The following is a 144,179-nucleotide window of genomic DNA, read 5'->3' as shown; positions in this document are numbered from 1 at the left end:
ATTGGGCTTCTTTTGTGCAGGTTCGGGCCAGTCTGCGACACTTAATCCTTCTGTCTCAGCTTCTTCAACACTAATAAGTGCCATCATTGGTTCTGGTGCCAAACAATCACCTTCATTGTGGATGGCTGATTTGGTTCAGCCCAAAACATGGCTGATAAAACATAAGTCATGTTTACCTGGAAGTTGCTGGGTCCAGGTACATCTTTTTTCTTTCCTCCAATCTGATACTCAAACTCGTCTATCCAGCCTGAGCATCATTTGTTAACATCAACTTAGGCACCTCTTCATCTACTATTATATCAAAGTTAAGCTACTGTCTTGGGGCTTCACAGGGTGTATTTTCCAGTATAGGTGAAGGTATCACTATCTCAGGGAAAATCGTCCTAAAATAGAAATGCTCTGGTCTCCAACCTAGTGTAGGCATTATCACTACACTCTTCTGAGCTCTTCTTAACACTCTGTACTTTCTTGGATGAGGATTATGAGGTACATAATTTCCTTTACCCTCCATCTTACTATTAGCTCTTTCAACCTTTTTCTTGCTCCTCTATTGGAGTTGTCTTCTTCCACCTTATGTAGCCTCCTCAAACTTAACATTGCCCACAGCTTCTGAAATGGTAGGGATTTTCATTGAGTTCATGTGAGCCTTAGGTTGTCTTTGGACTTTTCTGATCATAGATGCCCCCATTTATTTAATAAATCTTCCATCCTTGCCACCCATAAACCATTTTTGACCAAGTCGGGCTGAATCTTTCTTAGTAAGTTGGGGCACTGGTTTTATGGTTCTCTCTTTCCATCCTTGCCTTGCCCTACCGTGATGACTTGGTTGGGGAGGTTTCACTTCTATCCACCTTGGCATCTTGGCTTCCTTGTCCTCAACTTTTTCTGAGGCCTCATAGTTCTTGAATACCTTAAAAAGACCTTTAGGTTCATAATCCTCTCCTAATCTTTGGAACACATTCTTGGAGGTTCATTCTCTGCTGCCTGAATAACACTTTTACAGGCATCTTCATCTTCTATTTCTTTTATTCTAACTAATTCTCGGTCAATAATGGTGCCCAATGCTAGCACCTCAAATTCACATTCATATTGGCATTTATTGTATAAGACCACTCTCTTGATTATAGTTGCTTGTGGTCTGTCAGGCAATCTTCTAACATATTCAGAAGGTCTAACAACTTGTCTTTTCTCACCTTTATCTTCCTAAGTAGCCATTCTCTTTAACCCAGTTAAGGTTGATTATGTTGATGGGGGCTTCTGGAAGGGATATGTGTCAATCATCATGTTAGTTAGGGGTTTTTTTAACAACAGCTTCCCCTTGACTATGAGATCTTGGATCTAATATCTGAACTAGACACAATTGGCTATGGAATGGTTGAAGGTGTGGTGAAGCTTGCAATATTTTTTCCCTTTCAACTATTCTGGTTTAGGCATATTTTGGTACTGTCGGGCACAATCACTTTAACCTTCACTAACTTTTTGTTGATGTTAGCAGCCTTGGTCAAATTAAAAGAATAAGTCTGGTACTTCGGGGGCTTCACAGTCATAAATCCTCCGTCATTCATCACAATCTTTTGGTCCTTAACTGGTTGGACCAACGCCTTCACCATCAAAGGTTTGAAGGGAATGGTCATCCTTGCTATGCACAACTCAATTCCTTCACCTACATTGTTGTCATTTTCTCTAGTTCTAGGCCTTCAAACTTCAATTGATGTATTGGGGCTTTGTTCTTGTAGAAATAGGGCACCTTAGATGAGTGCTTCACTTGCTGTTCCTTGGTCAACAACTTCTCATACTTGGTAGCAGCAATCACCAACTCTTGAAGTTCATTAAATTGCACATCATAAAAAAATTTCCTCAAGGGTAGCCTTAAAGCTTTCTGGCAATAGCTATAAGCTGCACATGATTGATAGGAAATTGGCACCTCATCATTTTCCTTCTAAACCTTATCATGAAGTCCTTAGTAGACTCATGCTTATATTGTTTCACCTCCATTAGATCATTGATGGTTATCTCTGGCTCCACCCTATAAAGCTGCTTGTGGAAAGCCATCTCCATTTGCCCCAGCTAGCAATAGAATTAGAAGGTAATAGAGTGTACCACTGAGAAGCTAGGTTAACCAACGAATTCCTAAACAACCTCAACTTGTAGTTAGGATTATCTTCAAATGCCACCCAATAATTGGAAAACTTGAAAATGTGGTATCTAAAGGACACATTACAGTCCTCCCCACTAAAGGTTGGGAACGGGGGCATCTTGAAGTTGAGGGGAAAAGTGTTTTGCTCATCAATATACTTCGAGTAGACTTCTGATATGTGATCCTGAATAGTGGGCGAGCCTGTGGTTGGGCAACCACCATTCTTCTCAGCTCGACCAACTCATTTCTAAGTTGCTGATTAGCTGCATTGTTATGCAGGGTGTAAGGAGGTCCCCACTTTGGGCTACGCTCATTGCCTTAAAAAGCCTCCATTTGTGGTTCTGGCTGTCTCTACCTGGCCTCCCCTCCCTTATAAGCCAACGGTGGTGGCCTATAAGGGGGCTTGCCCGCAGCCGTAGGCATACCTTTTCCACTGGACTCTCTAACTTGTTGATTCATTCCAAACTTCCTACCTTCCTGCCCGATCTGCCCCTTACTATCTAGTGTGAATAGTAGAGGATTAGGCAAACTTGTATCTAGGATCTTTTCTTCTCCTGGTCTACTAGTCCCGGGTTCCACCTTATTGTAAACACAAAAATTTTTATAATGAATGAAACGAGAACACGTGTATAAATTAGATTTGTATTGATTTGAATTTGTAGGTTACAATCTCTGTTTACAAATTTCCTCTTATTCAGTCTTCAAATTTGATGTAGATGCATAGGTTGTTGATCCAAGGGATGCGATGACTTGATTTCGGATAAACGATTGAACAATTGTTTCAAGTTTTGAGCTTGAAACAACGTATAGATGTTCTTCACCTCAAGTTTAGGGCTGCGACAAAGGGAGTGTTGATGTAGGATTTCGTTGATTCAAGGGTCTTGGTGACTTAATCTTGAAAAGAATGTCGTTACAAGTTTTGAGCTTGCAACCTAGTCTTGAAGGAGTCGGCACAAGTGCTTGTTGATTCTTCAAGGGGAGTGCTTCGGCTTTGGTCGAAAGAAAGCTTCAGCTTTGGTTGTACGTTCTTCGAAGAGAGCTTTAGCAACGTATTAGTCTTCAAAGATATGTGCATAGGTTCTTCTCAATGTGTAATTTGTTGACCCATATGCTTATGGGATGACCTTGCATTTATAGGCTTTTCAAAGCTTGCCTTTGGATGGATTTGGCTTTTATTTATGTCCTAATTCGTCCAAGGGAGAATTTAAGGATGTTTTGTGTCTTAATTCCAGCCATCTTTACTTCCTTGGCCGAATTATAGAGCCTTTGTTGCCTTTATTTTATGAAGATACCTTAACTTTCTTTCCGGTTTTGAGAACACTTTGAAGCCTTGCCCTTTTTTCTAAGAGAGATTTTCTCTCTTGGACTGAAATCTGGGAACCTTTAAGCTTCATTTGCTTAATTTGTGCCACATGTCATTGATGACTTGTCCATTTGTGGTGAGTCATATGCCACTTGGAACTTTGTGATGCATCATTTGTATGCAACGAAATTTACATGTCTACAAATGCCCGCACTTTAAGGCGCGTTGTAGGCATGTGATTGCCACATGTAGGAACCGTGTTTTAAAGTCCTGCAGTGTGAATGTTTTAACTCTCAAGGGTCGTCGAGACTTGATCTTGAATTAGTTCGCCTTTTCAAGGTCCGTAGAGTCGTATTTCTTGAATTGACATGATGAATTTATCAAGGGCCATTGAGGCATATTTCTTGAATGAAACATTTCTTCTAGGGCCGTTAAGGCTTGGTCTTGAATTGAGGTGATGAATTTCATCAAGGGCCATTGAGGCATATTTCTTGAACGAAACATTTCTTCAAAGGCCGTTGATGCTTGGTCTTGAGTTGAAATGAAAGTTTTCTTCAAGGGCCGTAGAGGGTTGATCTTGAAAAAAATGAATTTTTTTTTCTTCAAAGGCCGTAGAGGCTTGATCTTGAAAGACACATTTCTTCAAGGGCTGTAAAGGCTTGATCTTGAAAGAAATTTTATTTTTTTTCTTCAAGGACCATAGAGGCTTGATCTTGAAAGAAATTTTGGAAATGGATAAATCGGCACATACTTATTGTGCGTATTGATTTTCCATAATTTTTTTGATAAAATACATTTGGTGTATTCCTTTTGTTGTGGGTGTGGGAAACAAATGTTTTTTCCTTGTGGTCGTAGGAAACAAATGTTTTTCCTTGTGGTTGGAATCCTCTTCAATTTTGGTAACGAGAATGACTTCCTTCAAAGTGTTGGAAAACTTTTGTGACTTCCTTCATGGTTTTGGAAAGGTATGTAGGATGTGCATTTTTTTCACTTTCCTTTTTTTTTTCTTTTCCCACGGCAAGGAGGTGTTTTTTTTCTTTCTCCTTTTGATTTCCTGCAGCAAGGAGGGTGTTTTGTCCTTTCCCCTTTTGATTCCACACAGCAAGAAGGAGATTTGTTTGTTTCTTGTTTTGATTTCCATGGAAGAAGGACAACTTTCTTTCCTATTTTTTATTCCCATGGCAAGAAAGGAGTTTTTCTTTCCCTTTTTGATTTCCTATAGCAAGGAGGGGTATTTTATTTTTTCTTATGATTCCCCACGGCAAGGAGGTATTTTTCCTTTCCCCTTTTTTGTTTTGGGAAACATGTCATCTGACATGCATGCCCAGTTTGATGTTGATTTCTCTTCTGGAAAATTCTAAAAAATATGTGAAACGTAGCCTTATCCCTTATCTGTTCAGGCATATGTCGTATGCCATTAGGAAAAATCGTAAAAGCCTTCAAATTTGCATTTTCCTACAGTTCGCAATCCTGACTTGAAAACAACTTCTGCGGGAATAACTTTGAAAACTGGAACGTTTGGCTTCAGGGAAAATTATGAAATTTAGATACGATGATCCTTAGCCACTTAGCTTCCTTCTCCAATTTGCCTTGCATCAAAACCCCTTTGGAAAGTTGAATTATCACCAAAAACGTCCTGCTTGGCTAAAACTTGGCATTTTTTGGAGTTTGCTTCCTTCTTTTGGTTGGAATGTGCTTCCTTGTTTTGATTTTTCTTTTGCTATTTGGGTATGTATTTCCCTTATAGCATTAGGAAGAAATTGACCCCTATTTATAGGATAATTGGTTGTGTTTTTTTTTTCACAACACACAATTCTTGCCATGGGCTTGCTTGGAGCTTTTGCAGTAGGTTTTGCTTGTTACTGCTGCTTGAAGCTTGTTGCAGTGCGTCATTGTTTACCATGTGGTGTTGTGCAAAAGATTGCAGCGTGTTTATGCTGTGTAGTGCCTTTTGGTCACAGTATTCCCTAGGTAGTGACGTTGTCGTGCACATATGTTGCTGCTGCTATCGTGCCTTTTTTACTATTGTTTGGTGTGAGTTGTAGTTGCTTGAAGCTTGTTGCAGTGCATCACTTTTACAGTGTGGAGCTGTGCAAAAGATTGTAGCAAGTTTATGCTGTGTAGTGCCTTTTGGTCACAGTTGTCCCTGGTGGTGATGTTGCCATGTAGTGCAAGAAACTGCTTGCGTAATCGCTGCGAGTTTACATAGTGCGATTACATGGCGTTTTGGTTTTCTTTGCTACAATAGTGTGCCTTGAAGGGCCATCTTGTAGCTGCCCTCTTTGCCGTGCTTGATTAAGCTTCGTGGCTGATTTCCTCGTGTCGTTGTGATGAGGTCATCGTTATGCTTCAATGTTCACGAGGTTTGTCTCGCATGTCTTTTGCTTTAGTGAAATAATTTTTTCTTTCTTTGCCACCTCACTTTTGTGCTTATGTTGCTTTATTTATTTTCTTGCAGCCATGGTAATTTTCAAGTGCTTTAAGAGCAATGCCATCACTGTTCTTGCGAAAGAAGGCAAACGCAAGATAGGGGGATGACGTTCAAGCTTTTACATGCCGTTGACTGGCCCTAAGACGCTTGTTCTTCCTGCAAAAGACAACTTGATAGATATCAAGTCGTGGTCTTCTGACATATCTTAGGAGGTGATTGATTTTGGTCGAATAAATACGAAGAAGAAGGAGTGTACGTCGAGGATTCTTATCTTGAATTCTTTGCACCATGCTTGTGACAATTCACTGGCTTCATTTGAGCTTCTTGGAGATTGCGTTCGTAGCAGAACTACGACTTGGAATAGTACTTTGTCGACTACTAGAGAAGCCGTCTTTGTTTTTTGCTAATTCTGTAATACGGCTTTGTAGTCGAATTCTTCCTTTAAAGAAATATAGTATTCACATTCTTGAATTTGCTCTTTATTCTTCAAAGTGTTTGTGTTTTTTTTGATGATGTGACTGTACTTGAAGTTTTGAAACTTCAAGTTGCCTACGTACCCTCGGTTGAGGAGGGATCAAGTCATGACGTAGTTTAAAGAAGTGATGGGTTGCTTTGATGGTTTTGACGGTTTTGATGGTAATTTTGCCGTACACAGTTTATGCTGTTGCAGGCCAGGAGCATTGAGTGTCGCCTTTTAAGCTCGTGTGCCTTTTAAGCTCGTGCGAATAAGGAGCATTAAGTGTCGCCTTTTAAGCTTGTGCGAACAAGGAGCATTGTGCCATACAGTTTAGGCTCGTGCAGGCAAGGAGCTTTGTTTGTTTGGTTTAAAGGTAATAACGCTTCAAGAATCCGCCATTGATAGGGCCAATCTTTAAGCCGTCCTTCGCCATGATTAAGTAGGCACCATTGGTGTAGACCTCTTGTATTACGTAAAGTCCATCCAACTTTGACGTGAACTTGCTTTTTGTCTTTTGAGTTATGGTGATAAGCATTTGTAATACCAAGACAAGATCTCCAGTTTAGAAAAATCTTGGGCGGACCTTCTTGTTGAATGCCTTGGATAGTCGTGCTTGGTAGCATTCGAAGTGTTGTTGAGCTTTGAGCCTTCTTTTGTTGATTGTTTCCAACTCTTGAAGTCGTAGCTTTGCATTTTCCTCTTCAGTCAAGCCTTCTTGTATAGCCATCCTTAGTGAGGGGATTTCAATTTCGAGTGACAAAACAGCTTCCACGGCATATATGAGATAATAAGGCGTAGCTTATCCTTTTGTGCCAGTCTCTCTTTGTTCGGCCGATCACCTCTTTAGGAGGTTGCACAGCATTTTGTTGAATGCTTCCACAAGACCATTGGCTGGAGTATGATACATGGAAGACTTGTGCTGCTTGAACTTGTATTTCTCGCAGAACTCATCCATGAGTCGGTTGGGGAACTATTTTTGTTGTTGGTCATGATCTAGCGAGGCACACCTTATCAATGGATGATATCCTATTTGATGAAATGAACCATAGTTTCCTTAAAATCAACTTTTCATTAAAATCAACGCCATCGTATATATTTTTCAGGACACGGATATCAAAAACGTCATATTTGTACATTCTAATGACGTTTTTGGGTTAAACGCCACTAATATATGTCATTAAAAATCATTTTACTTGTAGTGAGCTTCCTGTGAAATGTACTTACCCTGAATGAATATGGCACATATTACTATTGTTTGTCCAAACAAAACTCAAACGAACACGTAAAATATGAGAAAGATTAATTAGTGCTTTGCGCGTTAAATAAGCTGTAGCATCAACAGTTCATACATGAACTGGCAAGCACCCAACATAATCAATTAAGCGAGACAAATAATATCTTTTAACATTTACTGCTCTCCGCACTGCACATATATACAATTTGTCAATTTGGTTTTGGAATTCAGCACTTTAAAATTAAAAGTATAAATTAATAAATATGAAGGAGCGAGAAAGATGTAGAGAGAAGCTTTTCCCTTGTGGTGATTAAATTTGGTCCAATTGTTGAAAGCAGATAGACGATCTGATTCCCTCGTGCTTCACATGCATCTGTTAAGGAATCATGTCAACAGTAAAACAATGTGTGGAACGTGGACCAAAGTTGGTTCAAACTCTACCAGCTTTTGCAGAGTTTGTGCGGTCCCCTGGAAACCTTTGTTCTTTCGTTTATTAATGCGCATGTGTTTTTTAAGAAATCATGTCATGAAAATTAAAGCCATATCTTCTAAAATTTTGTTTTCACCGGCATCATGTAACACAACATTTATGATTTTATTGATTAAAGAAATTTTGCGGTTTGGTTAGCTCGGCTTTCAACTAAGCGTATGAGGTCTGCTCATCATAGCTTGGCATCATGCAACACGACATTTAGCTTATTTTCCTCGCTTGAAGCAAGAAATTTTCAAGTTCTCGCACAAAGTGAGCTCAATTTGATGTCCACACTTGCCCAGAAGCAACGAGAAAATTTGGAAAAATATAAGTTTCGAAAAATATTGAAAAATTTGTTATCAATCTGGACAACGTACAACGAAAGAACAAATATAGAAGTTAAAGAAAAAATGGACGATAATTAGGGGTAAAGTAAGGATAAGATAAGATATACCTTTGGATTGAATTACATGTTTTTGAATAAACCTACATTTCTCCATGGGAACACTCTTGAAAGGATCAACCGTACGCGTACCGACTTTTTTTTTTTTGGTCCAAAGGTAAATTTTCATTACCAAAACAGAAAACATTTACAAACTAGGATCCAATTACAAATAAAGCTCAAAACCAAGATATGAATCCTACAACAACAAGCCCAACCAAAAGATTGAGCCAGAACAAACGAAACAAAAGCAAAAAAAACCCTTAGTACATAGCCGCCATCAACATTGCCGACCACGAACTATCACCTCTTGTAAGCACCGCAATCCACCCAAATGAAGCCTCCAAATCGGAAATCAAGAAGGTTCCACCCACCTCCATCATGCCACAAAACTCAAATCCGCAACCATCAAGAGAATGAAACTTGTGGGAAAAACCTCCCAAGTAAGATGGTATCGAACATGTGATTAATGAGAGTCGAGTTTTTCACTTACAAGTAAAGAAAAATATTATCATTAGCCTATACTTGTTGACTAGTACTCATTGATTTGGACATAGTTGTGATGTAACGATGATGATTACGTGAAAGAAACCATGCACCTATAACTGGTGGACAAAATTTTTATCGTGACTGGAATACGGATGATACATTATATGTTTTTATATATGTGGTGGGAAATTTATTTTTTAAAGTTATTAACTTTTCATCACACATATCCAATCATTTATACAATGACACGTAGTGTACCACACTGTGTACCGATTACACTGAAAAATCTCTCAAAACTGACGGTGGCTAAGTTGTGGAGCATCACATAATTAACAATAATTAAAAAGTGAACATCACATTGTTAGGATGCTTGAGAAAACACGCATTTGTGTGGGCATCACTTTAGCGACAGAGTGATAATTGATGCCCATTGTGTGACAAGACACCGGACAAACAAAAGAAATAGCAGAGCACTTCATGCTCTAGATACCCTAATTGGCATAAATGGTGGGAAATAGTACACGTATTATTCAGCAAAGAGAACCGCATTGAGAGGACCATACCATCAGTGTGGGAGCACTTGGTGCGAGGACACTTTTCATAGTCTCCAGCACCTTTAGGTAACACATGGGATGTTGAGGCGGAAGCAATGCTTAATATTTTGATAGTCGCCTTCTCATGCTCTACTTTGAAAGCTAATTCAAAAACCTTTTTTTATGTTCTTTATTAAGCTCTTCCATATCTCGAACTCGTCGAGGACCTTCAAGATTGTGAAACAGTGGCCACTCATCACCACAGTAGACCCTCAACGTCAATTTGCAAATCCTCTCACTTAATATCTTTTTTATTTTTACTCTTATTTCCATTCTAACAATCAAACATCACTTAGGAGTGATGGTTTGTTAATTAAATAATTGTAACAAGTTTGAGAATAATTTGATTAGAATTCGAGTGGAAATTTCTTCCTTACAACAAAATGGCATGTGTTGTGATGGTGCATGCCAAGGGGAGTGCTAGCAACATTTTCATTTTAACATTCTCACTTCTACTCATGCCATGTATATTTCACTAGCATGTAAAACTAACAATTTAATTCCTTCTTGGTTGACAAATTAAATTTTCAGTTATACTAACAAAGGAAGAAAAATAGTGCAATTTTAATATAGTTATAAATTTTAGTTTTTAGTTTTAATGAAGTACAAGTGACATGAGAAGAACTAAAAAAATTGAAGGGTGCATTTTTGCTCACCCACACTAACTCTAGGGTATGCTCACCACCCCTCTCAATGCTTGCCATGTGTAATCCATACTAACTCTAGTTAAGCCTTATTTTTATTTTATTTTTACTTTAATTAATAGGTGAGAGAATCCAATTTGTACTTATTTACTTCCATATATATCCTTTCTTTTTAAATATTTTATTAAAACTTTAAACTTCATTTTTGAATACAAACCGACTCAATCTTCTCTCCTTTTTGAATACATACCAATTCAACCTTGCATGCATATCTGGATTTTCCATCTGCTATGCTTTTCCATCTGCTACGTATTTGGTTTTTCCATCTGCTACCTATCTTCTGGGTTTTCCATCTGCAATTTTTTTTCCGACTAGAAAAAGGTATGCAATTCCCATTTATTTGCTTTTTAGGACTATTATAGGTAAGGATGGGCATTGAACACCCATTTCGTGTTGAGGATGAGGCAGTGGTGGTGTAACCGAACGGGATAGTACTGCCCAGAGTCTACATCTTCATCTTCATCATACATACTTTAAATTATGTTCCATCATGGATTATAGGATATCAATATATAAATATATATGCTTTTCTTAGGATTATTATAGAGTGTCAAAATATATGCTTTTTATGATTATTATAGGGTGTTAATATATATGCTTTTTAGGATTATTATAGGATGTTAATTTAATTGAATATTAAGTAATTTGGTACTTATACAGATGGAACATCGAGATTATGAGTTTCATACTCCATCTTCTAGTGATGCCAAAGAAGCAGTTGATTGTATACACTTAGATTCAGATTTAGATTTCGAAACCTTTGAAGTCTTGGATCAAAATGAAGAAAAAGGAGAATTTACAAGCAAAGTTGGTGATATTTCTCTTGGGATGACTTTTGATATTGAGGACGATGCATATAATTACTACAATGCATATGCTAGAAGGGTTGGATTTAGCGTGAGAAAGAATAGAGAAAATAAGGACAGGTCAGGTGTGCTAAAGAAAAAACAATTTTGTTGTTCTTGTGAAGGTTTTTATAAAAAAAAAAAGAACTCCAAAGAAGAAAAGAGAAGAAACAAGATGTGGCTGCAAGGCGATGCTTGAAATCAAACTTAATTTAGAAAGGAAGTTTGTTGTGACAAATTTTATTGTTGAACATAGTCATGTTGTTGTTCCGGCATCAAGTTCCCATTTATTAAGGTCACAATGATTAATAGAGTCTTCTCAAGCAAAATTGATAGATCAAATGCATTCTGCAGGACTACAGCCATCTCAAATCTTCTCATACTTTACCATAGAAGTAGGAGGGTCTCAAAAACTAAATTTTATTCAGTCTGATTGTAACAATTTGATAATGAGAAAGCGCATTAGGATTCTTAAAAAGGGCGACTCAGAATGTTTGCTTGAATATTTTAAGAAAAAGCAATCTGAAGACAATTCATTTTTTTATTCTCTTCGAACAAACGAGGAGAATGAAATAAGTGGTTGTTTTTTCTGTGATGGAAATTCGAGGCGCGATTATACTATATTTGGTGATGTTGTGTGTTTTGATACGACATTTAAAACGAATAGATATAATATGGTGTGTGCCCCAATAGTTGGTATCAATAATCATGGTCAAACCATACTTTTCGGATGTGGTTTGGTAGATGGAGAGATAACAGATGCATGTGAGTGGCTTTTCAAGGCCTTTTTACAAGCCATGGATGGAAAAACACCAGGAACCATATTTACAGATCAAGCCCAATCAATCGATGCTGCGATTAGTGAAATATTTCCTAATTGCCACCACCAACTTTGTTTGTGGCACATATATCAGATGCTGCAAGGAACTTGAATCATGTTTTCAGTGAGTTTAAATCATTTACACAGGATTTCAAAAGATGCATATATGATCCGGAGACTATTGAAGAATTTGAATCAAATTGGGATAAATTACTTGATGATTATGAATTGAGAGGAAATGATTGGCTAGAAGGGATATATCTATTACATGAGAAATGGGCACAAGTTTATGGTCGAGACCATTTTTGTGCAGGTATTACTCTTGATCAATTCCTATTATATTATTTATATATATTATTCACAAGTTTCTTTTTTCACTATACTGTGATCAATTTCCATTTTTTTCTTAGGTATGACAACAACACAAAGAATTGAAAGCATGAACAAGTTTTTGAAAAAGTATTTTGCTCGAAACCTCCTTCTACAAGAGTTCGTCATCCCATATGATAGAGCAATGGCAGATCGAAAAGAAAAGGAAAGGCAAGCAGAAAATGCAACTAAACAGAAATGGCGTAGTTTGTATTCTGATTGGAATGTGGAGATTGAAGCATCAAAGCAGTATACAAGTAAGATTTTTTATTATTTCCAAGAGGAGGTTAAGAAAGTTTTAAATTTGAGGCCACTGAAATTAGAAAGTGATGATGGGCTAACACGTACATACACAGTAATGAACTCAGGAAAATGAGGAATTAATAGAACACTTATATATGACCTTGCAAATAAAATAGTTTTGTGTAGTTGCAAAAAGTTTGAGTTTGAGGGGATTCTTTGTGCACATGCTCTAAAGTTATACTATGATTTAGACTTATCAAGTATATCCTAGAGTTAGTGTGGGTGAGCAAAAATGCACCCAAAATTGAAATAAAAAAAGTAAGTGAGGAGGTTCCTAGTATTTCTCAAGAAGAGGTCCTCCCCTATTATTTTTTTTTTACAAGAAGAGAGAGAATAGTTTTCATTGAACATCACAAACAATTGAAATGGTGCCAATCGGGCTCACAACTCTAATGATTAAGTAATTGATCTGAAGTGAATTTGCACAATCAAACAAACTATAATAAACCCTTATAAGGCTACCACACAAGTATAAACTTATTAAACATCACCAATACATATTCATAACAAAACAACAGACATTGCAGACTTATACCAACAATCACATTGGTCATCCTAGAAAAATGAAAACACATAAAATTATCACAGTGGAGTAGGACTACATAGAATCATACTATTGAAAGACAAGACCACATTTGTTCATTGTGTTGGCACATGAAGCGTCCAGATTGAATAGATCTAGATGAAATTAATGAAATTAAATTATTACCTACATTATCTCTCCGGATGAAGTAACTCAAACTAGGGGTGGGTTTGGTTCCATTCGGTTCAATTTTTGGCTGAAATCAGAAACCAAACCGAAATTACTATTCGGTTCAGTTTCCTTTCTGTTTTTTCGGTTTGGTTCAACTTCAGTTTCGATTTTATCCGGCTCGGTTTTTTTTTTTTTTTTTTTTCCCTTTTGCAACTTTTTTAGGTTGAAGAATAAATCAATTTGTTTCCAAATACATGGATTGCAGAACAAAATCAATAAACTGACCCTATCATTAAATAAACAAATTTTCAAATTCAATCATCGAAAAAGTCCAAAATTTGAATTTCATCTAAGTTTTAGAATGCTAATTTTCATATCACGAAAATCTTTCATAAACAAGTGTATCTCTATCTAATCAACCAAACCACAAGTCCCTGAAATTTAATTTTCCACAAATCTAAGCATGCATGCATAATTTTTTATTAGGAAGGCCTAAACTCATATGAAAATTTGAGAAATCTAAATTCAAATTCCACATATAAATTTTTGAATAAATTTGCGAGGCACCGCTTGGTGGAATCGGCTATGGCGTGCTTGGTAGACTCGGCCATGGTGGAGGCGTCGGGAGCTACATACGGAGTTAATCTGCTAGAGATCAAGCAAGAAGTGTAGAAATAGAGCTTTGGAATTCTGGGGAGGATAGAGTTGGTGGGTGAGATTCAAAATTGGGATAAGAAGAAAGAAGATGTGGGGTCTAGGGAAAAGGAAAAAAAAATGAAAGAAAAGGGAGAGAAGACGATGTAGCTGAGGTCTAAGGACAAAAAAAAAAGAAGAAGAAAGAGGGACAAAGAAAAGAAGAAGAAAGAGGGACAAAAAAAGAAAGGAAGAAAGATGGAGAGGAGGATAAGGGAAGGCATGCGGCTCTTTGAGCAAAACAAATGGGCAGTGCTAGGGTTTATAATTGGGCTTATAAATTGGGTTGGAATTAGGCTTGGAGATTGGGGTTGGAATTGGGGTGGGAATTGGGCTTAAAAAATAAAAATAAATATATAATAATTCGGTTCGGTTGGGTTTCTGAACCCTTGAAACCAAAACCTAACCAAAAGATTTCGATTCGGTTCGTTTTCTCCAGTAGACATGTAAATTTCATTGCATATAAATGATGCATCACAAAGCTCCACGTGACATATGACTCATCACAAATGGACAAGTCATCAAAGACATGTGGCACAAATCAAGCAAAGGAAGTACAAAACCTTTCCAAAAGTTGGCAAAAGGGAGAAAATCCCTCTTAAAATTGGCAAGGGGTCCAAATTGCTCCCAAAACTGGAAAGAAAGCTAAAGCATCTTCACAAAACAAGTCAGAATTGAAGATTGCTCGCAAAATAGGTGCCCTATAATTCGGCCAAGGTAAGGGAAGGTGACTAAAATTAAGACACAAAACATGCCTAAATTCTCCTATGGATGAATCAAGACACAAACCAAAGCCAAATCCACCCAAAGGCATGGCTTTGGAAGTCTATAAATACAAGGTCCTCAAACAAGCATAAAGGTCGACAATTTCTACATTGAAAGGCGTAAATTCTCACAAAAGGAGAACCTCTGCCAAATCTTTGAAGACTAATACACTGCCAAAAGCTCTCTTCAAAGAATGCACAACCAAAGCCGAAGCTTTCTTTCAACCAAAGCCGAAGCATTCCCTTAAAAAATCAACAAGCACTTGTGCCGATTCCTTCAAGACTGTGTTGCAAACTCAAAACTTGTAACGACGTTTGTTTCAAGATCAAGTCACCAAGACCTTGAATCAACGAAATCCTACATCAACACTACCTTTGCTGCAGCTTTGAGGTAAAGACCATCCAAGCATTGTTTCAAGCTCAAAACTTGAAGCAATCGTTCAATCGTTCGTCCAAGATCAAGTCATCGCAACCCTTAGATCAACAACCTACGCATTTACATCAAATTTGAAGACGGAATCAAAGGAAAATTGTAAATAGAGATTGCAACCTACAAATTTAAATCAATACAAATCTACTTTCTACACATGTTCTCGTTTCATTTGTTATAGAATTTTCATGTTTACAGGTTAATTGGAAAATTCGATTCAATTTTGAGAAACAAAGATTAAAAAAATAGTGAAAAAGGGGACAACGAATCAGAACTGTTTTTAAGGATTTGACTATTCAAAATAATGGAGATTTCCAAAAGAGAAGGTCGAGTTTTTACCTCGGTCAAGATTTTCTGTTTACTTCCTAAGGATATTTTCTGTTTGTTTCCTAGGAAAATGAAAGAAATAAAGAAACTTAGATGGGCCATGTAGGGCCATTAATTTAAAAAAAAATTATGAACATGTGGGGCCATATTGACACGTGACGCCTAATCATTGTTCATGTGGACGCCACGTCACGCGTTAATGAAAGTTCTAACTTTATATAAGAAAAATTATTTGTTTTCACAAGTAAAACTTTGATAAAATTATACTTAGAAAATAACTTCAAACTTAATAGTTTAGAAACACAAAAAACCAATTTATTTTGTAAAGGAAATTGTAGCAATGGTCATTCAACTTTAACTCAATTGAAGTAATGGTCCCTCAACTAAAAATCAGTGATCAACGGTCCCTTAACTCATCAAAATGTGTTGCTATGGCCTTTTTCATCAACTTTATTAGAACTTCTGTCAAAATGAGTAATGTGGCATGTAACAACCCGTCCGTAATTTTACGATTTTATAAATTTTAAAGGAATGAATTGATGAAAATGCCCCTTGAGGCAAGATTATTGACTTTCGTTGACTGTCAATTCGTGATGTGAACGAGCTACCATTTTATCGTATTCTCGAAGTACTTGACGATACGAACTTGTAGGGCAAGCGAAATCGAATTCGGAGTTATGACGAAGATTTTACGGAACTACAAATCCAAAAAATACTTTTGTAAAAATTACCATTTTGTATTTTAATATTTTCTGATTTGATCTTTTAAATATTTAAATAATTTATTTTTAGCCCATGGGGCCCTCACTCTCGCTGGCCTCTTTCTCTTGTCATTCTCAAACTTTCTCAGCTCTCTCTCTAAAACCCTCTTAGCTCTCTCTTTCTAGAACTCTGGGCTCTTTCTGCTTCTCGACAATCCTGAGACCCCCACACCTCTCATCATTCCGGCGAACCCGACCGCACCACCACCTTCACTCCATTGATCGAAATCAAATCCACAAACCAGACCACACCTCTTGTTCTCTGCATAATGGTACCCCCACGGTTCTAAATTTTGCTCCGACGAGGCAAGTTCAAAAACCACTCCAAACCTTCGTAGATTGTTGTTAAGACTACAATTATTAGACAGTTTATGATGTTTGGTCGCCGAAATACCACGGGGAAGTATTTGGCAAACCATCCGACGCTTGCAGGCCATTTTCGGCCAGTACCGACCATGACTCAGCCCCACTTAGGTAGACTCTTATTTCTTATGCTCTAATCTTCATTTTGGTTTTTGAATCCTAGAAAATGGCTGAGTTTTGAACTTGTTATAGGCGTTTGAAGTTTTTCGGCCTCTCTCCACAAATTTTGGCTTTCTCCTTCACTAGGTCCGGTGGGTGTTGTACGACCCGCGAGCCTAAACTGATCGACCCAACCCGAATTTAAAGAAAAAGGCCCCAAACCAAATCCTTAAACCAGACCACACATGTGGCCCATTAACCCTAAACTGGGATCTGACCTGGCCCACTTCCTAATGGATTTGGAATATTCTTTGGAATATTTCTTGAAATATTCTCTGGAATATTCCTTGCGTTCACTTTTTCAAAATTTTCTCGAGAACCCTGAGTCCGTTTTGAAATCTATTTAGTGAAATTCCGAAGTCTTAACATAGTTGATCGTCGGGGCAGCTCGGTTCACTTTTTGGGTTGACGATTGACTTTTTTATTAACTTATTACAAAATTTGCCCGGGACCCTTCTTAGCGTATTTCGACACCCTGATTCCAAATCCGCACTCCATTTTCCCAAATTTAATCGTTTTAGTTGAGTTTTACAATATTATGCTTATGTGCGATAACTATCGGAGACTCCAGTTTCCCTTTTTCGAACAGCTACGACTTCGCAAGTATCTGTGAGTAGGTATTTTCTTTTATATTGTATATATATACTTGTTTAGTTTTCATATACACATCTAATAACAAAGTTCCTACGTGATTGCCATAATTAAATTAACGTTTATATGAAATGTCATATTGTTGGGAAATTATGAAATAATCCTACGGGATGCATAGGTAAGCTTACTATAAGCGGATGCCTTAATTCTATTTATAGCCATGAATAGTATTATGTCAAAGTGAACTATCGAATTACCGTTGCAAGATTTTATTTACGTTATCCGCTCATCATGTGCTACACTGGTGTTAATACTCGCCCAGACCAAGGCCAGACTTCACATGTATGTTCACATCGCACGCTCACTTTGGATCCATTGTAGGTGCCAGTCCTGTCCTAGATTACTATGGGCAATTAGGACTCGTATGTGATACGCATAACGCCAGTCTTCACGTCATTATAGTACTAGAGTGTAAATCATTATTACACCTAATCCTGTTCATGTTAGAATACCTCTGCATGAACTCGTATGTCAACATATGTTGATGAGCACTCGATATTATATGTTTGTTTATGCAAGACTGTGATTACCGGACGTTAGGTGTTTATTTACGAAATAAGGTGACGTATTGAATTCTTGAGATATTGCAGGCTACGGTAAGTATTTTCATACTGTATGTAGTATGTATATTTTGGAAACTATACTTGTTTTACGATGAGGCGTTACTATGTTTACAAAAAGGTTTTACAAAGTTTTACTTTTAGGCGTCTTATTAACCAATATGGTCCCTGAGATTTGCATAACTCCTCACTTGGTCCCTGAGATTTGCATAACTCCTCACTTTGGTCCTTGAGATTTGAAATCAATAGAATTGGTCCCTAAGTTTGTCAACCATTAATCATTTTGGTCCTTCTCTGAAATATCTCCATTGCATAAGAATAAAATAACAAAAATACCCACAAATTTTGTCAAATCATTTTGCCCTATTGTTTATTAAATTAAGGGTATTTTTGTCATTTTGATCCTTACTTAACATAATTTTTCATCAAAGGACCAAAATGATTAATGGTGGACAATCTCAGAGATTATTTCTATTGATTTCAAATCTCAAGGATCATTGATCCTTACTTAACATAATTTTTCATCAAAGGACCAAAATGATTAATGGTGGACAATCTCAGAGATTATTTCTATTGATTTCAAATCTCAAGGATCAAAGTGAGGAGTTATGAAAATCTCAGGGACCATTTTGGCTAAAAAGCCTTTTTAGGCTCACTCACCCTTGTTTTTTGCCCCTCTAGGTTATAGTAATAGAGCTTTTGTATCGATGAGGATCCTTGGCAAATCTTGTTATTGGTGATTACCTTCAGTGGTATAATTCTCATCTTGTCTTTACTGTGTTACTTATGCTGTGACATCACGTGGGAAATGGGTTCATTTCCCGCCCACAAGCGCACTCTTCCAATTGGGCACTTTTTAGGTTTAAATTTACTCACATTTTCCACACCACTACACTTTATGCCTTCGTCACCCTCCTGGTGTTGGCCAGCGCAGCTCGTTTTGGAGTCCAAATGGACATTCCGGGTTGGCGTGTGTCATAGCACACACATGAAGCTGAATCAATGGCCAATATGGAAAACCAAATGAGAAAAATTGTAACAATGGTCCCTCAACTTTAACCTAACTGAAGAAATGATCCCTTAACTTTAACCCAATTGGAGTAATGGTCTATTAACTTTAACCCAACTGTAGCAATGGTTCTTCCAACATGATTCATTTGACAGAATTCTGACAAAGTTGACGAAAAGGAAAATAGTTGCACATTTTGATGAGTTAAGGGACTAATGATCTTGTAGTTGAACGACCGTTGCCACAATTTTCTCTATTTTGTATTGAGATAAGGGACCCAAAAAAAAAAAGTAGGAGTACAAATAGATAGATGATGTGTTTTGTTTCCCCTCCGTCTGAATTGTGAATTATTTTTATATAAATTGTGAGGTACTTTTTCTTATTAACCTTGTCAATATGGGACTAAGAAAAATAATCATATTTTCCAATCTTTAATTGATATGTATATGTAATGAATAAGCACCAAATAAAACCTGGTAAGCTAGTATTGGTAAAGACATACATACATTAATTTATTGAAAGCTAATGCTACGAGAACAAATTTTTAAATCAAATTTTGTATACCATATGATGATGTTGTTGTTGATGATTGGATTATTACTTAAGTGTTGATTATCGTGCTTATTTTGTATTTATGACACATCATATGGTTTGCAAATTTGGTCTAACAATTTGGTCTACCTAACATTACTCTTTGTTGAAGGTTAGACTTGAATTAGAATGAATGTATAAAAATTGTGACCCACATAGCTACTAACTAGTAAATATAGGTCTATAATCCAAAACGAGATAAAAAAAAATTAACAACCAAACAGAAATCTGTAAAAACCGGAAAGAAAATAAACACATATAGCATTTCAAACGTAGGACATCTCTATTAATTTCAAATAGTAGAAACCACCAATTATAGTTAAACTTCTTGATCATATGACCTATTTTGAAAATTTATACTCTTACGGAAAAAAATTCAAAAAATTTGGAACCAAAAAAAAAAACCCCAAACACACATAGGGTTTTGAACCTGTGACATCTCCTCAATTTCATGGAGGAAAAACCACCCCTTCTTGTTAAACTTCTTGATCATTTAACCGAATATAATAAATTTTTAGTCTTCTGAAAATATATATGAATATACACTAGTAGAAAAAACAACTTGCGCAACGAGATTTTGCGCGACGAAACAATTTTCTTCACCTAAGTGGCACTTGCGCGACGAAAAAATATATTCGTTGTGCAAAAATGGAAGGATAGGGGAAAAAACCTTATGAGATGAAAATATTCGTTGCGTAAGAATACTTCATGTGATGAAGACTAGTGGTCGTTGTGAAAGAATACTTCGCGCGACGAAGACTTGTGGTCGTCACGCAAAGTTTCACTGAAATTGTCATATACCCTTCAACCGCTCCCATTTAGTGCGTATTTATAACGCATTTTGCACAAAGTGTTATGGGTTCTATATAAACACAATTTCAGAACCCTAGTTTTCAAAGGTTTTGTTTCAAAGGCAATGACCGATTCAAGATAAGGCTCTCGCGAAAGGAAAGGTGTATTGCGAATAGAGAGGTACCGTCGTAAGCAAGTGCCCTAATTTGAAGACAAAAGTAGGGCTGATACATCGAACTTAGGTTGGATATTGGGGGTTCGGTGTGGAGCCAATGTTCTGTCGAGTTTAAGTCTTGGAAAAAGGTGCCAGAGGAGTTGAAGAAGTCCATGGTGGGGGAGTTATCGGTAAGTTTGTATTAAATAATGTATAATTATTTTTGTTAAAAAGTAGTATTTTTAAATTACTGATGCATTTCCGGCAGTGGAAGTTCTACGTGTTGCGGGATGCAGAACGAGGTGCTGATGCCCCGGAGGAGGAGGACTGAAGTTTAATTGTTTTTTTTTTTTTTATGAAATAAGATTTTTTAGACGTTATATTTGACTTTAATTAATAAATTTATGTTATATGGATGACTATTAATATTAATTTACATTTGTTATAATATGTATTTGGGATAATAAATTAGTTTTAATAATTATTTTGGTAATGTTTAGTTAGGTTTGAGTTTTTTATTTAGATTAAAATAAAAATGTACATTAGTTAAAAAGAAAATGGAAATAAATGAAAAAAAAATTAAAAATATGTTGCACGACCAAAATAGTATTCGTCGCGTAACTTGATTACATTAATAAATTATAAAGCAAACGAAAAAAAAAATGTAAACTTGCGCAACGAATATATGCCTTAGTTGTGCAAACTGCTTTGTGCGACGAACATCATATTCGTCGCGCAAAATGAGTCGTCCAAAGTAATCTTTATAAGGTGGTTTCAGTTGCAAAGGTAGAAAACTGCAGTAAAACTACAAATTCAGCCTCTCCACCTGTTTCCCTTTGTTTTTCTTCAATCCGGCATCCGTCATTTCCATTTTATCTCAATTTTATCATCTAATATTCCCTCCATCTTCTTCTCTAGGTTGATCGAGCTATCTCGGTGTGTCTAGTAAGCGTTTTTTTTATTTTTTTATTTTTTTTTATTTTTATGGTTGTTGATGCACAAAATCAGTGAATACTTTGGTACAACATAAAGTGTTAAGTTTGTGACCTTCGCTAGATTGCCCAGGTTACTAGTGGGGATAAGTATGCAAATTGATAGAGATAGGGAAGCAAACACAAGATGTACGTTGTTCACCGAGATTGGCTACGTCCACGGAGTAGAAGAGTTCTCATTAATTGTGAAGGGTTTACACAAGTACATAGGTTCAGACTCTCCTTTAGTGAGTACTAGTGAATGATTTAATATAAATGACATTAGGAAATATTGTGAGAGAATGATCTCTATTTATAGAAGAGAGTTTCTAGTTTCATTCTGACATTGACACGTGTCGTGCTATGATTGGCCTCTGATGTCGACATATGTCGCGTTATGATTGGCCTCTGATGTTGACATATGTCGCGTTGTGATTGGCCTCCTGGTTGGAGGGAGACTCTTATGGGTCCTTGGCGGTATAATGTTGACTAGTGCTTAGTAGTTTCGGGGTTGGTCAAGTATGGTACAAACAATGGTAAAAGTATTAATTTAAATTCATACGAACACCATGAAATTCGTTGTCTATAGGGATATTGTGTGTGATTAGCGATTGGTGGAGAATGATTTAGAAGGTATTTTCTTTGTTTTATTTTTAAAGAATATAAAATTATTTAAATTATGTTGTTATGTTTATATTATGTTGTGAAATTATATTTATATTATGTTGTTAAATTTGTACATGATGTACAAATATGTGTTGTTGTGTATGGAGTTAATTGTAATTAACTTTGTACTTGTGTTTTTTTTTAGTAAAACATAGTTTCCTGTTTGAGGATTAGTTGGATTTCGCACATGGTTGTCAAAGCATGACTGCGGTCCAATTGATTCTTGAATTGTCCCATTATTTGAACAATTTGGGAGTACACAATTATGGCGCGTAGTTTATGGTTGAAGGATTAGGTTTCGGTTGTAGGGATTTCAGTGTCATCTTTGTACGTTCTTTGGGTGGCACATAGGTATTTCATATCTACATCTTCCAACTAAAGAATTGTACCGAGATGCTGCTGAAATTCCTTCACGTCGAAATCTAATCTGATGTAGCCGTAAATTATGTGACATAATTTTACATTCTCGAATGGGATACGGCCCTTACCAGAGGTATAAGGTGACAATATCATTTGTATGAAGTTGTTATTATTGTATTATTATTGTGGTTGCAGGAATTATGGATAGAAGGTGGATACAAAACCTGAATAGATGCGCAGATGAAAACTTGGATGGAATCAAGGATTTTATTGACTTTGCACATACACACAACCCAGGTGCAACTAGAATCTGGTGTCCTTGTAGGAGGTGTAACAACACATTAAGGGACACAAATGAAAATGTTTGATTTCATTTAGTAATGAATGGAATGGTTGAGACCTATAATCCTTGGAACCATCATGGGGAACAATTAGACAATGCTTCGTCCTCAAATGCCACAAGAGTGGGCAATGTTGAGCCTAATGTGGATCCTAATGAACAAGTCATGGATATTATAAATGATGCTTTTCCATTTGCATCGACAAACACCAATTAGGAAGGGGAAGATGATGTTCCTATACCAATGGATAGTGCAGAGTTTGAACAATATGAAAAACTATTAAAAAATGCCAACCAAGAGTTATATCCAGGGTGCGACAACCTTTCGATTCTCATAGCCATTGTGGAACTAATGCATAGAAAAATAAAGTATCGTATGTCGAACTAGTGTTTTTGGAGGTTTTCAAGAGAATGCTTCCAAAGGACAATAGTTTGCCGAAATATCATAGACATATGCAAAAGGTGTTGAATGATCTAGGATTGGGTTATGAAAAAATTCACACTTGTAAAAACAATTATATTTAATTATACAAAGAGAATAAAGCATTGGATAAATGCCCTATATAGAATGAGTTGAGGTTCAAAATGACATCTCAGAATAAAACGACTAAGATCCCACAAAAAGTCATGTGTTATCTGCCTTTGAAACCTAGGTTGTAGCAATTGTATATGTTGACGCATACTGCCACCGACATGAGATGGCATAAGGAAAAACGGGTAGATGACGATATGTTGAGGCATCCTGCAGATGAGGAGGCATGGAAAGAGTTTGATCAAACATTCCCAGAGTTTGATCAAACATTCCCAGAGTTTGATGCTGATTCCCGGAATGTTAGATTGGGACTTGCCACTGACGGATTCAATCCGTTCGGGGTTCTAAACCAACACCATAGCACTTGATCGATTTTCGTATTTCCATATAATTTGCAACCTTGGAAATGCATGAAAAAGGAATACATGACGATGACTCTTTTGATAACTGAAGATCCTAGTAGGTCAATCGATGTTTACTTAAGGCCGTTGATTGATGAGCTAAAGAATTTATGGACAAACAGTGTGCGCACGTACGATAAGTGTACTGGGAAGATGTTCACTTTACCGGCAGCAATTATGTGGCCTGTGAACGATTTTTCCACATATGCAATGGTTTCTAGGTGGATCAGTAGGGGTTATATGGCATGCTCTGTATGCAAGGATGATGTAACATCTTGTTGGCACGTCGGAAAATTTTGTTCCTTTGGTCATCGAAGATGGTTTCCATAGGACCACGAGTGGCAGGAAAATGATAAAGAGTTCGACTGGAAAACAGAGCATTGCCTCAGACCTAGAAAATAATGGTGATCTAATTTTGGAACAGCTTAATCGTTTGAATTTTGCTCCATTCAGGAAAATAGTGAGTAAGACTAAACCTTCTACACATATGAACTGGACGCACAAGTCTATGTATTTTTAGCTTCCATATTGGTCGAAACTAAAATTGAGACACAACCACGACATTATGCATGTTGAGAAAATTGTATTTGACACATTGGTGGGCACTATTCTAGATATCAAGGGCAAGACAAAGGACACGATCAAAGCTCTTCTTGATTTGGAAAGAATGGGAATACAGAGGGGATTATGGATGAATAGGGACAGTGATAAACCTAGAAAGGATCTTCATTTTTTTCCATGAAACCAACTGACAAAAAGAGTTATTAAAATTTTTATCCTCTGTAAAGTTTCCCAATGGGTATGGTTCTAATATTTCTTGTTGCGTGAATGTTGACAGGGGTAACTTTGTTGGACTTAAGAGTCATAACTGCCGTGTGGTTATGCAACGCCTACTTCTTGTGGGTATTCGACACTTATTGCCAGAAGATGTAGTGTTGTTGTCCAAATTTTTTCCCAACTGACGGCAATAACGTTCCTAAAAACAAACGTTAATCAGTTGCGCCATGACATTATCCAAGTCCTATGAAAGTTTGAGATGATATTTCCTTCAGCTTTCTTCATAAGGATGATCCACGTAATGGTTCACTTGCCAGAAGAGGCATTGCTTGATGGTCCTGTCAACTATCGTTGGATGTATCTAATAGAAAAGTATATAATACGCATCATTTGTTTATTCATCATTAACTGACACTTACTAATTTGTATCGTATTGTTTTATTTTGGCAGGCTTCTCGGGGAGTTAAAAAAAAGTGTACGCAACAGGGCGAAGCTCGAAGGATCCATTATAGAGGCTTGGGTTCAATATGAGTCGCTAACATTTTGTGGAATGTATTTAAAAGATGTGGAGACGACTTTCAATCATTCTCAGCGCCATAATGATGAGGGTGTAAGAAAGGAGAAACTTTCTGTTTTTGCCCAATGCGCATAACCCTTTGGAGATCTTGTACGAGGCGAGTCATTTTCCAAAAATGACATAGAGGTAGCACATTGGTTCGTACTGAACAATTGTGACAAGACAATGGCATACCTAGATGAGCATGAAGAGATGATGAAGTGAAAACATCCATCACATTTGTATGCCAAGAAACACCGTGAATTGTTTCCACAGTGGTTTCTCAAATATGTAAGTTATAAGTGTTTTGTATTTGACATATATATTGTAGTATTTAATTTTCTCAAACTAATAGTTGTATGTTTTTGTATAATGTTAGGTGAATAAATTGAAAGCATCGAAATCCGCCACTTACAGTGAAGAGTTATATAACTTGGAGTTCGGACCGATTCGCACTGATTTGTTCTCGGGTTACCATGTTAACGGTGTCAAGTTTTTAGGGGCTGCACGAGATGACAAGTTGTGTATGTAAAATAGTGGTGTCCATGTCCCAAGTGGAGGCGAAAGTAAGGACATTGATTTCTATGGCAAACTAACAAGTGTCGTGCAATTTCTTTACAAAGACCGATGCCTAGTGATCATGTTTAAGTGTCGATGGTTTGATACAAACCCAAATAGGTAGGGAAGTGTTAAAATCAACCATGGCTTACTATCTGTGAACACTAACAGGACTTGGTACGATGACAACCCTTACATTTTGGCAAACATGGCAAAACAGATTGTGTATCTAGATGACCCTAAAGCCGGAAGAGGTTGGAAAGTTGTTCAGAAGATGGATAAGAGGAATATGTATGCTAAACCAGAACAAGACCCTACTGAAGACGACGTTGACAACGTCACTGATCAACGTTTAGAATCTTCAACAGAAAATGATGCGGAAACACTTCGAGATACAAATCTTATCCAATAACCGTTTTAGATACAAGCAATGGCTTCAATCGAAATACCGATTCAGTCAATTACAATTGACCTCGGTAATCTTCCGCGATATGATGTTGCAGTGGGCCCGAACGACGACGGTGACATACCTATCAAGGAAGATAGTGAAAGTTATTATAGTTCGGATGATAAATAATGCAATTTATTTGTGACTTGCTTTGTAAAACATATTAAATGATTTTTTTTTGTAATTTATTTATCTTATGTTATAAATAAATTGTTTTTATTTGAATAAATTTAAATTAAAAGAAAATTGACCCAGGGAAATTAAATTTTCAACTCATTGCACGACAAATACATTCATGTTCGTCGTGCAATGAGCTGAAAATTTGACTTTCTAGGCGGGCACCAAAATAATTTCATGAAAATTTGAAGTTTTGCGCGATGAATATATTATATTCGTCGCGCAAGATCCTCGAGATTTAACTGAAATCGCAAACACTTTCCCCTCAGCTCTTCCTCTCTGTAAACTCTCTCCCTACGACAGCCCTCTCTCTCACTAAATCTCTGTCACCCTCCCTCTCGGCCTCTCACCTTCTTGCCCTCTCGCCCCCTCGCACTCTCTCTTCCTGTTCCGACATCCCTCTCTTTTCCTCCTCTGACAACCCTCTCTCTCTGAGGTAACTTTAGGATTATTTCATGCTTTGATAATTGCTTTATAATTAGGGTTCTAATCTTCTTTGATTTTTATAATTAATTGCTTTCTGGTTGCTCGAAATCTAATGCTCTAAATGAGGGTTTAATCTGCTTTGATAATTGCTCTGATTTTTATAATTGATTTTTATACACATAATATGTCGAGTGAAAATTCTAAATTAGGGTATTAATACAAATTCATTGCTTGTTAGTAGTTTGCAAATTCTTGGATAGCTTCTGTAAGTCCCGTAGAATTTACATTTTATTGATTTAAAACTTGTAATTCTTTCTTTGTTTTTGATTTTGTAATACTTGATCATATATGGATGAAAGAGGAAACACTGGTGGATGTTGAATTCGAGAATGCGTGTGAAAATGTCGATTCCTTTTACCATCCAGTGCCCATTGATATGCTTTGACAAATATAAGCTGGATGTTCCAAGTGTGTACGTTCCTTCAGTTTCTAAATTTGCATGTTCCTTAGACAATATGATTGATTTGTCCTGTGAATTGCTGTTGGTATTTGTCCTGTGAATTGTTGTTGGTTCTTATATAAATGGTAGTCCCATTTGACATGATATGCATTGCAGCAAGAGACTAGAAATGATACTCCTTGGTCCTATAGGGAACTGTGACAATAGATTAATCTAACGGTTCAAGGTTTCATACTGTGACATAGATTAGTTAATATTAGCTGCCAGCTGTTAGTTATGGGTAGTCTGTGGGCTTTTACATAGGGCAGAAAGAGAATAGTGAGCTACATATAATCCAGAATCGTACAACTGTTTCATGGAATAAGTAACGGTGGTAGCGTCTTTCTTAGACTGCAGCTATTTAACAAGTTTTGTATTCTTCTTCTTCCTCTTCTTCGTCCTATGAACACAGAACATATATCTTTATGTATTCTTCTTCTTATTCCTAGGCTACACCAACACATGACTTTTGGTCCCCAAAGGCCCAGGGCCTATCCACTACTTAAAGGGAGTGCATGAATAATCTCAATCCTACTATTTGCTAGCTACCTTCCTAGCTTCATCCAACTGATAGAAAAGAAGTGCATGATGACTTTCCGTAGTTTTAGAAGTTACTGGTTGTTATTAAGTTATGTTCCAGGTGGGAAAACCTTGTTCAGTGTGTTTGTTAAGACCTGTGTGAAAATGGAAACTAATAGAAAATCATTTAGGCTTTCAATTACATTGCAAGGTACTTAAGAATGGGTCTTTTCCCGAACCCAACGAAACCCCAAACCTCTGGAATTATCAAGTAGATTCTTTCCTTTTAGTGCGGTCAGTCTTCCAATCTAATTCTATTCTTCAATAATGATGGTAACAAGATCCTCCATACATAGTTATAATGCAATTATGTTTATATACAAATTGATGCTTATTATTGGTATACATTTTGATATAACCAAATTCTCCTTTTTATTCATTTAGTTATTTGTTTGTTGAGTTTTCTTGTTATAACTTCTTAGTCACTGATCAAAAGCATAGACTTGTATAGTTGTATGTAGATGTTTTGATTGGTATGTTTTCTTTGTACTTTTGAATATTGATAGCAGTTTTACTTGTTCAAATACCACCCAGTTGTTGGTAGTGATATTGCTCATTCCACACCTTGGGTCTAACTCTGCACATTAAAGAGTTAGGTTTTTACCTTATTTGTTAACTGTTAAACGGGGTATACTCTACTTCCACCGAATGCTTCTCAATTGGTTTCATCATTTAAGTTCTTCCATCTGCTTTTTTTATAATGCCTTTTCTCTTGTTCTATAGTTGTAATATATATTAAGGACAAAAGTGTAAATATCTCTTCAAGAGATAAATCTTAGAGACTAAGTAATTGTTACAGTTTGTTAGGACAGTTAGTTTTTTTGTTAGGATTGTCTTACATGTATATATATACTCAAGATGTAATATTATCAGTTAAGTAAATGAAAATATATTTTCTAATATGGTATCACCGCCTTTTTTGGTCTAACGACCGCCTCTCTTTTTCGATCCAAACTCTTCCGCTTCCCGCTTTGATCTTCTTCCCCGATTTGTCTTCTTTCTCCTTCCCCAACTTCAAACCCTAGCCATGGCGACTAGTGCATCTCCGTCCTCTGATGCAGATTCTCATCGCTCTTCCTCCACCTCTTCTGCAATTACATCCATCACGATTCAAAATATTGGATCTCTGGTCCCGATTAAGCTCACTACTACGAATTATCTGACATGGCTTGCTCTTTTTGCTCCGATCTTCCGTCGGTATAATCTCACTGGTTTGATCGATGGATCCATGGCGGCACCACCTCAATTTCTTCCTGATGCCTCCGGAAATTGTACTACGACATTGAATCCGGATTTTGTGACTTGGTTCGAGAATGATCAGAACATTCTCATCTGGTTAAATTCAACCCTCTCGGAGTCTCTCATTCCCTACACCGTTGGTGTTACCTCTGCTCGAGAGCTTTGGGCTAAATTGGAATCCCGTCTTGCCACCGCCTCTCAGTCGCATATTCATGAGCTCCGATCTCGCCTTCGTAATCTTTCCAAAGGTGAATCCACGGCTGCTCAGTATCTTCAGAAAATTGAAGAAATTGCTGATGCCCTTGCCAGTACCGGTGCACCGGTTGATGATTCTGATCTCATCTCTGTCACTCTGCATGGCCTGCCTCCTGAATTTGATTCGTTTGTTGATGCGATACAATTTCGCCTTGGATCTACAACGATTGATGAACTTCATGGCCTCTTGATCAGCAAAGAAATTCAACTCAACAGTCGCAAGAATTTGTCATCTGCGCCACCTTTTCAGGCTTTCTCATCCTCCCCTGGTATTCTGCCTACACCGCCTCAAGCATTCACTGCTCAGAATTTCGCCCACTCCACAACCAACAGCCGTGGTGTGGATCGAACTTCAAGGAATTACTCTTCCAATCGAGGCAACTTTCATTCAAACAACACTAACAATCAGCAGCAATTTTCGTATCGCCCAAATCAGAGGCCAACCTATCATAATAATCGTGGAGGTCGTCACAACTTTCAATTTTCTAGCAAGAAAGTTCCTTGTCAAATCTGTCGCCAATTTGATCATGAAGCTTGGGACTGTCCTCATCGCATGAATGCACATTATGGTGTGAAATCCTCTCCCTCTGCAATGGTGGCGAACACTTCTACTTCTGCTCCTACTTGGATTGTAGACTCAGGGGCTACATCTCACATGACCAATTCTTATGGCAATCTTCAGAATCCAGAACCATATACCGGACCTGAACAAGTTTATATTGGCGATGGAAAAGGTTTATCCATATCTCATTCTGGCTCTTCTCTTTTGCCTACTGCACATCATAATTTTCGATTACAAAATGTGCTTCATGTTCCTGAACTTAAGCACAATCTACTTTCTGCAAACAAATTTTTAATTGACAACTGGTGCTCAATGCATCTTTATCCTTTTCACTTCACTGTGAAGGATCTTTCTTCGGGGAGGACGCTTTTTAAAGGTCCTGTCAACGACGGTTTCTATCCTTTTCATCCTGCTTCATCCCATGCTGTGCATCCCAAGGCTTTGACTGCAACTGTTAAAGCTTCAAATACTATGTGGCATCAACGGTTGGGCCACCCCTCTGTGAAGATTTTGTATAAATTGGCTGCACATTCTTGTATCTCCATTTCAAATAGTAGAAATAAGTATTTTTGCTCAGATTGTGCATTAGGCAAGTGTTCTAGACTTCCTTTTGTATCTACTCCTTGCACTACAAGTAAACCTCTAGAACTTGTTCACACAGATGTTTGGGGGCCAGCACCTGTGTCTTCTCTTAATGGTTCTCGATACTATGTACTGTTTGTGGATGATTACACCAAGTACACTTGGTTTTTCCCTTTGAAATACAAATCTGAGGTATTCTTTGTGTTTGTTCAATTCAAGAATCTTGTTGAAAACTTTCTGTGTACTAAACTCATTGCTCTAAGATCTGATGCTGGAGGTGAATTCATGAGTACTTCTTTCTCTCAGTTTTTAGTGGATAATGGCATTCAACATCAACTTAGTTGTCCTCATACACCTGAGCAGAATGGGTGTGCCGAAAGGAAACATAGACACTTGGTTGAAACTGCAAGGACTTTGTTGGCAGCTTCTAATGTACCTCATTTCTATTGGGTTGATGCCTTTGCAACTGCAATTTATCTCATCAATCGATTACCTACAGCATACAAATCTTCACCTTGGGAGTTGTTATTTCACAAAGTTCCAAATTACAGTACTCTTCGAGTGTTTGGATGTGCTTGCTTCCCTTGGTTACAACCTTATTCTCCTTCAAAGCTACATCCAAAGAGCAAGTTATGTGTTTTCTTGGGTTATAGTCTACATCATAAAGGATATAAATGTCTTGACCCAGTGACCAAGAGAATCTACATATCTCGGCATGTTCTCTTTGATGAAACTCGGTTTCCCTGTCACCATTCTTTAGTCCCTGTTCCTACCACACCTCATCCATCTCCTTCTCAGCATATCCCATCCTCTCTCACATTTACCACTTCCATTTCCTCTCCTCCGTCTTTATCCCTTCCTGCTATATCACCACCCTCTCCTCCACCCTCTGCCTTATCCCGATCTCAGCAACCTCCTTCCCTCTCCACAGAGTTACAAGTTTCCTCCCCTCTTAATCAACCCTTACCACCTTCCTTCCCTTCATCTAATCATCACCAAATGCAAACACGATCCAAATCTGGCATATTCAAACCCAGGGCATTCACAGTCACAAAGCATCCAATTTCAACACATGCCTCTTCTGATTATACTCCTCATACCTACCTGCAAGCATCCAAACATCCTCACTGGCGCAAAGCAATGCAAGACGAGTATAATGCTCTTCTCAGCACAGGTACATGGTCTTTAGTCCCTTCTATATCATCTCAAAATATTGTAGGCTGCAAGTGGGTATTCAGAATCAAGAGGAATCCGGATGGCTCTATTGACAGATACAAGGCCCGATTGGTTGCTAAAGGCTACAATCAACAAGAGGGCTTAGACTATTCTGAGACTTTTAGTCCCGTGGCCGAACCAGTTACCATCCGCATACTTCTCACTCTTGCTTGTCAATTTGATTGGTTTCTCAACCAACTTGATGTTAGCAATGCTTTTCGGCATGGTACTCTTACAGAATCTGTGTTTATGCAACAACCTCCTGGCTTTGAGGATGCCACCAAGCCAAATCATGTTTGTCATCTTCACAAGTCTCTCTATGGTTTGAAACAAGCTCCTCGAGCTTGGTATGAAAAATTGCATGGTGCTCTGGTTTCCTTGGGATTTACTGGTTCCCAAAATGATCATTCCTTGTTCATTAAAAAGGATCCCCATTTGGTCTTCGTCTTAGTCTATGTGGATGACATTTTAGTCACTGGACCCTCTTCTGCAGCATGTCAAACAGTGATCACGAAATTGAGCAGTTTGTTCCCTGTTAAAGACCTTGGTCCGTTGCATTATTTCTTAGGCATTGAAGTTAAGAGGTCATCTTCTGGGATCTTTCTTAATCAATCAAAATACATTCTTGATCTTCTGCACAAGTCTCATATGGATGGAGCCAAACCCTGTGCAACACCCCTGAGTACAGACAAGCTTGATCATGACTCTCCACTTCTTGCCAATCTTACTGAATACAGGTCTTTGGTCGGTGCATTACAGTATCTCACCTGGACTCGCCCCGATTTGAGCTTTGCTGTTAATCTGGTTTGTCAGTACATGCATCGTCCTCGAGTCTCTCATCTTCAAGCTGTCAAAAGAATCCTTCGGTACTTAAAAGGTACTATTGATTTGGGGTTATGGTTTTCTAAAACTTCAGCTCCCTTGGATATTCAAGCATTCTCTGATGCTGATTGGGCAGGTTGCCCTTTAGACAGGCGATCCACTGGTGGCTTCTGTATTTTTCTTGGCAGTTCTATTATCAGCTGGAGTGCTAAAAAGCAACCAACAGTGGCAAGATCATCCACTGAAGCTGAATACAGGTCTCTTGCTCATACTGCCGCAGAACTATCATGGATTTCTAAAATTTTAACTGATATAGGCTACTCTCTTCCTTGTGTTCCTCAACTGTGGTGTGATAATATCTCTGCCATTTCTCTGGCAAAGAATCCTATTTTTCATGCTCGCACAAAGCATGTCGAAATAGATTATCATTACATACGGGAGAGAGTATTAGCCAACCAAGTTGCTATCCGTTTTGTGTGTTCACAAGATCAGATTGCTGATATTTGTACCAAGCCTCTGTCCAAATCCAGATTTACACTTCTCATATACAAACTCTCTCTTCGGCTACCTCAGTTTCGTTTGAGGGGGGATATTAAGGACAAAAGTGTAAATATCTCTTCAAGAGATAAATCTTAGAGACTAAGTAATTGTTACAGTTTGTTAGGACAGTTAGTTTTTTTGTTAGGCTTGTCTTACATGTATATATATACTCAAGATGTAATATTATCAGTTAAGTAAATGAAAATATATTTTCTAATAATATATACAGCTGAATCAGGGTCTATTTGTTAATGTTTTCTCAGTGTTTTGCCTTTTAAATTTTTAATAAAGGTCAGATATGCGTTCGGTGCATTAAGTTTGTAAAACATGGGAAACGTATTATGTAAAATGATCTCAACTTTTGTTCTTCAAGTTAGTAAACAACCTTTCAACTGGAATAAACGTTTCAGTCTTCTTCAGAGGCTCTGTTCTTGGTCCTCACTTTTCATGTTTATATGACCTTTTTAGAAAGTGTGATATCAACTACCAAAAGCTGATATAAGCTTGCAAATAAATGCTTCTTCCACTAAGTCGTTTAGGCATCAGTGTTTTGCTACACGACGGAGAGGGTAGTACTACAAATTTAGTTATGAAAATAAACTCTTGAAATAAAAAACCCTTGTTCTTGTAAATAGTGTAGAGAAGATGTTACCTTAAATAATGATCTAATTAGCCTTTGTTTGCCGTTTCAGTTACAAAATATGTGTGTGTGTATTATGGATCATTATGTGGGGCACAACATATATATGCATTGAATTTTTTTTCTCTAATTGTGCAAATGTCGCAGCTTATTAGAAGCCGTAAAGCAATGACGACTACACCCCGTTCGATTCCCCAGCCTCCTACTTCAGCTGCAACTGCTCCAGCAGACATGGACCTCAAGCCGATTAATCAGGTTCATCCGATTGGTCCTCGAGTCTCCTAGGCGCCCGCATCATTAGCCTCTCCAGTGGCACTACCTATTAGCGCCAGGCGTGGTCACCGCCACCCTCGTACGCCTGACATGACATTGGCATCCACTACTGATGCATTGTCGCTAGTTGAAGACTGCGAAGGTCACTCGGGTGACCAATGAACGTATCACGATTAGATACAACGATAGGCATCGGGTTGTACCAACGGCGGAGCAGCATAGCGCATTGGCCCACGACATTGGTCACATCATTCGGACCTATTGCCCTATGCGATGGAAGTCTTGGAAGGTGATGCCAGACGAGGTGAAGACGAAGGTGCGCGATTGTTTGTTGGTAAGTATCTTGACTTTTTATTGCTTTTCCTTTAAAGTTTATATATTTATATTGATTAATGTATGTAATTAATATGTTACATTGCAAACGAACTACAATTTCAATGACATCAACAACAATATGTTGGCGTAAGTCAACAGGCTCTTCGTTGAACGGTACAAGCAGTGGAAAAGCGACCTACACCAATATTTTCAAACATTTGATGATCCGCAGGTCACTCTTGAGGAGGGTTGCCCGAAGGAGTTTAAGGACCGGGAGAAAATTGGGTATGGCTCTGTAGTGATTTTCAGGAGCCTAACTATGTGGTACTTTTTTTTTATTAAATCTAAAAGTATTATACGTTTCTTACTAATGTTTATTTATTTTTTTGTATTTCATTTACATTACAACTGATACGTTCATTTTGTGTGTAACAAAAGAAGGCGAAAGCCAACAAGATCAATCGGGAGAAGAAGACTCTTCTCCACCATTCGGGTTCGAGGCCCTTCTCATATAGGATGGAAACGTGGCGGCAAGTAATACTAAAGCTTTTCATATTCAATTTTTAATATGTCAATAATATTAATTTTTTTTCGTACTAACATTTTTCTTATCTTGTTCTATTCAGAGGGGTTCAAAATTCCCGAATGCCGATGTCTTTGCAGACGTTTATGTTTGACACGGGGATGAGTTGGCCGAGTCCCTTCATGTAAGTATTCTTCAATTGTAATTACTATCTTACGCATTCAAGTATCATGGTTATTATTTCAATGTTATTATTAATATTTCATGTTATATTACATAGGCGACGATGATGAAGAAGAGGCAGTTAGTTCTTCAGAAGGAGGTAGAGGACGTATGGTAGGGGGATAGGGAATGCTCGGCAAGAGGAACCTAAAGCCTCTTCATGCTCTTAGTCAAAGGGCGAGGTGACAACTTTGACAGCAGAGGTGGTCAGCCTTAGGACTGAGCTCGCCTTGTATAAGAGCCAAATGTCACTGATCGTAAAGGCCCTCAGTGAGTCCGACATTCATCTCTCGGATATTTGTACCCCGTCGACGTCCGAGCCCTTCCAACCCAAGCATGCCTAGAACTCCGCCCCTTCAACCTTTGAGCTCGTCCTCAACCCTGAGACCTTCTTGCCCCAAGCTTTCCAGCCGCCTATGAATGACGACCCCATAGATTATTCCACCTTCTTTTCTTAGTTTTTTACTCCCATACTTTTAAACTTTTTCCTTGTACATACATTTTATTTTTATTTTAAATAAATTATTTTTCTCTTCATTACATTTTTTAAATTGCAATTTAATTTTAGGGATACTTTGGATGCAGTCCCTAGTCCCTAACACTTTTTTACTAAAACCTTAATGGTATTCAAAGTTTGATCAAAATTCCTTGACTTTGTACACTTCATTATATTACTATTACTATTTATAGTTTTATAGTTTTGACATTAATTGTTTGATATATTATGAGATTTATAATCCTCTAAATTTAAAATCCCTCATTATAATACTATTAGAAACAGCTACAATAAAAAAATTCAAACATTTTAATTGAATAAATGGATAAAAACTATGTAACAATAAGAAATAATAAATGGCAAAAGAATGTATCCATAGTGTTAAACAAAATTGGTACATTTTACAAAAAAAATTGGTACATTTCACATATAACAAAGTGGTACATTAATAAAGAAGAATGGGTACATTATAAATAAATTAGGGTAAAAATAAAAGATTAAAAAATTATGAGTACAAATGAAATTTTAAAAAATATGGGCACAAAAAGAAATTAGTACATGGGTACAAATTAAAACTAAAATGAAAATATTACAAATTTGAAAAAAAAAAGGTTGCAAATTAAAAGTGGGTACAAACAAAAAATATAAATATATGATACAAAGTTTAGCCGTAAAACATAAATATACCATATGTAATCTATCATTGATTAATTATATAATGTTACGTGACGATAAACAAATAGGCACAAATACAAATAAAACTTTAAAAAATATGGGCACAAAAAGAAATTAATATATGGGTACAAATTAAAACTGAAAAGAAAATTGGTACACATTAAAAAAAGATTTGCAAATTAAAAATGGGTACAAACTAAAAATAAAAATATATGATAAAAAAATGTAGCCATAAATATAAATATACTAATTGTAACATTTTTAACACTAAAGGAATATATTTAAAAACACAAAATATTTTATTATTAAAATAATTAATGATGGGCTTTTTTTATTAGCATCCCCACATAATGTTGAATACACCTCACATTAAAATTCAATATTAAATGACTTATATATCTAATATGCAATGACAATTTTAACCTCATGTAAAGTTAAATAAAAAATCTAAATACACCCCAAATCACAACTTTAACATGTATATCTTACAATTCTTTTTCTTCAACTTTCAAAACCAATCTTATCCTCTATTGTAAAACAAACCTAAATCAATGGAACTACAAACACGTTAATCACAACTTTAAAGCCCAGGGATATTCATCAATGGCCTCCTAATTTTCATTCACCGTACCACTACAACTTCATCTCCATATGAAATCAACAAATCTGCCTTTGTTATGATGATTTTGACAGAGGGGACTCAGAACTTGAGGATTCTCGTTATGACGCTTCAAATTACACCCAAATAGGAAGGGAAGGAGAGAAGCATCCAAGTCAAGCTACTCGCTTCTTTGGTTGTGATACCAAAATCTCTCGCAGATGCACATATGATTGGTTGTTTTGTACATACAATAAAATTCTTCAATCCAATGATTCATGGAGGCGTTCTATCAACCCCACATTCTTCTTCAACCCGATTTCATTGAGTAAAATTGTTTTTAAAAAAAACATGAAATATGTATTTGCACTTAAATGTGAAGTGGAGTGTAGGTAAAAAATTGTGGGGTGTATGTTGAGAATGTGGGGTGTGAGGGTATTAAGGAAAAGTATGTGGGGTGTATTGTAAGATCCCACATCACCCAGGGGTGAGGATCCTGTAAGTCTTATATGTATATTCTTATCTCTACTTAGCACGAGGCTTTTTGGGAGCTCACTGGCTTCAGGTTCCATCGAAACTCCGAAGTTAAGAGAGTTCGCGGGAGAGCAATCCCGGGATGGGTGACCCACTGGGAAGTTCTCGTGTGAGTTCCCAAAAACAAAAATTGTGAGGGCGTGGTCAGGGCCCAAAGCTGACAATATCGTGCTAGGGCGAAGTCGAGCCTGGGATGTGGTAAGGGCCTGGGCCGGCATGTGACAATTTGGTATCAAAGCCAATCCCTAGCTGGAAGTATGTCGACGAAGACGTCAGGCACCTAAGGGGGGTGGATTGTAAGATCCCACATCGCCAGGGGTGAGGATCTTGTAAGCCTTATATGTATATTCTCATCTCTACCGAGCACAAGGACTTTTGGGAAATCGAATTATTTGCATACATGTCATGTGTGGAGAAAAAGCCTCTAGCTATCCCATCCATCATCTTATTTCTCACATTCGTTTTACAATCTATCTAGATTTTCATACTTGTTTGTTTGTTACAACTTCATCTAAATCAAAACGCCCCTTTTAGTTCTTGTTTCAAAGTGTTTCAAATCTATTTTAGTTTGTGTTTTTAAGTGTTTTGATTCAAGTAAAAGTCCATTTTCGTCCAAAGTCATTCTTAGTGTCTAGTTTAAGTTTATTTGGTTGTTTTGAGCTATTTTGAGTATTTTAAGTTTGCTTTGAGTCTTGTGAATCTTGTTTAAGTGTTTTTAAGTCTAGTTTTATGTTTTTGAGTCAGTTTAGAGGTTATTAGCAAGCCCTCTTAATCCCCGGTCCAGAACGATCCCTACTTATACTTGTACTACAATTGTCAAAAGAGGGTTAAATTTGTGTGTTAAGATAATTTTCGCATCAAAATTTTGGCGCCGTTGCCGGGGATTAACAACTTTGCTAATCCCTTGTTATTTCTTTTTGTTTATTTTCATGTGTTTTTGTTCCTAGTTGCTGATTTTACTTGTTTTCTTATTTTAGGTGGTTATGACTCGAAGTTCTCAACCTGTTCATAAGCACATCTTTGACTTTGATGACGATTTTGAACGAACTTTGAGACGAGCGAGGAATCAACAAGAACCGCAACCATCTCAACCTGCGCCAGATCTTGAAGAAGACAAAGTAGAAGAGCAAGAGGAAGCCACGACAAGGACTTTTGAAGAAGTCCAAAAGATGGCAGTAAACAATCGAACAATCAAGGAGCTTTCCGCTTTGGGATTGGACAATGCTCTGCCTTTATGCATTTAATATCCAAAGGCGGCCCAAAACAAGACCGACGAGTTCGAATTAAAGTCCAGTTTATTGCACCATATTCCTAAGTTCCATGGGTTGTCCATGGAGGATCCTAATAAACATTTGAAGGAGTTTGAGGTTGTTTGTTCGAGCATGACCCATGTGAATGTTGATGGGAGCATTCTGAAAATGAAGGCTTTTCCCTTTTCTCTCTTGGAAAAGGCTAAAGATTGGTTGTATGAGCTAGCCCCCGGAACTGTCACATCATGGGAGAGTATGAAACGAGCATTTTTGGAGAAGTTTTTCCCAACTTCTCGAGTCATTCTACTACGCAAAAAGATTAGTGGCATTTAGAAAAACCAAGGTGAATCATTTCCCACTTACTATGAGCGTTTTAAAACCCTTGTTGCTTCATGTCCACAGCACCAGATGAAGGAGTAGCTTCTTCTTCAATATTTCTACGAAGGGCTTCTACCAATTGAATGTCAAATGCTAGACGCCTCAGCGGGATGAGCTTTGGTGGACAAAACACCTATGGCTGCCAAGACCTTAATTGCTAACCGAGCATTGAATGCTCAACAATATGAAGGCGTTAGTCCAAGAGACAACCCACAGCAGCAACAAGTTAATGAGGTAAGTGTTATTTCCAAACTTCAAAATCAAATGGCTAATCTTACTATTCTTCTTTCACAGGTGGTTGAAAAACCAAAAGAACAAAGTGTAGCTGCTTATGGCGTGTGTTCAATGAATGGACATCTCACGGATAAGTGCCCTCAATTGATCGAGAACGGAGAGTGGGAATCTGCCAACGTCATGGGTTTTAGGAATCAAAACCAACCAAGGAATGATCCGTTCTCGAATACATACAATCCAGGTTGGAAAGATCATCCAAATTTCAAATGGAGGGAGCCCCAACAAACCCAACAACAAAGTGCATTCAGACAGCAACCTCCGGGATTCTACCAAAGGCCGTATGCACCCACACAACCCCAAACACAACCTGCCCAAAATAACTCAGGTTCGTCTTTTGATAATGCCCAAGTTATTCAATTACTAACTACGTTGGCAAAGGGTCAGGAAAATCAAGCCAAAGATATGCACAATTACGCCAAGGAAGTGCAAAATCAAGCTCGAGAGGTGACTGAATTGAAGAGACAAATAGGACAAATGGCTGAGTTCATGGGGCAATTTAGTAAAAACAAGCTAAGTTACCTAGTTCGACGGATGTGAATCCAAAGATAGGCTTAGAATCTGCCAAAGCCATCACCTTACGAAGTAGAAAAGAAGTTGGATCTGATCCCAACCCATCTAAATCCAATCAAAAGGAGGACGAAAAGATGCAATCAGAGGAGAAGGAACAAGGCTTGCCCTCGGCAAGGATTGAGCAATCTTTGCCGTAGCCACCTACACACCCTGATTCGACCACCAAAGGTAAGTTGGGTTCAAATTCCATGACTTCTAATTCCATTCCACCCAATGCACCATTTCCTCGCAGGTTTATGCAATCAAGGAAGGATGAGAGTGACAAAGACATCCTTGACACATTCAGAAAGGTGGAAGTTAACATTCCACTTCTAGATGCAATCAAACAAGTCCCCAGGTATACTAAGTTCCTGAAGGAGCTGTGCACTACAAGGAAGAGGGCTTCGAACAAAGAGGTGGTAAGGGTAAGTGAGAATGTCCCAGCTGTGTTGCAACGAAAATTACCTCCTAAGTGCAAAGATCCTGGCAGTTTTACAATTTCTTGTGTTATAGGAAATACTCGCTTTGAATCTGCCATGTTAGATCTAGGTGCATCAATAAATATCATGCCTTATTCAATATATGCATCTATGAACTTGGGAGAATTAAAAAATGATGGAGTGATCATTCAACTGGCCGATAGATCTAATGCGTATCCAAAAGGTGTTTTGGAGGATGTTTTAGTGCAGGTGAATCACCTAGTCTTTCCGGCGGACTTCTACGTGCTTGAAATGGAAGACTCGAACCATTCCCCTCAATTACCAATCTTACTTGGCCGACCATTCATGAAGATTGCCCGTACAAAGATAGATGTATTCAAGGGAACATTGACCATGGAATTTGATGGGGAAGTTATTGATTTCAATATTTCTGATGCTATGAGATATCCTCATGATGGTCACTCTTGTTTCTCTATTGATGTGATTAACTCTTGGGCGCAGGAATTCCTTGATGATTTGAGTGAGGATGCACTTGAAAAGACTCTCACGCAAAGCATTAGACTAAAAAAGGAAGGGTTAGCACTTAGGCATGCACACGGCAACAACATGGAACATCTTGCCGTGCCTATTCAAAAAGAATTGGTAAAGATGGTTGCTGCCCTAGAGTCAAATCCAAGGCATATTGGTAAGTCTCCTAACCTAATTTCAATTCCCATTTCGACTAACAAGTTGCTTCCTTCTGTAATCCAGCCCCCTTCCCTAGAGCTTAAACCATTGCCTAGCCATTTGAAATATGTGTTTTTGGGAGAACAAGAGACGCTGCCCGTCATCATCTCTTCTTCACTCACTGCACAAAAGGAGGACAAGTTGGTAATGGTGCTTCGGGAATACAAAACTGCCATTGGGTGGACATTGGCCAATATCAAAGGAATTAGCCCTACCACTTGCATGCATCGAATACTCTTGGAAGAATGAGCCAAACCATCTAGAGAAGCACACCGCTAACTCAATCCACCCATGATGGATGTTGTGAAGAAGGAAATCATCAAGCTACTAGATTGTGGAGTGATTTACCCAATTTCTGATAGCCATTGGGTCTCGTCGGTCTAAGTTGTTCTTAAGAAGTCCGGAGTCACTGTGGTAAAAAATGAAGATAATGAGCTTGTGCCCACCCGAATCCAAATCAGATGGAGAGTTTGTATTGACTATCGGAAGCTCAACGCTACGATAAGAAAAGATCACTTCCCGCTGCCCTTTATTGATCAAATGCTGGAAAGGTTAGCCGGTCATTCATTTTATTGTTTTCTTGATGGCTATTCGGGTTATAATCAGATTATGATAGCTCCTGATGACCAAGAAAAGACTACCTTCACATGTCCCTTTGGTACCTTTGCTTATCGACCCATGCCATTTGGGCTATGCAACTCACCAGCCACATTCCAAAGGTGTATGGTAAGTATTTTCTCAGAATTTGTGGAAAAGATCATTGAAGTGTTTATGGATGACTTTAGTGTTTTTGGTGACTCATTTGATGCATGCTTGAATAATCTTACTTTGATCTTACAACGATGCATCGAAACTAATCTTATCTTGAATTGGAAAAAGTGACATTTTATGTTAAAACAAGGTATAGTTTTAGGGCATATCATATCAGAAAAAAGGATTGAGGTTGATAAATCTAAAATAGATCTTGTACGTCACTTACCCTCTCCCACTTCGGTGAGGGAGGTTCGTTTTTTTCTTGGCCATGCAGGATTTTATAGGAGGTTCATCAAGGATTTCTCAACAATCGCCCAACCCTTTTGCCGATTACTCCAAAAGGAAGTAGCCTTCGAGTTTAACAAGGAGTGTGAGACCGCTTTCAAAACCCTCAAAGACATGTTGACTTCGGCCCCTATCATCATGCCACCAAATTGGAGCCTTCCATTTAAGCTAATGTGTGATGCGTCCGATTATGCTATTGGTGCTGTTTTAGGCCAAATGAGGAACAAACAGCCCACATCATCCACTACGCTTCCCGGACCCTAAATGATGCTCAATTGAATTATTCTACCACTGAGAAAGAACTTCTTGCAGTTGTATTTGCTTTAGATAAATTTTGTTCATACTTACTTGGCACTAAAGTGATTGTATATTCTGACCATGCAGCGTTGAAGTATCTTCTCACCAAGAAGGAGGCCAAACCAAGGCTGATTCGTTGGATGCTCATACTTCAAGAGTTCAACATTGAAATAAGAGACAAAAAGGGGAGTGAAAACGTGGTGGCTGACCACCTCAGCCGTTTAGTGCACAAGGAGGACTCCTTACCCATTCTAGAGACATTCCCTGATGAGCAATTGCTGTCCCTAGAGGTAAGTGAGCCCTGGTATGCTGATTTGGTCAATTATTTGGTCACAAAACAAGTTCCTAGCACTCTAGATAAATACAAGCGTGATAAACTCAAAAATGATGCACGATTTTATGTGTGGGATGATCCATATTTGTGGAAGTATTGTCCTGGCCAGATTATCCCTAGATGTGTGCACAATTCTGAGTTTGATTCAATTCTTGCATTCTGCCATAGTTATGCATGTGGGGGTCATTTTGGCACCCAAAGGACAACCCTTAAGGTTTTAGAGAGTGGTTTCTATTGGCCTACATTGTTTAAGGATGCTAGAACATTTTGTATAACTTGTGATAGATGCCAAAGAACAAGTACAATAGGTGCCAAGGACCAAATGTCTCAAACCCTCATCTTGAATGTGGAGATCTTTGATGTATGGGGTATGGATTTCATGGGACCCTTTCTGCCCTCATATGGTTTTACTTATATTTTGTTAGCCGTTGATTATGTGTCGAAATGGGTGGAAGCCAAAGCCACTCGTACTAACGATTCTAGAGTGGTGGCATATTTTATCAAAGCTAACATCTTTTCCAGATTTGGCATGCCGAAGGTGTTCATAAGCGATGGAGGTGCCCACTTTTGCAATCGCACCATTGAGGCGCTGTTTAAAAAGTGCAATGTACAACATCGGGTTTCCATGCCATACCACCCTCAAACAAGTGGCCAAGCCGAAGTCTCGAATAAAGAAATCAAGCAAATCTTGGAGAAGACTGTTGGGCCAAACCGGAAAGATTGGAGCTTACGTTTAGATGATGCACTATGGGCATATCGCACTGCCTACAAAACACCTCTATGGATGTCTCCATTTTGACTAATCTACGGCAAGCCGTGTCACCTACTTGTGGAACTAGAGCACAAAGTGCACTGGGCTGTGAAAACATTCAATTTGGACTTGGATGTTGCTGGAATGAACAGGAAGCTCCAACTGAATGAACTTGAGGAGATACGGAACGAAGCCTATGATAATGCGTGAATTTACAAGGAGAAAACAAAGGCGTTTCATGACAAAATGATTCGGGGAAAAACATTCTCAATTGGACAGAAAGTGCTACTATTCAATTCCCGTCTACGATTATTCCCTGGTAAGTTACGGTCTACGAGGATTGGGCCATTTGTTGTGACTAATATTTTTCACCATGGTGCAGTCCAAGTTAAAAGCTTAAGGAACGGCGACGAATTCAAAGTGAACGGGCATCGTCTGAAGCTATATTATGAGAGTGATGTGGGGCAGATTGTGGAAGAAATCTCACTCAGTGCCGTGGGCCCTATCCAAGCTTAGAAGGAAGTTTCGTCCGGCTGCAAGACGTTACAGTAAGCGCTTCATGGGAGGCAACCCATGTTTTGCGTTCCTAAAAACCTTCCCTTTTCTGCAATTTTATTTTGCCATGATTGTCATTTTTATTTATTGCTTGTTTAATTGTTTTTTGTGTGGGTTTATGTTTGAAACATTGACAGATATGCAAGGTATTTTTACATTAAAATTTGTTGAAAATGAACAGGAGGCAGAAAAATACAAAAGGGAGCCTTCATAAAGGCTGCTTAGGAGAAATCTCAGTAGTCGGCGGAGCCTCAGCAGTCGGTGGAGCCACATAAGGAGGAGGTATCGGAGGTTGATCATTTGAAGCTTCACTACGCAGTACAGCCCCAGAAGACGAAGGCAAATGCTGTTGGAACAAACCCACAAACCTCTGATGATCAAGTAAAATATGACCATCAGATTCCTGCATCTGGTCAATCTTCCTCTTTATGTTTCTAGCATAGTTATGTGCAAGCCTGTGCAACTGTTTATTCTCATGCTTGAGCCCTCTAATCTCCTGTTTGAGACTCATCACTTCAGCCACCAATGATTCAACTTGATGGGTTCGAGCAAATAGACGTTGGGCCATATTAGACACAAAACCTGCATATTGCACACTGAGAGCCAAAGAATCCTTAACAGCTAACTCATCAAACCGTTTGGAAAGTAGTCTGTTATCTTTGGGAGTGACAAGGTTTCGGGCCATCACTGCAGCGGTTATATCATTCTTCATCACCGAATCCCTAACGGTAAGAGGACTAGTAGGGGATATGAAGGATGGGCACCATATGTTGTCTGGAGAAGGCATAGATGCCTCTTCACCAAGGTTCAAGTCAAAACGACGGTTGGAGGGGCCAGACATTTTCAAAGGTGTTGAAGAAAGAAGAGGTTGGACAAATCGAGATCTTAGAAGTGCAATGAAAGGAGTTTCTACATGCGGAAATTCAAGTGTGCTTTGAAACGAACTGCGTGCCTCTATAAAAATCAGTACTCGACGGGATTTCAGATATCGAAGAGGCAAGCTCAGAAATCAAAGAGGCCAATTCAAAAATCGAAGAGGTGCTAGCTTTCTCAAAAGCTGAGCTTGCTCAGAAACCACAGGCCATCCTCTTTTCCAGATTTGTCCGCACTTGTCACATGCAACCTCTGCACTCGACGGAGCTCAGAAATTGAAGAGGCAAGCTTAGAAATCAGAGAGGCATTTGCTTTTCTAGACGTGTCAGCATCTATCACATGCACACTCAGCTTTGCGGAAATCACGGGTAATTTATCGAAGTGCCGATTTCAGATATTGAAGAGGCACCTGCTTTTCCAGACGTGTCAGCACCTGTCACATGCACACTCAGCCTTGTGAAAATTACGGGCAATCTGTCGAAGATTTCTGGTGACGTAGAAAGCACGTGAAGATTACTATTCAATCATCCAATGGTTGCCGACAAGAGTGAAAGAATAGTACCGGTTATTAATTCATATAAATGTCGACCTTCACCCTTCATTGCAACGCAGACATACATAACCCTTCTTTATCTCCGAGAATGCCTTCCCAACAAAGCCTCTCGAGTCACTCAGTGTTCCTTATTCTCTGGGATACCTCTGCAAACAACCCATCAAAAACAAAAGTATTTCATATCATGAAGGTTGAAAGCAAAAGTATCTCATATCATGCTTTCTTCATGTCCTTCTCCTTGTCGTTGTTTTCACCTGCGGGACAAGGAGAAAGAGAGCAATCAGCCAGCATTTGGTATCAATCTTCTGATCTGAAACCGACTGCCAGGAACCCTTTCCTGATTGCTTACCTAGCCTTGCTCTCGAGTACTCATTTTCAACATCTTATGCTTCCTCAAAAGCTACCACATCTGCCTGAAGAACAGATAATGGAAGTGAAAATGATACCTCGAAGCATGTGGAGACAATATGCTAATTCATCCTCAGCTAGGGACAAGGAGAAAGAAAGCAAATGGTTGGCACTTGGAAAGATTGAAAAATGAAACAGACCATCACCTTTACCTCGTGCATGCCTGCCATGCAGAAGAAACAAGCAGAGAAGAATGCAGACTGCACAATCAAATCAACCCAGCAGAAGGAGTCTGATTTGAAACCAAGGAACTTTCATATTCCTCGCTTAGAATTCCAAACCAGTTCAAGATCAAAGCTATGGAAAGTCAACAAGATCATCTATCTCCAAAACCAGATTTGCGTTCTTAAACTCTACTCTGTCTGGTTTTTACTTGGCCATACTTGTCATGTTTATTCGTTGTTTGTTTGTATGCTTGTTTTTCTGTGAGTTTATGCTTGATACATTGAGGACAATGTTTGATTTAAGTGTGGGGGGGGTAACCAAGTTGTCTTGCATGAAATTCGTAGGAGTTTATCACCCATTACTTCTAGTGTTGTTCCTTGCTGTTTTTAAGTGTTTTTAAGCTATTTTGGAGTGTTTTAGTATGTTTTGACATAAAAATCCGAAAATCTCATAAAAATTTGAAAAATTGTTTTGAAAAACCCAAAAAGAGTTGTTTTTGTGTGTTTATTTATGTCTTAGGGTACCTTCCAACACAATGATGAGGATTTGATTTTTAATTACATGACTGTTAAAGAGAGTTATAAACATGGATGAAAATTTGATTTACTCTTTGGTGTATGATTGGTTGTGGTTATAATTTATGAATTCACATGCAATCATAAAGGAAAAATCAGTTTTTGTAACATGCTTGAAGGAAGGAACTCAAATTAATGCTACAACCTTGTGAGACTTGAGCCTAAACGTTTATTTGGAGAGTTAATAATCTGTGCATCATTATTTTCTAAAGTCGTTGCATGATCTCATTATTCTTTGCTTGGTTGCTACTTAGAAGGCGTTTCATCATTTAGTTCCAAATGCTAGAACTCATGCCTATTTCATTCAGAGCATGTTATTGATTTGCATAACACATATTAAAGATGAAGTTGTGTAATGACCACCAAAGCCAAATTACCATGCCCCTATTTCATTAAGTGTTTAAGTTTAACCCTGTTGAGCCTTGTTAAGCCTATGTTCTTTGCTAATCCACACTATCCTTACCTAGCCTAGTTTTAGGACCATTCATACCCTTGTTCTTGAAGCATAGTAAAGCATGACTTAAAATGAACTCCTTTTTTTCAATGTATTGCAGAAAGCAAGTGTGGGGGAAGTGATTCTTGTGTGTGTGTGTGTGCCAAAGTCTTTAATAAGGCACAGGCAGAACAGAAAAAAAAAAGAATTGAAAAGAGTATGAAAAAGAGCTCTAAAGTGTTGTTTGTTAAAAAAGGGTCCAAAACATTGAATTCGGCCCTAAATGTTGCATGAATCTTCCCTTTGTATTTAAAAGTTGATTCTGCATTCTAAAGTGAATTCCAAGTGTCTATTTCATTGCTTTGCTTGCTATCGCTTTAAGAACGTTTGTTATCCCTATCCTTTCTTTGTTAGCCATTACCCCCAAGCCCTGTTACAACCCTTGACTTCAATCTTGAGTGTTGTGTGTTTCAATTTGTGGATTTCGAAATTGGTATGAGCATATGGTGTCACTGGTTCTCGCATCTAAGTAGTAGCATTCCATTCATGAGATCATATCTAAACACGCTTAATAACTCCAGAAAATTGCTTTCTTTGTTATAACTTATGTAAGTCCTAGTATTTCGTGTTTACATCAATCTTCTCACATATAACTAGTGTAGGGTGTGTAGTCAGAAAAAAATGTGTGAAAATAGAGAATATCTTGTAAGGAATTGAGCAAATTCTCTAAGGCATGTGTTGCATTCAAAACATCGTTTTAATTGATTAATTGTGAACTAGTAAGTGGTGACGGTGATTAAGTATGTGCTCAAGTGTGAAGATGACCAAAATTCTGTGGGAATGATGATTTTTAACATGTCATGTGCATTGGAAATCCCTGAGGCAAATGTTGGAAGGTCTAGGTATGTTTTGTTTCTTTTGTTTTCCTCGAGGACTAGTAAAAGCTAAGTGTGGGGGAATTTGATAGAAGCATATTTATGCGACTTAGTTAGCTTGTTCTTGTGCATTTATGTTGTTATTTCTTAGTTAATTATGTATTTTAAGCTATTTTTGTGTGTTTGTAGGTCCTAATAACAAAGTTGGCAAGAAAGTGCATTTTGGAGCATTTTGGAGCATTTTTGGGCCAAGATTGGATAGTGCAAGCATGGAGACATGAGGATGGACGTTTTTGAAGATTAGAAGGCTGGAAATCAGCATGTGTGTGTGCAAGTGTGTTGACCTACAACTACAAACATCATAGCTGCCATGTGATGGCAGAAAATGTGTTGATTGCTACCTGAAATGATGAAGAACATGTGTGTGCAAGTGTAACAGCTGGTACATGTGGAAATAAAGATAGAAAACAGCACACACACATGCAAAGACAGAGAGACAACATTCTCTACACGGCACATGGGAAAGAAAAAAGAAAACAGCACACACATAAGCAAAGGAAATGAAAGACATGGCATGGGCAGAAAGTGTGTGATTGCTAGCTGAAATGATGTTATGTGGAAATGATGATTACATGACAGCACACACACATGAGAAGTGAGCTGGAACACCTGCCAAAGAGTGCAGAAAATCAAGTTTAAAGGCATATGGACAGCTGCAAAAGGGTGTTATCCATCACATTTCCACCCATGCTGTGCACACCATTCTTGTCTACTTCATGCACTCATTTGCTGCACCATTCCACTTCCTTTCCTTTGTCTACCATGTGCACAATATTCTTATCCACTCCTTGCACTCATTGATGCACCACTCCTTCACTTTCCTTGCCCATGCCGTGCACATTCATTGTCCCCTCCATCATATCAGATTTCATGCACCATTTCATCACTTTAACCTCCACTCCATTCACTCATTGCTGCACCATTCTTTGTCCCCTCCATTATATCTGATTTCATGCACCATTACATTGAATGATTGCACTCATTTGCTGCACCATTCCACTTCTTTTCCTTTGTCTACCATGTGCACAATATTCTTGTCCATTTCATTGAATCATTGCTGCACACACCACCATTTTCATCTCCTTGCCGTGCACTTCCTCTATAAAAGGAAGTGTGTGTGGCAGCCATAGAGTTTAGTTTTTACTTCATCATTCATCCCCATTTCAATACAACCTTCATCCAAACACATCCATTCATCTTTACATCCATTCCTCCATACAAACAAACCTTCAAACACTCACCAACACCTTGTGCCATAGCAAAGGAAGGGAAGGAAAGTGCTTGGACGTGCTTGCTGTCCAACTTGGATCGTTGGAGCGTTTAGGTGTTTTCTTTCTTTTGTTTCCAATGTTTAAATTCATTTTCTTTCATTTTGTTGTGAATATGAGTGGCTAAACCCCTCTTAGCTAAAGGTGATTTCAAAGCCATGATTATGTGTGTAATATGATTTGATAAATTCTAGTTATGAACTCTTGAATCGTGAATGCAATTGGCTTAACTATTTGATTGATAACTTATTTGTATTTGTTAATTAAGGGTCGACACTTAATTGGCATGCATAAATCCGTTGCTAGAGTATAAGGAAGTTTCACATAATCGTTACAAACTTATATTCACATGTAATGAAGGTCGCTTATAAACGATCGCGTTAAGTTAAATTCCTAGCATGAGTGACATGATGTCATAGTTGCAAGTGCCTTGTCAATGCTTATGACTTTCATTAAACATAATGATCTTTAATTGTATCTCTATTATGATGTCATGCAAGGAACTTTTGAAGAATATTTTGGGTTGTCGAATGATGTCATCCAATTCAATAAAACAAGGAAAATCTGAGAGTTAACTAGTGATGTCACGGTTAATTTGGAGCATTGTCGTTCATAATTCAATGAAGTAGTAACTGGAAATCGAATTATTTGCATACATGTCATGTGTGGAGAAAAAGCCTCTAGCTATCACATCCATCATCTTATTTCTCACATTCGTTCTACAATCTGTCTAGATTTTCATACTTGTTTGTTTGTTACAACTTCATCCAAATCAAAACCCCCCTTTTAGTTCTTGTTTCAAAGTGTTTCAAATCTGTTTTAGTTTGTATTTTTAAGTGTTTGATTCAAGTAAAAGTCCATTTTCGTCCAAAGTCATTCCTAGTGTCTAGTTTAAGTTTATTTGGTTGTTTTGAGCTGTTTTGAGTATTTTAAGTTTGCTTTGAGTCTTGTGAATCTTGTTAAGTGTTTTTAAATTTAGTTTTATGTTTTTGAGTCAGTTTAGAGGTTATTAGCAAGCCCTCCTAATCCCCGGTCTAGAACGATCCCTACTTATACTTGTACTACAATTGTCAAAAGAGGGTTAAATTTGTGTGTTAAGATAGTTTTCACATCAATAAGCCTGTAGCACAAAGAAGAAACTTACCTACAAACGAACTTGAAGAAGTAGCAATTCCAGATTCTGCAACAAACAAGCAGTGCACCTTCTCATCTCTCCAGTAATCAGTTTGCTCTAACTAATAATAGGTCTTAGTTCGATGATCGAGCATATCAACTGTGAGAGCAGAGGCCACTATATATACACAATATAATCTTTGCCAGATCTCATAAGGATTGCCCTATTAGAATCCTTATAGGAAACTAATCCCTTAAATAGTAGTCTAGTGTGATATGGATTAAAAAATCCATTCCCAATAAGACTTCCCATTCAATCTCAAGACCAATAACTAAGTTCATAGATTCATACTTATGCTCATATTCTTACATTCTCCAACTTGAGCAAGTATGAACCAAGTAAACTAGTTCTATCAAGATTTACAATAAGGTGATCACCAAGCCTTTTGAGTAACATCATAAACAATCTATTTGTACATCTCAAAACATAGAATCAAAAGCTTACAATCACAACCAATATGTAACTGATGCCCTCAAATTATGTTCAATCTGCACTTATAACATTATGATCAAACTGACATCAGTGGACCTAAATTTCCACTCCCACTATTCCTTAACTTAATTCGAAACGATTAAGTCCAACAGATAGTACAACTATCAACTAATAATTCATTCTAATATAAAGAATTACCAATATATGAATTCAACCAATTGCTTAAGTCAAATCACAAAGATTTCCTATTACAATCGTTATAGAAAACAACTTATGTTTTCCAAGCCATATCAGTTCAAATAGTTTTAACATAATCCTTCAAAAACAAGGATTTGTACACAACTTCTCATAAGGCTTTCTTATTCTAATTGGACTTAACCATTCACCGTCAAAAACACCCAATCTCGTGTTCATATTCATACATTTTCTCCCACTTGAACATAAGATCAATTTCAGACATGAACATCTCCAATTTATAAGAAGTGACCACAGAGCCTCACTTGAGAATCCATCCTTATGACCATCATTCTATTACACTCCAAAACATGGAAACAGAGATTCATAAACCACAACCAAAATGCAGTATTGATTCTAAGTTCACACACATCCAGACTGCAAATATGACTCATAACATAAACTGATATTAAACAGTCAATCACATAATATGCTCCCACTTTTCAAAAAGACCAAAACATAAATCGATCTTATAGGAAAGCAACATAACATTGACTTAAAGGATTTACTAATCATAAGCTTAAAACAGCCAAACTGTTTCCAAAGCATCAAACAAAACTTCCTCTACAATAAGTCCACCATCCAAAACTACAAAACTTTTCGGAATATATGGAAAAATACAGCCTTGATTATAAGCTCTAATCAGAAATATTAGCATGCTAATTGTGTTCACTCAATTAAGACCTTCTTGTTTTGTTATTGAAATTTTGACAAAATCAAACAAAACCCAAATTTTAAATCATGCACTAAGACAGATATGCATACATATATTTCGCAAGGTATAAAGCAATTGCAGTCTCATTCATGATTGATCATTCATGGTCTCCAGATTACTTTCGATAATTTCAATAGGATTAGTTCTTCGTGGGTTTCGTTATCGTAATTTTAATGTTTATTAAAAAACTTAACAGAAAACCTTGACCCAATCTATGCATTGAAATATAAAGCAAACATTGACAGAACAATACGAATTATTAAACATACCTCCTGCAGATTTCAATTTGGAACAGCGCAGTGGAAATAATTATCCAAATTGAAAAAATTGATTTAAGAGTTCGATGAAGTTGCTAATCAAAACCCCAAATTGGGAAAACAGCCTCAACCTGTAGTTTTGCAGAAAAGCCAATGATAATAGTTTAAATATGTTTTGTCATTATCTGGAGATCACATACCAGAACCCAACTTCGAATCCTCAGGGTCGCAACTTAAGGAATTTTATTATTATTATTATTATTATGCTTTCGAACCATTTGATTTCAAGACTGAATTTATAAACATGTAAACCAGGCTCTGATACCACATGTTAGAATAAACATATACCAAAAACATGTAATTATGAATCACAATTGTTGATGCACAAAACCGGATGGTCTTGGAACAACGTAAATCCGACCGTGAATCTGCATGAAATGTAAATGACAGAAGAGTTATCGTGGTTCACCCCAAGGTTTGGGCTACGTCCACATTGATTGTATTATATTTCTCTGTTGAAGAGGGAGAGAGAGCTTAGAGCTTAGGGGATGTGAGGAGGCTTTGAGAGGGGGTGAGAGGCTTCAGAAATGGCATCTGAGGGTGAGAATGAGCCTCTCCTAATTGTGAGGATGAGGAGTCCTTTTATAGAATAAGGACTCCTCACTTATTACATATTTGCCCCTTCCCTTATTGCATAATTACATTTGAGTCCCCCAAGTATTTATACGAGGTCTAAATACGAGGCCCTAAATATGGTATAAACAACAGTGATCAAAACACAAACCCAATTCATAAGCTTGTAGCACAGAGAATAAACTTACCTGCAGACGAACTTGAAGAAGCAGCAATTCCAGATTCTGCAGCAAAAAAGCAATGCACATTCTCCTCTCTCCAGTAATCAGTTTGCTCTAACTAATAATAGGTCTTAGTTCGATGATCGAGCATATCAACTGTGAGAGCAGAGGTCACTATATATACACAATATAATCTTTGCCAGATCCCCTAAGGATTCCCATATTAGAATCCTTATAGGAAACTAATCCCTTAAATAGTAGTCCAGTGTGATATGGATTAAAAAATCCATTCCCAATAAGACTTCCCATTCAATCTCAAGACCAATAACTAAGTTTATAGATTCATACTTATGCTCATATTCTTACATTATGTCTAATAAATTTTAGATGTTATATAATTGAATCCCTCATAATTAAAAATCTGGATCCTCAAATAAACTTCATCGAAGCATCAGCACACATCTGACGACAACAAAGCAATTGTTTTACTAGAAAGTTTTCCTAGCTTCAGCCTGCAAGTACCAATTCCGTTGCGGAAACTTTTAAGGGAAGGAACTCTTCCCGAGTAGGCCTCTCGGAACATGCTCATCGCTGTTGGAAATGAAATTGACACATGCATCTCTTGCTGAAAGTGTCTTCTAGGAACAAAATTGTGTTCCTCGCTGAAAATTACCTCGCTAAACAATCATTTTGTTATAGTGGTCTCATCTCAAAACTTAAGCTTCGGTTAACTGTGAGTTCAGATTTTCCTTTATTCATCAGCTTTGTTGTAAAAGGTTATAATCCACTTGAGTAAAAATAAAATTAATGATATAGAGAAATACTTCCTTCCCAATGTAGTAAACGTTCTAATTTTTTTCCTTTTCGATAAATGATAAAGAGAAAAAGTAGTAATATTCATACATTTATTTTTATTTTACATTTACATGTATATTTTTTTATAAAAAAAATTATTTTTTTAATATTGTAGTTGACAGTCGAAAATTTGAAAGTAGTGTGTAGGAAATATAAAAAAATGTGTCAAATTATTACCTGACTCGAGATGCCATATGTTATCCAAAGGATTCTGCCACCTACACCCCTCATTGAACACACAATATTTGTCTGCACACAGGGAAGCATCAAACCATGTTTGTATTTATCTCCTCGATATCACGTGCTACTCCGCAAAATAATTTGCATGTACATATGTATAGTCCAGAAACTGGGATAAAATTTTCAACGCAAGCAATTCGATTGCAACAAGACAAATGTCATATTCGCTTTTGTTGGATTCTTCGTCCTGAAAGCGACGGAATCGTTCGCTCCATTTTTCACTTGCCACGATTCAAGGAAAGAGAGAGCTTGCTCGTGCTGCACGTTGTATCATACAACTTGTATGTGCTTTTGGCCAAAATAAGAGCGGTCATTTGGATCATCACTCATATTTTTGATTAATTTATTTAATTTGATAGCTATAAATAAAAAAAATTATAATGAACGTGAAAATCATTTTTTATTTCGAACATCGCACTTTAATCTGAATTAAATATCACACGAACATAAGACCCGGCATGAGGTTTAATTTTCTCTATTCTCGCTTGTTTATAAAGAAGAAAAAAGCATGATTAACACTTGTTCAAATAATATTATACTAGTATATGGGCACATACAAAGTGTATGAGAAAATTTTTTATTTTTGTTTTTGAAATAAAAGGAGAGAGGAATAGAGTGATAGAGAATGTGGGGGTGGGAATTTTTTTATTTTTTTTGAATTTTAAGTAGAAATATGTTAGAATTACATGTAGGTGAGGCTTTGAAAAAAAAATAGCAAAATTTGGTTGTGTGAAATTACATTTCTACCCCATATTTCTTATTCATGTTATGTTTTAATTAGAGGGTTAAACTGGTAATTTTATAGGATTTGGGTTGATAATAATTGTTTTATTAATTAGTAGAGATTAATAAAATGACGACTTTTTTTGGTTAAAAAATGAGAACCTTTTAAATAATACTAGTATATGCCTACACACTTTGTGTATGTGAAATTTTTTATTTTTGTTTTTAATCCCAAAACATGAGTTTTGATCCCACTTACTCTTACAGTTCAATGGTATTTCTCTCTTCACTTGAAAGTTAGAGGTTTTAGATTTGATTCTCGTCAAAGAAAAATTTGAACCACATTATTACTTGTCTATTATAAGACTTAGCCTATTAATTTATGAATAATATTTGGCTACTTAAAAATAACTAAGAACTCCTACTCAAAACTCTTCGTGTTTGAATCACAGAGTTTTGTACTTATAATCAGAACTGTTCATATTATAAATCACACTGTAAAGATCATCTTTGTAAAAAATGAATTAAAACTAAGATCATTTAGTTAATTTATTCTAGCAAATACATAGACGGTTCGTAATGCATTTATCGATTCCGTTCATTTGTTTTTATACAGTTCGATGACTAAATGACCTTAGTTTTAATTGATCTTTTTACAAAGGGAATCTTTACAGAGTGATTTATAAATGAACGATTCTGATTATAAAAACAAAGTTCTATAAATCGATATCGAATAATTTTGGATAGGAACTTTTTTTTTTTTTAAGTATGTAAGTATTGTTCTTAATTTATCTTTTTAATGTGAACAATATCGTTAAAAACGAAAATTACCTTCATAGGTCTTAGTAATTCAACATAATAAATGTCTTTACAAAACAACAAATTTGTTTTCAGACGAGGATATAGACACGAAAGTGGAATCCTTCTTTCATTATGTGGTCCCAATTTCTGGATTGTAAATACATTCACAATCGATATATTTCTTCTTCTCCCTTTCATACACGACACGTAGTCCCATCCACTCTATCTCTTAAATTATAAAAAAACAAAAACAATGGAAAACTAACGTTTCCCGAAGGGAGGAGGATTGTCTGCCCTCCAAGTTTCGGTGCCCTTCCATGCCCTCCTGTTTTGTGTGGTCACGGTTAAGTCACGTTAATATTTTATATTATTTTTTTATAAAGATAATAAAACAAAAATAAATAATAATATAAAATATTAACGTGGTTTAACCGTGACCACACAATCAGGAGGGCATGGGAGGGCACGGTAACTTGGAGGGCAGACAATCCTCCTCCTTCCCGAAGTGGGGGAATCTGCTGCTTGATGTGGTGTCTAAGGGACACATGTTTTGATTATACAAACTAGCAGATGAGCACACTGTGTGTGTGAATAACTTCCTACCTCACTTCACGTTCTTCTCAAGCATAACTGTTTCAGTTCATTCAAATTATTTAAAAAAAACATCGTGATTTCACTTACTTGTATGAAAAAATGATGGTAGGACAATTTCTCTTATAAGTGCATATTTTTTATCTTATGTAAATATTTTGATATAAAATTACTATTTTGCCTTTCTTATATAAATATTATGTATCAAAAGTGAGAGCAAAATAGAAAAAAAGGGGAAAAGTTCAAAAGATACAAAATTAATATTTTGCCCTTCTCATGTCAACATTATGTATTCAAAAGTAAGGGCAAAATTGGAAGAAAATGGGACAAAAAGTTGACAAGTCCTATTCTCTTAATAGAATAGAAACGTAAAAGCTGCATGCATCCATAATCCTTCTTCTGCTTCTGCCATGTGGCTCTGATCACTCTGACATTGGGAGAAGGATTCTTTTTTTTTTTTTTTTTTTCTTTTTCTTCTATCCTGTCTTACAGTGTCAACATTTTATATTAATTTTTTTATAGAAAAAAAAAAGACAAAATAGAAAGTATGAGAGAAGAGAATGAAAGAAAATGGAAAGAGGAGAGAAGATAATCTTATTTCCTGATATTGTGCATTTTGACTCCACACGGTTCATTAAAGCCATTGTTTTGATGTCCCAAAAATAATATTACTTCAATGTACTTTAAACATGGTAGATGATCAATTCCAATTAACGAGGATCTGTAAGGAATATTATTTTCTCTCTCATCTATTCTAAAGCTTCTGTTTTTAACAAGATTTTTATTAGAAGAAAAGGAGATTACACACAGCTCAGCTCAACTAAAAAGCTTAGCCACAAACGGACTATTCCCTCCAAAAACCACTAAGCTTGCGTGGCGTGTAGATTGAGCAACTAAGAGTTAACTACGTCTTTCAAGTGAATGTGGGCGTGCCAACTTGCGACCAAGCTTGGTTGACGAGTAGAATAGATGTGGTGGTGTTGAATGTGCTATTGACTTTTGTACTCAAACGATCACGGCAACAAAAGAACACGTCTCGACCTTGGGTTCTAGAATCTCACGAGAAGGTTGCTAAATCACTGTGAAGTTTAATAAAAGTTTGGCTTTAAATGTGCTAAACACTGAGTAACCTAGATAACACCTCACTTCACCAAGAAACCTAACAAAGTGACCTTGTTTAGTGAATGAACAATGACTTCTCGTTGGCAAATACTTAGATAGGTAACCAATCGAACTCAAAGTTATGTTGTTAATCCAAACTAAAGATATTTCTTGGTCGATCTAATGATTCGACAGCTCCAGTGCTAGTAATCCAAACCAAAGATATCGCTGGTTGTCAGCACAATGTTGTTACTACAAACTTAAGGTATGTTGATAGAGGGGTTAAGGTAATTAGTAATTTCTCAAAGTGTGAGAAAGATTCGCTTAAAGCGAGGTTTTGTGCAGAGCATTTGTTTGTTTGTTGAGTTGAAGATCCTTTTTTTGTTTATAGGGTTGAAGTTCGTGGTGACCAATTAGGCCAAAGTATTGTCCCAATAGGACTATGACTATTCGGCACACATCTAGATATTGTTGATATTATCTCATCATACCCCTCTCCGCCCGAAACTGTATCTCTATCAAGCCTCGACCTTTTTTTACTTGAACTAGGACTCTAAACTTGGTCCTCTTATGCGTTCGATTCACTTCTTATCTGATTAGTCACACATTTTGATTCCTGGAATAATTTGAATCTTATAAATAAATTATTCTGATCCTTAACAATTTCAATTCAATCATAACTCGACCGAGTCACGCCTAAATCTAATCCTTAAGAGCCCTACTTGAGTTAGGACTCGGTCGAATTACATTCTTCTGGGCAAAACCATATGGCCTAAAAACTCGTCATTGGGCCGAGAATCACAATCTTTCAACCCGAGTTATCTCTCCTCAACCCAAACCCAGTATTCGAAGCCCAAACACTAACGCAACAAGACAAAAATAATGCAGGTCCAGAAAGACACTACATGAAAAGACAAAATTAAAATAGTCCCCTGTTGATGAACGAAAGCTGCTACCGCTAGCCACCATGGAATCCAGCCAACCGCCACCAGAACCCTCACCAAAATCGCAGATCCACATTGTCTCCAAAATATGAACATTAAAAGCATATGAATTGGTACAACCTACTTCACAAGTTTCTCTCCCTAACCTTCATGCTGAATGCCACAAATCTATTCCAAAGGCCGCCACCCGAAGGGCTGCCAGGATGAAACTCTGACGGCCGAAGATTCCAACACCAATCTATTTTAAAGCTGTTTGTTTCCAAGTTTTAATTTATATTATTATATGCCCAGATCTTGTCCAAGCCTGAAACCTTGGTTGTTCGTCCAACCCCATGTGCAGGAATCAGGCCCAACCCAATACGTTCGGCCCAAAAATATGAACCAACTTTCACTCTTGAGATACACAAACCATTTCGCCTAACAGTGTCCAGTCCAAGCATAGGTCAACTCCGTCGAGCGAAAGCCATTTCCGCCATTAGAGAGACTGAACCAAATGAAACACAAAAACCCCATCTCTCTCTGATTTCCATCAATCTCCGCCACGAAAGTTCAAAGCTTTCGGAGAAACTCATCTCGCAATGTCCGCCGGAATGGTGTCCCAGTTCAAGGAAGCCACCCAATCGGCGAGGGCCACGCTCCGGCCATGGGGTGAGCTCCTGGAACCCACCGCACTCAGACTCCCCTCCAATCTCTCCGCCGCGACGACCCGACTCGCCCAGAACTTGACCCACTTCCGGTCCAACTACGCCCTGATCGCCCTGATCGTGCTCTTCCTCAGCCTCCTCTACCACCCGTTCTCCATCATCGTCTTCTTGATCGTCTTCGCCGCGTGGCTCGTACTCTACTTCTCGCGTGACCAGCCCCTCGAGGTGTTCGGGTTTGCGGTCCCGGACCGGGTCGTGATGGTTGTTCTTGCCTTGGTGACGGTGGTGGCTCTGGTCCTCACTCACGTGTGGCTCAACGTCATCGTTTCGGGTGTGATTGGGGTCGTTTTGATAGGGTTGCACGCGGTGTTTAGGGGGACGGAGGGCCTTGTGATGGACGACCAAGAATCGCCGTATGGGGCTCTGCTCTCGGATGATGCTGACCCAAGTGGGAATTACACCATTATGTGACTGTTCCTCTCCAATTTTATGAGGTGGGTTGGAATTGATTTCCTTTTTTTCTTCTTCTGGGTTTTGTTGAAATTAAATTTTGGAATTTTGTTGGGTTTTGGTTGGAATTTTGGATTTTAATTGCTTACAATAGGGAAGTTAGGGTTTTAATTGATATCCTTCAATTTGATTACTTCATTGTTATTTGTGATATTCATCCGTTTTCGGAATATAAATTCATTGTAGAGGTGTCTTAATAGAATTCTTGATTTGACTGTATCAAATGTGGTTTACCTCCATCCGTTCCCAGTTGCAGAGAATTTTTGCTAAGCATAATGTGTAGCGTGATACCGCGCACATGTGAATGGTGTACAGAATATGTAGACATGTTATGGTCTTCTTAGTACTCATATACCTTTTCTTGCAACTTTATAGTTTTCTGATTGTATCAAAATATTTTGAACTTTCTTTATCTAAGTTAAATACATGCCCGTACCTAGACGATTTTCATTGACTAACGTTTATCTTTCCTTCCAACAGTATGTTTTGGAAGAGCTGGCCCTATATTAAGTACGCTTTATAGCCCTTTTCCATGTCTTTAGTTCAAATCTTGCTTTGCCAAGACCACTCTGGTTGCAATAGCAGGATATCTTAGCAACTTGTCTCCGGATATTTTTAGTTATACATGTTATTTCTAGGACCTGCAGTTTGGTTTGATCATTTTGATATCTTACCGATGAAATCTTGCATACGTTTTTTCCCACTAAGCTTGAAGTTCCAGTTTCAAAACCCGGGCCCGTCGATCTAAAAATTCCAACAAGAAGTGCATAACGGGGCTTCTTGTGAACCATGACATTCTTTTTGTTGCTCTCCATGCATTGCATTATAGATTTGCTGTTAAATTTGTTCCAAATTGAACAAAATAGACGTCAAAGACAGGTGCGTCTAAGTTATTAGGGCAGGCATTACTTTCTGACCATCTCGTCATAATTGTCGAACAAACTTGTTTTTCTTTTCCTTGGGGTGAATGGTTCAACATTTCATTGTATCGATTGTCAGGTTTGTACGAAGTATGAACATAAAATCAACATCCTGTCTCTACCAATTCTTGTTACAATACTTGATTTCCTATGTCAAAACTAGCAGATGTTTGAAAACCTGATGCAATCTGACCAATTGACTTTGTTTTTCTTTGAATCCTTTTGCCGCTTTCATTTCGTAACTTAGAGTTTCTATCTCATGAAATTTGTCTTGCATAGTTTCTTCCCTTTTCATAAGTTGTAGCCATTTACCAAACAGAGTAATTTGTAGTACTGCTACACTTGGGAATAATTTGTCTATGCCATATGCTTTATCACACGTACATGGGGCAGTGACATGATTATAAATATGAAATTCTCTATCTGGACTTTGTCAGGATTGAATGAGCTGAGTGATTTATACCCAAACTTGCATTTTTTTTTTTCAAATACAGACCCGAGTCTATTTTGTGCTTATGATTTATTGACATGTTATATTTAACAGCAGTTCTTGTTTCAACATTTTATGTCTTGTACCATGAAATGGAGATGGAGATGGAGCTAATGCATTATTTTCCTCGTTTTTATGTAATTTCCATGTATGCATTGCAGTTGGTAGCATTTCATCATTGTTCGATCAGGTACCTGTGTTCCAGACAAGCCTCCGATGGGGGTCAACCTCTAACCAACAGATCCAGCTGTGATGTCGTTCTTCCTTCTGAAGTCTGAAATTGTGTATCCACCACCCTAGTTGATGTTCAGCCCTTCTTCCTGATTCAAATCACGTTTAGAGTGCTTTTAACAGATAAGACTTGTATAGACCATTGTTGTCTCATGGCAAATCGTGGGTCGCATTGTCGGTTTGTGCCATCTTGGAGTACATTGGAACCTTGCAAACTGAAAGTTAAGTGCAATTTTTTGTAGTGATGGTATATGTATGCAGCGATGATTCCTTTTCCTATTCATACGTGTTGCAACTTACAATGTCCTTTTCCTATTCATACGTGTTGCAACTTACAAGTGTTCTCTGTAGGAAACATGTTCAGAAAATCTGCTTTATACTTAGAAATAAACCAAAAGGAGTGAATTGGGTAAAATTACCATATTCTGTATTTTCAGATTATCTGTAAGATAGTTGACTGACTCAACTCTAGAGACTCTATAGTGAGTCTCCTACCTATCTCCCAACTTGAGAAGATATTTGGAAGCTCTACTTGACTAGGGCAATTCTCACACGAGTGGAACTGCATAGGTATAGGTGGCTAACTAATGATGAAGTCTAACACTCTACCTTCCTACTAAGGCTATATGTGCTTGTTTCCCCTCAATTAGGAATCAGATTTACGTAGAATTGGTTTGTCGCCATTGTGACATTTTGATATATTCACTCTGAAAACAGAAAAGCATTTCAAATAGTGTTTCCCCTCCTTTCTTATCTCGGACTCAGAGAGACAATGGAGCCTTTAGCTCGCAAGCTGAAAATGCTCCATGACCTGGGATTTCATAATTGGAAGGGGCGACACTCGAAACTTCTGACTCAAATCAAAGGTTTGAATCAATCGCGACGAACGCTGCAACAACCTCCTGATCAAAGACTCCAACATTTCCTCCAAGCGCCTCTCCATCAAATCTGAACCAGGCAAATGGATGTTTTGAGACCTCGACTTCTCCAATGGCACTATTTTGAATGGCACCAAGGTCCCTCTAAACACGTCGTTGGATCTTAGCCACAGCAACAAAATCAAAATCTGTGAGTACATTTCCATCGAGATCAAGATCGACGATTACAAAGAGAGCCACCCGAGACAGAACCTTAGGGTTTGTTCGGGCTAGATTTGTCCCTCGCATAACTCCCATGGTCTTTCTCATTGGGCAGAGTTTGATGTTTGGTTCTCTGCAACATAAATTTGGAATTAGTTTGAGAGGTGCCTTTGTGGGGTCTTTGTTAGGCCTTCAGGCTCACAATCAAGACTAATAGAGATTCAAGCGTGCCACTGATACCTTTATTTAACAGATTGTTTTCTTGGTTGCTTAGTTAGTTGTTTACTTGCACCACAAGTTATTTGTACTTCTTGTCTTAACGGGATTGTTCATAGATGGGTTAAGTCTGTACTAAGTTCTTTTTGATGCCTTTTGACAAAGGACTTTTATTTATAGTATCATATGTTCATTTATAAAGGAGTTCAAGGTCATTCAAGTTAATTTCTTAGTTATTAGTTTAAATTGACAATAATTAGTTTGACAAGATTAATTATAACTAAAACCTGAGCAAAAATAATTGGAAATGACATAAGGTTTGAAGTACCTACCCATGCCATGGAAAAGTACTTTTTGCTGAGGGTGAGCTGCCCTCTATTGCTTGTCACTTGACATAGGCTTGCTGCCTATTAGCTGCCAGAAAATGGTTTTAATTTCACCCTAGGCTGCCACCTGTCCCAGCCCAATCCCTTTCTGTTTTACTTAACGCTTTGGCCTTCACTTGATTTGAGCCCAATATTAAATACCCACCCAAACAGTGCCCTTTTTAATCATTATTAAGTATGCTAATCAAGACATTGATAATGATTAAATTTGAACGCTTGCCAAGACTGGGTATTAGCGCCAATTAACTTAGCCATTTTAAGTAAACCTTTGCACTAACCCACAACTTCCAACGTTAACTACCTACTTGTATATAGCTTCCACTTTACTCTTTTCAGCCATTACCTTTAACAAGCTTAACTCTCAAAACCGCCAAATTTTCTTGAATTTTCGATCTTTCCCTAACTTAAACTCGAGCCACTTTCTTCATCCTTCTTTGAATTCAACAATGGCCCCTAAATCGCGCTCTACATACGAGTTTGAAAAAGGGATTGGCAATCTTTGCCGTTGGCTTAACGGCCTTCATTGCCCTCAGGCTAGCCTCAATCTCCCTATTTTCTTCCATGAAGATGAGGCCCACTCACTAGGACCTGCTTGGACCTCTAGAGTCCCTATTGCCGTGGAAAGTAACATGCTTGCTAAGAAATGGTTCACTCCTAACCTTTATGAAGCTGAGGAGGGCATCTTGGTTGCAAATGGTCAAACTTCAAAAGGGAATTTCGTTCTATGATAGATGCAGCTTGGTCGAAGTGGGTGTTCCCTAACAAGTCTAAGGGGGTAAAGTTGGAATGGATCCCCTTGGTAGAAGCTCTGCACCCCTTGGTAGAAGCTCTGCACTCCTTGGATGATGTTGCTACAGGGCCCTTCATCCTATCTCACCTCTATCACTTGCTTTATAAGATGATTAATGGGGAGCCTTCTGAGACAAATCTTAATGGAGCAACCTGGATAATCCAAATCTGGCTCCAATGGTACTTTCCAGAATTTCGGGGGTTCAAACCTGGAATTCCCTGAAGGGGTAGCTCCTGCCCTAATTCTGGTAGAGGCTTTAGCTACCAGCCACTCAACCTTCTCCTGCCTCTATTTCTTCAAGATTTGCATAACCATAACGGATCCTAAATGAGGTGCCTCTATGCTTAAAAGGTATCATTGGTTCTCTGACAATTTCTTTCAAGATTCATTCGAGGCGAATGCCAGGAGATATTGTAAGGAGAAGTTCATCAGCTGCATCCAGCAAAGAGACCTAGCTTGGGGAGTGATGAGTGATCTAGCTGGCTATAAACGCAGGCTGGAGGTTTACCACCCCAATTTCTGTGGTAGGCAGTTGGGATTTAGGCAGGCCATCCCCCTCATTTTCTTTGACTCAATGCACTGTGGCACCTTTTATCACATCTGCTCCCTCTTCGAGGTCACATTTTGGGCAAGCAGGCGTAGCCTGGAAATGATGACCAAAATCGCACACAAGCCTACTACCCTTAACTTTGAGTGTACAACTCTGTTTACCAATTGGTGGGAAGCCAAGTGGTTTAACAAATATGGAGGGGATATCAAGGAAGCCCATGACAGGTTATTCGGGCAAGTCTTCTTCAAGTCTCTTCCCAAAAAAGAAGAACTAGAGAGATGGAAAAAAGCTATTAACGCAAAAAATTAACTTCTGCTGATAGGTGACTTATCTTCCTAACTCATTCCTTTAATTGCTTGATTTTATCAAATGTTAACTTTGTTTTCTTAATTCTACAACCCAAGGCAATCCTGCTGAAGCAGTCCTCGGGCACGAGGAAAAAGAAGCAGCTGCTGAAGCCACTAGGCAGGGAGTTGGCCCGAGCCAAACTCTTGGAGAAGCTGAAAACATCTCTGAGATGTTCAGCGAATCTGAGGCAGATGCTAGACCAAAGGTAGAAACCAGAATATCTTATTGGGCAAAGCCAATGGTTGTAGAATCTTCTGATTCAGAGCCCGAGGATAAGAGGACCAAAGCTAGTGATGATGTCCCTACTCCTAGAGCAACCCCAACTAGAAAAAGAACTAGGTCCCAAACCTCTCAAACTTCTCAATCTCTCATTGCCTTTCTAGCTGAAGCGGGCAGGGAAAAAACAAAAGTTTACAAGAAAGCACTTTATCTTTAAATTTCTCCACTCTGCTCCCTTTTCATAAATATCAAACTTATTGAATTTTACTTTATGATTAGGACCTCCTGCTAGTAAGAAGCTTGACTCTTCTCCCAAGGGGATGAAGGCCAGTGAGAAGGGGCAACAAAGTGACAAGGAAGTTATGTCCAAGATTTTGGAGGAATTAAAGGTAGTTATTTATTTTGAACACTCAATATCCATTTTCTCATCCATTTTTAACTCTCCTATACCAACTCTAATTGGTTTTACCAAAGTAGGTTTCCAAGGCAGAGGGAATTTCCAGGAAAAACCTTCCTCACCTCTAGCTCGACCTGTGCAAGCTTCTCCTTCTCGGGCTAAGCCTTTAAAGGTATCTTTTCTTCCTCAAACCTCGTTACTTTTTGAATCCTTAAGATCCAACTTCTAAACTAACTTTTGCTATTTTAGACAAGGAAAGCACTCCAACACCTGTAACTCAGCAAACACTTACTCCATCTCCTTCCCAAATTCCTTCAGCCATAGTCGTGACTCCCACCTCTTAATTCAACCTTGCAACTCGATAATTGTTTCATTATGTAGAAGACGATATCACCTCTGTAAGTTTTCTTTCCTTTAGCCATCTTATGTTTTCTATCTTTTGATTTTGAACTTATGTTTTGAATTCAGCCCTTGCTAGTCTTTACCTCTTCCAGAAGCTGCTAAGCTTCCCACACTTGCTGCTAAGGAACCAACAGTCCTTGAGATACCAGTTGTCTCAGAGGTGACTAGCCTCAGGAGCTCTCATGTTCCATCCTTATTAAGCCAGCCATCTTTTCCCAAAACAGCTATAGCAAAAGCCTTTTTTTCTAAGGTTCATGGTCCAGCTAAGGTATATTCAACTTACCAACTTATCTTTTTTTATTTTTTATTTTATTTTATTTGGTTTAAGATTATCATTCCAACCTATTATTTCTACAATTTGATAAGCTTATGGCGAGGGTTTGGGCAAGCCTTCTCAGCCTGTTGTGAGCAAAATGGCTCCCTTTCCACCTTAGGCTATTGGACCTTCAGGGGTCCTAAGTCCTAGGCCTAGGAAGGTGGTTGCTACTGGATCCTCTTCCTCTTCCACTGCTGCCATTGCAAAATTGCCACTGGTACTACTACTTATGGTGGTGCTGGTGTCATGCCCCTACCATTGTCTTCTTTCCCAGCCACAGCTTCTTTGCCCTAGCTAGTTAGAGAGTTCTAGCAAATTAGGACTATGTCGAGATCCCCAAGGCGTCATTATGAATCCCAACACCTTCAAGATCAACGCAGGATTTTCAAAGCATGGATGTAGCGGGACTTTTTTGCCTCCTTCAGTCTTAAGGCACTTGAAGATGCTGAGAAAGCTTTATTTGAGTTATTCATGTCCAAGCAAATGACCAAGGTGCAGTATGAGTCATTCCTCTCCTTCTTTGAGAATTTGATGGCTTTGAGGGATCAACATCTTAGGGCTGAGAGGCAGGCCAATCGGGTGAGGTGATACAAAGAGAAGCATGCACAGATTTCCACTAATCTTCAGCAGCTTGTAGAAGAAGGGTCTGCCATGGAAGACAGGATCATGGTGGTGGCTACAGAAATTCAGAAATTGAAGGAACAACTCTTTGCTTTGAAGGCCAAGCAAATGATCATCTCTAGCATGCTTTAAAGAAACTAGAGAAGGTGAAGAAAGTGAACCAGAAGATGGAAAAATTAAAAGCTCAACTCGCCAAGAGCAATATAGCTCTTGAAGAGCCAAGTAGCATCTTCACCATCATGCGGATTTATTATTCCAGAATAGCTGCTCTGGCAAGGATGTAAATATGTGAAACAAACTTTAGCTTCTGTATTTTCACAATTATTAAATAAAAAGATCTTCCATTGTCTTACTACTCCATTTGATTTTTTACAATTACTTGTCATTTTGCCCATAAGCAACCCCCTATATATGTATATATATATATACACACACACACACACACACCAAATGAGACGAAACTAATGATAATAATAACGAGAAGGACAATTATACAAAGGGCAATGATGATTAGGGTTGAATGAATTGTTAATTGAATTATGTGGAACTTGATATGGAGGATAACCAGGATTAAAATTGCCATGAAACTAACTATTATAAACAAATAGAAAGAATTAAACAAATGATTGATCGGTGTTCACCTTGAACTTAAGGTATTCAATGAATTGACTGTGAGTAAGAATTTTATGCCATTCAAAATCAGTTGTTATGAAAATATTCTTCATAATGAAAATAATGAATTTAAAGTAATGATGCAAATATAATTTAAAAATAAGTTTTATTGCAAAACTTACACCAGAACTTACAATTGATTTACTGACGATTGAGTCAACAAATATGAAAATGATTGATGAAAAGGATATTGGTGCACGCAAACATCCTTGACATTTCAAAATGAAAAGTGTTTACAATTTTTGATTTCTTTGGGTACAGTGTGAACTCAAAGAAACTTTTGATTGAGAAATTGTGGAAATTCCAAACTTGAGACATTTTCATCCGTAGTTCACTTCTTAAAGACTTGGAAAAGGTCTTGGAAGACTTGCTTTCACTATTGATGAATGATGACTTTGAATGATGACATGCTTTTACTATTGATGAACAGTGAAATTTGTTGGAATAATTGTTGCTTTTACTATGTAAGAATATTTGCTGCCATTACTGTGGAAGCATGGGATGGATGAATGAATGAATGACTCCAAACTTTGTCAAAATAATTGGTGAGAATAATTTATGAATGCTTCACATGGCAAATGAATGTGTTCACATGGTGACTTGACATGATGATTGAAGTTTTCACATGGCTTTAAGCAAATGGGTCCTGGGAATCCTGGTAGTCGGCCCATTTAGCTGACTGTGTTTTTTGGCTTGCTGAGTTGGATGGTTGCTGTGAGGATGCATCTGAAGATTTGGAGTCTACGACTTCTTTGTCTTCAGTATGGAGCATCGTTGCTTCTGCAAGTAATTGTTGTGCTAAATCTTCAAGCTGAGTGGCTTTATTTTTCTTTAAGCCTGACGATTTGGTAGACTTGACTATTCCTTTAAAGGACGAAGATGGACTAATGTCTGATAATGATGGTTTCGAGATGACTGGCAGTGATGGCTGTACTAGTTGTACCGAAATGACCGGGAATGAAGTAATGGGAAATTATGTGAGGACCTGACTGATGGTCTTTTGATGGTTGAATTTATCCCATCACTTAACTGATTTGGCTCTGTAAACTTCACTTGTTTCGACTTCATAATTCCACTTCAAGATCCATAGGACTTTATACTTGGCCATGAATATTGGGAGAAGTGTAATTCTGTAATTAAATCGGCTTCTGTCAAATTTTTGTTGGAAACTAGCACAGATAGAACCTGTATAAATTCTTCTAGTAAGAGACTGGCTGTTGGGCTGTGAGTTGACCACCATTTTGGGAACAACAACAACAACAACAACAAAGCCTTTTCCCACTAAGTGGGGTTGCTATATGAATCCTAGAACGCCATTGCGCTCATTTGTGTCATGTCCTCTGTTAGATCCAAGTACTCAAGTCTTTTCTTAGAGTCTCTTCCAAAGTTTTCCTAGGTCTTCCTCTACTCCTTCGGCCCCGAACCTCTGTCCCGTAGTCACATTTTCGAACCGGAGCGTCAGTAGGCCTTCTTTGCACATGTCCAAACCACCGGAACCGATTTTCTCTCATATTTCCTTCAATTTTGTCTACTCCTACTTTACCTCGGATATCCTAATTCCCAATCTTATCCTTTCTCGTGTGCCCATACATCCCACGAAGCATCCTCATCTCCGCTACACCCATTTTGTGTACGTTGATGCTTCACCGCCCAACATTCTGTGCCATACAACATCGCTGGCCTTATTGCCATCCTATAAAATTTTCCCTTGAGCTTCAGTGGCCTACGACGGTCACACAACACGCCGGATGCACTCTTACACTTCATCCATCCAGCTTGTATTCTATGGTTGAGATCTCCATCTAATTCTCCGTTCTCTTGCAAGATAGATCCTAGGTAGCGAAAACGGTCACTTTTTGTGATCTTCGCTAGATTGCTCCGGTCATTAGTGTGGATAAGTATATAAATGGATAGAGATAGGAAAGCAAACACAAGATGTACGTGGTTCACCCAGATTGGCTACGTCCACGGAATAGAGGAGTTCTCATTAATTGTGAAGGGTTTACACAAGTACATAGGTTCAAGCTCTCCTTTAGTGAGTACAAGTGAATGATTTAGTACAAATGACATTAGGAAATATTGTGGGAGAATGATCTCGTAGCCACGAAACTTCTAAGTACCAGAGTGTGGTATCGTCTTGACTTGCCTTATCTGTCTCATAAGTAGATGTGGCATCTTCTCTGGAAGTACTCTTCCTCCATCCAGGGGTGGTATCTGTAACTGGTGGAGATGCACAAGGTAATGTATCAATTTCACTTGAAGCTTACTTGTAGTTTCATGCTTGGTCAAGCGAGATACAAACCATGTAGTAGGAGTCCCCCAAGTCGCCGAGCTGGGGGATCTGCTGAAAGAGGTGACAGACAAGGTAAGCAATCAGAGCTCCGGCTGATTGTTCATATTCTCCCTATCTTGCAGGCAGCATGAAGGATAAAGAGAAGAAAAATGAGGAGAGATGATATGGGATACTTTTGCTTTTGAAGAAGTAACTTTCCACAGGCTTATTCTTGAACTGGGCTGGAGGGTTTTCTGGTTTTCTCCAGAGTATAAGGCCGACTGAAGAATTTGAGGGTCAAAACAAGTCCATCAAATCTAGAGTACGTTCGACCCAGCTGATATGGGATACTTTTGCTTTTGATAAGAGTAGTGGATGTATCGGCACGTGTGCTGTTACGCTTGTCTCCACATGCTTCCTTGTATCCTTCTCACTTGCCCTATCTGTTCCTCAGGCAGATGCGATATCTTCCCTGGAAGCATAAGATGTTGAAGATGAGTACTCGAGAGCAATGCCAAGTAAGTAATCAGGTAAGGGGTTCCAGGCAGTCAGTTCCTGGCTGGAAGCTTGATTCCAAGTGCTGACTGATTGCTCTCTTTCTCCTTGTCTTGCAGGTAAGAACAAGGCCAAAGGAAAAGACAGGGAAAAAGCATGATATGGGATACTCTTGCTTTTAACCCTGATGATATGAGATATTCTTGCTCTAGTATAGCTTGTTTACAGAGGTATTATCGGGGGGAAAGAAAGCTGAATATTTCGAAAGGCTTTGTTGGAAGTGCCCTCTCAGATAAGAGAAAGGGTTGAGCATTTTTGCAGGTCTGCCTGTCCGTTAGGGATGGAAGTCAACATATATAGGAGTCTTCCTAACATCAAGTAATAATGCTATTCCTTTACCCTGCTTGGTTATAGCACGGTAGTGGGAGCTGCCAGCTTCACATGTTTTAACTCTGTCAGAGCACTTTGAAAAAGTGGTTTGTGGTATCTGGAAAGCTGATATTGCGTGTGAAGATTACAGACCTGTCGGGGGTCTGGCTCTCGAGATTCGGAGAACGATGCCTCTTCGATTTTTGAGAAAGCAATCCTGCTGGGGGTCTGGCTCTCGAGATTCGGAGAGCGGTGTCTCTTCAATTTTTGAGAAAGTAATCATGTTGGGAGTCTGGCTCTCGAGATTCGGAGGGCGGTGCCTCTTCGATTTTGGAGCAAGCAATCTTGTTGGGAGTGTTTTCTCGAATGTGAGTAAAGGTTGGGCATGTTTGCTAGTCTACCTTGCCACGAAGCACAAAGGTTGACACACAGGGACTTTCCAATTATCCAGCAATGGTACTGTTCCTTTACCCTCTCTTCGATTTTTGAGAAAGTAATCATGTTGGGAGTCTGGCTCTCGAGATTCGGAGGGCGGTGCCTCTTCGATTTTGGAGCAAGCAATCTTGTTAGGAGTGTTTTCTCGAATGTGAGTAAAGGTTGGGCATGTTTGCTAGTCTACCTTGCCACGAAGCACAGAGGTTGACACACCGGGACTTTCCAATTATCCAGCAGTGGTACTGTTCCTTTACCCTTGTGGGTAATAATATGGTAGCTAGACCTTCAAAATTTATGTGTCTAAACTTTGTTAGTGTTGTTTCTTTGCAATTCTTTTACCCTTCTTGGTCAGAGCGATGTAGTGGGAGCTGCAAGCTTCACGTGTCTCAACTTTGTCAGAGAACTTTGGCAAAGTTATCTGTGGTACCCATGAGCTACTGTTGCGTGTGGGAAGTGGGTGATTGAACAGTACGATTCATGTGCTTTCTACTTCGCCAGAAATCTTCAACAGAATGCCCATAATTTCCGCAAAGCTGAGTGTGCGTGTGACAGGTGCTGACAAGGCTGGAAAAGTAGGTGCTTCTTCGATTTCTGAAATCGGCCCTCGTGGTCTCTGAGCAGCCCAGCTTTTGAGAAAGCAAGCCTCTTCGATTTCTGAGATCGGCCTTTGTGGTCTTTGAGCAGCCCAGCTTTTGAGAAAGCAAACACCTCTTCGATTTCTGAGATCGACCCTCGTGGTCTCTAAGCAGCCCAGCTTTTGAGAAAGCAAACGCCTCTTCGATTTCTGAGCAGGCGCCTCTTCGATTTCTGAAGCTTCGTCGAGTGCAGATTTTTATAGGGGCTGACATTAAGTTCCAAAGCACACTTGAATATCCACCAGTAGAAGCTCCATTCTTGCACTTCTAAGATCTTGATTTGTCCGACCTCTTCTCTCTTCAACACCTTTGAAAATGTCTGGCCCCTCCGACCGTCGTTTTGACTTGAACCTTGTTGAAGAGGCAGCCCCGCCTTCTCCAGACAACATATGGCGCCCATCCTTCGTCTCCCCTACTGGTCCTCTTACCGTTGGGGATTCCGTGATGAAGAATGATATGACCGCTGCGGTAGTGGCCAGGAACCTTCTCACTCCCAAAGATAACAGACTACTTTCCAAACGGTCTGATGAGTTGTCTGTTAAGGATTCTCTGGCTCTCAGTGTTCAGTGTGCAGGTTCTGTGTCTAATATGGCACAACGCCTATTTGCTCGAACCCGCCAAGTTGAATCATTGGCGGCTGAAGTGATGAGTCTCAAACAGGAGATTAGAGGGCTCAAGCATGAGAATAAACAGTTGCACCGGCTCGCACATGACTATGCTACAAACATGAAGAGGAAGCTTGACCAGATGAAGGAATCTGATGGTCAGGTTTTACTTGATCATCAGAGATTTGTGGGTTTGTTCCAAAGGCATTTATTGCCTTCGTCTTCTGGGGCTGTACCGCGTAATGAGGCTCCAAATGATCAATCTCTGATGCCTCCTCCTTCTAGGGTTTTGTCCAGTACTGAGGCTCCGAATGATCCCCCTCCGGTGCCTTCTCTTTCTGGGGCTCTACCGACTGCTGAGACTTCTCCTAAGCAACCTTTGTGAAGGCTCCCTCTTGTTTGTTTATTTTGACTCAAGTATATGTACATATTTGTAACTTATCGGGGATATCAATAAATAAGCTTTCCTTCATTTCAACGTATTGTGTTAAATACACCAAAGCCTTCTTCGCTAAGTTCTTTAAATTTTCTTTTGTTGAAGCTTGTATGTTGAAGCTTTGTGAGTGGAGCATATAGGTTGAGGTAGTGTTCCCTTAATTTCCCGAGTGAGGAAAACTTCTCGGTTGGAGACTTGGAAAATCCAAGTCACTGAGTGGGATCGGCTATATGAATCTTAGAACGCCATTGTGTTATGTCCTGTGTCATGTCCTCCGTTAGATCCAAGTACTCTAAGTCTTTTCTTAGGGTCTCTTCCAAAGTTTTCCTAGGTCTTCCTCTGCCCCTTCGGCCCTGAACCTCTGTCCCATAGTCGCATCTTCTAATTGGAGCGTCAGTAGGCCTTCTTTGCACATGTCCAAACCCCCGTAACCGATTTTCTCTCATCTTTCCTTCAATTTCGGCTACTCCTACTTTACCCCGGATATCCTCATTCCTAATCTTATCCTTTCTCGTGTGCCCACACATCCAACGAAGCATCCTCATCTCCGCTACACCCATTTTGTGTACGTGTTGATGCTTCACCGCCCAACATTCTGTGCCATACAGCATCGCCGGCCTTATTGCCGTCCTATAAAATTTTCCCTTGAGCTTCAGTGGCATACGGCGGTCACACAACACGCCGGATGCATTCTTCCACTTCATCCATCCAGCTTGTATTCTATGGTTGAGATCTCCATCTAATTCTCCGTTCTTTTGCAAGATAGATCCTAGGTAACGAAAACGGTCGCTCTTTGGTATTTCTTGATCTCCGATCCTCACCCCTAACTCGTTTTGGCCTCCATTTGCACTGAACTTGCACTCCATATATTCTGTCTTTGATCGGCTTAGGCGAAGACCTTTAGATTCCAACACTTCTCTCCAAAGGTTAAGCTTTGCATTTACCCCTTCCTGAGTTTCATCTATCAACATTATATCGTCTGCGAAAAGCATACACCAAGGAATATCATCTTGAATATGTCCTGTTAACTCATCCATTACCAACGCAAAAAGGTAAGGACTTAAGGATGAGCCTTGATGTAATCCTACAGTTATGGGAAAGCTTTCGGTTTGTCCTTCATGAGTTCTTACGACAGTCTTTGCTCCTTCATACATATCCTGTATAACTTGGATATATGCTACTCGTACTCCTTTCTTCTCTAAAATCCTCCAAAGAATGTCTCTTGGGACCCTATCATACGCTTTTTCCAAATCTATAAAGACCATGTGTAAATCCTTTTTCCCATCTCTATATCTTTCCATCAATCTTCGTAAGAGATAGATTGCCTCCATGGTTGAGCGCCCTGGCATGAACCCGAATTGGTTGTCCGAAACCCGTGTCTCTTGCCTCAATCTATGCTCAATGACTCTCTCCCAGAGCTTCATTGTATGACTCATTAGCTTAATTCCCCTATAGTTCATGCAATTTTGTACATCGCCCTTATTCTTGTAGATAGGCACCAAAGTGCTCATTCGCCACTCATTCGGCATCTTCTTCGTTTTCAAAATCCTATTGAAAAGGTCAGTGAGCCATGTTATACCTGTCTCTCCCAAAACTTTCCACACTTCGATTGGTATATCGTCTGGGCCTACTGCTTTTCTATGCTTCATCTTCTTCAAAGCTACACCCACTTCTTCCTTCCGGATTCTACGATAAAAAGAGTAGTTTCTACACTCTTCTAAGTTACTCAACTCCCCTAAATAAGCACTCCTTTCATGTCCTTCATTGAAAAGATTATGAAAATAACCTTTCCATCTGTCTTTAACCGCGTTCTCTGTAGCAAGAACCTTTCCATCATCATCCTTGATGCACCTCACTTGGTTTAGGTCCTTTGTCTTCTTTTCCCTTGCTCTAGCTAGTTTATAGATATCCAATTCTCCTTCTTTGGTATCTAGTCGCTTATACATATCGTCATAAGCCGCTAACTTAGCTTCTCTCACAGCTTTCTTCGCCTCTTGCTTCGCTTTTCTATACCTTTCACCATTTTCATCGGTCCTATCCTTGTATAAGGCTTTACAACATTCCTTCTTAGCCTTCACCTTTGCTTGTACCTCCTCATTCCACCACCAAGATTCCTTTTGGTGTGAGGCAAAGCCCTTGGACTCTCCTAATACCTCTTTTGCTACTTTTCGGATACAACTAGCCATGGAATCCCACATTTGGTTAGCTTCCCCCTCTCTATCCCACACACACTGGGTGATTACTTTCTCTTTGAAAATGACTTGTTTTTCTTCTTTTAGATTCCACCATCTAGTCCTTGGGCACTTCCAAGTCTTGTTCTTTTTTCTCACTCTTTTGATATGTACATCCATCACCAACAAGCGATGTTGATTAGTCACGCTCTCTCCTGGTATAACTTTGCAATCCTTACAAGTTATACGATCCTCTTTCCTCATTAGAAGAAAATCTATTTATGTTTTTGACGACCCACTCTTGTAGGTGATCACATGTTCTTCTCTCTTCTTAAAGAAGGTGTTGGCTAAGAAGAGATCATATGCCATTGCAAAATCCAAGATAGCTTCCCCATCCTCGTTTCTCTCCCCAAAACCATGGCCACCATGAAAACCTCCATAGTTGCCTGTCTCCCTGCCCACGTGTCCATTTAAATCTCCTCCTATAAATAACTTCTCCGTCTGAGCAATTCCTTGCACCAAGTCTCCAAGGTCTTCCCAAAATTTCTCCTTCGAACTCGTATCCAACCCTACTTGAGGTGGCTGTTGGGCTGTGAGTTGACCACCATTTTGGGAACCATGCAGGAAAATTCAATTTGAAACTCTTGTCAAAATTATTGAACCATGAATAACTAAAATCTTCTATTTGATGGAGAAAGATGTTAGTCCATACATTAATGTAATCAAAATAATTGTAATGGTTGTTGGAAATATGGATATATTGGGTATGAAGAGGTTCGGTTTTGTAAAGGGGGATTCCCCAATCTGATTAGGTTAAAAACCTTCCAATGTAAATAGAATGATAGAGGATTTTGTTTTCATGGGTTTTGCTGTAGAGAGGTTTGATTGAAATGGACTCTGTTTGTACCATACTTGACCAATCCCGAAACTACTGAGCACCGGTCAACGTTATACCGTCAAGGACCCAGAAGAGTTTCCCTCCAACCAGGAGGCCAATCACAGCGCGACACGTGTCGACATTAGAAGCCAATCATAGCGCGACACATGTCAACATCAGAAGCCAATCACAACACAACACAACACAACACAACACATGTCAATGTCAGAATGAAACTAGAAACTCTCTTCTATAAATAGAGATCATTCTCTCACAATATTTCTTAATGTCATTTGTACTAAATCATTCACTAGTACTCACTAAAGGAGAGCTTGAACCTATGTACTTGTGTAAACCCTTCACAATTAATGAGAACTCCTCTACTCCGTGGACGTAGCCAATCTGGATGAACCACGTACATCTTGTGTTTGCTTCTCTGTCTCTATCCATTTACATACTTATTCATACTAGTGACCGGAGCAATATAGCGAAAGTCACAAACTTAACACTTTCTGTTGCACCAAAGTCCTCACTGATTTTGTGCATTAACATTTGGCACCGTCTGTGGGAACGACACTTATTCCCACTCTCTTCAGCTTTGCCAAGCTGGTTTCCACCATTCATACACTCTCTTTTGACTAGGCATCCCACTCCAACATGGGGAGCGAATAAGGCCACAACACATAGAATGACACCCTTTTTGCACCTAGTGCGAAGCAACGAAAGAAAAAAGGAAAGAGGGTTGTTCTTCAAACTAAAGTTGATGAGCTAGAAGCTCAGAACAACAAGATAGCAATGAAGAATGAGGCCTTCCAAGAGCAATATGAGAAGCTTTTTGAGACGCTCCAAGAAACTAGGCGTACTCAAACACGCAAGCTCGTTGCTCATGTGGACATTAACCATCATCTGGATGCCCCCCAACACAGAGGGTCACCTTCCTTCGACGTGGGTATCCTTGATGAGGTGTGAGCTAATCATCAAAATATTGATCAACATGAGACTTCTCTCAACCCATATGCTTCGACCTGAAGCAGAAGAAGTGGAGGAAGACACCTCTTTGCAGAAAGGTTGGAAGGATCGAAAGTCGTTTATCGTGACTGTTGAGACTTCCTAAAGCAATGTCGAGAGAATCCCATCCACATATGCTTGAAGATCAATGACCCAAGGGTTTCTGAAAGACTCGGTCCCCTCCGACGACCTAGGCCAGCTATCAATCTAGAGAAGGAACAACAGGTCCCAGAGGAACATGAAGGTACAGGGGACTCTGAGGTATTGCGACAGACTCGCCCTAGAAGTTAGTACGGCGAGTCCAAGAAAAAACCACATGCCCTTGCTCAAACTTTCCTACTTCTAAGAGAAGATGGAGACTTACGAAAGAAAATTCCAGTGGTATATGACTCCACTCAGGACCCCCTTGTCCTACAGCTCCTTGAGGAAGTAAACAAGTTGAAGGCAGAACGTCAGGCCAAAATACCTGATTGGAACCAACCCAGGCCTGACCCTCTCACAAGAAGGATCCTCGACACCCTCCTTCAAGCGAAGACAAAACAAAAGCTTGGTTTATAACTCTATACTGGAAGAGAGGACCCAATTGAACACCTTAACCTTTTTGAGTCCACCATGGCATATCGAATGCACACCAATGAAGAACGATGTCTTCTCTTCCCCTCCACCCTCTCTGGCAGAGCTCTAAACTGGTATTATCGTCTTCTACCTGAGACAGTAAACTCATTTGAGGAACTGAAAAAACTGTTTGTCTCTCAACACATCTTCTAGACTGATCACTTGCATTTTGTAGATGACTTGTACACTATTTACCAGAAGTTGGACGAGTCACTACGAGAGTATGCCGGTCGCTTCAGCCATGAGTATTCTCGCTGCACTGAGGCAGATGACAAGACCGCCCTTAAGGTCTTCACGGCAGGCCTACGTGATTGTTTCTTCAAGTACATGATCAATGCCAACACTTGGAAGACTTACTCTGAGGTGATGGCACATGCTTACAACCACACCTCCGCCAAAGCAAGGACATACCAAGGGAACCCCCATATGGTTAACCTTTATCAACAAGTGGGAAGTGGAAGTCAAGTTCTACCAAGTAAGGAGATATTGGTCATTCAAACACCCATTGCATCATCTCCTGCCTCATTTAGCTACTCGCTAAGTCACCAAACGTATCTGTCTCTTGGTAAGATGAAGGATTTTTACTCTTAGCAAGCCCATTACAACAAGAGGGATAAAAGTTCGTATCAAGACAACCAGGGGTGAACGTACCGTCGACTATTATGACTATGGGGCCAAGCCTCACTCTTTCAAAGTGGAGGACTAGGTATTGAAGGAAATGCTATTATAAGAAGGCATACACATTACAAATGTTTTGACTCTCAACCGCTTGAGATCTTTTGTCACACAAGCCATTCGGGAAATATTTAAAGAAGAGGGAATTCAGACAACTTCTTCTAAGTCTTTTGCGTTCCTAGCACTGGAACACTTGGTTTACGCTGACCTACCTTTATACTCCAACTCAGAGCTTCAACATGCGTACTGTAACACAAAGTATGTGATACTAAGTATTACAACCAACATGGTTCACATATCAAAAGCATGGATCCCTTCATGCATAGCAAAACATTCATAAGCATCACTCATATCAATCAACATAAATATCATACATTCCAACACATTCATACATAAACATCATACATTCCAACACATTCATACATAAACATCATACATTCCAACACATCCATACATAAGCCAACTGTGCTTCGAAAGGGTTCAACATACTTTGTGTCTTCGACACTTGCTACAATGTGCCTCGACACCTTGCCCTTATTCTCACCAACCAGGTGATGAAATGTACAACCCGTACTCTAATATCATTTGGCAACTTGCCATTCATGCCACTGACCAGAAGAAGAAGGAACTCATCTTCATGCCACCAACCAGGTGATGAAATGTATAACCCGTACTCTAATATCATTTGGCAACTTGCCACTTATGCCACCAACTAGGTGAAGAAGGAACTCATATTCGTGCCGCCAACCAGGTGATAAAATGTACAACCCGTACTCTCCTTCATGCCACCAACCAGGTGATGAAATGTACAACCCGTACTCTAATATCATTTGGCAACTTGCCACTCATGCCACCAACCAGGTGAAGAAGGAACTCATCTTCATGCCACCAACCAAGTGATGAAATGTACAACCTGTACTCTCCTTTATGCCACCAACCAGGTGATGAAATGTACAACCTGTACTCTAATATCATTTGGCAACTTGCCACTCATGCCACCAACCAGGTGAAGAAGGAACTCATCTTTGTGCCACCAACATGGTGATGAAATGTGATGAAAGGTGATGAAGGAACTCACCTTCGTACCACTAACCAAGTGATGAAAGCAACTCACCATTCATTCCACCAACCAGAAAATAAGTGGTACAACTTGTACATGTGAACTCCTAGCATTCATAAATAATCAAAGTCCCTCAAGTTTTACAACTTAACTAGGGGAGCACTTATGCCCAACAAGAGTTATAGTCACCAACAAAGTCTTATTGCAAGCTAACAATAACTTCAGTGCATGGCATATGAAGATTAAGCTATTCAGCCCTCTTGCATTTGCTTCAGACATTTCTCCTTTGTAACAATGCAAACATTACAACTCATAGAAAGCTTCACACACTCTTGATCAAGACAGTATGAAGCAAAACCAATTTATGGTGCCAACAAGAGCTTTATCAATGGAGGGCAACCACAATTCTCAAAAGCTTCACACACTCTTGATCAAGACAGTGTGAAGCAAAACCAATTTATGGTGCCAACAAGAGCTTCATCAATGGAGGGCAACCACAATTCTCAAAAGCTTCACATATTCTTGATCAAGATAGTGTGAAGCAAAACCAATTTATGGTGCCAAAAAGAGCTTCATCAATGGAGGGCAACCACAATTCCCAAAAGCTTCACAAACTCTTGATCAAGACAGTGTAAAGCAAAACCAATTTATGGTGCCAACAAGAGCTTTATCAAAGGAGTTCAACCACAATTCTCAAATGCTTCATACTATCTTGATCACGATAGTGTGAAGCAAAATCAATTCATGGTATCCAACAAAATCTTCAACTCCAAAGCTTCACCTACAAAGCTTTAACACAAAAGCTTCACCTACAAAGCTTTAACACAAAAGCTTCACCAACAAAAGCTTCATCAATGGAGGACAACTACAAATTCTCGAAAGCTTCACACTATCTTGATCAAGATAATGTGAAGCAAAATCAATTCATGTTACCAAAAAAAAGCTTCAACTCCAAAGCTTCACCTACAAAGCTTCAACTTCAAAGCTTCACCTATAAAGCTTCAACACAAAAGCTTCTCCAACAAAAGCTTCATCAATGGAGGACAACTACAAATTCTCAAAAGCTTCACACTATCTTGATCAAGATAATGTGAAGTAAAATCAATTCATGGTACCCAATAAAAGCTTCAACTCCAAAGCTTCACCTATAAAGCTTCAACTCCAAAGCTTCATCTACAAAAGCTTCAACACCAAAGTTTCACCCACAAAAGCTTCACATACTAAAGCTTCACCTACAAAAGCTTGACCCACAAAAGCTTGACCCACAAAAGCTTCACCTACAAAAGCTTAACCCACAAAAGCTTGAACCACAAAAGCTTCACCTACAAAGCTTCAACATAAAAGCTTCACCTACAAAAGCTTCACCTACAAAAGCTTCACACATTCTTGATCAAGATAGTGTGAAGCAAAATCAATTCATAGTACCCAACAAAGCTTCAACCTCAAAGCTTCACCTACAAAGCTTCAACACCAAAGCTTCACCTACAAAGCTTAAACAATATATATATATATATATATATATATATATATATATATATATATATATATATATATATATATATATATATTCGGAAATTCGAAAATTCAGAAATTCAGAATATAGAAAAATCGAAAAAAAAAAAATTTGCCTAGGCCTCCTCTTCTTTGGGCCTAACCATTTTCATAACAAATATATATGAAGGAGGAGTTTTGGGCTACCACTTAGAAAGGAAAATGGTGAAGTTTTGTTACTTTAGAAGCTTGGCTACTAGCAAGACACCTCCTTTGTTAACTCCCTCGACCGGAGACTTGGTGGACTCCTACCATATGCTACTGCACCTTGATATTCGGAAGTCTCACGACCACTCAGTGAGTTGGATTTTTCAAGTCTCCAACTGAGAAGTTTTCCTCACTCAGGAAATTAAGGGAACACTACCTCAACCTACATATTTCACTCACAAAGCTTCAACATATAAGCTTCAACAAAAGAAAAAATTCAAAGAACTTAGTGAAGAAGGCTTTGGTGTATTTAACACAATACGTCGAAATGAAGTAAAGCATATTTATTGATATCTCCGATAAGGTACAAATATGTACATATACATGAGTCAAAATAAACAAACAAGAGGGAGCCTTCACAAAGGTTGCTTAGGAGAAGTCTCAGCAGTCGGTATAGCCCCAGAAAGAGAAGGCATCGGAGGGTGATCATTCGGAGCCTCAGTACTGGACAGAACCCCAGAAGGAGGAGGCAATGGAGGTTGATCATTTGGAGCTTCATTACGCGGTACAACCCCAGAAGACGAAGGCAATAAATGCCTTTGGAACAAACCCATAAACCTCTGATGATCAAGTAAAATCTGACCATCAGATTCCTGCATCTGGTCAAGCTTCCTCTTCATGTTTGTAGCATAGTCACGTGTGAGCTTGTGCAACTGTTTATTCTCATACTTGAGCCCTTTAATCTCCTGTTTGAGACTTATGACTTCAGCCGCCAATGATTCAACTTGGCGGGTTCGAGCAAATAGGCGTTGGGCCATATTAGACACAGAACCTGCACACTGAACACTGAAAGCCGGGGAATCCTTAATAGCCAACTCATCAGATCGTTTGGAAAGTAGTCTATTATCTTTGGGAGTGAGAAGGTTCCTGGCCACCACCGCAGCGGTCATATCATTCTTCCTCACAGAGTTTCCAACGGTAAGATGACCAGTAAGGGATAAGAAAGATGGGCACCATATGTTGTCTTGAGGAGACATAACTGCCTCTTCACCAAAGTTCAAGTCAAAACGACAGTCGAATGGGCTAGACATTTTCAGAAATGATGAAGGAGAAATGAGGTCCAATAAATCTCTGAAGTATAAAAATAAGGGTAAAATTCCTACAAGTAATAACTCTCTGAATGTACTTCTTGCACACAATTGGTGCCCTTATAAAAGAAAGGGCAACATGGCCGTTGGTTCAAAAATCGAAGAGGCACCACTCTCCAGATTTTGAAGAGGCACCACTTTCCACACGCAACATCATCTCCTCAGGTACCACATATAACTTTGCCAAAGATCTCTGACAAAGTTTAGACACATAAATTTTGAAGGTCCAGCTACCCTATTATTACGCACAAGGGTAAAGGAACAACACCACTGCTTGATAATTGGAAAGTCCCTATGTATGTCAACCTCCGTGCTCCGTGGTAAGGCAGACTGGCAAAAATGCCTAACCTTTACTCACATTCGAGAAAACACTCCCAACAAGATTGCTTGCTCAAAAATCGAAGAGGCACTGCTTTCCAATTCTTGAGAACCAGACTCCCGACATGATTACTTGCTCAAAAATCGAAGAGGCACTGCCCTCCGAATCTCGAGAGCCAGACTCCCAACAAGATTGCTTTCTTAAAAATTGAAAAGACACCATTCTCTGAATCTCAAGAGTAGACTCCCAACAGGATTGCTTTCTCAAAAATCGAAGAGGCACCGTTCTCCGAATCTCGAGAGCCAGATCCTCGACATGATTGCTTGTTCGAAAACCAAAGAGGCACCGCTCTCCGAACTTCAGAAGCCAGATTTCCTTGGATAAAGCTTGTTTGTAATCTTCACACACAATATCAGATTTCCAAATACCACAGACCACTTTTTCAAAGTGCTTTGACAAAGTTAAAACACATGAACCTTGCAACTCCCACTACATTGCTATGACCAAGAGGGGTAAAGGAATAGCATTACTACTTGTTGTTAGCGAGACTCCTATATATGTCGACCTCTATCCTCCACTGACAGGAAGACCTGCAAAAATGCTCAACCCTTCCTCATATATGAGAGGACACTCCCAACGAAGCCTTTCGAAATACTCAGCTTTCTTCCCCCCAATAATACCTATGCAAACTAGCGACACCAGAGTAAGAGTATCTCATATCATCAGGGTTAAAAGCAAAAGTATCCCATATCATGCTTTTTCCCTGTCTTTTCCTTTGCCTTTGCTCTTACCTGCAAGACAAGGAGAAAAAACGCAATCAGTCGGAACCTGAAATCAAACTTCCGATTTGGAACTGATTGCCCAGAATCTTTGCATGGATTTTTGCCTAATATTGCTCTCGAGTACTCATCCTCAACTGTTGTCAAGGTCACAAAGTCATTCGGCAAATACCTCAGAATAGTTGATACGATATTGACGTTTTACACTGAAGCTGCTATGCATGGATGAGTCACTGAGAAGTAATGCTCTGAAGGACCATTTAAATGCAAAGGTTGCATTCCACTCCTGCATCGGGGACAAATGCTGTAAGAGATTGAAGCAGAATGATCAATGATGAGCTGAAACAGATCACTACAACACGATGCCTTTCCTGCAGAACCACACAACCCAAACAGAGGAGTCTAAATCAAATCCAAACCTAGCATTGCTACCCTATCCGAAAAACTTGAGAAGCTTCAACAACCTTTCGCTGACACCATCGCCAAAGAGCAAAGCCTCGCCATACCACACCCATTACTTTGTCAACAACAAAAGTATCCCATATCATTAAGGTTGAACGTTCTCTAGATTTGATGGACTTGTTTTGACCCTCAAATTCTTGAGTCGGCCTTATACTCTGGAGGAAACCAGAAAACCCTCCAGCCCAGTTCAAGAATAAGCTTGTGGAAAGTTACTTCTTTAAAAGCAAAAGTATTTCATATCATCTCTTCTCCATTTGCTTATCCTTATCCTGGTTGTTGTTTACGACACAAGGAGAAGGAGAACAATCAACCGGAAGCCCAAGTCGAACCTCCGATCTAGGTTGCTTGCTTGGAAGTCTGATTGCTTACCTTGTCTGTTACCTCATTCGACAAATCTTCTAGCTCGGCGACATGGGGGACTTCTAGTATAGGGTTTGTATCGCACTTGACCAAGCCCGAAACTACAAGTAAGCTTCAAGTGAAATTGATGCATTACCTTGTGCATCTTCATCGGTTAAAGATACCACCCCTGGATGGAGGAAAAGTACTTCCAAAAAAGATGCCACATCTACATATGAGATAGATAAGGCAAGTGAAAATGGTACCACACTTTGGTACTTAGAAGTTTCGTGATTACTCAATGGCTTGGATCTTGCAAGTCCCCAACCGAGGATCTTCTCTCACTTGGGAACTTAGGGGAGCACTGTTTGTACCATACTTGACCAATCCTAAAACTACTGAGCACCGATCAACGTTATACCGTCAAGGACCCATAAGAGTTTCCCTCCAACCAGAAGGCCAATCACATCACGACACATGTCGACATCAGAAGCCAATCATAGCACGACACGTGTCAACATAAGAAGCCAATCACAACATGACACATGTCAATGTCAGAATGAAACTAGAAACTCTTTTTTATAAATAGAGATCTTTTTCTCACAATATTTCCTAATGTTATTTGTACTAAATCATTCACTAGTACTCACTAAAGGAGAGTTTAAACCTATGTACTTGTGTAAACCTTTCACAATTAATGAGAACTCCTCTACTCCGTGGACGTAGCCAATCTGGGTGAACCACGTACATCTTGTGTTTGCTTCCCTGTCTCTATCCATTTACATACTTATTCATACTAGTGACCGGAGCAATCTAGCGAAGGTCACAAACTTAACACTTTATGTTGTACCAAAGCCCTCACTGATTTTGTTCATCAACAGACTCAGTTTCGCTGAGGATGGCTTGATAGTATTTCAATGTTTATGTGGTTCTGTAGGATGATAATGGAAATTGGGTGGAAAAACTGTTTTGGCTAATTTTTCTAGTGCTTGTTCTTGATTGAGATTGAAAGGGATATTGAAAAGTTATTCACTGGGATTTTTCTTGACATATGGTGATGTTTTGGTATAACTGACTGGTTGGGATGATGATGATTGGTATGTTGGGGTTGAATAATGGTCATATTGACTGACTAATGCCGTTTGATAATTGGGACATGGTGATTGGTAGTTTAGCCTAAGGTTTCCTATTGTGGAACCTATGGGAGTGAATCGGTTGGTAATGGCTAAGGCCGGTGAAGAATCTGGGCTTGATTCTTATTTGACTGATGGTGGTGGTAGAGTGGCTGGAAGCCTCCTCTGATCAGGTCTTCTTGCTGTTAGTCTTCCTTTGCAGAAATTCTTTGGTTAGGAAATCAGGGATGCAATTTTGACTATCTTTGATGTATTCGATTTCAAAATAAAAAATACTTAATATAGCTTGCCGTTGTGCAAAAATCTGTTTTGATGCAATGTTTTGAACATCATTTTGTAAAACATGTTTTGCAGATTTACAATTGACTCTGACTAAAAACTTTTGATTTAATAAATCATCTTGAAATTTGCTAATGCATAATATTATAGATAATATTTCTTTCTTAATAGTACTATAATTACTTTGTGCTGGATTCCATACTCTTGAATGGAAACGAACAATTTGTTCAGGTGATTCGGAAGAAATTGACTGTTTGAGAATACCTGTAACCAATTTCAGAGGCATCAGTTTCAACAATTTTGAATGAATTGGGATTTGAAATGCCAAGACAGGGTAAAGTCTTAACATGTGATTTAATTTGTTTGACTATGGAAGTATGAGTATTAGACAATGATGAGGGATTTTCCTTTAGACGATCAAACAAGGGTTTGCATTGTTGTCTAAGATGTGGATAAAATTCTGCAACATAATTTAAAGATCCTAGAAATCTCTGTAATTGGGTTTTGTCAATGATTTCATCTGGAAACTTATTTGCAAATTGAATTACTCTATCTATTGGTTGAATGGTTGACTGGTGAATATTGTATCCTAAAAACCTAATTTTGGTTTGGAATAACTTAATTTTGGTTGCTGAGACAACTAATCTGTTTGACTTAATTATTCTAGCAAACATGTTTAAGTGTTTCCAATGCTCATATATCGATTTGGAATAAATGACAACATCATCAATATAAACAATTGAAAAATGACTATATTGATTAAATATTTCATTCATGATATTCTAAAACTTACTGAGTGCATTCTTAAGACCGAATGGCATTACATTCCATTCATAATGACCAAAAGGAGTGACAAATGCTATTTTGTATTTATCATCCTCAAGAATTTGAATTGGTCAAAATCCAGACTTCATGTCAAATTTTGAGAAAATTACAGCTTGACTAAGTCTCTTAATTAAATCTCTTTTGTTAGGAATTGGATATCGTATCCATTCTAAAACTTCATTAAGTGGTTTTTAATTAATGACTAACCTGGGAGTTCCTTTTTCTAATTCAACATTTTTCTGGACATAAAAAGCAGGACAAACCAAGGTGATTTGTTTTTTCTAATGATTCCTTTATGAGTAGTTCTTGGATTTCTTTTTTGCAGAATTCCATAACTTCTTGACTCATTTAGATTGGTCTGGCTTTTGTTGGTATTTTCTTTTCATTAAATTCCTTATTGTAAGGAAGTTTAACAATGTGTTGTTTTCTGTGCCAAAAGCGTTGAGAATATCCGAACAAATTAACAAGTTTCTTTTGAAAATTGTCAATGCTTTGTAACAAAGATTTGTTTGTTAATTGTTCTTCAATTCTTTTGTAATTAATTTCTTTTTTTTAAGAAATTAATTTGTTGTGATTTTTTGGTAACTAAATTGATGGTTTTTGAGATGCTATCTTTTTGTAATTGTCTTAATTTTTTGAGATTTGTTTTCGTGCAGAATCGAATATGATTTTTTGTCCTAACATTTTGGTGGTTATACAATTATGGTGTACCTTAAAAGGATATAGGAGAGCTATGAAGGGGAGACCTAGAATGACTGGGTCTGAAATATTTTTTATCAAAACAAATGGAGTTTTAAAGCAAACATGGGCTTTTGGGATTTCATATTTTAATTGCATCGGTGACTGATTTACAACACTAAGAATTTCTGTTGATTTATGAAAATACTTAGTGGGAATTAAACCTTCTTGGATACAGTTCAAGTCTGCACTTGCGTCAATTAAGGTAATTGTTTCTAACTGGAAGTCTTCAATTATTATTTTCATTTTAGAATACCATTTCTGTATCCTAATTTTTTGTAGTAATCCTAAAACTAGATGTTCTGTTGGGTTTTCTATGGATTTGGATTCTGACTCTTGGTTGGAGGAAGAACTATTGTGTTCTTCATCATTATTGCCAAGGAGTGCTTGTGTTTGGATACTACTGAGATGTGAACAAATTTCTATATTTTCTAATTTTAAAGACTTAATTTCTTCCTTAATTTTATTGACTTCTCTTTGTAAAACTTTGACTGTAATTTCTTTCTTAGCCCTATTAAACCTTTCTAGGGTTGTGCTAAGGCATATTTTTGGGGCCTCTTGGGATTGACTAGTACTGGCTTCTTCAGGGGAGACTAACTTCTTTAGTTTCTTTAAATAAAATGACTTTAATTCAGGGTCATCTACTTTGCCGATTAATCCGATAAGAAGATCTTCTTGTTTATTGAGGACTGAAATCTTTTTACAGTAAGTATCAGTGCATCCTATTTTAATGTCGGGGGATGAAAGACTACTTGAGGAATTATTGGAAGAAGACGAATTAGAACTTAAATCATCTTCGGATTGACTATGGTCTATGTCTCTTAATTCTAAGACCTAGATTAACTGGGTTTTCCCTTCCTCAGAGATTTTCAACTGGTTGATTGTTTTCTTGACTCTACATTTATTTACATAATGACCGAACTTGCCACACTTGTAGCAATTTCCTTTTCGTTCTTGGTTTTTGGAGTGGAATTTTCCTGAGGGTTTTCTCTTCCACTTTCTGGGCTTGGGTTTCTCGTAAAATTTATTTGTTTCAAAATTCTTATTTTATAGTTGGAATGTCTCCTACTTGAGTACTTATTTGGGTACCTGTTGTAGGCTTCTGATTTTTTCTTTTTGTTGGATGGAGCAATCGGAGGTAATCCATATTGTTCACAAAATTTCCTAATTCATATTTGGCTATTGATTTGTTTTGTAATTTTCATATCAATACACATTTTCTATCATTTTTTCTGGATAATATTAATAATATTTCCACAAGTAATGGTATGATATGGTATAATATTTCCACAAGTAATGTGTTGACTGCGTCTGGGACTCCTCGTCCTATATGCTCATCAAAGATGGGTGTTCCATCTTCGTCTCTTTTGATTGCATTTTTAATTTCATTTATGGATTGTTCAGTGAGATGTTTTTTCCACCAGGAATGGAGCTTTCCTGTAAATCCAATGACCAAAAGGTTGACAACTTGTGTTTGACTGAGATTATGATTGGTAAAATAACTATTAGCAACCATGGAGATGTGTTGTAATTTATTAAAAAATTCTTGTTTTGATAATCCATCTATGTTCCATTCATAGAGTTTTTTTCAGCTGAGACTGAGAATTGATTTTGGATGTTTCTTTCTTCAAATTGAATATCCAGAGGTGTTGGCCTTGGATACCAATTTTTTGGTAAGAGTTGTTGGATTGACTCATTTGTTCGTGATTCGTTTTAGTTCAAGATTTTGAAAAGCTTCTTCTACTTTTCTATTGGAATTTGTTTCACTCTCGTCTTCTGAATCCTATATTGCAGAAGTTGTTTCTGGTTGAGATTCATCTGGATGTTGTAAAACATTGACAGTTTTTTCTTGTTTTAATTCTTGTAACATTTGATCTATATTTTGACTCGTGGAAATTGTTTTGAAAGCTATTGTGCTAGAGGAAGATTCTGGGAAGTTAACTAAGGATTTTTCCCTAATTGTTGGTTTTGGTTGAGAAAGTCTATCTATTTTGGTTTCTATTTTGTCTAATTGTTTTCCTATGGTGTGTAAACTTTGGTTTGTAAAATTGTTTTGTTCGATGACTGGCTTGACTCCTACATCTTCTTTTGGAAGTTTGAAAGGAGTGGCTGGTACTTGTGTGTTTGCAGTTGTAATTAAAATTGTTTCTTGTGGAGGGTGACTAGAAGAGACTATGGTTTTCTCTTCTTTAACCCAATTTTCTTTGGTGATGACTTCTATCTTCTTTTCAGACTCATAATATTTTTCAACGAAATCGAAGAAAAATACTTCAAATCTATGCTTTTCATGAAGTTAGTCCATTTATTGTAAATGTCCAATTTATGTTCTTTTGTATATTTATTTCAAAAAATATTTCTTCTGGGAATATTTTCTATTGCTTCGATGTCAGCATTGAGTTTCTTCCATCGAATTTTGAATGGTTTATTTAGTACAAGTAATTGGTGGTTAATTTGACTTGCTTTGAAGTCGGATTCTGTTGGAGAGGTTTGTTCTCCTTGGTTATGAGTGTTGGGCTGGTATTATGGGTGAGTTACCTAAGAGGTTGTTTCTAACAATTTAAATTTTATGTTGATCAAATCATTAATTAATTCTTGCTGGGTGACTGCTGAGCTAGTTTCTACTACTTTTAATTTTCTATTGACTAAGGAATTGATTAAATCTTGATCTCAACCCACCATATCGGCTGATGTGGATCCATAAAAAGAATTCCTACTTAGTTCTAAAAATTTGTGTGACTGGTCTAACTCGTGTAAGTGGACACTAGATTTTCTGGTTGGACGGTCAAAGTTGATTTTAACTGTTCAGTCAAAATATTGTTCTATGTTGTCTAGGTTGACTAAACTATTTTGGATACTAATTGGTTTGCCTTCATTGATCAAGCACCAATCTGAAGGTAGATTGATATCTAACCACCTAATGGTTCTAGGTATTTTAATGTTGGCATTTTCTTGATTGGTTTGTATCAAGAGTGTGTGGTCTCGAGGACTTTTAACTAAGGCTTGGAAGTTCATGTTTGTTCCTGTGACTTTGTAGTAAACTCTGAAAATTAAAGCTAATGGTTGGACTCCTTCAAGGACTTGGTACCTTGAAGTTTTATGTTTAATGTGAGTACTTTCAGCATGTGGGGGGGGTCTGAAAGACTTATTGAGAGATCTGGGAAGCAATCAAAATGAATTGGTCCATTGTAAAGACTTGACTCAATCATTCTAAGAATACTATCATTGAAGTCAGTGAATCTTACATCTCGGAGACATAACAAAATAGAGGTCTTAAGGCCTCTTCTTGTTAAGGGCTTGACTGCTATTTTACTAGACCTGTGTGAGATCTGGGAAGCAATCAAACTAGAGGTATTGAGGTCGATTCAACTACAGAATTACACTTCTCCCAATATTCATAGCCAAGTACAAAGTCCCATGGATCTTGAAGTGGAATTATGAAGTCAAAACATGTGAAGTTTACAGAGCCAGATCAGTCAAGTGGTGGGATAAATTCAACCATTAGAAGACCATCAGTCAGGTCCTCACCGAATTTCCCATTATTCCACTCCCGGTCATTCCGGCACAACTAGCACAGCCATCACTGCTAGCCATCCTGGAACAATCATTATCAGACATTAGTCCATCTTCGTCCCTCAAAGGAACAATTAAGTTTACCAAATCGTTAGGCTCAAAGAAAAATAAAGCCATTCAACTTAAACATTTAGCACAACAATTACTTGCAGAAGCAGCGATACTCCATACTGAAGACGAAGAAGCCACAGACTTCGAATCTTCAGACGCATCCTTACAGCAACCATCCAACTCAGCAAGCCAAAAAACATAGTCAACTAAGTGGGCCGACTACCAGGATTCCTAGGACCCATTTGCTTAAAGCCATGTGAAAACTTCAGTCATCATGTCAAGTCATCATGTGAACACAGTCATTTGCCATGTGAAGCATTCATAAATTATTCTCACCCATGATTCTGACAAAGTTTGGAGTCATTCATTCATTCTTCCATCCCGTGTTTCCACAATAATGGCAGCAAATATTCTTCCACAGTAAAAGCAACAATTATTCTAACAAATTTCACTGTTCATCAATAGTGAAAGCAAGTCATCATTCAAAGTCATCATTCATCAATAGTGAAAGGAAGTCTTCCAAGACCTTTTCCAAGTCTTTAAGAAGTGAACTACGAATGAGAAGGTTTCAAGTTTGGAATTTCAACAATTTCTCAATCAAAAGTTTCTTTTTGAGTTCACACTGTACCCAAAGAAATAAAAAATTGTAAACACTTTTTAGTTTGGAATGTCAAGGATGCCTACATGCACCAATATCCTTTTCATCAATCATTTTCTTATTTGCTGACTCAATTGTCAGTAAATCAATTGTAAGTTCCAGTGTAAGTTTTGCAATAAAACTTAATTTTAAATTATATTTGCATCATTAGTTTAAATTCATTATTTTCATTATGAAGAATATTTTCATAACAACTGATCATGAATGACATAAAATTCTTACTCACAGTTAATTCATCGAATACCTCAAGTTCAAGGTAAACACTGATCAATCATTTGTTCAATTCTTTCTATTTGTTTATAACAGTTGGTTTCATGGCATTTTTAATCCTGGTTATCCTCCACATCAAGTTCCACATAATTCATTTAACAGTTCATTCTACCCTAATCATCACTGCCCTTGGTATAATTCTCCTCATCGCTATTATTATTATCATTGCCCTTGGTAAACTCCCTCATTTGGTATAATTTTCCACATCGTTATATATATATATATATATACACACACACATACAAGGAATCTCCGGGAAACTACTCTAGGTGTCAAACTTTAATAATGTAACAGTCTCTAACGTCCCAAAGAGTTGGGTGATAGTTCTTTAAGAACTTAGCATTGATTGGATGTTTCTGTGGACCTTCTTCTAAATCTGCCAAGTAATATGCCCCCTTATCTAATACTTTGAGAATCATAAAGGGGCCATCCCAAGTAGGACTCCACTTCCCAAATCCTTTAAGTTGAGCCCCCAGTGGTAGGATTGTCTTCCAGACTAGCTCTTCTTCTTCAAAAGATTTCAATTTTGCTCACTTGTATGCTCGGGCAACAACTATTTTCCCTTATTAGATATTGTTTAGAGCTTCAATGTGGACAACGTCTAAATCTTTAACCCCTTGACATATAGTTTGTACAAACTCATCACTTTGTAAATCAAATTGGTTCTGTAATCTCAAAGAGCTTACATTGATTTCCATAGGAAGTACTGCATCTTGCCCGAATGTTAATGCATAAGGAGTAGTTTCAATTCCTATCCTTTTTGAAGTTCTATAAGCCCAAAGAGTATCACCCAACTTTTCATGCCATTTCTCTGGGCTATCTGCCACCATTCTCTTGATGATGTTAACAAGAATCTTGTTGCTGGCCTCTGCTTAACCATTAAACTGGGGGTAATAGGGGCTAGACTGAATCATAGTTATCTTGAATTTTTTTGCAAACTCCTCTACCTTTTTTGAAACAAATGATGGTCCTCTATATGTAACAATGACTTCAGGCACCCCATACATATGTAGGATCTTGGTCTCAATAAACCTTTTGACAACAGCTAAATTAATTGCCTTCATAGCTAAGGCTTCTACCTATATGGTAAAATAATCAGTTGCCACAATTATAAAGGTATGTCCTTTGCTAGAGACTGGATATATTTGCCCGATAAAGTCCATAACCCATCTTCTAAAAAGTCATGGCTTTACAACTGGATTCAGAGGCACTGTTGGAGTATGTTGCAAATGACCATGCCTCTAGCATTCTTCACACCCTTTAGCATAAGCCTTGAAGTCTTTTTCCATATTGGGCTAGAAGTAACCATATCTTTTTAGCAACCATCTCATCTTTGTTCCTGCTTAATGAGCTCAACAAATTCCCTCATGTACCTCAACCATTACTCTTATTGACTTTTCTAAACCCAAGCATTTCAGTAGAAGCCTATATAGGGTCTTCCTCAACAAAATTTCTCAAGAAATTAATCTTTCCCAGTAATCTTTGCAATTGTACTTTGTTGGTAGGTGTAGGTGACTCTATTATGGCTTTGGCTTTATTCTTGTCCACCTCCACATCTCTTTAATGAACTATAAACCCAGAAAAGTTGCCCGATCTGACCCCAAAGGCACACTTTTTTGGATTCATCTTTAATTTGTGGGTTCTCATCCTTAGTATAGCTTATTTGAGATCTTCTAAGTATTGCTCATCAGTTTTAGACTTCACCACAATATCATCAATGTATACATCCATACTATGCCCGATGAGGTCATGAAAGATAGCATTGATCGCCATTTGATATGTAGCACCAGCATTTTTCAACTCGAAGGGCATAACAACATATTCATAAGCCTCTACGTGTCTAAGGCCCTTGAATGCGGTTTTATGTATGTCTTCTTTAGTCATTTTTATTTGATTATAACCAGCATTACCATCCATAAAGGACAACACTTTGTGTTTTGCAACTGCATCAATAAAGTGGTCGGCCATAGACATAGGATATTCATCTTTATGGGTTGCTTCATTAATCTTTTTATAATCCACACAGCATCAAATGGCATTAGTTAATACTTTTAATACATTTGCAATGTTAGCCAGCCATTCTACGTACATTGCAGGTCTCATAAAGCATGCTTTTACTAGTTTCTCAATTTCTTTAATTATTTCTTCTATCTCATTTGACATCCTTCATGGAGCTTGGTTTACCGGCTTGTATCCTTGCTTTATAGGCATTATGTGTTCTACCAACATAGAATCCAACCTTAGCATTTATGTATAATGCCATGCAAAACAATCCTTGAACTCATGCAAAAGATCAATTATTTTCGCTCGATCGACAGGTGCTAGTAGGCCACTAAGCTGTATTAGCCTTGGATCCTCCACAGTCCCCAAATTAATGGTTTCTAAGGGGTCTTAGACTCATAGTGCTGGCTTATCGAGCTCTGTAGATAAAAACTCCATCGATTTTAGGACTTCGGGCATGTCATCAGACCAATCTAAGATATATATACATTTTTCCATGTGTATAACAACTTCTACATTTTTCCCAAAAACTTTCCTTGATTATCTTTAGTGTTGAAATCTCCTTCTTCCACTCTGCCATTTCTTTGGCTGAGCTTTGCTTAATTTATCTTCTTTCATTTCCATACTCTAGCAATCTTTTGATTAAGGACTTGACTGATACCATTTGGTCCTTCCTCTTTTGGTTTGTCATCATTGGTGGTGGTAGGCTGGGATGACATGAGGCCTATTCCATTCCTTCTTAACAAGCAGCAATCCTTGTTCCAAGAGCTTCTGAGCCATCACCTTGGTAGGGCGGGCGTTCTAATCAGCTTCTGAACATTGCAGAATCTCGACATCGAGATTATAGAAGTTAGCCTTCATGATATTGGTTGTGGGGAGAGATGGCCATGACTCGGCCTCCACGATTTCCCAGAACCCTTGCCCGATAGTAGTTGTTTCAGGGTAAACAACAATTTATTAATGCAACGTAGATAATATAAACAAGCTTTGGTGTATCCAGTCTCTTCCTAATAAAGCACCATAAGTGGAATTGCTATCTACCACAAAGAATGCCATTATGATCTTTTTGGACCCCAAATCTACCTCTAAAGGCAGTATACCATGTGTTTTAGTAACAGCCCTAGAAAAACTAGATGTCATGAAGTCTGTTGGGATGAAATCTTCTTCACTTCTGGCAAGCCTTTTTATCTGCTTAAGGGGTAGCACATTAACTGCTGCCTCTCCATCTATCAACACCCTTTTGAAATGAACCCCTTCCAAGTGAGCTATTACATAAATGGGTTTCAAATGGTTTGCCAATGACAACCTTGTTTTTTCCGAACACCATTCCATCCATATAGATTCTTTCGGGCATCTTTTGCAAGGAGTTAGGCAAGGTGAACACTTTCGGCTATTCTTTGCTATTTTCTTTAAGGTTCACAAGGGCCGTCATTAGTTCTTATGATAAATAATCTACTTTCATGACTATCGGTTGTTCTGGTTCAGTACATAACATGGATGACAACACATAAGTCATGTTAACATGAAAGTTGCTAAGTCCAGGTGCTTCCTCATTCTTATCCCCAATCTGGCATAGGAACTGATCCATCCAAGCTTGGCCTTCTTCATTTAACATTAACTGTGGTGCTTCATCTTCTTCCATTATGTTGAAATCAAGTAGATGTTCGGGAGTTCCAAAAGGAATACCCTCCTGTTGTGGTGGAGCTACTATTCTTTTAGGAGATATGGTTCCAAAATGGATAGGCTCTGTGTTTCACCCCGGTGTACGCATCATAACCATACTCTCTTGCATTCTTCTTAATACCTTGTATTTCCCCAAGTAAGGTGTCTAAGGAACATGTTCTCCTCCCCTCTCTGCCTTGTTATTAACATTCTCTAGCTCTCTTCTGCTCTTCTAACTTGGCTACCTCTCACTTTCTTGGACAAACTTTTCAATCTTGACATTCCCCAAACCTTTTGGCAAAATAGGGATTTGTAGTGAATTCATATGTGTTTTGTGTTGTTTATGCACCCTTCTTATCATTGATGCCCCTATTTTTCTCACCGGCCTTCCATCTTTTCCTACTACATACCATTTTCGTTCGAGTTGGGCCGATTTTACCTTTGTAACTAGTGGCATCGGGCTTATATTCCTTTCTATCCTTCTTGACCTTGTGTTACTATGACTGGTTGAGTAAGGTACTTTAACATCTCTCCATCGTGGCAACTTCCCATCCTTATCATCTACCTCTTTAGAGGATTCAAAGTTTATGAACACTTCAGACAAATTCTTAGGTTCTGAATCTTCTCCCAATCTATGAAATATATTCGTGGAGTTTTCTTTCTTGAACTCAGGTTTATGAAGGTTAGCCTTGCAGGCTTCTTGTTCTTCATTCCCATTTCTTTTAGCTAACTCTTGGTCAATGATGGCACCTGGCACTGGTACCTCTAACTCACATTCACATTGGCACTTACTACACAACACTACTCCCCTAATTACCTCTGCCTAAGGCATATCAGGAAACCTTCTACTTCCTTCATTGAGTCTACTGCACCTTTTCTTTCTCCTTCCATAGTAACTCTCCATTTTCCTTTCTCCACCGAATTGAGGTTTATCATATTAATTGGAGCTTCAGGGAAAAAATCTATGACAATCATCATGTTAGCCTAGGGCTTTTCTAGTAAAAACTTCCCCTTGACAATCAAGTCTTGAATCCAATCTCTAAACTGCACACAATTGGTGATGGAGTGATTGAAAGTATAGTGAATCTTGCAGTACTTCTTCCTCCTTAGTTCCTCAAGTTTGGGCATCTTCGTGGTATCATTAGGCAAGATGACTCGGGCTCTTACTAGTTCCTCATAGATGTCAGCAACCTTGGTTAAATCAAATGAATATGCCTGATATTTGGAGGCTTAATAAGAACAAACCTTCCATCATTCATCACAATCTTCTGATCCTTAATTAGTTAAACCAGACCCTTCACTGTCAAAGGCTTGAAAGGAGTAGTCATCTCTATCGCACACAAATCTACTCATTCTCTAAAGTTATCTTCATTATCTCTTGTTTCAAAATTTTCAAACCCTAACTGATGTATTGGTGCTTTATTTTTGTAAAACGGGGAAGTCTTGGAAGAGTGTTTCACTTATTGTTCTTCTGTCAACAACTTCTCATATTTATTTGCTGCATCACCAGCTCTTGGAGTTCATTAAATTGTACATCATATAACTTCTTTCTCAAGAGCAATCTTAAAGCCTTCTGTGCAATAACTATCAGTTGAACATGATTGATAGGAAACTGGCATCTCATCCTAATTCTTCTGAATCTCATTATGAAGTCCTCTGTAGATTCATGTTGATACTACTTTACCTCCACTAAGTTATTGATGGTCATCTCTGGCTCCACTCTATATAAATGCTCGTGAAAAGCCATCTTCATTTGCCCCCAATTAGTAATGGAATTAGGAGACATCAAAGAATACCATTGGGAAGCCAGCCCTGCCAGAGAATTCCCAAACAACCTTAACTTATAGTTAGGATTATCTTCAAAAGCCACATAACAGTTTGAGGATTTGAAAATATGATCTTTAGAAGACACATTACAATCTTCCCTACAAAAAGTTGGGAAGGCAAGCATTTTGAAATTAGGATGGAATGGATTCTGTTCATCCACATGGAGGGAAAGGCTTCTGGTAGGTGATTATGAACATCAAGCGGGCTTGAGGTTGAACATTTTGCACCACCATTCTCCTTAACTCTACTAGTTCATTACTGAGTTGTTGATTGGCTAAATTGTTTCGTAGGGAAGAAGAACTCCCCCACTTCAAGCCATGATCCATGCCCGAGAAAGCTTCATTCACTGGATCGGGCTGCCCCCAGCCAGCTTCTCATCCGTTATAAACCAATGGTGGTGGTTGATAAGGTGGAGGTTTCCTTCCATCAGTAATCAAATTTCTGGTACTAGGGCCCTCACCTGGATTGAGCATGCCAAGTTTTATCAGATCTAGCCCCCTAGCTTCTTAACTTCTAATGGTGCACGCAAGAAATCTGGCAAGGCTGGATTTTGTGCCTCGTCTCCTGCTTCTCCTTGATTGCTAGCTCCTACCTGTTCTTTCTTCTTCCCTTTATCCCCATTCTTTCTGAGCAAGGGAAACTGGGGGGGGGGGAGGTAGTTAGTTCTTTCTCCAGATCAAAAACTCGACTTTCTTCATTAGCAATTCCTTCCTTTAGTGGGACGTATTCTAATTCTAATTTTCTCTTGAATGTCCCTGTTAAAGAGCATAGCCTGCTAACCTCTCCCCTAGTTTCCAGGGAGATTTTTTCCATGCTTGTCAATATTTACATCATGGTGGCTTGTAGATCCGTATTAGTCACTTTCCCTCCAGACTTCTCTGAAGAAGTCAGGCTTTCTATGATCCTGCGATTGAGTGCGGATGGAAAATCTCCTGGTAGCTTTGTCATGTTTGCTTCCGTTGGGCCAATAAGCTGTTTGAATTCCATTTTCCACCTGAACATTTGATCTTTTCTTCGTTTTGGTATATTATACAAGATAGGGCCACACCGAGCGTGACAAAATTATGTTCGGGCTAGATATGTCCCTTGCATAACTCCCCTGGTCTTTCTCATTAGGCAAAGTTTGATGTTTGGTTCTCTGCAACATGAATTTATTTGTACCTTTGTGGGGCTTTTGTTAGGCATTCAGGCTCACAATCAGGACTAATAGAGATTCAAGCGTGCCACCGTTACCTTTATTTAACAGATTGTTTTCTTGGTTGCTTAGTTAGTTGTTTACTTGCACCAGAAGTTATTTGTACTTCTTGTCTTAACGGGATTGTCCACTTATGGGTTAAGTATGTACTAAGTTCTTTTCAATGCCTTTTGACAAATGACTTTTATTTATAGTATCATATGTTCTATAAAGGAGTTCAAGGTCATTCAAGTTAATTTCTTAGTTATTAGTTTAAACCGACAATAATTAGTTTGACAAGATTACTTATAACTAAAACTGGAGCAAAAATAATTGGAAATGACATAAGGTTCGAAGTAAGATACAAAAACTACATATCTACTTTATGTAAGTATAAATAAAGGAGATTCAAGCAAGATTACAACCTTGGTGGGCAAGGTTCTTTGTTTTTGCAGACATTTCTCCTTGTATTTTATAGTGATTGAGACCTTGGAAAGTGAAATATAAACAAGGTTTACTAAAGAGATTCGATACTACAACAAGGGAGTAGTAGCAGAGTTTCTAAAATTGGACAAAAGAAAGTTTTCTATGGTGGACCTGAGACTTGAAAAGGACAAGGGGTGAACAAACTAAAGCTTTTCCTGGTTTTCATTGTTGAGTGTAGAATTAAGTGCTATTTTTTATTGGTTGAGGGACAGATTCTGTTCGCACCCTTTGCTGCTTTTATAGACTCCTTAACCCAAGCGTTTAGGCCTTCACTTTTGGTGATGGCTTATAGAGAATGGTGAGTCATCATCTGCTTTTGTTAATTACTTACCCATGCCACGGAAAAATACTTTTTGCTGAGGGTGAGCTACCTTCTGTAGTTTGTCACTTCACATAGGCTTGTTACCTATTAGCTGCTAGAAAATGGTTTTAAATTCACCCTAGGCTGCCACATGTCCCAGTCTAATCCCTTTATGTTTTACGTACGCCTGGGCCTTCACTTGATTTGAGCCCAATATTAAATATCCACCCAAATAGGATTTTCATGGCCGCAGCTAAAACAACAATAGTATCAGCTTTTTCAAAAAGTTGAGGTGTGAAGCGTAAGGTGGAGAGAGAGAATATTGAGGTCACGGGGAGTTGGATATGGGGTCGACCACCCAAAGCTAGGGTTATGAAGAGCAAGGTTGTAAAGGAGAAGCATTTGGACAAAAAATGGGCATGGAAATTAAGTGTGAGGCAAACTCGGAGCTCGAAGAATAAGAAGTTGGGGAGATTGCAGAGGGCTTTAGTGTAGAGGGTGGAATGATGGTGAAAAGGACACGTGGTAGTGCAAATAAGGGGTCAAATGTACCCGAGGAGCGACCAATGTGTGATACACTTGAGGATGAAGTTTCAAAGGGGTGAACTTGGAGGAAGAAAGATGTGATAAGGCAAATAGAGAGTTTGATGTTGGAGGAGAGAGTGGTGAAAATGGTGAAAGTAGAAGTGGCAGTGGTGAAAAGGGTGAAGATGGAAGCAGGAATGGCATTAAGGGCAACGACGGAAGTGGGTGTGGTGTGAACGAACTTAAACTAGGGTTAGAGATACTGATTGCATAAGCTCAACTCAGTTAATTATGAGTGAGTCTTTTACTTCATTATATAGAGATTACAAGATGAATAATATTACACACTTGAGTATTAGGAAATATATCTTGTATTTCATCATCTGAATAATATTACACACTTAAGTATTTATACAAGGCATAAAACTTAGTGAGTAAGCTAACTAATCATAACAGCTGTCAAAACTAACTACTATACTATCCTCAAGTTACACCTCTAGAGGATACAATTACATTTTTACCCTTAATATCCCCCCTTAAACTAAACTGAGGGATCTGAAGTGCTAGTTTAGAACAAAGAAACAAGAATCTTGGTTTTGACAAACGAGATTAACTACAAAGCTGATATCAGGTCTAGTCTATGTAAGATACTGAAGAGTACCAACCAAAGACCTGCATTTAGTGGCATCTTCAAGTAAAGGAGAAGTATGATCAAGTTTAGAAGTACTCAAAGGTGTATTGCAGGGTTTTGCTCCATCCATGTTTGTTTTTTGTAAGAGATCCAAGATGTACTTGGTCTGATTAATGAAAATGCCAAAGGAATACCTCTTTACTTCAATCATAATAAAATAATGAAGTGGTCCGAGACCTTTAATGGGAAACATGTTGCTAAGATGAGAGATAACTTGGTGACACTCACTAGATGATGGTTCAGTAACCAAGATATTGTCCACATACACCAATACAAACACAAGATGTGGAGATTGTTTGACAAAAAGAGAATGATCATTCTGAGATCGAATGAACCCAAGAGAGTGAAGAGCACCTTGTAACTTATCATACCAAGCCCGTGGGGCTTGTTTTAATCCAATAAGGATTTATGAAGCTTGCAAACATAATGTGGATGCCTAGAGGCCTCAAAACCAGAAGGTTGCTGCATGAACACTGACTCTTGAAGTGTGCCATGTAAAAAGGCATTACTTACATCCAGTTGATTCAAAAACCAATTGAATTGAGAGGCAAAAGTAAGAAGCAATTTGATAGTAACAGGTTTAGCTACTAGACTAAACGTTTCAGAATAATCCAATCCCCCTTGTTAGTGAAAACCTTTTGCTACCAACTCAGCTTTATACCTGTCAATAGATCCATCTGGTTTCCTCTTGATTTTGAAAACCCATTTGTAGCCTACCAAGTTATGAGATGGAGATAAAGGAACCAAAGACCATGTGTCTGTGCTACATAAGGCATTGTACTCTTCTTGCATCGCTTGGCACCAATAAGGATACTTTGAAGCTTGCAAATATGTAGTAGGTGAAAAATCTTGAGAAAGATGAAGGGGAAATGGAAGTTTAATGGCAGCATATGCTTTTGGTTTAAAATCCCTGATTTTGATCGTGTTTGCATTGGATTAATATTAGGATAAGGGAGTAGGAAGAGATGAGTCAGAATCACTAGGTGGGAGGTGAGAGGATATAGAGATAGAAGCAAATGTAGATGGCAGTAAAGGTTGAGAAGCTGCAAAAATATTTGGAGAGATTGAAGTGGAAATTGAAGGTTGAAAGGGTGAGGAAGTAATAAAGGTAAAGATGACTTCAGATGGTATAGGTAGTGAAGATTGTATGAGTGGTTGAGGTGGTGGGGAAGAAGTATTTGAAGATAGGAAAAGTGACTGATTAAATGGAAAACTGGATTTATCAAACAATACATGCCTCGAAATATACATCATCTTTGTGACTGAATCAAGATACTTATAACCCTTGTGATGCAAACTGTACCCCAAGAACACACATACTTGCTTTTTGGTTCTAGTTTGGAGGAAGTATAAGGTTGCAGCCATGGAAAACAATTGCAACCAAACACCTTGAGAGTACTATAATCTGGAGATTTCTTGAATAAAGATTCCCAAGGTGAAGAATTGGTAGCAATAGGAAGCCTGTTTATCAAATAGATTGCAGTAGCAAAGGCCTCAACCTAATAAACATAAGGAACCTTGGATGCAACTAACAGAGTTCTAGCAGTTTCAACGAGGTGCCTGTGCTTTCTCTCAGCATATCCATTCTGCTCTGGAGTGTGGGGACAACTTAATTGATGTTCAATACCATGATCAACCAAACATTTGGATAAAGAAGAACTTAAAAATTCTTCACCAGAGTCAGACCGCGAAGCAATGATTTTAGTACTCAGAGAGTTCTCAACAAGAAATTTAAATTGCACAAATATTTGAAAGACATCATATTTATACTTCAAAGGAAAAAAAAAACCAGATGTATTTTGTGTAATCACCACAAAAATGACATAATATCGATATCCATGACTAGAAGTAACAGATGTTAGCCGCCATACATTTGTGTAAATAAGTTCAAAAGGCTTTCTGGTAATACAAGAAGCTGAAACAAAAGGAAGCCTTGAACACTTGCCTAATGCACAATTTGAGCAAAAGGGCTTATTTGTACTATGTAAAACAGAAATACAAGACTGTGCAAACAACTTATGAAGAACTTTAGTAGATGGATGACCCAATCTTTGGTGCCAAATGGTGCTTGAAACCTTAACAGCTGCTGCAAAAGCTTTAATACCAACAAGTGAAGTAGATCGTGAAGCATGAAAATGATAGAAACCATCTTGAACATGTCCTTTAAAAAGCATCCTCCCAGAGAAAAGATCCTTCATAATGAAGTGAAAAGGATAAAGATGCATAGAACACCAATTGTCATGCAAAAATTGATTTGCAGATAGAAGATTTTGTTTCAAATCAGGGACATGTAACACATTGTTCAGTTTAAAAGTACAAATGGATGTAGGTAAAATCGAAGAGCCAGAATGAATAATGGGAAAACATTTGCCATCACCAATAAAGACTTGGTCTGGACTAGTGTAAGCTTCTAGACTTTGAAGATGAGCATATGAGTTGGTCATATGGGAACTGGCACCAGAGTCGACAAGCCATGTTGGTGTAGAGAACGACGTATTAGCAACCATAACCGACTACGAGGATTTACCATTGTAACTTGAATTCATCCTATGAGGACATTCATACGCTTCATGATCAAACTGTTGACAAATTTGACAGATGATCTTCTTGCCAGAGTTGTTGTAATTTCCAGAACTGTTGGAATTGTTATGACTTCCACGGTTTTAATTTGGCCTTGAATTATTGTAATAAAAATTACCATGATTACCACAATTGTAATTTCAAGAATTGAAAGAGCCACGACCCTGATTGTTATGACTGAATGTAGGCTAAACATATAAGGCTTGAGATGTGGGGTAAGAAGAATACCAGTAGAAGAATGATATGCATGAAAGGGTGTGGCAGTAATGGTTTTCTTGCGATTTGCAAGTTGAATCTCCTTGCTAAGAAGCAGACCGTGTAATTCATCAAGTGTAGTATTACCAAGACAAAATTGAATAGCATCCACAAAATAATCAAATTCAGGAGGCAAGCCATAGAGAGTAGTAGAGATAAGTTCATAATCCTCAACCGGAGCTCCGACACTGGCAAGAGCATCAACAATTTCCTCAATTTGCTGGAGATATTGAGCAGCAGATAATTCACCTTTGGTCAGATTGCGAAGCTGTGAACGAATTTCATGAATATGAGATTGAGAAGTTGTTGCAAGACGTGATTCCAATTTCGCCTAAAGTTCACGAACAGATGTAACACCAACAGTGTACAAAATTAGGGATTCAGAAAGTGTAGAATTGATCCAGATAAGAATATTCTGATCATTCTCAAACCACGTTGTATAGTCCGGATTCAAGATCGCAGTACGATTACCAGATTAATCACAAAGAAATTGAGGCGATGCTGGCAAAGATCCATTAATCATACTAGTAAGATTGTACCTGCGAACGATCGGAGCAAAGAGTGCACTCCAGGTGAGATAATTGGTGGTAGTGAGCTTGATCGGTACCATGAAGCCAATGTTCTGGATGGTGATAGAGGAGCATTTTGGGAATTTGAGGAGTTAGGGTTTGGAATCGCATCAGGAGATGGATGAAACTGTGAACCGAAGTTGGATAACAGCGGTGAATCGGAAGTCACCATAGCCAAAGCTTGAAGAATTAGGGTTCGCAGTCGGTGTTGAAGATCAAAGAGAAAACGATCAAATCAGAGAAGAAGCGGGAAAGTGGATCGAAGGTCGTGAGACATAGAAGGCTGGAACCATATTAGGAAATATTTCTTGTATTTCATCATCTGCATAATATTACACACTTACGTATTTATACAAGGCACAAAACTTAGTGAGTAAGCTAACTAATCATAACAGTTGTCAAAACTAACTACTATACTATCCTCAAGTTACACCTCTAGAGGATACAATTACATTTTTACCCTTAATAGTAGTCAACCTTGACATGGCACATCTGAGCTTGATAGACTGGGTTAGGGGCCACCAAAAGTGCACTTATATTATCACACCATAACCTTGGTTGATTAAGAGAAAGATGAAGATTGCGAAAAATGTGACGAAACCAAGATAAGGTGGCAGCTGTGTATACCATTTGTCTGTACTCGACCTCTGTGCTTGAACAAGACACCCCCGTTGTTTCTTGGAACTCTAAGACACTAAATTATCGCTAAGAAAAATGCAATATCCCCTAGTTGAGCGACCATCATCGGGATCTCCTGCATTATCTGCATCGGCAAATGTAGTGAGAGTGAGAGGGCTGGGTTTATACACAATTCCATAATCATGAGTAGCCTTCAAATATCGTAGGATGTGCTTTACAGCATCCCAGTGAGCAGTGGTTGTTGAATACATCTATTGGCAAACCCGATTCACTGTGAAAGCAATGTCAAGTCACATAAAGAGAAGATATTGTAAGGCTCCAACCATACTTCAAAAATCAATACCATCAGACAATGGTTCACCTTCATATAAACTCAATTTCCTTCCAGTTGTAGCGGAGTGGTGAATGGTTTGGCATCAGTCATTTGAGTCTTCTTACGTAGGTTGAGAATGTACTTTGACTGAGAAAGGTACATGGCATCAGGTGTCCTCTTAATTTCCATTCCCAAAAAATAATGTAAGGGGCCAAGATCATTCATAGAAAACATTTGGCCAAGTTGGTGAATTAACTGAGAAATATGACTGGAATTGTTTTGCATAACAAGAATATCATCAACGTAAATCAACAAATAAATAATGGTTGAACAATTGAAGAAAGTAAAGAGTGATGAATCTGCCATAGACGCCTGTAAGCGACAAACATGTGAAGGGAATTGAGGATCAACAAAACCTAAAGGCTATCTCATATAAACCTCTTTTGCCAAAAAACTATGTAGAAAGCCATTCTGAACGTCAAGTTGGCAGATGGGCCAATGATAATGAAGAGCAATGGAAAGAAGAAGTCTGATTGTAGCAAGAGTGACAACGGGACTGAACGTCTCACTGTAGTCGATACCTTCTTGCTGGTGAAAACCATTAGCCACAAGATGAGCTTTGAACCTCTGTATGGAGCCATCAGAATGCCGCTTAATCTTATACACCCATTTATTAGGCAGGACGTTCATAGATGAATGAAATGGCACCAAGGACCATGTGCCAGTACGTTGAAGAGCATTGAACTCTTCTGCTATAGCCTGTCGCCACTGTGGATATTTATTAGCATGTGTAAAACAAGTAGGCTCAACCACATCATTAGTTACAGTGGAAAGAAAAACATATTTGGGATTGGGTTTGTGGATTCCTTCTTTAGCACGTGTGATCATGGAGTGAGTCGGTTGTATTGTTGTCTGAGTTTAGGAGGAAGAATTGATCGTACTAGCGTTCGTGGGTATGGGAATTCCTAGATTGGCAGTGCTATGGGTAGGGTGAGGGATAGGCATGACTAATGGAGAGATATTTGAGGGAGTGGCAGGGGATGGTAACGGTGATAATATAGGATTTAGGTTGGGTAATTGGGTTGGAGGTGTGGCAAAATGTGATGGTTGGATAGGATTAGTAGGTGGTGGATTAGGAGACGGCAAGCGAAAAGATGGGGATGGTCCTATATCTAATACTGTGTTCAGTGAAGATGTGGGAAGTGACAAGGACTTTGTAGAAATGGACTCTATGTATGGGAAACATTGTTCGTCAAACCAAACGTGATGGGACAAAAAAATTCTTCCTGTAGAAATGTCTAAACACCTATAACCTTGTTGATTTAATGAATAGCCAAGAAAAACACTACATTTGGATTTAAATTGCAACTTATTACATTGTATGGTCAAAGATAGGGAAAACAGGACAACCAAAAACCTTTAGAAAATCATATTGAGGAGGTTTGTGAAAAAGCCTTTGATAAGGTGACTCGTCATTTAATACCCTTGTTGGCAAACGATTAATCAAATAATTAGTTGTATGAAAAGCTTCATCCCAAAACGAAGAGGGTGAGCAAGAAGAGTAAGCCCAGTTTGAACTATGTGACAATGTTTTCATTCTAAAACTTCATTTTGTTCGGGATGATGTGGGCATGTAAAACGATAGTTAATTCCATGATGAGTCAAGAAAACTTTGAATTTATTGTTCATATATTCACCTCCTTCGTCGGTTTGAAAGGTTTTGATAGTGGTGTTAAACAAATTTTCAACCAATTTCTTAAAAGCTACAAATGTAGAAAATGCATCCGATTTTAATTTTAATGGACACAACCATAAATAATTAGAAAAATCATCAATAACGACTACATAATATTAATGCTCTCCAAATTGGAATTTTTCAATTTGTGTCATAGCACTGCATTATCTTGATCAAGTTCATGTCTGATTGCTTTTTTATTTCAGATGTGATCATGATATCATTCATGTACAACTCGATAAGCCCTCAAAATGGTGTCTTTGCTAGCTCATCGCAGACGACTATCGAAAATATTTGATAAATACGTCTATCTTGCTTTGGACGACAATCAAATTTCATAAATTATTAGCTTATTTTCTCAAAAAGCTCACAAATCACACAAACACCAAAGAACAAACAAATCAGCAAAGCAGCCTTAGGAGACGCCATGCATATATTGACGTCGCTCCAGAAATGGGGCACATCATCTCAAGAAATTATATTAATTTCTACAAGCCATAGTGTTGTATTACATCAACTACGGCGTACTGTTGTATTACATTAACGAAAGCATGTCATAGTGCTTTATGCTTATTCAAATAGAATTACGGGAACATGGATATAAAGAATACAAGTGTAGAGAGTGGAAACTTCACTAAATTATTCAATTTGAGATTTAAACGGGTGTAAAGATAAATTTACATTTTGAAAAAAAATTGGTTTATAATGATAGTTTGGATAGTAAACTTGAGTTTAAAGATAGATGAAAAATATACCTTCTGCACCACTGGAGATGAAAAATTATAGCCCTACACTATTCGTTTATAAACTATATTTTTGGTGTGGTAAATTCAGGCATGGGTACTAAATATAGCACAACCATTCCTTCTACATGTACTAGAGACTAGTCTTGTATGCAGAATAGTCTGAATGTAAAATGAGCCTAGTACATGAAAACAAGTAATGAATTAAATAAGAATGTGTAGGAAAAGATAAAGAGTGGATATCGTTTCCATTATCTCGCATTTTATACTTATTAATGACCTAATGTTCCAAAAATCGTTCGGTGGTAGTCGGGAAGTGTGAAGGAGCTTAACGCTTAGGACCTGTGCAATTTATTTTAGGGTTTATTTTACATTATAAAACATGAATATATATATATGTAATATTTTTGGGCTCCTTTTATTGCCCGTAAGTTTTTTGTTGGAGCTTGTTTCCTTATAAAATAACGATAATAAAATAGAAATAACAAAAAAAGGTATATTCCCTACATTGTTTGGTCTGGCGTTTGCAGTGAATGGGTGCTTGGGAATACGTCAAAAAAGAATTGCACAAAAATTTGATTAATTGAATTGCGGACAAGTCTTTCAATTTCAATTGCGTATGTTTGAGTGATCTCTGAATTGTGGCACTAACTTCACTCTGTTGAACTTCCTTGATGGTACATTTTTAGGATGAAGGTGAGTTAAACTACTAGATTTCTATTTAGTATGTGAAATCTCGTTTCCGGAATTTCACTATTTAAATACTGTATTTCGTAATTGTTAAGACGAGTTATATTTGTTGCGTAAAATTTTTTCGATAAGTAAAAGGATGAAAATGCCCCTGATTGTGACACGCAGTTCTATGTGTGTGTATTTGATCCTTTTGTGTTTTGCCTCAATTCTTGGCATTTTGTATAGTACATAGACTTGACATTTGTGTCGTGTTTTCTATGTTCGTGTCATTTTCTTGTTATACCCGATATCTTAACGGATCGTGTCGTGTAACACCTATTAAAATAAAAGGGTAAAATGACCCGATCCGATAATATTAATAAATAATATGACCCAACCCGCTACCCGTTAAGGAAAATATATTTTAAACCAATAAATAATCAAATGAAAAACATAATACTAAATAAGTATATACATACCATATTGTCACATCCAAAACATAAAAATGCATTTTTCTTTTAAGTATATTTTCACTTACCTAAATTGATTGCTCTAGCCTTTTTCTTTGCAAGACCCGTATATGTATTGTCTATACTTTCGCTTCCAAGATCTCGTTATGTTCCCATTATAATCTCCACAGACTCCTTATCACTAAGGTTTACTGAATCTGAATCTCTAGTATCCATTGCTTCTGAAACAAAATGGGTATAAATTAATTAATAGCTTAATTAATTAAGTAAAGTCTTTAATAGTTTTTTAATTAATGTAGAAGTGTAAAAAATATATAAACGCTCATAATGACAAGCTTTACAATTTTCATGAAGAGTTTAACTTTGAAATTCGCCACTATAATCATATAAATCATAGATCAAAATTTAACCGTTGATTGTTGTTTACATTTACGCTTCATTGTTCTCATCAAATTTTGTTTTTTGAAAACATGATCTATTAGAGGATGCAGGAAGATGAACGGTTTGGATCATTGATATTGCTTGATGTTTATAAAGTTTCTACAAACTATATGACATTGACTCTTATTTCAGTTAACCGTAAATATCAAAACATGATATCAAAGATATGAACCGTTCATCTTCTTACATCCGCCAGATGATCATGTTTTCAAAAAAGAAAATTAAAAAAATGAAATTAAATAAGAAGAACAAAGCGTAAATGACAATCAATGGTTAACTATAAATTTAAGGTTTATGGATTATAGTGTTGGATTTCGAAGCTGACCCCTTTAATGAAAGTTGTAAAGTTTGTCACTATGAGTGATTGTATATTTTTTTTTTTTTTACATTTTTTACACTTCTACAATAATTATTAATAATTTTATTAATTTTGCCCTCAAATTTTTTATATTATCTACTCGTGGAGGAATAGTTTTTGCCTATACAAATACTATTCTAGTTTATTTTAATTTTGGACAACAACATGTTAAGTAAAATTTATCCTAGTAATGATCATAAGGAACTCTCATAATAAAAATAAATAATGACTAAAACTTTTTTTTTTACTTATATAGAATAATAATACAAAGCTATATATTTAATACATAATATATTGTATATATTAATACGGCTATTGTATTTTATAATAAATCTTTTAGTAATTAAACCTTAAAATTATCAAAATAATTTTTTTCTTAACGGGTCGAAACGGGTTACCCACATGTATTAACAAGTCACTCGATAATGACCCGATTAGTTATCGTGTTGACCCGAAAACTGTTATTTTCGTGTCATGTCTGAAACTGCCTGGTCTAATAGTACATATCGATACAAGCGCGTCGGAGCAAATGGAACATAAGTTGGAGTTCTAACGAAGATTCTATGAAGCTTGGAACGTCAAGGGTATTTTAGTAATTTTACATTTATATGGACACACTTTACTTGGCTTGTTTTGAGTCCCCGTGTGGGGCCCACTTCTAGAAAATCAATAACCCTTTCCTCTTTTTTTTTCTTTGATTTCTTTTTCATTTCCTCTCATCTCTCTCGCCTTCTCACTTTGTCGAGTCGCACCGTCATTAACCATAAAATTTTCTAGCGAAACTTGACCAAGAAACCTCACCATTGTGTTCATCTTGTCCCCACGAAGCCAGTGATGGCTTTGGTTTCGTGAAAAATCGAGGAAAAATCGAAAAATCACGAGATCCGACTAGGCCAACTTTTCCCGACAAAATTCAGACCACCTCTAGCCATTTTTTGGCTCCCAAATAGGTACGAATGTGTTCTCCTCTTCCCTAGCTTCATTTCCATATAAAGATTGTCGATTTTGGTTGAAAAATGAAAAAGATATGATGATTTAAAAAATTTCCAGGAATTCTGGCCATTTTCTTCAGATTCTGGTGGGTTTGGATGGCCGCAACGTAAAAACCGGAGCTGAGGAAAGGGATGAAGGAATATTTCGTTAAGCGTTGGAATATTCCCAATGTCGAAGTGTGGCACTCATGAAGTTGCATGGCTGGCCCTCGACGACATGTGGCACTGGCCTGGAGCTGAAGAATCTAAAATGTCATTTACAGCTGATTTCAAAACCCTGATTTAGTTTTGACATCCGTTTAGAAAAATTCCACCGTTTGAACCTAGTTTCGTAGGTTGCTGCCACTAAAACTTGCGATTGGCAAAGATCCGACCGTCAGATTGGCACAAAATTTTAGTATGTTGTTCTAGAACCATAATGAGAGCCTTAGGAAGTCACAAATAAGAAATTCGATGTGCGGATCTTCTGGATCAAGTCATGTAGGGTCGTTGACCCTACGTTGACCTTTGATAACTTTTGGTCATGGCGTTCTGAATCCGTCTAGAATGTCCTATAGGACATGTACTACGTAAAGTTATGTGTTTTATCAATAGAATGTTGAGACAAAACTTGTGATTTGTTCTAGTCAACTATTATACGTGCGCACCTTGATCATTGTTTGAGAGTGCATTAGCGCAGATTCCAGGTGAGTGACTTTAATATATGTGGTATGGTTATCACCCTGAGAATCCCCATGCTAGTATACTTGGTGGATATAGCATGGATTTATAAATGCGTTTTCTACTAAATTGCTTTTATATTTTGCCATCGATCTACTTTTATGAAATGTGATTTGACTTGCATATTCAAAATGTTTGTGAAATGTGATTTGAAATTCGTATGTGAAATGATTTGAGAAACATGAGGGCCAGTAGAGTACTGTTAACCCATTGTCATGGGGAGCTGCTAAATCAAACTTGTGTCATGTCTTGTTTCACTAAGCTGTTTTGAAATATGTTCCTTGGATTCTACTCAGTTTTGTTAAGTAGTCCAGAACCGAGTTCCACTGGGTTCCATTGAGTGGTATGGTTCTCTTCTCCATATGGATTTTGTTGAATGGTCCAGAATCCTCCTACTCCGCGATTCCGTTAAGTAGTCCAAAATCATATCCTGTTCGGATTTCATTGAGTACTCTGGAATATCGTTTCCCTTCGGTTCTGTTGAGTGGTCTAGAACCTAGTCCTTGTTGGATTTCGTTGAGTGGTCCGAAATTGCATCCTTTGTCTTCGTTGATTTGTTGATTTCCTTGGATTGAGTCTAGAACATGGAAACTTAGAAGATGTAGGCTTCGACTGAATTGTGTCGCTCTAGCCCTAGTTTTCAATGTGTTTATGTATCTAAAATTTGACAACCTTTGTGGTTTTATTTAGAAAGGTCATTGGATGTTTGTGCGACTCCTTCGGGATTTTCAATGTGTTTATGATTTTATAAAGATTGATTTTATGATTGATGTTTATAAAATGTGATCAATGAAAATGTTTTATGATTATCACATACGTCGGATTATTGTCACTCACACGAACTTCGCAGCTTATCCGGGTTACCATTCTTACGGTGTAGGGGCAATTGTGGAAGTGGAAAGGGTGAAAAAGGTGGAAGTGGAAGTGGGAGTGGTGAAAATGGTGAACATGGAAGCGGAATGGTGTTAAGGGTGGCGACTAAAGTGGGTGTGGTGCAGATATTAATATGAGTTGTGACTTGGAGAAGATGACGCTCAGTGAGTGGTTTGAGTTTTTTTGTGGGGAATTTTCCAAAACAGATCATTGATGAGACAGAGGAGCCAATTGCAGAAATGATAGAGAAAGCAAAGCGAAATCAGAAGTAGATAACGGAAATGACAAAGATAGCAAAGAGAAATCGGGAGTACATTGCACATAATGCAGAACAACAAAGAGATAGAGGAGAAATTTGAAAACACAAGGGTTAACAGCAAGTAATTGAGAGTATATTACGGTAAGATTAATGATTCAATTGGGTTGTGTTCAATTTTTTTTGGAGTTTAAATTAAAGGGTTGAGCTTGATGGGTTTACTTTTTCTTTTTTGTCTTTTCTTTGTTGCATTTTGTGTAAAGTTATCAGCTATCAAATGGGTTCTTTAGGGCCTCTTTGGTACTCTACTTGAATCCGACTTTTTTAACTCAAAAATAATTTTCAAGTTTTAGGCCTTAAACTTGTCTGGTAGGACTGTTTTCAAAAATTGAATTCAAGACAAACTAAAAAATATAGTCTATTATTTAAGTTTTTAAACTTAAACTCACTCCTTTCTTTTCTTTCCTTCCTCCACTCTCACTCCAAACCTACCTTTCTCTTTTCTTCTCTCTCTTCTCCTTTTATTTTGGGGAACTTTAACGAAAAGTTTTCAATACTATTCACTTTAACAAAAAATCACATTTTTAAACTAAAAAGTCAATATTGGTACTATTCATTTTACCCTTTATTTTGTCCTTATTGTTAAAACTCAAAGTTTTTAAATCATTTTCATTAGTTTTCTTTTTCTTTGTTGTCGCTCTTCCAATTTTTTCATTCTCTCGGTTCTCTCTCCTTTTCCTCTCTATCTCCTCTGGTCCTCTCTCTTCTTCTTTTTTTCCTCCGATCATTTCTTACTTTCTTTCCTCCTTTCTCCTCTTTGTGACCCTTCTTTTTGGATCTTTTTGTTCAGTTTAAGTTTTCTATTTTAATTTTTTAAATTTCACACCAAACAAGTTTTTAAGTCTTAAAGAAAATTGTTTTCAAGAAATGTTCTTAAGAAATGTTTTGATAAAAAATGAAAATTTTCGAATAAGATACCAAATAGGCCGTTATTTTTTGATTTTTTTTTGGATAAAGTTTGGTTTTTTATGGTGGGTTTTCAAATGAGTTTTGCTTATTTCTATGTTTGCAGATTTGAGTTGTAGATGCCTTCTTTTTTATCCTCAAAGTTCTGAACTTTTTTTTGCTATTTAGTGAGAGTAAATGGCTCGAAAATCGGATTTTTTTTTTCCAATTTTTGGGCAAAGGAAAGCAGGGAGAGAAGTGGTGGTGACAATGGAGAATTCCAACTTCTTTGTGGTGGAACTGAGGTAAAACTGCAACCCATTTCAGACAGTTTTATATGTGTATCTGATCATTTATTTTAAAATACAACTATCTTAAATGTCAATCGCTAAAACTTCATGTCCTCTAGTTGTGCGCACTTAGTTCTCTCCTCAATCGCTAGAATTCTGACAGAAATACTGATTAGTATATATGTGTAAATATGATTGTATATATATATATATATGGTTGTATATATGTGGTAATAGAGTTGTAAACATCGTTGTAATTGTGTATAACTAGAGTTGTAAACCCGGAGCATTCCGCAGACAGTTTTGCTTGTTAAAGTCTAATCCATTGAATTTTAGGGACATGAGATGAGATGAGATGAGATGAAACCAAGTTTATTTCTGTTGTGAGCATCGTTCATATTGACGGGCGTGGTTTAGTACTAGTAATTCCGTCAAGCGTTCTACCTATTACATTCCGGTTTTGGGTCTAAATGATGCATCATCCATCTTTGACAGCTACATTCTGTTTTGTCGCTCTCCATCCGTATTGAGGAGCTACCGAGCTACCGATTTGTGCAGTACCGCTGCTCTTGAGAATTGATCTGTCTATGTCGAATGCTTTAGGCAATATCACATGTACATAGGGCAGTGACATGATTATTTTTCTCTTGAGAAAATAATTTATGAAAAATTCTGTATCAGGATTGAATCGAGCCGAGTGCTTTTTACCCAAACATTCATTTGTTTATATGAATTCTTATGTGTAATTGATCATTTGCTCCTGCTTGATTGCTAGTTATTAGTATCGAATTTGTTTCCAGGATATGCAAGAGTTTGAGACCTACTTCACACTATGGAAACACATTCGACCGCAATCACTAGCAATCAATTATTGCAGATCCAGTTGAGATGATGCGCCTTGCTTCTGAAGTCTCCAATTGTTTCACGCACCTTACTTGTTGTTCAGCTTTCGTTCCCGATTCAAATCATCTTCTTAGTGCTTTCAACGGAGAAACTTGTATATATCAGTGTTTTCTCATGGTAAATGTGGAACAAATGGGTAACCGTATCTGTTCATGCATTGTAAAACCGTGCAAGTTGTGCACTGCAATTTTCGGAGTGATCATGTATGCAAAGCTAATTCCTTTTCGTTAGTGGTGAAAATTGAGAAAAACTATTCGTCAGTTTTTGTCCATGGGGGCTGGGGCGGCTCGGTTTTAGCAATTACAGAGTATTCACAATCGTATTCTCGATTGGTGAATCTAACTTTCGTTCCAAAACGTCTGCCAATTGCATTCTCCAAGAGTTATAATTTAAACCAGCTTAATCTGTTTTGAAAATCTGTTGTTTTTCAATGAGAAAATTCTATAAAAACTTAGAAACCAAGGATATAGAGTTACGATCCTAAAGAACACGTCCTGTTCAAGTAAAACTCGAAAACCTGCTTAGGGTAAGAAGTACCGAGAACACCACACTGCAAGCAAAGCATGTGCAAGCAGGGATGAAAAGAACGAACAAATGAAATTTGCATACGGAGAACAACACAGTGAAGGCATCCCAGACTGCGGCTGCCTGGACTGATCACCTTTACAGGGCCACGACTACAGGAATAGCTAAAGCTAGTCTAACGGAGCAGCATTTTTCGACTGTATGTGAGGGGCAGCACGTATTCCTCTGCAGAGCTTCCTACGGTCGCCTGTATCCTCTGAGATGCAGATGCTGTTGTCTGTAACCACAAGTCGACTAAGTTATGCAGCTCCAATGTAGGAAGTATTGGCTTTCCGTGCAATGTGACCTCCACCTGCATTAGGCATGAAGGGAAATACAGTATCAAATATAGGCATACTTCATGAATTTAAAGGTCTGATTAGAAAAATAAATTTACTTGTCTGCAGCAAAAAATAGTTCTGCTTTTAGTACCCAAATCGACTAAGTTTTTGAGCGTCTAATATCATCAAGTCCGGTTAACTTACTAGAAAAACTAGGGTTGGCAACAATGGACAAGTGAAATGGGAAATAAGTGATCAGATAAATCAACTATACCTAGTTCTGACCACAAAAATATCAGTTTCAAATATCATTAGCAGAACAAAACAATTCACGAATTTAGCGATTTCTCCTGCTTGCCAGCAGTTTATGTACTGAAGCAGACTATCACCCATGTTACCCAAATTCCCAATTGAACAGTATGAATTCATGAACAAAAGGAGTAATCTCTGATTCACTTATTTCCTTTTCAAGAAATAAAACAGATGAATTTGGTTTTCGCAGGACAAGGAATCTTCATTTTCGATATATGAAAAAACGCTTCCCGTCCCCTTTTTCTTCACCATCATAAGTTTGAAGTTTTATACATGCACAAACAGTAGTAACTGAAAAGGGACAAAGATGATGTTACCTCATCCTCGCTTCTAAGATTCAGCTTTTTCACCAGGTACTTTTTTAAGAACGAAGCGGGAAAGCTACCATCCCTACGGAATTTCGAAAAACAAAATTGAAGTTAATATCTGCGCTTACAAGAAATTAAACGAATAAATTACGCTAAACATAGCCAGAAAATTGCAAGAGAGCATTTTCATCCAACAGTCAGTTCTGTCCCACAGAATTAATTTTGGATGCTCCTGCCATGTAAAGTACACAAGTGTTCTCCAAGAAAAGGGGGCATGAGAACGAATAATGGCGCATGCATTCATCAAACAAGTCGCAAAATTTTCATAACGCCGGTCCATGGAAAAGCGGCACAGTTTTGTACTAACTATCGAAAATGGAAATAATATTTCTTTTTGGACATCTGGAAAATGATACAGATTGAGTTGAGCATATGTATCATGAAAGAAGAGTGAAAAATCTAGTTGCTTCTTGCTTGTAAGATATGATCTATTGCCATGAACTTTACATCGAGACTGAAAAATTTGTGGTGCAGGGATCGGCAAACAGTAAATGCAAGAAAATAGAAGGGCATAAGGTTAATCAAAATTACTTGACTCTCAAGTAACATGAAGGTAACTGCGGCAAGGGTGGAAAGCCTTCCCTGCAATAATCAATTTCAAAATTGTTAAACCCAATATATGAAAAAGGAAAAAAAGAATCAAATCAGTTCTTGATTAAAGCAATGGGAACAAAATCTCACTGGTGCTCGGAAGCAAACAATGAGAACCAAATTGGACGTAATATTCGGTCACACTTATCATTTGCATCAACCACAGATTGTGCTGGAATGTTGAGTCCGTCAGGTACAGCTGGTTTTCTTTTTCGTCCGCGTTGTGGTTTCCTAAAACTCACCAAACCTGATGGCGCAGGATTAGATTGATTCACACTGCCACCGACTTTGGATTTGTTTCCATATTCTATAACGGGCTTAACCTCACGTGCTTCGTTGTTGAGCGCATCAGGCAACATTGGTTCGGAAATAGGAAGTTGCAGTTGCAGATTAATCTTATCAGGACTTGTCTTGCTTGCAGCTTCAACCAGTCGGTTTAATGGTTTCAAAATTTCAGGTTTCACGTCCTTTGATTGAGAATTGTCCACCACACCCTTGTTAAGCATGTGCTGCTTCAATGTTCCCTTAGCAGAGTTCTGCATCAACATATTCCAAAATGTTTGAGAGGATAAAAATGGACAAGTAAAAGCGTTGAACCGATTATTTTTTCCCCTCTTTTACCTGTTTGGTAAATAGTGAAACCGTTTTTAGTGTCTGAGGTGACTTAAGTCTCTCATGGAAAACATCCTCGTTCTTTTCAGGCTCCTGAATCGAAAGTGACTCTTGTAGAGGAAATCTCCTTCGTGCAGGATACCTTCTTTGTCCACTCATCTCAGACCCACCGGATCGTGGAGGTGAATTTCTCAACAATGAAGAGAGATATATCTCCTTAGTTGAGGTCACAGCAGGTTCCTTAACCTTTTTCCTTCCGGACAGAAGGGGATCTGCCTCTACATCTTGCACATTGTCGTCTGCAGGTGTCTTCGACTTTCTACTTTCAGAAGGAAGCAGCTCTGCTGTTATATCTTGCACATCGAAGTCTGCAGGTGCCCTAATCTTTCTCCTTTCATAAGGAAGAAGCTCTGCAGTCATATCCTGCGCATTGCAGTCTGCAGGTTCCTTAACCATTTTTCTTTCGGAAGGAAGGGGCTTTGATGTTGTATCTTGCGCATTGTTGTCTTCAGGTACGTTGACCTTTTCTCTGTCAGAAGGGAAGATATTGCCCACTATATTATCCCACATGCGGTCTGGCCTGCAGACAAGGAAAGAAAAAAGATAAGCATAAACCAACACAGATCTCAATAATCCTTTCCATATCAGCGATCTATGAATTCTTCATCAAATGTGAGCCTGCTTGCCTCTGTATGTGTGGTCATCAAGAAATTAAAAAAAAGGTAACCACGCGTTGAATGTAACAAAAAGCAGAAGTGAAAAAAAAAAAAAACAAAAAAAAAACAAAAACTATGCTTTGCAACTGTTTTTTGAGGACACATAGTTATCCTTCCGAAAACAGCAGTTGGTCTGAACAAATGGTTCTACACTTGAAATTTGATTAGTTAAACTAGGCTTTTGAATTTATGTGGTGTCCAGGGCCTATACTACTAATTGAGCAGTTTGTGCATCAAATTTCTTTTGTTTTTGTGCTTAGGAAGTTTGCTACTAATAATCCAGTTTACAGTGTAACTATTCTTCTAGCATGATATAAAGTTAGAACATGAATTTGTAACCGATATTTAAACATTTATAAACATAGGACTGTTATTGATGATCAAATTCAAATACCTGAGTTTTTCCAATGGGGCAACCCCTAAATGAGTATTGCATTGTGGACAGCAATTTAACTCTTCATCTACTATCTTTGAGTATATGCACTTCTTGCAAACTGTTCTTGAAACAAAAAGAGAGGAGTCAGATTGATAGAAGAAAAATTAATATGCAGCTCAGATGATTAAATGAGAGACTCGTGTAAAATAAAACACATAATGCAGCTCACTCCATATAATTCAGATAAATTTAGACAAAACCCAAACGGTATGGGACGAATGAGCAATGAAAGATCTTATGGGCGAACACAATATGTGGATTCTTGCATGCTACATGTAATTAGCCCACACCATGTTCTTTAGGAAACAGCAGAAGTCTAAGATGTGAGGGAAAATATAAATTGTGATTCTTTGTATGTATTATTGCAAGTAAATTTGGGAAATTAACCAGAACTCTTTGCTAGTAGGTTGTCCTGTCCAGTGCAGAGTGAAACTTGACCTAGATATTAACACTACAATAAATTTATAGACCACCATGATGGAAGCTCGCAACAATATGTAGTTGAAAAATACGAAAAAAAACTAAATCAGAAATTAAATTAATTTATGGTAGAGTCCAAGTCGTTCATTACACACATATGTAAGGAAATACCAACAATTATTAGTAGTTTGACATATTCCTAAAGCTAACTGTTACTGACACTCCAAAATGTACATAAACTCCTCCATGTGTGCAGTTTTGTTCTTATGTTTTTATACAAAAACTTGGACAATCAAAATGCAAAATTGAAAAAAGACCCAGATCATGAAAACATGATAATAAACAACCTATATCAAAGAATGGGAGAGCGTCAAGAAAACACATGAAATCAGATAAAAAACATAATATTGGATGAAACATGAAGGGGAGAGAAAGGGAACTGACATGTATGAAGGCATTCACATATGGTAGTGGCCTCGCAGAAGTGCATGTTGCAGAGTGGACATCTCATGCAATCTTCGATCTTCTTTCTCTTTCTCTTGACCACCTGACCGCTCATCGTCAACGAACACAACCAGTGCTATTCTCCTTCTTTAATTATTCTGTAACTCACGTACACCTGGTGCATGTCACCTTCAATATTCTCGACCAGAAAATCAAGAGACAGGAATCGAATCACCTAGAAATCGAGAACGCAAACAAAACCCAGTACGGGGTTTCCTGATTCTATGTGGTGATGAATGATGATAGCTATTGGGGCGTGTTCGGTCGGCGAGAAAAAAACAGAAGGAAAAGAAAAAAAAAAAAAAACCAGAGTGGATAGAGATTTTGGAGTATTCGAAGAGGGTTCTTGTTCGATTTGGACAATGGGATTGGGGTTGGATTGATGATCTGTTCGAGGCACAACAGCTATAATCTCACCTCCTCCCAAAAATCATAAAACAAAAATACATAAACACAAACGCACGCATGAAAAACTAAAACTATGCGTGAGTTTGATGAAACAGCCACAAATATGCACAATAAATCCTAAGGCGCCATGGTAAGATACGCTGGTGGTGTTTATGGGCTGAAACTGCGCCCAAAAGTTCTATTTTGTTTCTAAACTTCCTATTTTTTCTACAAACGGAACCAAAAACCAAATAGGATTTTTTCCCATCAGTTGTCCAATTTTCACTATTAAGTGTTCCCTTGCCAACAGGATCCTCTCCGATTTTTTTTAGAGAGGATTTTGGGGATCCAAGGATCGTGTCCATTCATCCTATTGTTTGTGTCAATTTTTGTCAAGTACTGTTTGTGTTTAATTTTAAATAAAAAGATTTAAAATAATTTTTTACCGTACAATATACGATAAATGGACACGATTCACGGATCTCCGGAATTCTCACGAATGCAGGATGTCACACTACTGTGCGATGGTATTTGTCTTTACATATAATTCAAATTCAGTATTAGTTTTGTAAATAGTGAGCTCAATACAAAATTATAATTATGTCTTAATATGTGACTTAACTTAAGTCTCTCTGATTTAAATATATAGGTTTCTTTTTCCATTCATTATCTTAACTTTTCTGTGTCTTTGTTTTTCCTTATTTAATTGCTTCATGCAATTCCAGTCCACTAATGACTAAGGAAGTGGAACATCGAAAACAAAGATGCATGATTTTCATGAAAATAGCGAGCATAAAAATGCAGGATTTTCTTTTCCCCCAACAAACCTATATATTAATTTGTTCAAAACCTATATATTAATTTGTGTGTGTTTAGTTTGTGTGTTTGAGGAGTAAACTTGGTTCATTGTATCACCAACAAAGATGTATCCACCCAAAAGAATACCTAATGTATATTGTTCAATCTCTAATTAATCCACAGCAAAGAGACAACAATATTATCCTACCTGCAGTACCGGGAAACTATTCTTCAACCAAATCCTTTTGTTAATTCCATGAAAAAATTGTTCAAGTATTGAAGAAATTAAAGGAAAGTGATAGGAGTAGTAGCATTTCTGTAAAATTTGTTGGGATTGAGAATAGTGGCACTACTGATATAGGTATTGATTTTCACACTCTAGTTTTTTCATTATGCACTTAATTCTCTTTTGATTTATTTAATCTAATTTTTAGAAGAAAAACGATAAATACTAAGAGAGAAAAGAAAGTGTGGAAATCACTATCTGTGATAGAAGATAGTTTCCTTTTATATTTTAATAAAAACTTATAAAAAGTGTTTCACAACATGAATTGTGTATTGGATATGATTACATTGTGGTAGAGTAGCTATCAGAGATTTGAATGACTTGTGTAGCTCTAGACAGTTTAATGAAAATTCTTTTTTATTATCAGACAATTTAGCATCTTATGTGATCAACTAAATAATAGAAGTTACGCATTTAATTGTATGTTTCTGCCACTTATACAACACTTATTGTTAGTTTCAACAATGTAACATGACAAAGTATGACAGAACACATTACTCAACTTCTAACTCATTAGCAAAACAAACAAACAAAAAACTGAACTTTAATATTTCATGCCAATAAGTCAATTAAATAATAAGCAAAAAAAAAAAAATGTTGAAAGCATGAAATGTACAGCAAGATTAAAATAGAGAGTAAAGAGGGTAAAATTGGACTTTAGCCAATATACACAAATGATCTATTTGAACAAAAAAAATTTTTTTTACCTCATTTGGAAAAGAAAAGGAAAAAAGAGACAAATTGATTAGGATGCAAAAGTGGGACGGTTATGGACTGCAAATGTGAATCATGCAAGCGTTTTGGTTACATGCAGACAAATGTGTGCCCAAGTGGCAGCCCACTGACTCATATCTGTTGGCCTCTGGTTCAAGGCTGAGATAATCCTCTCGACTTAATTCACCTCACTAACCATGAACAAAGAAACATTTTTGTGTGTTGGCTAATTATACTTAAAATTCATAACCCTTTTGTTCTAAAGGAATGAATTACATCAATATATATAAGGAATTTATTAAAATACAGCAAACGAAAAATAAGTTTTGTGATAGGAACAATGGATCAAATAATCCGATGTGATTATCATCTAACTGAACTTCAACAATGGGGAGCCTATAGCCTGATCTGGAGTTTTCTAAGGAATTTTGAAGAATTTGTGAGGGAAAATAGTGTAATATGTAGCACATCAATTGTATCAACGAAATTCGATGTTTTCTTTTTTCTTTAGAAAAAAAGGTAATTGAATTTACTCTTCTTTTTTTTTTTTTTCCAGAAATCTTTGTAATTCTTTTTTTTAAGGGGGGAAATCATATTTTGATGGCCTTGCAGCCAAAACAAAACAATGCAAAACTTGGATGTGAAAGTTAACAAGAAACGAGTCATGGAGGACATGCAAATCGAGTTCACAATCGATCTTCCATATCTATGTTTTTTTACTCTTGATACACACCTACAAACATGAAGAGGAAAAGATATAGATTACCTAAATTTGAATCAATTTCGTCCTTTTGCCTTCACGTCTTGATACGATTTACGCTCTGCTCATCGCTCTGAATCCTTTCAAACTAGAAATGATTTACGTTGTTCTCAAAACTCTCAATCTTTTCAGTCTTTTTTTTGTTTACAATTTTGTTTACTCTAGTTGGTGAATGTATATAAGCGCTTTTTTTTTTCTTTTTTCAGGAGCACAGGATATGTTTGAAGCTACGTGTGATTGTTTTGGTAGGTAATAAAGCCAGTAATTAAAACTATGACAAATACTCTTGTTTTTCTTAGATTCTAATAACCAATTTGCGTTGTTGTCATTCCCCTATTATACTTGTAGACACATCATAACTTGAGTGAAAAAGAGTAGTGATATGACTGACATAGAGTCCTTTACTAGTCATTTTCAATCTTCACCTTGTTGAAAGAAATCTTAAATTTAGATTTAGTGAATGACGCTCGGGTGAATAAAAAAAAGAAAATAAGAAGTAGTGTTTTTTCATTGCAAACGATATTCTACACTAATTAACACTAAGGGGAAGGCGAAAGGGTTTGAATCCAGGATGCAGTGGGTTGAAAAGGAAGGCCTTAACTGTGGATGCAAATTTTCGCAAAGGATAGATTTACCAAATCACACTTACAAAACAGTTAACACCGTTAGACTAAATAACGAACACCCAAAAAAAATAGGGAAGGTATCTACCAAAGGGTCTTTGATGTCTAAGTTAGAATAGTCTGAGAGAAACTGAACTTGAGAGAGTTTTGAATAGCAAGCAGCGAATACCAGTCTCATTGGATGACTTCATTATATATAGGAGAGACTCCTCGTATGCAACCTAACAATAAGGTTGCATATCATGGTAGGCAGACCTCAATGTTCTACTAGAATGGTGTAGACCTTACTAAATGTCACGCCCCATTCCCGATATACGTCCAGATCGACATGTGATAGTAGGATAATAACGGCAGCGATACAACAAATGCTTATCACACTCCGAAAAATTAATCTCGAGACTTGACTAAATTTATGAACTGAATTACGCAATACTAATAAATTCCTTTTATTTCATGGTTGCATCTAACCTTTAGGTTAAACTGCCTACTTACACTATGTAACATCCCGAAATTTCTAATTCGGAAGCCAAACACACGGGTAGGCCACAAAAAAAATAATGGTTAATTATATTTCTAACTAACCACACTAAAAATAATAATCATTTTGTTTTATTTATGGCTGCATCTAACATCCTGAGTAGGCTGCCTACGTATCATAAACTAAAGGATCAAGTCATTCGTAGTTCACATTACGCTTCTAGAACCACATACTAAAATTTCATTATGATCCTACGGTGTGATCTCCGCCAATCACGAAATCAAGTGGCATCGACGTTTTATTTTACGAATTTACAAATCCAATTTGGGAAGATCCATACTTCGGATTCCCCATCCCTAAGTTCCTAAGGTCCTCAAATATTACGTATTATAATGCCTCAAAGTTTGGTGACGATCCAACGGTCGGATCATCGATTCATATATTGACCAAGCAACGTATCATAGTGAATTTAGGTTCAAACGATCAGCCTACATCATACGAATATCAAAACTGAATTCAGGACATCTAATTTAGCCTAAAAATAGCATTGACGGCCCTCTAGTCACGCATCGTTGTGGGTGGCGATCGGCCGCCCCTACTTGTAGGAAAATTTCAACTATTTCCAAAAATTCTCAAATTTTACACATAAGTAGATCTCGTGTGAGAGGAGAAATTTTCATACCTGAGCTGAAGCCTAGTTTTGCTGGAAAGTGGCCTGAAATCACCAAGAATTGCTGGAAAACCCTAAAATAATGCACTTCGATTCATCCATTCTGTCGCTCAACCGCCCCCAATGTTGATTGGGCTATGTTCTTGGAGTCCATAGACACCTAAGGGTTGTGATGGTTGACGGAAATCCCTTCCAAAATGGGCGGATTGCCGCCGAGGCTTTGGAACACCCACCGTCGGTTCATCACCAAAGTACCCCCAAATTCCTTCGAATTTTGGGTGAAAATGGAAGAGAGAAGGTTGAGGAAGGGGTTGTAGGTGATGGATGGTGATGAATCGATGGAAAGAATGGCAGAAACCGTCAGGGTTGGTGCATGTCTGCATGGCGACGGAAATGATGGGTTTCCCTTTCTCCTTTTTTTTTTTTTTTTTTTTCTCTTTTTTGATTGGGCAGTGCCCATTTCTCTCCCAGCCACTGCCACACACGTGGCACCTCATAATTTTCTGGAGAAATCCAGATTATGGTCAAATGAACATTTCACCCCTAACTTTGCTCATTTATAACTTCTTCATTATAACTCCATTTCACGAACGGTTTGCATCTAAGCATTCATGAAATCAAGCTCTATCCAAATATGCTAAGAAATACAATAAATTATACGAGAATAAAATACGTCCTCGTAAAATTATGTTTAATCAACGAGGGACATTTTCTTCATTTCACTTTCCGATAAAAAATTACTACATAATCATATATTTTAAAATTTTCAAGGTATTATACCCTAAGACATGATCGAGCTATTCGTAGTTCACCTTTTCATTAAGCCCCATAAACATCTTATATTTGCAATGACTCCAAAATTTTGTATGGCCTTATCTAGCAGGGAAACATAGAGTTCTAAAATAACTCAATGGAACTCAATATGAATGAATCTTTAGATTCTAGACTACTCAAAGAAACCATAGTAAAGTAGGATTCCAAATCAACTCAATGAAATCCTAAGAATATAGGGTTTCAAACCAACTTAACGTAACTGAATCAATAATGGGATTTCGGACCAATTCAAAGAAATCTAGAGGAATATAGGGTTCAAACTAACTCAACAGAACCATGAAGTGAGTAGGACTCTAGAGCAACTCAACATCCATCCAATTAGGGTTTTGGACCAACTCAACAGAACCACCTCTAGAATGCGTATGGTCCCCCAATGCGAATTAAACAAGTAGAACCATATGCATACAACTAATAGCGTGGTCCCACAATGAGGAATGAGGAATAACCAGGCAAAACCATATTCAATAACATTAGGCAGTGCCCTCCTTCCCCTACCCAATGCGGATTAACCAAGCAAATTCACCCTCAAAATGCGTATGGTTTCCTTATGCATAAACCAAGCAGAACCATAGGCATACATCTTTTACATCTATTAGTGTGGTCCCCAATTAAGGTTCAACTAAGCATGACTATAGGAATACATATGATATTATGGTCCCCCAAAGTGGATTAACTAGGCAAGACCATCCATGTACCACACTGCTACATGGTGAAGTATCATTATCACACATCATACATCAACCTAACATGATTTACATAAAAAAAACGCATACATTTTCAGTCTCATGTATCAAACAAGTATCTAGTCATACGAAAAACAATACACAAAGTACCTTTATATCCTGGTTTTACTAAAATTCTAATAGAGTCCCAGGAAGGTGTATGCTACTTGCACGCTGACCAAGGTACGTCCACTAGGCTTCTTCAAGTCTCTAGTAATGCTAAGTTCAATCTATATCCAAGAATGATTCAGGTACATGTTGACCAAACATCAACCCTCAATCAAAGCGGTCCCAGCCTAGGTCATAAACCCTAATTATTCTGATTCAGAAGATTCACACGTCGGACTTTGGGTTTATCAATTTCTAAGGGCATCTTACCATTTTACAACAACATGCGAAATTTCATAACAATCCAACGGTTGGATCTTCGTCTACAACAAACTTCAAAAGGGGTAAGCTATCGAACGACCATCAAAATTTAGTTTAGGACATCAAAATTAGCCTAGGAAAACAAAGCCAGGTCATTGGCTATGGCTCGCTACACGCACCTTTACTTGGGTGACTTTCGGCAAATGAAAACCAAATTTCCGACTAGCTCCAAACATCACCAAATTTCACAAGCATGTAGAACAAGACAAGGGGAAATTTCTTATGCCTGAGCCAACTCTCAACTATGGTTGGACGGCAGTGAAAACCGTTGGAGAAGCCTTGGTAGGTTTTAAGTTATGAACCCAAGGGGCGCTACTATTCAACGTTCGATGGACGATCAGAGACTGGGTTTTGAAGCAAGGTTGAGGTGAGTCTAAATCAAATGGTGATGACCATCTTCATTCAACGGATTCACCGAAAAATGGTGAGAAGCCCGCTACTAGTCAACGAAATAGCGGTCTGGAAACACCGCTTAAGAAGCCACGCTAAGGAAACTTTGGGTGGGTTGTGATATGGGTTTGAGAGCTACACTTTTTTGATGGTGTTGATGTTTGATTCGCTGAAAAACGACATGAATCAACATTTGAAAATTTCTGCAGAACCGAGTCGCATTCGGGTTGGTTCAACACAAGGGTCGTTTATTTCTCCTTCGTTGCAATTATGTTTCACAAACGGTTTTTGTCCACGCATTCGTGCGATTGAGCCCTGTTTGAAAATACTAAAAACGACCCTGATTGGTCTACAAAATTTCAATTTTTAATTACGAAAATTCAAACTTTGTAACTATTCAACTAAAATTCTAAAGTTAACGAAAATAATAATAAAATAAATGCATGTAAATATGAAATATAAAATTTAGGATGAACTGCCAATTTAGTTCCTGAATTATCACCTCAGTGAAAATTAGGTCCCAAAATTATTTTGTTTAGAAAAAAATAGTTATTGAATTATAAAAATCTATCAATTACATCCCTATTATTATATTCAAAGCTAATATATTCACTTTCTGTCAATTTAAGTCACGCTACTTGCATGTTATACACATTGGAGGGTAGATTTGTAGCTTTTCATAAAGAAATAGTGTATGGAGTTAACTTTGGAGGGTAAATTGGTAGTTTTTCATAAGAAATACTGTAAGTTAACTTTGGAGGGTAAATTAGACATTAGATTCACAACCTATATGAAATGTTAAGGGCTTATAAGCGAGAAAATAACGGTATTACACTCTAAAGTGTGTCAAGTGACTTAAGTTGATGAAAAATTTGATAAAATAGCTTTGAATATAATAGGAGGGATGAAATTAGCAATTTTTAATGAATTTAGGGACTTATTTGATCGAAAAATAATTCCGAGACCTAATTTTCACTGAGGTCATAGTTTAGGGACTAAATCAGCACTTCACCCTAAAATTTAAAATAGTGAAGTTTGGGGATGAGATTTGACACTGAACATACCACTTGAGGAAAATCTTTGGTGGTAGTCACTATTTTTGGCAAATGGGCTCGCCGAGGTAAAGGACACCCAAGCAAGACTTCAATGAGCTGACCCATGCCACCTTGGGCTGGGAAAGGGCATAGTGGGAGGAGTGATGATATCATGGGCATAGAATATACAATTTAATATGTACTTGAACCTGAAGGCCTTAGACCTATAGGGCAAGCAAATGCTTAGCTTACTAAAGTTTCACATGTGGTATACTCACAACTAAGGGTGGGTAAACGGGTATAGGAACCAGGGGTCGGCACGAGTACGGCTCGGTTCTAATTTATTAAAAGCCAAAATGAGGCGGGGTGGGGCGATACCATTTTAGGGGTAGGCCGAGTCTAGCTATATAGAAAAACAAGGCCCTGGACCGGCTCGTTTGTAATTGTAAATGACGAAGGAGATTGAAGATCAAAATATCTTCCAATCTTAACCGTTAGTTTTTACCCTAGGTCTCAATCAAACCTGAGTCTCCTCCCTTCCATCCACACTCTCCGTCTTCGTCAATCATTTTCTCCACCACCCAGAACATCATCACTACTGTCGAGAGTCTGGTGACCACGACGACGACCAATCTTCTTGATTGTCTTCCTCCCAGTCTCCTTCTCTCCCGAGTCCCACAACACCGCCACTAATCTCATCTTTCATACTCATCTCTATCTCCATCGATGATAACACCGAAAACCCATACCACTAATCCATCGTCATCCCATCACCGCCACAAATGATGGCCACCACCCTATCACTAGCATCGAGATCTCTGGTTTAAGCGTTATCTCCTCCTTGACGACACTACTTATTCCTCTTTCTCTTCTCCCTCCCACCCCTCGAATTGACTACACTGATTGTGTCAACTACGTCAGATCTCTATTGAACCGATCTAGAGCCTTGCGTTATCATCGATCTGATTTGAGTCATATTCTAATCTGGAGCCTCGCACCATCGTCGTCAATCGAAGTCGAGAGACAGGGACCTCGATATCTGATTGGAAAAGATGAGCAAGAGAGACAGGGACAAATAAGGGAGCTCGATCCCCTTCTATGCTGAGGAAGACGATCTCAACGAGGTCGTCCCTGACAAAAAAAAATTGAAAATGGACTCGTAGACCCGTGGACTCGGTCCAAACCAACCCGTTTCAAACGGGCCAGGTTAGGTCCGGTTCTTGTATTAAAATTTGTTATATCCGCCCCGGCCCAGCCTGATTCTTTTAAACCCGGGTCCGATCTGGTCCCTTCAAAATTGGGCCCTGCCCGGCCTGTGCCTAGCCCAACTCACAACATCAAGGGTAAATGCGCCATATGCAACTAATAGTCCATGTGTCATTCTCCTATTTAATGTGATTGATTTTTGTCTTCACACTAACTATCAATGTAATTCACCACTTGAAAAAGTAATATTGTTCTTGGTTCAAGGCATTTGGGTTTCAAGTTATATTTAGGATTATTTGAGAGCTAATCTCAATTTTTTTGGAGTATGTATGTATTTTTTTTCTCTAAATTTTTTAGAATTATCAGATTTCAAAATATTCAGTTTGGGATATGATAAAAAAATCTGAAAGATTAAAATTAGCCAAGATATAGGAAAACTCGAACCAAAAGCCCAAAGAACCTACTCATTATATTACTAGTGCTCACTTGCTGTCAATTTTCATGGAACAACTCATATGTTTCTTTGGTGATTGGGTCACATATATTTCAGTACTTATGAATAGTTAAAGCTTACATCCTCAATATAATTCCGAATTTTCAAAATTTTAGGATGCATTTCACTTCCAAACATTGACAAGAATGAGAGTGTTAACTCATTTCTAACTTTTCCCCTTATGCTATTGCTAGACCAGTTCGTTCTCGTGCTAGGCATACTCTCTGCTTGGCTCTTCTTGTACGGGTTGCCCTAAGGGCTTGCCATTTTTTTTAAAGAAACAATATTACACTAAGGAGGAGGGGTGAGCTTAGCCTCACAAAAGACTAGCAATAATATGATTCAAATTCGCATTTGGCAAAAATTAAACTTAAGACCCCTCACTTACAAATGAAGAGGAATACCAATAGACCGTAATATTAAGTGGCAAGAACTTTGCGATTTAGTTTTATTGTTTAATATGGCTATTTGCGAATGCAGAATGAGATCAAAACAATCCGCGAACTCGAAAATTCACACAAGCAAAAACTCCGCCCGAACAGATTATACGAATATATTGCCAGATCATGTCACACTACAGCTGATAGTGCCTATATTTCTTCAGAGATATGATCAGTTTTGTGGAATGCATTAATCACTCCATATAACATTGTTGCTAATTACAGTTAAACATTATATATCTGTTTGATCAAAATACTTACGTGCAACCATAATCTAAAATATCGATATTATTCCGATATTTTAATTGAAATTTCCGTGTTTTTGGACTACCGATATTTTGGATATCATCGATATTTTAGACCTTGATAGGAACTCTATGTGGTACTAAGTTACTCATGTATCTTACCATGCAATGTATAAAGTGTAAAATATTGTACTAATTCATTATATATAAATGATTATGGTATGTTTAAACTTCTTTCATTAATTACTACATATTTTCTATACTCACAATGTTTGCCAGCTCGCTATATAATCAACTTAAATCAGTTAAATCCATCATGCAATGCATTTCCTTCCAATTTTTGTGATAAACTAATAGATAATTGATTAAATAAACATCCTGTAAAGTTTCAATAAAAATTTCCAAGTTTTTATTACAATTTCCGTGGTTTTTATTTAATTTTTATCGATATTGATAATATTCCGATATTTCTATCGAAATTTTCTTGTTTTTGGACTACCGATATTTCCGATATCATCGATATTTTAGACCTTGGGTGCAACAGAACAAGAATTATGGACCAAATTCGAGAAATATGAATCATTCTGTAGACTCGTTTTTCAGTCTGCGTTCGTGACGGAATCCTGTTATGTTTGACAATTATAAAACTTTGCAATCTCCTTAACCGTAGCAGCTATAATCGGCAGTGTTTAAGGGAAAAAATTCACCAAACTCAGCAAGAGATTTTAACTCCTTCACATAGCTTTGCGGAAAAATCCTCGACACCTATTTATTTTCAGAAGATTCAAAAGATCAATTGCAGGGCTCCTTAATGATGTTCAAGATCCGACCAGACCCTTGGAGCGAGCATATGATATGACTATTACGAAAACAACAGCACAGAAAATTCCCGTGACAACGCAAACCTGTCAATTGAAAAAGGTTCAATTCTGACATGTTTTTACCGTTGTACTAGAAAGGATTACCAGCAGAAATAAATACTTTTCGTACCCATTTGAACATGTATCCGCAACCGTCATTCCACGTATATGGAATATTCATGCCAAAAATTCCAGCCACCAAAGAAAACATGGAGACGCATACAGTCCCGGAACTAAGAAAAAGCTCAAGCTGCAGCCATGAAATGTGAAGAAAATAAACAGTAATCTTAGAAAATACAGATATTCCAGATTTAGAAAGCAAAAGGAGAACAAAAGAGATTAAACGAAAAAGAATCCAGCATAGTACAGTAATATGATACACTACATCAGAAGACAAAAAAGCACCTGAATCAGCTGATTCCTGTGGTTATCGAGCTGCAAAATGAAACCATAAATTAGATAAAAACATAAACATATTATCATAAAAATTTAATATTCATAAATTAAGCACCTGTATATTAATGTAATCCTCTGTATCATCAATATATTCACGCAGCTGCAAAAGTTCAGATTTAAGCAGTTAATGTTGATAAAAAAAAATCTATTCCACGTAAAAGGACTAATCGAAGGTTTTGATGTCTACAAGAGTTTTTCTATGAAGACCAGATGGAAAACCCTTGGATGATTTTAGTGAATTTCAGTACTTGTTTGGTACTGAAGTGCTTTTATAAAAAGTGAGTATAAAAAACACCTGAGCTCAAAAAAGTGTTTGGTAAACACTTAAAAAACAACTTATTTTCACAGTTTTGGATGAAAAAAAGTTGAAAACTTGAAGCAGCAAAAATGAGCTTCGAAAAAAAAGCTGAAAACGTGAAGCAGCATAAATGTTGGATTATATGTTGAATGTTGGACTATGATTTCTTGTTAAATGTTGGATTATATGTTTAAGATAAAGTTTATAAATATTTTTCTTTTAAAAATAAAGTATATCTAGTAATTCACCTTTATTTGTTAAGAAAATTAAATTAATGGCACATCTAGTATTATACATTTTTTGGTCATTTACACAGTCATAGCTGTTTGAGATAAAAGTTTTCCAATCACTATAATACTGTTTTTTTTTTCTTTTTTTTTTCCAAAAGCACTTTTATAAATAAGTTTACTAAACTCTGCAGCTTTAGTTCTTATTCTCATAGCATAGCAAAATCAGTTTTTTTTTTTTAAAGCACAGCAATACCAAACCGGCCATAAATTAATGATTCACTTGTTGACTCAATATCATTCTCCTCTTAATCAAAAATCAGTTCTTGACATGCAATTCCTGTGCCGTTTCCTTAGTAGCGTGCTTGTACAGATTACCTCATACATACTCAACTGCAGGTTCACGCTCATGATAATTTTGCTTTGATAGGTCAAAGTCATGATAACATCATAACTCTGCTTTTGATTTGCCCTTCAAGCTGACCTAGGAATCAATGGTAATACATAATTCGCAGCGTTGTTACCAGGGGTGCCTTTCAAGGTAATATGTATGGTGTACTGTGTTTAAGGACCACCTAATTCCGTTGGGGGCGTGGTTTGTGACTATGGTGTACTTCACTGCACTTTGTGTGGGGGAGACTCGTTCTAGTGGTATACATATTGATTGGCATGGGATAGGGTGGGATGAATCTAGATCCTAAGGTTAATTTTTCCTCATAAGCCATTGAAAAAAATATAAGTTTGCCTCTAAACTAGCGCATACCGTTGCTAATTTGTTCAAGGTGCCATCAATCTGCATAAAATAAGCCTGCAAATGTATTGCTTGCCAGTTTAGCATATAGCTTCACTAAAAGAAGGCAATCAAGAAGTATGCAACATTATTACCTACCTCAAGTAACATTTCAAGTTCCTCAACGTCATTCTCATCTCCACGAACAGTGATCATAGTTGCTCTACTTGCACGTGATATTTTTGAGCCTAGGGTAGGGGAGGCAGGATACCAATTGGCAGGACCAGAGTCACTAACTGGTGAAGATGCACCAGCCAGCTTTCTTGATAAGTAAAGGTCAGCCATATCATCGTCATCGTCCAGCAGCTGTTCAAGCTCATCCCTCACCTAAATAAGCAATACAGAATTTCCAACCTTGATTTACAAGTAAAGAATAAAGAGGACAATGATAAGTTGTCTTCAATCAAACTCTGACTAAGAAACTTTTTCTCAATTCCACACTGCCAAAATCATTTTAATAGCATAGTCTGCAAATTCAACATGAGATACACAACAGAAAAAATGTGATTTACAGAAAAAAAAAAAAAAAAAAAACTGCATTTTTATGCAACTAATATAGACTGCAAGGTATGAAGTAGTTTTCAGCACAGGATGTTCACTGAGAAGTTTCTACATTGATTGTGAAATTTTCCCTCTGATCTGTACAAGTGTAACTAGATTTCGCCCATGTCCTGTAAGTAACCCAGATAGTAAACTTCCTGTTATCAGTACTTTACAGAAAAAGCTATCCTACAACTGAACTTTTCCAAAGACATGTAAGGACCTCATCTAAGAACCTCGGTGTGTGCGCAAGCGTGCACACACATACTTACATAATTTGTAATTATGTATATATAGTCACCTATAGGGAAGAGCTCAAATACTTACTAGTCTGTAGTATATGAAGATATTTCCATGTTCTAAGCCCTTGGATAAAAATTCAAAAATGGTAAATACTTAATACGGCATTCTGATTTACTTACATATGTTAATCCTTTGTCTTGATAACCGTTTTAGATTTTCATCCATTTGCTTTAACATGCTCAGCGACTTATAACACAATAACCAGTTAGTGTTGGTTCAGGCGGAAGGGAATCATGATCTCCTACTTATTGCATTTAAATCAATAACCCTCACAAGGGCAAGAACTACTATTCATTTATGCACATTATACAGAATTTTCATATACCTTTTGTACCCGAGCAGTCAACCTCGTCATTCCACTCTTCAATTTACGAACCCTATCCAAATTGCGGCTGCTAATCTGCAGGCAGAAGGGGTGTATATTTTACTAAATGAGAAAAGTGCCAACTAGAGGAAGAAATATAATTGAGAGATTATTTTCTTTAATATAAGGACAAGTGAGAGAAATATTCTCTCATAGATAAAGACGCTAAGCTTACAAAATCATGCAGGCAAATATGCAAGCGAATATTTCTATCAAGCCAAATATTCAGGTTAACAGCTAGAATGCAAAGCTAGAGGCCTACCAAAACTAACCAAAGTGTGAAGCATAATATCCAGAATCTCTTCTTTGACTCAACTTCACACCAAAATGTAGACAATCCTAGACTTCATTATATACTCTACTTAAGTAGGAAATATTCCGACATAGCCTATGCTGACAAAGGACATGCCTGAACGCTACTATCAGTGAATTCATTCATTCATTTTCTTTGTTTATTTAAATTTCAGTTGTAACTCCGCCTATGTCTTACATGGCCGGTCCCAAGCCCGGATAAAGGAGGAGGGGGAGGGCGTCAGGTAGTCGACAGCCGGCACTCCATGATCACGTTGAATCCTTATGAAAATGAATCCAGAACAAAATCGCGCTAAAGCTAGGGCGTCACCCGTAAGTGGCGCGCTGTGTGGCCTGAGCACAGTGATAAGTGAGCAAGGGTCGCTGCATCTCCATCGGCACCCGGATGCAGTGTTAAATGAGCAAGGGGGCCATAGAAACTTCTTTTCGAACGACTCCACTCAAAGTTGTTTGGGAGCATATGCTCCTATCAACTTTACCCGGGACACACAAAAGAAGTACTTTGATCCTATTAGACGTGGGAGGGTGAAGAAGCTAGGACAAAAGGGTAGAGTTCAAGAGAGCAAAATGCGTTTAGGAACGTGGAATATAGGAACCTTAACGGGAAAATCTATGGAAGTAGTGGAAGTTATGGTGAGGAGAAGGATAAATATTATGTGCCTACAAGAAACTAAGTGGGTTGGTAGTAAGGCAAAGGATCTAGAAAACTCAGGGTTTAAACTTTGGTATTCGGGCACAAATAGAACGAGAAACGGTGTTGGCATCATCGTGGACAAGACCTTGGTACAAGATGTTGTAGATGTCAAGATGGTAGGAGATAGAATCATGGCAATCAAGATTGTAATAGGACAAGAACTTATCAATGTGATTAGTGCGTACGCACCTCAAGTAGGGTTGGATACGAGTTCGAAGGAGAAATTTTGGGAAGATCTTGGAGACTTGGTGCAAGGAATTGCTCAGACGGAGAAGTTATTTATAGGAGGAGATTTAAATGGACACGTGGGCAGGGAGACAGGCAACTATGGAGGTTTTCATGGTGGCCATGGTTTTGGGGAGAGAAACGAGGATGGGGAAGCTATCTTGGATTTTGCAATGGCATATGATCTCTTCTTAGCCAACACCTTCTTTAAGAAGAGAGAAGAACATGTGATCACTTACAAGAGTGGGTCGTCAAAAACACAAATAGATTTTCTTCTAATGAGGAAAGGGGATCGTATAACTTGTAAGGATTGCAAAGTTATACCAGGAGAGAGCGTGGCTAATCAACATCGCTTGTTGGTGATGGATGTACATATCAAAAGAGTAAGACAAAAGAACAAGACTTGGAAGTGCCCAAGGACTAGATGGTGGAATCTAAAAGAAGAAAAACAAGTCATTTTCAAAGAGAAGGTAATCACCCAATGTGTGTGGGATAGAGAGGGGGAAGCTAGCCAAATGTGGGATTCCATGGCTAGTTGTATCCGAAAAGTAGCAAAAGAGGTATTAGGAGAGTCCAAGGGCTTTGCCCCACACCAAAAGGAATCTTGGTGGTGGAATGAGGAGGTACAAACAAAGGTGAAGGCTAAGAAGGAATGTTGTAAAGCCTTATACAAGGAGAGGACCGATGAAAATGGTGAAAAGTATAGAAAAGCGAAGCAAGAGGCGAAAAAAGCTGTCAGAGAAGCTAAGTTAGCGGCTTACGACGATATGTATAAACGACTAGATACCAAAGAAGGAGAGTTGGATATCTAGAAACTATCTAGAGCAAGGGAAAAGAAGACAAGGGACCTAAACCAAGTGAGGTGCATCAAGGATGAGGATGGAAAGGTTCTTGCTACAGAGAACGCGGTTAAAGACAGATGGAGAGGTTATTTTCATAATCTTTTCAATGAAGGACATGAAATGAGTGATTCTTTAGGGGAGTTGAGTAACTCAGAAGAGTGTAGAAACTACTCTTTTTATCGTCGAATCCGGAAGGAAGAAGTGGTTGTAGCTTTGAAGAAGATGAAGCATAAAAAAGCAATAGGCCCAGACAATATACCAATCGAAGTGTGGAAACTTTTGGGAGAGACAGGTATAACATGGCTCACTGACCTTTTCAATAGGATTTTGAAAACGAAGAAGATGCCAAATGAGTGGCGAACGAGCACTTTGGTGCCTATCTACAAGAACAAGGGCGACGTACAAAATTGCATGAACTATAGGGGTATTAAGCTAATGAGTCATACAATGAAGATCTGGTAGAGAGTCATTGAGCATAGATTGAGGCAAGAGACACGGGTTTCGGACAACCAATTCGGGTTCATGCCAGGGCGCTCAACCATGGAGGCAATCTATCTCTTACGAAGATTGATGGAAAGATATAGAGATGGGAAAAAGGATTTACACATGGTCTTTATAGATTTGGAAAAAGCGTATGATAGGGTCCCAAGAGACATTCTTTGGAGGATTTTAGAGAAGAAAGGAGTACGAGTAGCATATATCCAAGCTATAAAGGATATGTATGAAGGAGCAAAGACTGCCGTAAGAACTCATGAAGGACAAACCGAAAGCTTCCCCATAACTGTAGGATTACATCAAGGCTCATCCTTAAGTCCTTACCTTTTTGCGTTGGTAATGGATGAGTTAACAGGACATATTCAAGATGATATTCCTTGGTGTATGCTTTTCGCAGACGATATAGTGTTGATAGATGAAACTCAGGAAGGGGTAAATGCAAAGCTTAACCTTTGGAGAGAAGTGTTGGAATCTAAAGGTCTTCGCCTAAGCCGATCAAAGACAGAATATATGGAGTGCAAGTTCAGTGCAAATGGAGGCCAAAACGAGTTAGGGGTGAGGATCGGAGATCAAGAAATACCAAAAAGCGACCGTTTTCGTTACCTAGGATCTATCTTGCAAAAGAACGGAGAATTAGATGGAGATCTCAACCATAGAATACAAGCTGGATGGATGAAGTGGAAGAGTGCATCCGGTGTGTTGTGTGACCGCCGTATGCCATTGAAGCTCAAGGGAAAATTTTATAGGACGGCAATAAGGCCGGCGATGCTGTATGGCACAGAATGTTGGGCGGTGAAACATCAACACGTACACAAAATGGGTGTAGCGGAGATGAGGATGCTTCGTTGGATGTGTGGGCACACGAGAAAGGATAAGATTAGGAATGAGGATATCCGGGGTAAAGTAGGAGTAGCCGAAATTGAAGGAAAGATGAGAGAAAATCGGTTACGGTGGTTTGGACATGTGCAAAGAAGGCCTACTGACGCTCCGATTAGAAGATGCGACTATGGGACAGAGGTTCAGGGCCGAAGGGGTAGAGGAAGACCTAGGAAAACTTTGGAAGAGACTCTAAGAAAAGACTTAGAGTACTTAGAGTACAATGGCGTTCTAAGATTCATATAGCCGATCCCACTCAGTGACTTGGATTTTCCAAGTCTTCAATCGAGAAGTTTTCCTCACTCGGGAAATTAAGGGAACACTACCCCAACCTACATGCTCCACTCAGAAAGCTTCAACATACAAGCTTCAACAAAAGAAAATTCAAAGAACTTAGCGAAGAAGGCTTTGGTGTATTTAACACAATACGTTGAAATGAAGGAAAGCTTATTTATTGATATCCCCGATCAGCTACAAATATGTACATATACATGAGTCAAAATAAACACACAAGACGGAGCCTTCACAAAGGTTGCTTAGGAGAAGTCTCAGCAGTCGGTAGAGCCCCAGAAAGAGAAGGCACCGGAGGGGGATCATTTAGAGCCTCAGTACTGGACAGAACCCTAGAAGGAGGAGGCATCAGAGGTTGATCATTCGGAGCTTCATTACGCGGTACAGCCCCAGAAGACGAAGGCAATAAATGTCTTTGGAACAAACCCACAAATCTCTGATGATCAAGTAAAACCTGACCATCAGTTTCCTTCATCTGGTCAAGCTTCCTCTTCATGTTTGTAGCATAGTCATGTGCGAGCCGGTGCAACTGTTTATTCTCATGCTTGATCCCTCTAATCTCCTGTTTGAGACTCATCACTTCAGCCGCCAAGGATTCAACTTGGCGGGTTCGAGCAAATAGGCGTTGGGCCATATTAGACACAGAACCTGCACACTGAACACTGAGAGCCAGCGAATCCTTAACAGCTAACTCATCAGACCGTTTGGAAAGTAGTCTGTTATCTTTGGGAGTGAGAAGGTTCCTGGCCACCACCGCAGCGGTCATATCATTCTTCATCACGGAATCCCCAACGGTAAGAGGACCAGTAGGGGAGACGAAGGATGGGCGCCATATGTTGTCTGGAGAAGGCGGGGCTGCCTCTTCAACAAGGTTCAAGTCAAAACGACGGTCGGAGGGGCCAGACATTTTCAAAGGTGTTGAAGAGAGAAGAGGTCGGACAAATCAAGATCTTAGAAGTGCAATAATGAAGCTTCTACTGGTGGAGATTCAAGTGTGCTTTGGAACTTAATGTCAGCCTCTATAAAAATCTGCACTCGACGGAGCTTCGGAAATCGAAGAGGCGCCTGCTCAGAAATCGAAGAGGCGTTTGCTTTCTCAAAAGCTGGGCTGCTTAGAGATCACGAGGGTTGATCTCAGAAATCGAAGAGGCGTTTGCTTTCTCAAAAGTTGGGCTGCTCAAAGACCACGAAGGCCGATCTCAGAAATCGAAGAGGCGCTCGTTTTCTCAAAAGCTGGGCTCCCCAGAGACCACGAGGGCCGATCTCAGAAATCGAAGAGGCACCTACTTTTCCAGCCTTGTCAGCACCCGTCACACGCACACTCAGCTTTGCAGAAATTATGGGCATTCTGTCGAAGACTTCTGGGGAAGTAGAAAACACATGAATCTTACTGTTCAATCACCCACTTCTCACACGCAACAATAGCTCATGGGTACCACAGATAACTTTGCCAAAGTTCTCTGCCAAAGTTGAGCACGTGAAGCTTGCAGCTCCCACTACATCGCTCTGACCAAGAAGGGTAAAAGAATAGCAAAGAAACAGCACTAACAAAGTTTAGACCCATAAATTTTGAAGGTCTAGCTACCATATTATTACCCACAAGGGTAAAGGAACAGTACCACTGCTGGATAATTGGAAAGTCCCTGTGTGTCAACCTCTGTGCTTCGTGGCAAGGTAGACTAGCAAACATGCCCAACCTTTACTCACATTCGAGAAAACACTCCCAATAAGATTGCTTGCTCCAAAATCGAAGAGGCACCGTCCTCCGAATCTCGAGAGCCAGACTCCCAACATGACTACTTTCTTAAAAATCGAAGAGAGGGTAAAGGAACAGTACCATTGCTGGATAATTGGAAAGTCCCTGTGTGTCAACCTCTGTGCTTCGTGGCAAGGTAGACTAGCAAACATGCCCAACCTTTACTCACATTCGAGAAAACACTCCCAACAAGATTGCTTGCTCCAAAATCGAAGAGGCACCGCCCTCCGAATCTCGAGAGCCAGACTCCCAACGTGATTACTTTCTCAAAAATCGAAGAGACACTGCTCCCCGAATCTTCGAGAGCCAGACCCCTAGCATGATTGCTTTCTCAAAAATCGATGAGGCATCGTTATCCGAATCAATCGAAGAGGCGCTTGCTTTCTCAAAAGCTGGGCTGCTCAGAGACCACGAGGGCCGATCTCAGAAATCGAAGAGGCACCTACTTTTCTAGCCTTGTCAGCACCTGTCACACGCACACTCAGCTTTGCAGAAATTATGGGCATTCTGTCGAAGACTTCTGGTGAAGTAGAAAGCACATGAATCTTACTGTTCAATCACCCACTTCCCACACGCAACAATAGCTCATGGGTACCACAGATAACTTTGCCAAAGTTGAGCACGTGAAGCTTGCAGCTCCCACTACATCGCTCTGACCAAGAAAGGTAAAAGAATAGCAAAGAAACATCACTAACAAAGTTTAGACACATAAATTTTGAAGGTCTAGCTACCATATTATTACCCACAAGGGTAAAGGAACAGTACCACTGCTGGATAATTGGAAAGTCCCTGTGTGTCAACCTCTGTGCTTCGTGGCAAGGTAGACTAGCAAACATGCCCAACCTTTACTCACTTTCGAGAAAACACTCCCAACAAGATTGCTTGCTCCAAAATCGAAGAGGCACCGTCCTCCGAATCTCGAGAGCCAGACTCCCAACATGACTACTTTCTCAAAAGCGAAGAGAGGGTAAAGGAACAGTACCATTGCTGGATAATTGGAAAGTCTCTGTGTGTCAACCTTTGTGCTTCGTGGCAAGGTAGACTAGCAAACATGCCCAACCTTTACTCACATTCGAGACAACACTCCCAACAGGATTGCTTGCTCCAAAATCGAAGAGGCACCGCCCTCCGAATCTCGAGAGCCAGACTCCCAACATGATTACTTCCTCAAAAATCGAAGAGACACTGCTCTACGAATCTCGAGAGCTAGACCCCCAGCATGATTGCTTTCTCAAAAATCGAAGAGGCATCGTTCTCCGAATCTCGAGAGCCAGATACCACAGACCACTTTTTCAAAGTGCTCTGACAGAGTTAAAACATGTGAAACTGGCAGCTCCCACTACCGTGCTATGACCAAGCAGGGTAAATGAATAGCATTACTACCTGTTGTTAGGGAGACTCCTATATATGTCGACCTCCATCCCCAACGGACAGGCAGACCTGCAAAAATGCTCAACCCTTCATCATATCTGAGAGGGCACTCCCAACGAAGCCTTTCGAAATATTCAGCTTTCTTTCCCCCCGATAATACCTCTGCAAACAAGCTATACTAGAGCAAGAATATCTCATATCATCAGGGTTAAAAGCAAGAGTATCCCATATCATGCTTTTTCCCTGTCTTTTCCTTTGGCCTTGTTTTTACCTGCAAGACAAGGAGAAAGAGAGCAATCAGTCAGCACTTGGATCAAGCTTCCAGCCAGGAACTGACTGCCTGGAACCCCTTACCTGATTACTTACCTGGCATTGCTCTCGAGTACTCATCTTCAACATCTTATGTTTCCAGGGAAGATTCCGCATCTGCTTGAGGAACAGATAGGGCAAGTGCGAAGGATACAAGGAAGCATGTGGAGACAAGCGTAACAGCACACGTGCCGATACACCCATTACTCTGTCAAAAGCAAAAGTATCCCATATCAGCAGGGTGGAACGTACTCTAGATTTGATGGACTTGTTTTGACCCTCAAATTCTTCAGTCGGCCTTATACTTTGGAGGAAACCAGAAAACCCTCCAGCTCAGTTCAAGAATAAGCCTGTGGAAAGTTACTTCTTCAAAAGCAAAAGTATCTCATATCATCTCTTCTCATTTTTCTTCTCTTTATCCTTTATGCTGCTGCAAGATGGGGAGAAGGTGAACAATCAGTCGGAGCTCTGATTGCTTACCTTGTCTGTCACCTCTTTCAGCAGACCCCCTAGCTCGGCGACTTGGGGGACTCCTACTACATGGTTTGTATCGCGCTTGACCAAGCCTGAGACTACAAGTAAGCTTCAAGTGAAATTGATACATTACCTTGTGCATCTCCACCAGTTAAAGATACCACCCCTGGATGGAGGAAGAGTACTTCCAGAGAAGATGCCACATCTACCTATGAGACAGAAAAGGCAAGTCAAGACGACACCACACTCCGATACTTAGAAGTTTCGTGATTACGAGATCATTCTCCCACAATATTTCCTAATGTCATTTGTACTAAATCATTCACTTGTACTCACTAAAGGAGAGCTTGAACCTATGTACTTGTGTAAACCCTTCACAATTAATGAGAACTCTTCTATTCCGTGGACGTAGCCAATCTGGGTGAACCACGTACATCTTGTGTTTGCTTTCCTATCTCTATCCATTTATATACTTATCCACACTAATGACCGGAGCAATCTAGCGAAGATCACAAAAAGCGACCGTTTTCGCTACCTAGGATCTATCTTGCAAGAGAACGGAGAATTAGATGGAGATCTCAACCATAGAATACGAGCTGGATGGATGAAGTGTAAGAGTGCATCCGGCGTGTTGTGTGACCGTCGTAGGCCACTGAAGCTCAAGGGAAAATTTTATAGGACGGCAATAAGACCAGCGATGTTGTATGGCACAGAATGTTGGGCGGTGAAGCATCAACACGTACACAAAATGGGTGTAGCGGAGATGAGGATGCTTCGTGGGATGTGTGGGCACACGAGAAAGGATAAGATTGGGAATGAGGATATCCGAGGTAAAGTAGGAGTAGCCGAAATTGTAGGAAAGATGAGAGAAAATCGGCTCCGATGATTTGGACATGTGCAAAGAAGGCCGACTGACGCTCCGGTTCGAAGTTGTGACTACGGGACAGAGGTTCAGGGCCAAAGGGGTAGAGGAAGACCTAGGAAAACTTTGGAAGAGACTCTAAGAAAAGACTTAGAGTACTTGTATCTAACGGAGGACATGACACAAAACCGAGCGCAATGGCGTTCTAGGATTCATATAGCCGACCCCACTTAGTGGGAAAAGGCTTTGTTGTTGTTGTTGTTGTTGTTGTATTTAAATTTCAGTTGCAAAGGCCACAAGAAGCAGAGACAGGCAGCAACCAAAGAATCGACACAAAGAAACAAAACAAAAATAAGAGAAAACCCAAGTCCTACCTTAGACGTAAGTTCATCTAAAGCAGGATAAGCAGCAGTCTCAAGTTCTGTCGTACGTACAGCAAGAAAACTACAAATTGCTTCCAAAGCTACCTCCAAGGCCCGGAACTCAAATGGAGACTCTACATTACATAATCTAGATCATTCAGATATCACAGAATAAAACCACAAATCAAAAGTTTTAATGTGTAGAATGATGAATGCAAACATTTGTATATTTCCAAGAACGCTGATGACCGTCACAGAAGCCAATTTTCAATGAAAATATTTGAAATCAATGTCATACCATCTTCATCACCCGCCTCAGTATCATTTTGCCCAGCAGGGAACTCTTTCCCGTCTGTTTGACTTTCACATGTGGCATTAACAGGAGGCAACCGTCTTTGAAGCTCTTCAACAACCGGAATAACGTTTTCATCCAAGGGATCCCGAAGCAGCACCTGTCCCATAAAAGAGCTCCAGCTCATAGAAAGCACCACATATACTTTTCTTTTTCCTAGAAGATAAAGACGGCCTAAACAGGAAACGAATTTTCTATAGTCTGAATTTGCACAACCTACCTAGTTACTCCAATTACTTACTTCTCCCCCAAAACAATTAATACTAATTTTGAGTATCAAACAGTTACTCATACAACACAATTACTGTTTCTCTCTTAAATCAGCAATCTCTATCCGCGGAACAAGGTACAAAATTAATGCTGATGTCTATCCAATTCAAACTCTGTGATTCCTCAAAACCCAAAACAAATTAACTCCGTCATAAAAGAAAACGAGTTTATCGAGAGAGAGAGAGAGGCTAACCTCTTCGGCAGTGATTATTGCTTTAATATGCTGCACAACCAGAAGCAAACAAACCCAATTCAATTTATCAGCAATAACAAAAAAACATAAAAAATTGAAAAGAAGAAAACGATCACCACCTCCAAATTGAGAACTATGGCCATGTCACGGCCGAGAATGGTGGAAGGGTAAGAGAGCAAAGGGTCGACAATGCGAAGATCGCGAGCGTGAATGTGAACTCTGTGCATGATGGCATACTTGTCCACGTCCAAGACTGTAGCTTTTCCATTACAGTCCAATAAAACCCAACTCCGAGAGGACTTCTTCTTCACCGCCACCACCGCCAAATGTGGGTCCACCGGCACCATTTCCCCCTCTCGAGCCATTTCTGACCATCCCTGGAAACCACCGGACTAGACCCAACCGCGGCAACCCGATTTCACTCACATCTCTCACTATCGAACACTAATAAAAAAAAAAAAAACCCAACCAATCAAAACCTCAATTTGAATCCGATTCAGTTTGCACCATCGAAAATTTTAATGGACATTGAAGATTCGGCGTGAAGAATGCCAGGGACGGTGATTCGTTTATGATTATTTGATGTTTTATTAATATTTCTTTTACAATTTGGGGATTTGAATCTGGAATTGGGGCAGGCAGTTGTGCTTTTGGGAGACAAGGGGGAGTTTTAGGGTTCACGGGGGATGCCGTGTGCGGTTTGTTAGGGGAGGAAGTGGGGGAACTTGACAAGCAAGAAAAAGGTTTGCTTTAAAAAGGAAAGGCATACTTGAAAGAGACTTGGAGGCAGATTGGACTACAGGATTTCTGAACTTGCGGATCTTTTGTTTCTACTTTCTACTTTCTATGTCGGTAGGTCCCGTTTAGGTATTAGGCGGTTGACCATCGTTCTAGACATCTGAAATTAAAAAAGTGCATCTAGTCTTGCTTAGGCACATGTCTAGCCCGTCTAGACCCACCTAGACACCTGCCTAGGTCGCGACTTTTACTTAGATAGAAAATCATTTAACTTTCATATTGCATTTTAATTTTTTCAATAAATTGTAAGAGACTTGTTGAATACTTAGATGAACACAAATTATATGTATGTTCCCCATATTTTCATTCTGCTAATACTTTATAATCTATATGTCATTATATTTTAAAGTTCATGTATCCCAATAAAATTATGTACATTTTATGTATAAGCAGACAATTATTTATACGATATATAACAAATTTACTTAAATCCGTCCAGGCATTAGGCCTCAACCTACAGTCCGACTAGTGTCTAAAGTCTTTTAGAACCTTAAAATTAAAGTTGTGAACATTGTTTAGGAAAATTATTATGGTGACACCGTCTGTTCGTGAATGTGGCATTGTTGTTCATTGTTAAATGCATTTCTTATAACTAAGTTAGTTTGCTTTTCACTACATAACTCAACAAGAAATTTCCATACTTATTGGTGCCCTTTTTAGGCTAGAAGGGGGCTAATTAGTTTTTTGAGTCAATTGATTCTCAATTTCTTAATTTCCTCCTCCCTTTTCGCTCACTCCACTACTACAAAACCATTTAATAATGTTGCTATTATAACCGTCAAAAAACAGCTTTTACTGTCGGATATTATACAAAATCCGACAGAAAATGAGTGCAGTGATGGATACACTAACCGACAGATTTGACAGCGTCAGGAAATAAATTTTCCGACATAAATTGCATGAAAACCGACAGAGCGTCTGTCGGATGTATTCGACAATCAATCCTAAACTAATGTCGGATATTATCAATTTCTGGCGGTAACAACTGACAATAATTAATTAATTATTGTCGGATTCACATAAACATTCTGTCAGTCACAACTGACACACCCATTCTAAAAAATTAAAAAATTATACAATCTCCCGTCGGTCACAACCGACAGACAAATATTAATAATTAAATAAATTACAGACCTTGGTTTTTTTTTTTTTTTCTGATTGAATAAAATATAAAAAACAATAAATGCATAAAATAAACAAAAACCCGTAACAAAACGTAATATGCATTCAAATATAACGTTCGATAATGTCATTTGAATCCGCCATAACATATAAAGTAGTCGTCAAATATAAAATAACCTAACCGAAGTATCTTTCTTTGGTTTTCCAAAAGTAAATCTCAAAGTACAAAGTTATTCAAGACATTGTAAACCAGTCCACTGCCTTGGTGCACTACGATGC

At 38.2% G+C, this 144,179-nt stretch overlaps 4 protein-coding genes, 1 long non-coding RNA gene and 1 pseudogene across 7 annotated transcripts; 3 read left to right on the top strand and 3 right to left on the bottom strand.

The window, feature by feature from the left end:
• The first annotated feature begins 26,455 nt into the window (after positions 1–26,455).
• LOC126609015 (uncharacterized) lies at positions 26,456–35,562 on the top strand. Of its 2 annotated transcripts, none has more exons than XR_007618070.1 (6): positions 26,456–26,769; positions 33,840–34,299; positions 34,440–34,604; positions 34,719–34,814; positions 34,907–34,987; positions 35,084–35,562. XR_007618070.1 is itself a non-coding variant. In XM_050277039.1 (6 exons), exons 2-6 carry the CDS (start codon positions 34,239–34,241, stop codon positions 35,091–35,093), a joined length of 417 nt encoding a protein of 138 aa, XP_050132996.1. In that variant the 5' UTR covers positions 26,456–26,769; positions 33,840–34,238; the 3' UTR covers positions 35,094–35,562. The 2 variants fall into 2 exon arrangements, 1 of the variants encoding a protein (XP_050132996.1); XM_050277039.1 differs by having other exon boundaries at positions 34,433–34,604; positions 34,722–34,814.
• A 22,600-nt stretch (positions 35,563–58,162) lies between these two features.
• Positions 58,163–61,085, top strand: LOC126609014 (PRA1 family protein D-like). Its single transcript, XM_050277038.1, has 2 exons — positions 58,163–59,149; positions 60,737–61,085. Exon 1 carries the CDS (start codon positions 58,590–58,592, stop codon positions 59,124–59,126), a length of 537 nt encoding a protein of 178 aa, XP_050132995.1. The 5' UTR covers positions 58,163–58,589; the 3' UTR covers positions 59,127–59,149; positions 60,737–61,085.
• Positions 61,086–61,228: 143 nt separating this feature from the next.
• LOC126609013 (FHA domain-containing protein At4g14490-like) lies at positions 61,229–111,268 on the top strand (annotated as a pseudogene).
• Positions 75,321–83,951, bottom strand: LOC126609018 (uncharacterized). Its single transcript, XR_007618073.1, has 2 exons — positions 83,868–83,951; positions 75,321–75,435 (listed from the first exon to the last, which is right to left on the bottom strand). It is a non-coding gene; the product is annotated as an uncharacterized LOC126609018 (long non-coding RNA).
• A 2,455-nt stretch (positions 111,269–113,723) lies between the features above and the next one.
• On the bottom strand, positions 113,724–123,054 carry LOC126606646 (E3 ubiquitin protein ligase DRIP2-like). The gene is made up of 8 exons (XM_050274026.1): positions 122,678–123,054; positions 117,890–118,064; positions 116,984–117,083; positions 115,883–116,453; positions 115,352–115,797; positions 115,202–115,252; positions 114,620–114,692; positions 113,724–114,022 (listed from the first exon to the last, which is right to left on the bottom strand). The coding sequence occupies exons 2-8, from the start codon at positions 118,002–118,004 to the stop codon at positions 113,846–113,848; spliced, it is 1,533 nt and encodes a 510-aa protein (XP_050129983.1). The 5' UTR covers positions 118,005–118,064; positions 122,678–123,054; the 3' UTR covers positions 113,724–113,845.
• A 5,956-nt stretch (positions 123,055–129,010) lies between these two features.
• LOC126608381 (magnesium transporter MRS2-I-like) lies at positions 129,011–142,740 on the bottom strand. Of its 2 annotated transcripts, XM_050276256.1 has the most exons (11): positions 142,100–142,740; positions 141,981–142,010; positions 141,464–141,617; positions 141,178–141,299; positions 132,258–132,332; positions 131,189–131,416; positions 131,063–131,107; positions 129,830–129,874; positions 129,724–129,753; positions 129,449–129,568; positions 129,011–129,363 (listed from the first exon to the last, which is right to left on the bottom strand). In XM_050276256.1, exons 1-11 carry the CDS (start codon positions 142,343–142,345, stop codon positions 129,277–129,279), a joined length of 1,182 nt encoding a protein of 393 aa, XP_050132213.1. In that variant the 5' UTR covers positions 142,346–142,740; the 3' UTR covers positions 129,011–129,276. The 2 variants fall into 2 exon arrangements, 1 of the variants encoding a protein (XP_050132213.1); XR_007617847.1 differs by lacking the exons at positions 129,011–129,363; positions 129,449–129,568 and having other exon boundaries at positions 129,726–129,753; positions 130,678–131,107; positions 142,100–142,738.
• Between the last annotated feature and the right edge of the window lie 1,439 nt (positions 142,741–144,179).

The sequence above is a fragment of the Malus sylvestris genome, chromosome 16 (assembly GCF_916048215.2).
Source record: "Malus sylvestris chromosome 16, drMalSylv7.2, whole genome shotgun sequence".
NCBI lineage: Eukaryota > Viridiplantae > Streptophyta > Magnoliopsida > Rosales > Rosaceae > Malus > Malus sylvestris.
Note: the sequence above shows the minus strand (reverse complement) of the source record. Positions and strands in the feature narration are given on the sequence as shown.

What these genes read in the sequence shown, in the direction of transcription:
- LOC126609015 (XM_050277039.1), top strand. Translation starts at nt 34,239, where the DNA reads ATGGAAGTCTTGGAAGGTGATGCCAGACGAGGTGAAGACGAAGGTGCG. An exon ending in AGGTGCGCGATTGTTTGTTG is followed by an intron (nt 34,300 to 34,432) that starts GTAAGTATCTTG and finishes TGTTGGCGTAAG; the next exon opens with TCAACAGGCTCTTCGTTGAA. An exon ending in TTCAGGAGCCTAACTATGTG is followed by an intron (nt 34,605 to 34,721) that starts GTACTTTTTTTT and finishes TAACAAAAGAAG; the next exon opens with GCGAAAGCCAACAAGATCAA.
- LOC126609014 (XM_050277038.1), top strand. Translation starts at nt 58,590, where the DNA reads ATGTCCGCCGGAATGGTGTCCCAGTTCAAGGAAGCCACCCAATCGGCG.
- LOC126606646 (XM_050274026.1), bottom strand. Translation starts at nt 118,004, where the DNA reads ATGAGCGGTCAGGTGGTCAAGAGAAAGAGAAAGAAGATCGAAGATTGC. An exon ending in TCATGTTACTTGAGAGTCAA is followed by an intron (nt 114,693 to 115,201) that starts GTAATTTTGATT and finishes GAAATTCCGTAG; the next exon opens with GGATGGTAGCTTTCCCGCTT. An exon ending in ATCTTAGAAGCGAGGATGAG is followed by an intron (nt 114,023 to 114,619) that starts GTAACATCATCT and finishes TGCCTAATGCAG; the next exon opens with GTGGAGGTCACATTGCACGG.
- LOC126608381 (XM_050276256.1), bottom strand. Translation starts at nt 142,345, where the DNA reads ATGGCTCGAGAGGGGGAAATGGTGCCGGTGGACCCACATTTGGCGGTG. An exon ending in TGACTGCTCGGGTACAAAAG is followed by an intron (nt 131,417 to 132,257) that starts GTATATGAAAAT and finishes TTGCTTATTTAG; the next exon opens with GTGAGGGATGAGCTTGAACA. An exon ending in AGGATTACATTAATATACAG is followed by an intron (nt 129,754 to 129,829) that starts GTGCTTAATTTA and finishes TTCATTTTGCAG; the next exon opens with CTCGATAACCACAGGAATCA.